The 134845-nt window shown below is 47.5% G+C and overlaps 1 protein-coding gene across 1 annotated transcript; it reads left to right on the top strand.

Annotated features, from left to right (window-relative positions):
* The first annotated feature begins 29405 nt into the window (after positions 1-29405).
* Positions 29406-107731, top strand: FBXO21 (F-box protein 21). Its single transcript, XM_075341851.1, has 12 exons — positions 29406-29676; positions 41398-41533; positions 48393-48490; positions 50096-50217; positions 50719-50865; positions 51137-51273; positions 60605-60741; positions 60894-61070; positions 77172-77304; positions 87901-88085; positions 89325-89482; positions 107337-107731. The coding sequence occupies exons 1-12, from the start codon at positions 29414-29416 to the stop codon at positions 107519-107521; spliced, it is 1878 nt and encodes a 625-aa protein (XP_075197966.1). The 5' UTR covers positions 29406-29413; the 3' UTR covers positions 107522-107731.
* The last annotated feature ends 27114 nt before the right edge of the window (positions 107732-134845 follow it).

The following is a 134845-nucleotide window of genomic DNA, read 5'->3' as shown; positions in this document are numbered from 1 at the left end:
CTCGCATACGCCATCACACGGATGCCATACGTACCGGAGAAACGCCCCTAAAAAACGGAACACGGACCCGAAAAACGGACTGTGAGACACGTACGTATTTTTTTTGCGGAAGTGTGTTTTAGGCCTGAAAGAACACAAGAGAAATCCAATTCCGATCAATGTTTCACTTGACCATACTTTGTCTTCAAAACCCATCAATTCAGTTTTTGAAGGAACTCACCAGGGAGATTTTTCCAGACATCTTCTGTGCTATACAATCCCCGCGAAACGCGCGTCGGATGGAGATCCTGGGCATTCCATAGGGACTTTACCATACCCGGGACTGCGTTTACAGCAACTGGCGCTTCTGGTTATACTGCTGCATTGACTTTGCACTTAAGCACTTTAGGTAAGAGAGAATTCCTTCTACCTCGTATTTTTATAACATACCTTTATCCTGTGTCATTCCCATAGGATTAGTACTTACTTTAACTTTCCCCTGGTGCCGTTTTTACTATCACCATGATTCCCTACCAATACATGGTGGGGAATCAAGGTTTGATTATGTATTGCATTCCTTAATCGCAGTCCCTGGTAGTAACTCCTACTTTTCACACTCAGTCCATTTATCCTCTTTTCTCTAGCCACTATACATACGGATTTATCATAGTCAGTATTTATGACTTAATGTGGGCTATTACAAACATTAATAGGTCTGGTGTGAATCTGTCCCTAAGATTTTGGTAGTGTACCTTTTTTATTACCTATCTTGTTGTGTTTTCAAATAAAGTAATTTTTCTATGCACTTTACTCTTGTCCTCCTGTGTTCATCATCATGCATTAGATGCGACAGTCCCGGGACGTTACCGGCTCATCCCAAATTGCCCTGGTGCGGTGGCAAATGGGGTAATAAAGAGTTAATGGCAGCAGCCCATAGCTGCCACTAAGTCCTAGGTTAATCATGGCATGCGTCTCCCTGAGATACCTTCCATGATGAACCTGTAAGTTAAAGTAAATAAACACACACATCCAAAAAATCCTTTATTTGTAATGAAAGACAAAAAAAACACCCTCTTTCACCACTTTATTAATCCCTCAAAAACACCTCCAGGTCCAACGTAATCCACGCAAGGTCCCACGATGCTTCCAGCTCTGCTACATCGGAAGCTGAGAGGAGCGGCACTAGAACACCGCCGCTCCTGTGAGCTCCATGCAGCAACTGAAGTGAGTCGCGCGATCAGCTGTGCTGTCACTGAGGTTACTCGCGGCCACCGCTCTCCGGTAGAGGACTGCAGCTGTGGCCGCGAGTAACCTGAGTGAAAGCACAGCTGATCGCGTGGCTCACTGCAGTCACTCAGGGGATTTGCGATCACAGGTAAGTCCTTCACGTGTGACCGCAAATCAAGCCGCGGCACACGCACAGAGCTGCGCGATCACAATGAAGTCGGGTGAAGTTCATCCGAGTTCATTCTGATCGCGCGGCACTGTCCCACAGCCAGCCATGACAGTGACAGTGCGGTCCCACTTGGCTCTGCTGCAAGTCTATGGGGATACTGTAGAGCCGAGTGGAAGCGTACTGAGAAAAATGTGCGATCTGGATGCTTTTCCCACTCTGTCTATGGCAGAGCAAGCATCCAGAACGCATGAATTCTCTCCAGGAATGTTCGCACTTTGCGTTCTGCTGAATGCGTCTCAGAACGCAGCTTTTTCGGCTGCGTTCTGGGACGCACACGCAGTGACTTACACGCTGCAGAATTAAACTGAAAAGTGCGGACACAGCCTTAATGACATTGGGCTGTATGTTTGGAGTTGTCCTGCTGAAGAAAAAAAAAATCGAAATAATCAGATGACTCCCTGATGGTTTTACATAATGGACAACTATATGTCAGTATTTCTCAGTATTGAGGAGCACCATTTATCTTAAACAAATCCCCTATTTCTTGATATGCAGATCCAAATTTGCAAGGCACCTCCACCATGCTTCCTGTAGACTTTTGTTACTGCTCTCCAGCCCTTTGGCAAACAAACTGCCTTCTTCTAGTATCAAATATTTCACATTTTGACTCATCAGTCCAGAGCACCTGCTGCCATATTTCTGTACCTCAGTTTCTATGTGTTCGTGCATAGTTAAGTGGCTTGGCTTGGTTTCCATGTTAAAGATTATTGCTTTTTTGGCTGCAATTCTTCCAAGAACACTTCTGGCCAAATGTCTAATATAGCTGGGTCCCACTTGTCGCTGCCAGTTCTGAGCTGATGACACTGCTGGACATCTTTCAATTTTAAAAGAAAGTAAGCATGATGTGTCTTTCATCTGCTACACTAAATTTCCTTTGCCGACCAAAGTGTCTATGGTCCACATCTTTGTCATTTTTTTGGCATTTTTTCACAAGAGCTTGAATAGTGCATCTTGAAACATCACTCTGCTTTGAAATCTTTACATTCCTGATACAATACAACTACCTTATACTTTCTTTCTTGGCCGTCCGCTTAGTCCTGCCATGGTGCATGACCTAAAGGCCTCTTTACACGCTGCGACATCGCTCAAGCGATCTCGTTGGGGTCACGGAATTTGTGGCGCACATCCGGTCGCTTTAGCGATGCCGTTGCGTGTGACACCTTTGAGCGATTTTGCATCGTTGCAAAAACATGCAAAATCGCTCATCGGTGACATGGGGGTCCATTCTCAAATATCGTTGCTGCAGCAGTAACAAAGTTGTTCCTCGTTCCTGCGACAGCACACATCGGTACGTGTGACACCACATGAACGAGGAACCTCTCCTTACCTGCCTCCCGCCCGCAATGCGGAAGGAAGGAGGTAGGTGGGATGTTCGTCCCGCTCATCTCCGCCCCTCCGCTTCTATTGGGCGGTGGTTCAGTGACGCAGCTGTGACATTGCTGTGATGCTGAACGAACCGCCCCTTAGAAAGGAGACGTTTCGCCGGTCACAGCGACTTCGCAGGGCAGGTAAGTAGTGTGACGGGTCTGGGCGATGTTGTGCGCCACGGGCAGTGATTTGCCCATGTCGCACAATCGATGGGGGCGGGTACCCACGCTAGTGATATCGGTCACGATATTGCAGCGTGTAAAGCGGCCTTAAGCCATGAAACTGTCTTCCATAACCTCACCTTTCTAGCAGAGTTTGGCTGTGTTCCAACCTACTTATGAAAATTATAATTATCATCTGTTTCGTATAAATACATACTCAAAAACCTAACTACTATCCTAAAGAAAATATCCCTGACTTTATGCAAGTGTACCTAGAAGAATTGCTTTGAAGACAAAGAGCGGTCACACCGAACAATGATTTGAAATATTTCTCAGTCACTTTGCATTTTATTAATTGATAAAAGTAAACTTCTATTTTTAAAGCATGCATACTTTGCAACATTTTTCCACACCAGCCTAAAACTTTTACACAGTACTGTATCTATGATTGATAGCTCTGGCATTACAAGCACCAGAGGACAGTGGCGATACACAGAAAAGTAGGTGGGAAGGTGCAGTGACCCAAGAGTAAATAAGGTGACTGAGTCTGGCTCTGCTATTGTACTTGTCCCTGGATGTTAATGAATAAACAAGCAAGATTGAGTCTAAATATCACTTAGGCTAGTTTCACACTTGCGTTGGGTTGAATCTGGTGGGTCCATTGCTGCGTCGTTTTTACGCATCCGTTATCTTTGTGTCGTCAACGGATGCTACGGGTCCGTTATTTCACAGGAATCCGTTAGCTGAAAACAATTCCAGGTCAGTTAAGTTTGATGGTCGCCGAGCATGGACAGCACGCTTCAAATCATCCCACAGATTTTCAATGATATTCAGGTCTGGGGACTGGGATGGCCATTCCAGAACATTGTAATTGTTCCTTTGCATGAATGCCTGAGTAGATTTGGAGCGGTGATTTGGATCATTGTCTTGCTGAAATATCCATCCCCTGCGTAACTTCAACTTCGTCACTGATTCTTGCACATTATTGTCAAGAATCTGCTGATACTGAGTTGAATCCATGCGACCCTCAACTTTAACAAGATTCCCGGTGCTGGCATTGGCCCCACAGCCCCAAAGGATGATGGAACCTCCACCAAATTTTATTGTGGGTAGCAAGTGCTTTTCTTGGAATGTCATGTTTTTTTGCCTCCATGCATAACGCCTTTTTGTATGACCAAACAACTCAATCTTTGTTTCATCAGTCCACAGGACCTTCTTCCAAAATGTAACTGGCTTGTCCAAATGTGCTTTTGCATACCACAGGCGACTTTGTTTGTGGCGTGCTTGCAAAAACGGCTTCTTTCGCATCACTCTCCCATACAGCTTCTCCTTGTGCAACGTGCGCTGTATTGTTGACCGATGCACATTGACACCATCTGAAGCAAGATGATGCTGCAGGTCTTTGGAGGTGGTCTGTGGATTGTCCTTGACTGTTCTCACCATTCTTCTTCTCTGCCTTTCTGATATTTTTCTTGGCCTGCCACTTCTGGGCTTAACAAGAACTGTACCTGTGTTCTTCCATTTCCTTACTATGTTCCTCACAGTGGAAACTGACAGTTTAAATCTCTGAGACAACTTTTTGTATCCTTCCCCTGAACAACTATGTTGCATAATCTATGTTTTAAGATAAATTGAGAGTTGTTTTGACGAGCCCATGATGCCACTCTTCATAGGAGATTCAAATAGGAGAACAACTTGCAAGTGGCCACCTTAAATACCTTTTCTCATGATTGGATACACCTGCCTATGAAGTTCAAAGCTCAATGAGGTTACAAAACCAATTTAGTGCTTTAGTAAGTTAGTAAAAAGTAGGAGTGTTCAAATCAAGAAATTGATAAGGGTGCCCATTCTTTTGCACCGGTCAAATTTTGTTTAAATGCAGATTGCACATTTTCTGTTAGTACAATAAACCTCATTTCAATCCAGAAGTATTACTCAGTCCATCAGTTATTAGATATATGAAACTGAAATAGCTGTTGCAAAAACCCAAATTGTTATAAAGAAAAAAGGTTAACATTAATAGGGGTGCCCAAACTTTTTCATATGACTGTATATACAAGCCAGTACAAAACCAGTGGATGAAAAGGATACGCGTATTTTATCTGCACTGCCGCTGATGATTTCCGCGAAGAAGACCCAGGGCACGCCAGTGGAGACAGTGCAGTTTTATTTCAATGCATTTCAAAGCTGTGCAGCTTCTTCCTAAGGAAAAATTAAAAAAATACATTGTGTCCACTGATGTGTCCTGGACCTCCTTTGCAGAGATGTTCAATGGCGCAGATAAAATACACATATACTTTTCCCTCACTGGTTTTATTCTCCTAACAGTAAAGCATCCTGATACCATTCATGCATAGGGGCTTTCCATCCATGTGGGGGGCTCACTGACAATTTTACCTAAGAACAATGCCATGAATAAAGAATGGTATCTAAATATCCTCCAAGATTAGGTTCTCATAACGATCCAGGAGCATTTTGGTGATAAACAATAATTCTTCCAGTATGATGGCGACCATGCCATAAGAGAGAATTGATAACCAAGTGGCTCATTGAACAAAACATTAAAATTTTGCATCCATGGCCAGGAAATCCCACTTATATCAATTCCATTGAGAACTTTTTATCAATCCTTAAATAGCAGTTGGACAAATGAGAACTCATAGATTATAATTAATGGATTAGGAAAGAATAGGTTGCCATCAGTTAGGATTTGCCAAAGAAGTCAATATTCAACTGCCAAGGGGAATAGCAGACGTCTTGAAAAATAAGGGTCAACACACTGTAAGTGGATAAACTTGATATAAAAAGGGGTATTGATATAGAATTGGCCTAACCCAGAAAAATACTAAGTTTTTGCAGTACCGTATTTTTCAGATTATAAGACGCACTTTGCATCCTAAAAAATTGGAAGAAAAATGAGGGGTGCATCATAAATCCGAATGTAGCTTACCGGGGGTGATGGAGAGGGGTCACAGGGGGCAGGGGCAATGCTGTGCGCTGTTGTCCTTGCTCTGTGCTGGGGCTGCGGCGCTGCTCTGTGCGGCGGGCAGCGCTGCTTTCTATGGTGCTTCTCGATGTTGGGGCTGTGGGCGGTGTGGCACAGGCCATTCTGAAGATGTTTCAGTGAAGACTTCAAATAATGGTTCCAGAGATGGCGCGTGCGCAGATGGAGCTCTTGATTCAAGCTCTCATCTGCGCATGCTCTACCTCCAGCCCATTGATGTCCCAGCATTGGACTTAAGGAATGGCGTTCAGAGGTGGTACACAGATGAGATCTCTGCTTGTTATTGAGCCGATAACTCAATCCGCGCACGTGCCAACTCCAGGCGCCATTTAGTTGAAGCCCACACCACGATATCTTTGGAATGGCCTGTGCCCCACTGCCTGCAGTGAGCATCAGTACAGAGCAGCGCCCGCAGCCCCAGGACAGAGCAGTGCCTGCAGCCCCAGGACAGCTCCGACGCCTACAGTGAGCATCTGGGCCCCCATCTGGACCACCCGCAGCATCTCAGTACTCCAGTACCACCTGTTATGATCCAAAACCATGGAAGACCACCACAAATCATTGGTAAAAGGTGACAAGAGCATTGGCAACTAATCTGGCCGCCATCCCCTTACTAACCATCAACACTAGAAGTAGCCGAGGGGTGAACTAACATCCTATGCACCGCGAACCCAGCCGGAGAACTAGCTATCCTAAAGGAAGGAAAGATGAATAACTCTCTGCCTCAGAAAATAGACAAAGAATAGCAAGCCCCCCACATTCAAAGACTGCGGTGATATAGGAAAACACAATACACGGATAGATGATAGGATTAGCAAAAGGTGAGGCCCCCACTGACTAAAATAGGAAAGGACAGGAAAGGGGCTGATGGTTTCCAGAGAAAAACCCTGCAAAATTCCAAATTCCTGATAGTACAAAAAGGCCCTCAGATCACACGATCTGCACTACATCCTATACCAGGCGCTCTTGTCATACCAATGAACAGAAAACAAGAGTCATTACAAATTCAAAAAGCCACAAACACATGGACTTATAGGAGCAATACTCCAAACATAACTGCAGGGAGTTTCCCAGCTAAGCAACTGAGAGGAAAATCCCTGCATGCAAATAAACTGAAAACAACCACAGCAAATGACAAACTCAGATAAGAGTAAAGGAACCAAACAACAAATAAAGAGCAAAGCACTTATCTGGGGTAGATGTGGTGTGAAGCAGAATGAAGCAGGCTGGTGAAAAAAGAACAACTGACATCTGGCATAGCCTGCTATCAGACCAGGATTTAAATAAGCAGAGAGTTAGCAATGGAAACGCCCATTGCTAAACACACCTGGTCTATGTCCAAACCATTCCTGGCCACAAGAGGGAGCGTCCCAGTGGCAGAAGCATAACTGACATTCACAACAGTACCCCCCCTTGAGGAGGAGTCACCGAACCCTCACCAACGCCACCGGGTCGCTCGAGATGAGCATGATGGAAGGCGCGAACCAACCTGTCCGCATGAATGTCAGAAGCCACAACCCAAGAGTTATCCTCCTGCCCATAACCCTTCCATTTCACAAGGTACTGAAGCTGACGCCTACTGCGACGGGAATCCAGAATTTTTTCAACCTCTTACTCCAGATCCCCTTGTACCAAAACAGGGTCAGGAGGCGCTGCTGCAGGAACTGTTGGCTCCACATGTTTCTTCAACAAGGACTTATGGAAGACATTGTGAATCTTAAATGACACAGGCAGAGTCAAACGGAAAGATACAGGGTTGATAATCTCCGAAATCCTATAAGGTCCAATAAATCTGGGCTTAAATTTAGGAGATGGAACTCTCATAGGAATATTTTTAGAGGACAACCACACCATGTCCCCCACTTTAAACCGGGGACCAACAGTCCGACGCCGGTTGGCAAACTTTTGGGCAGATTCTTGGGACTGAAACAATTTATTCACTACCTGCCCCCAAATCTGCTGCATTCTGTTTACCACCGAATCCACCCCTGGACAGTCAGACGCCTCAAGCTGCCTCAAGAGGAACCTGGGGTGATACCCAAAATTGCAGAAAAAGGGGGATACCAATGTGGTAGAGCTAGCTCTATTGTTAAGGGCAAATTCAGCCAAAGGCAAAAACGAAACCCAGTCATCCTGATCCACAGAAACAAAACGCCGTAAATAGGTCTCCAGGGTCTGGTTAGCCCTTTCAGTCTGACCGTTGGTCTGAGGATGAAACGCCGAGGAGAAAGACAGCTGAACACCCAATTTGGAGCAAAAAATCCTCCAAAACCTGGATACAAACTGCACCCCTCTGTCAGAAACAATGTTTTCGGGAATACCATGCAAACGAACCACATGTTGGAAAAACAAAGGCACCAACTCTGATGAAGACGGCAACTTAGATAGGGGAACCAAGTGGACCATCTTGGAGAATCTATCACAGATCACCCATATCACAGTCATTTTCTGAGAGACGGGAAGCTCTGAAATAAAATCTATAGAGATGTGCATTCAAGGTTTCTTAGGTACCGGCAAAGACAATAATAGCCCACTAGAACGTGAACAACAGGGCTTGGACCTAGAACAAACTCCACACGACTGCACAAAACGACGGACATCCCGAGACAGGGAAGGCCACCAAAAAGAGCGTCTCACAAGATCCCGAGTACCAAAAATGCCAGGATGACCCGCCAAAACAAAGCAATGAACCTCAGAGACAACTCGGTCTCTCCATTGGTCCGGGACAAACAGTTTCCCTGTAGGACATCTCTCAGGTTTATCCCCCTGAAATTCCGCCAGTGCCAACCGCAGATCCGGCGAAATGGCAGAGAAAACTGCACCATCATTCAGGATAGTAGACGGCTCGACAACCTCCAAGGAGTCAGCACAGAAACTCCTGGAAAGGGCATCGGCTTTAACATTCTTGGTGCCCGGCAAAAAAGAGACCACAAAATTAAACCGGGTAAAAAAACAAAGCCCACCTGGCCTGCCGAGGATTCAACCTCTTGGCCGATTCCAGATAGGTAAGATTCTTGTGGTCCGTAAGCACCACAACTTGATGTCTAGCCCCCTCCAACCAATGCCTCCACTCTTCAAATGCCCACTTCATAGCCAATAATTCCAGGTTCCCCACATCATTATTCACTTCAGAAGGAGCAAACTTCCGAGAGAAAAAGGCACAGGGCTTAAGTTTACCCGAAGTAGCGTCTCATTGAGACAGAACAGCTCCAGCTCTGATCTCTGAGGCATTGATCTCAACTTGAAATGGGAGAGACACATCAGGTTGCTGCAGGACTGGGGCAGAAGGGAATCGCCTTTTAAGCTCCTGAAAGGCCACAATCGCCTCTGGGGTCCAATGCTAAGCATCAGCTCCCTTCTTTGTCAAATCTGTCAGAGGTTTGAAAATGGCAGAAAAATTGGCTATAAATTTACGGTAAAAATTAGCAAACCCCAAAAACTGCTGCAGGGATTTTAGAGAAGTCGGTTGCACCCAGTCGTAAATAGCCTGAACCTTAACCGGGTCCATCTCGATAGTGGAGGGAGACAAGATAAAGCCCAAAAAGGAAATCCTTTGCACCCCAAAGAGGCCTTTTGACCCCTTAACGTACAGTGCATGATCCTTAAGTATCTGAAAAACAGCCTATACTTGTCCAATATGAGAGTCCCAATCATCAGAAAAAATCAAGATGTCATCCAAATATGCAATCAAAAATTTACCAATAAGGTCCCGAAAAATATCATTCATGAAGGCCTGGAAGACAGAGGGTGCATTAGTGAGCCCAAAAGGCATCCCTAGGAACTCAAAATGCCCCTCAGGAGTATTAAAAGCTGTCTTCCATTCATCACCCTCCTTAATACGGATGAGATTATACGCACCCTTGAGATCCAGTTTCGTAAACCATTTGGCGCTCTTCACTCTAGAGAAAAGATCAGACATCAGAGGCAAAGGGTACTGATACTTGACCGTAATTTTATTAAGAAGACGGTAATCAATACAAGGCCTCAACGACCCATCTTTCTTAGCAACAAAGAAAAATCCAGCACCCAAAGGAGAAGATGAGGGCCGAATGTGCCCCTTCTCCAATGATTCCCTGATGTATGACCGCATGGCATCATGTTCGGGCACAGACAAGTTGAAAATCCGCCCCTTGGGAAATTTACAACCCGGCACCAGCTCAATGGCACAATCACAGTCCCGGTGTGGGGGCAGAGAATCAGATTCCTGGTCATTAAATACATCACGGAAATCAGACAAGAAAGCCGGAACATCAACAGCCTGAGCAGACATGGACGACACAGAAAGGTCCTGATGCAAACCTTGACAACCCCAACTAGCTACCGACAAGGATCTCCAGTCCAGAACTGGATTATGGGTCTGCAACCACGGAAATCCCAGCACCAAGGAATCCTGTAGTTTATGCAATACTAAAAATGTACAAGTTTCCTGATGCGCTGGTGCAACTCTCATAGGCACCTGGGTCCAAAATTGGGGTTTATTTTAAGCCAAAGGGGTAGCATCAATGCCCCTTAAAGGAATAGGAGTTTGCAAAGGAACCATGGGGAAAGCACAATCCCTAGCAAACCCAAAATCCATCAAATTGAGTGCTGCCCCTGAGTCCACAAAGGCAAATGCAGAAAAGGAAGACAATGAGCAAATCAATGTGACAGACAAAAGAAACTTTGGTTGCAAAGAACCCACAGTAACAGAAGTAGTCAATCTCCTTTCACGTTTAGGGCAGACAGAGATGTTATGAGAAGTGTCTCCACAATAGAAGCACAGTCTATTCTTCCGTCTGAACCCCTGCCGACTAGCATTAGAAAGGACCCTATCACACTCCATAGGCTCCAAAGGCTGTTCCACAGACACAAAACCAGCAGGTATCTTCCTGCACTCACGTAACCGCCTATCAATCTGAATGGCCAAGGTCATAGAGGCATCAAGACCAGAAGGGACGCAAAATCCTACCATTACATCCTTCACAGTATCAGCAATACCCTTCCAAAAAAGAGCCGCAAGTGCATCATCATTCCATTTGGTAAGGACCGCCCACTTTTGAAATTTCTGACAAAACGTTTCTGCAAAATCCAAACCCTGAGTTAAGGACAACAAGACCTTTTCTGCTTGGGTTCGTCATATAATAAACCCAAGGCCTGAAAAAAGGAGTCCACATCACTGAGAATCGGACCATCAGACGCTAAAGAGAAGGTCCAGTCCTGAGGGTTACCACGCAGAAGGGAGATGACAATCTTAACCTGCTGTACAGGATTCCCTGAGGACTTAGGGCGCAGGTCAAAAAATAATTTACAATTATTTTTGAAGCTCAAAAATATCGACCTATCTCCTGAAAAAAATTCAGGAACGGGAATCTTAAGCTCTGCAAGGGGAGTCTGTGCAAGATAAGACTCTATACAACGAACTTTAGCATCAAGATTAGCAACACGCTCATCCAATTCATCTATGCTAGAAAAAAGAAATCTTCCACGGAACCCAAAGAAGAAGAGGAAAAACACCCAAAAAAAACAAAATTTCAGCAGACCTTTTTTTTTTTTTCCCTTCTTAAGAGTACCCTTTAAATTTGTTGGCCGGATGTACTGTTATGATCGGGAACCATGGAAGACCACCACAAATCATTGGTAAAAGGTGACAAGAGTATTGGCAACTAATCTGGCCGCCATCCCCTTACTAACCATCAACACTAGAAGTAGCTGAGGGGTGAACTAACATCCTATGCACCGCGAACCCAGCCGGAGAACTAGCTATCCTAAAGGAAGGAAAGATGAATAACTCTCTGCCTCAGAAAATAGACAAAGAATAGCAAGCCCCCCACATTCAAAGACTGCGGTGATATAGGAAAACACAATACACAGATAGATGATAGGATTAGCAAAAGGTGAGACCCCCACTGACTAAAATAGGAAAGGACAGGAAAGGGGCTGATGGTGGCCAGAGAAAAACCCTGCAAAATTCCAAATTCCTGATAGTACAAAAAGGCCCTCAGATCGCACGATCTGCACTCTGTCCTATACCAGGCGCTCTTGTCATACCAATGAACAGAAAACAAGAATCATTACAAATTCAAAAAGCCACAAACATGTGGACTTATAGGAGCAATACTCCAAACATAACTGCAGGGAGTTTCCCAGCTAAGCAACTGAGAGGAAAATCCCTGCATGCAAATAAACTGAAAACAACCACAGCAAATGACAAACTCAGATAAGAGTAAAGGAACCAAACAACAAATAAAGAGCAAAGCACTTACAGTCATATGAAAAAGTTTGGGCATCCCTATTAATGTTAACCTTTTTTCTTTATAACAATTTGGGTTTTTGCAACAACTACTTCAGTTTCATATATCTAATAACTGATGGACTGAGTAATATTTCTGGATTGAAATGAGGTTTATTGTACTAACAGAAAATGTGCAATCCGCATTTAAACAAAATTTGACCGGTGCAAAAGTATGGGCACCCTTATCAATTTCTTGATTTGAACACTCCTAACTACTTTTTACTGACTTACTAAAGCACTAAATTGGCTTTGTAACCTCATTGAGCTTTGAACTTTATAGGCAGGTGTATCCAATCATGAGAAAAGGTATTTAAGGTGGCCTCTTGCAAGTTGTTCTCCTATTTGAATCTCCTATGAAGAGTGGCATCATGGGCTCGTCAAAACAACTCTCAAATGATCTGAAAACAAAGATTATTCAACATAGTTGTTCAGGGGAAGGATACAAAAATTTGTCTCAGAGATGTAAACTGTCAGTTTCCACTGTGAGGAACATAGTAAGGAAATGGAAGAACACAGATACAGTTCTTGTTAAGCCCAGAAGTTGCAGGCCAAGAAAAATATCAGAAAGGCAGAGAAGAAGCATGGTGAGAACAGTCAAGGACAATCCACAGACCACCTCCAAAGACCTGTAGCTTCATCTTGCTGCAGATGGTGTCACTGTGCATCGGTCAACAATACAGCGCACATTGCACAAGGAGAAGCTGTATGGGAGAGTGATGCGAAAGAAGCCGTTTCTGCAAGCACGCCATAAACAAAGTCGCCTGAGGTATGCAAAAGCACATTTGGACAAGCCAGTTAAATTTTGGAAGAAGGTCCTGTGGACTGATGAAACAAAGATTGAGTTGTTTGGTCATACAAAAAGGCATTATGCATTGAGGCAAAAAAACACGGCATTCCAAGAAAAGCACTTTCTACCCACAGTAAAATTTGGTGGAGGTTCCATCATGCTTTGGGGCTGTGTGGCCAATGCCAGCACCGGGAATCTTGTTAAAGTTGAGGGTCGCATGGATTCAACTCAGTATCAGCAGATTCTTGACAATAATGTGCAAGAATCAGTGACGAAGTTGAAGTTACGCAGGGGATGGATATTTCAGCAAGACAATGATCCAAAACATCGCTCCAAATCTACTCAGGTATTCATGCAGAGGAACAATTACAATGTTCTGGAATGGCCATCCCAGTCGCCAGACCTGAATATCATTGAAAATCTGTGGGATGATTTGAAGCGTGCTGTCCATGCTCGGCGACCATCAAACGTAACTGAACTGGAATTGTTTTGTAAACAGCAATGGTCAAATATACCTTCATCCAGGATCCAGGAATTCATTAAAAGCTACAGGAAGTGACTAGAGGCTGTTATTTTTGCAAAAGGATTAATATTACAAAATATTAATGTTACTTTTCTGTTGAGGTGCCCATACTTTTGCACCGGTTAAATTTTGTTTAAATGCGGATTGCACATTTTCTGTTAGCACAATAAACCTCATTTCAATCCAGAAATATTACTCAGTCCATCAGTTATTAGATATATGAAACTGAAATAGCTGTTGCAAAAACCCAAATTGTTATAAAGAAAAAAGGTTAACATTAATAGGGGTGCCCAAACTTTTTCATATGACTGTATCTGGGGTAGATGTGGTGTGGAGCAGAATGAAGCAGACTGGTGAACAAAGAACAACTGACATCCGGCATAGCCTGCTATCAGACCAGGATTTAAATAAGCAGAGAGTTAGCAATGGAAACGCCCATTGCTAAACACACCTGGTCTATGTCCAAACCATTCCTGGCCACAAGGGGGAGCCTCCCAGTGGCCAAAGCATAACTGACATTCATAACAACCGCCCCTGCCATCTGTGACCCCCGCTCTACCAACGCTGCCGCCACCTCTCCCCAGTATGACACCACTGGATTATAAAACGGACCCCATATTTAGAAAAAGATTATTATCCTGCTCTACAAACCACAACACCATAGCATCAATTACCATCTCATTTGTTATACATTTTTATACGATCAATGATTATTTGGAAAAAGATAATAATCAGGTGGGGCCAAAATCAGAGGAATATTGTGGATGAACAACAAATTCTAAGACAAATTAATTTAGTTTTTGCACGGCGATGAGAATTGTAAGCGAACGCATGATCTGGAAAAAACAAGTGTCAATCTACACCTGATATAATTCACTTAGAATCATAATTTCAAAATGATATAACCTTTTCTGCTAAAACTTTGAGACACGCCCGCCCCAGGGCCGGGAGCACTCTGGAACCGGGACGGACAAGTCCGGGGATGTCAGCGGTGGCAAGGGTCTGGCTCCGTGACCCTGACGGTGTCTCAATAATAAAGGGAAGGTGATGATGGGAGTTGTTTGGATAAGATGAAGTTCGTGACGCCACCTGTGGTTTTGCGGCATGTGGGCTGCCGCTGCGCTGCAGGTTCCCCGGGGCAGTTGGTGATGGCGCAGCTGAGGTGATTTTGCTCCCCACAGGTGGAGCGAGACCCCGGGGCGACCGTTAGGAAAGTCTATGATGGAAATGTTTGGGCCACAGGAAGAAGCAGACGACTCGAGGCTTTGCAGTCAAGATGTTTACTCATAGTTTGTTCCAAAACTGCAGCTGACCGATTTTCCCAATGGTGTGCCAGGATTCACTGTTGTGGGCCTCCGCCGATCCCAAACAGGTCAAGGGTCAGTACTGGTGCACCCCTCAATGTGCCTTTCCTGGCTGTGTTTCTAGCGCCGACCTTCAATGGACTGTCCTGCGCCTCCGCCACCGAGCCCTGACTAAAGGGTGGCTGACCGTGGTCCTTTTGAAGCTTCCCTTGTAGAGGATGGGTGGCAGGTTGTGGCCTCGGGTGCCTACAGCAATCACCTGGGCTGTCGGATTGCTAAAAGAAATGTCTCTCTTCCTTTTGCCTGGGGACTGTTGCCGTTATTGCAGCCAGATTCCTCTACCCCGGTGTTCTTGGTAGAACAAGCCCATGGAGGCCTCTCGCACATCCGTGGCACTCTGGAACCTGTTCTCTCGGTGTCACCTGGGTCTAGCTGAACACCCGGGTCTCCACCTTGAACTACAGATTGTCACCTCCTACCGTCACCTTACACCCTCCGGTTGTCACCGGTTCTTGTCAACTGTCACTTCACTCACTCTGACTGAAAACTCTCCCTGACTAGAACTGACTGGTTCTCCTAACTACCTCACTGACTCCCCCCACGCTCCCTCTGCCAGGCTCCACCCCTCTAGCCCAGTGAATGAGTCTTAAGGCTCCATAACCAGGTATACTGGTCACTGCCTCTCAGCATTAATGGAGTACCTGCCTTAAACCCTGACCCGGTGTGTGATCTAACAATTGGTGTGTGCAGGTTTTGTCTGTGAACCCGCAGAAGACCCCTTTCTTTCCTAGGATGGAATACCACACCACTGGCTGAGGTGCAGTACCTCTGTGGCGACGGAAGCCTCAGGGGTGCCATACTTCCCCACAGCAAATCCCAGCACGTCCGTGGGCTGGAACACAAAATACAGTAACAATTAACTGCAAAATTTTGAAATGTTGTAACAGGTTAACAGATAAACATTTCAGCCCTTTATGGGAGGCATTTTCTTTAACGTTGCAAACTAAAACATAGGAAATAAACATTATTCTTGAGAGTCCAGACTGATCCCTAACCCGAGTGTCCATCACACTGCTCCAGGTGCAAATAAGTCCTTGGTGGACCCACTTCCAAAAAAAACCCACGTAAGGTCTGGGCTGATGACAGAGCATTGGTTGACCACGACTTCTGCCAGCCAGACGGGTTTTTATTCTGTGGTGTTTTAATTCTGGTATAGTGCACAACAGGTGCTAACTTTTTACAAGATGGAATCCTGGCCACACATAGTCCTGTGGCCCACATGTCCATCAACTTTTTATAAATCTCCTAAAGAAAAAGCATATAAATAGACATAGACTACAACTATTTCATTATAGTTCCGACCACCCATAGTTCAGTGGCCCGGTTGTCCATCTTTATCAAGAAAAACAAGGGAGAAAAGGGTGACATCTTCAAAAAGAACAAAGGGGCTAGGGAAAAATCAGGGTGACGTCTTCGCAAAGAACAGAGGGGTTACTTACATATTGAGATCCAAGTCTTTACATATTGGGATCCTGCTCTGGAACGGCTCCAGATACACCGTTGATAGGGTTGCCTGTGTCTCCTAGAGACGAATCCTGGTTGCTATAGGACCACTGCGGTAAGACTCTTCTGCTGCTGGAACCGCAGACGGTGCATCCTCCTGGTGAACATGTACGTCCAGGGCGTACCACCCACGTGCACCCATCTGGCGGGTGTATTCCACTATATCACCCGGGCATACATCCCCATCCGGGTGACCCCTTTGCAAGTGGGCTTAGATATCCCTCTGGGACACAAAGACATCTCTCCTCAGTCCTGGTTCTCTGATGAAACCCCATCCAGTCTCCAGGTTGAAGTTCAGGACTTGGTCCTGTCTCATTGAGCCACGGTCAGATTGTCTGGCCTTGTTCAGCCTTTGCTTGGCTGCCAGGTTATGAGCTTCTTTTTTCTCCCACTGAGTCCTCCGTTGCTTCTTCTCCATCTGGTACCGGATCAACTGCTGCCTACAGAAAACCTCAGTGGCTGTCTGGGTAGTGACAGGTTGCAATGGGGTGGCCAGCGTTCGACCACTGACCGATAAGTTATCCCATGGGAGGCGAGGTGATGTTGGGTCGGGTGCTTGGGCCGGAGGACTGGGAAGGGGCCCTACGAGGGTGTCTGGGCCTTGCAGAGTTGCTGGGGTCGTCTGCTTACCGATCTCCTTCGCTGCAGCTGGGAATGCTTCTCGCTTTGTGACGCTGGACACCGTCTGGCTTACTGGCGCACGCCCTGGTTCTCCCATCTCCCTGGCTAGCTGCACGGATTTCGCCTCGAGCCTCAGCAAACGCTGTTCCAGCTGCCTCACCTCCTCGACCAGGAAGCTCGGGTTAGGGACTGGTTGCTGGCCCAGGGCACCTCCCGATGTATCGGGGAGGTTGGTCGCTGCCATGCTGTTATTCAGGCTGTCCCGGTTACTGCTCGCCATCGCTTGTCTGGAGTGCTCACCACCCGTCGACCTTTCCCTGCTCTGACAGCACATCTTATCCAAGTTGTGTTTCTTGTTTGGGGTGGGTCCAGCTTGTTGGTGCCAAGCCGCTACCCAGCCCATGAAGGGCAGTCTCCTCCTGACCTCTGGCCTGCACATGGTGACTGTTGTTTACTAATGGCCGCCAGTGCATGGACTTTTTGTATAGTCTTTAAATTCACAGTTTTTAGGCGCACAGTACCGGGTGGTACTGGGCACGATGATCCTGTTTGTGACGCCAAAAGTGACACACCCGTCACCAGGGCCGGGGGAACTCGGAACCGGGCCGGACTAGTCCGGGGACGTCAGCGGTGGCAAGGGTACAGCTCCGTGACCCTGGCGCTGTCTCAATAATAAAGGGAGGATGATGATGGGAGTTGTTTGCATTAGATGAAGTTTGTGATGCCATCTGTGGTTTTGCGGCTATGTGGGCCGCCGCTGCACTGCGGGTTCCCCGGGGCAGTTGGTGATGGCGCAGCTGAGGTGATTTTGCTCCCCACAGGTGGAGCAAGACTCCAGGGCGACCGTTAGGAAAGTCTATGATGGAAATGGTTGGGGCGCAGGAAGAAGCAGACGACACGAGGCTCTGCAGTAAAGATGTTTACTCACAGTTTGTTCCAAAACTGCAACTGACCGGTTTTGCCCATGGTGTGCCAGGATTCACTGTTGTGGGCCTCCGCCGATTTCGAACAGGTCAAGAATCAGTACTGGTTCACCCCTCAATGTGCCTTTCCTGGCCGTCTCTCCAGTGCTGACCTTCCCTCCACTGTTCTGCGCCTTCGCTACCGAGCCCTGACTAAAGGGTGGCTGACTATGGTCCTTTTGAAGCCTCCCTTGTAGAGGATGGGTGGCAGGTTGTGGCCTCGGGTGCCTACAGCAATCAGATTGCTAAAAGAAATATCTCTCTTCCTTTTGCCTAGGGACCGTCCCCGTTATTGCAGCCAGATTCCTCCACCCCTGTGTTCTTGGTGGAACAAGCCCATAGAGGCCTCTCGCACATCCGTGGCACTCTGGAACCCCTTCTCTCGGTGTCACCTGGGTCTAGCAGAACCCCCGGGTCTCCACCTTGAACTACAGACTGTAACCGCCTACTGTAACCTCACACCCTCCGGTTCTCACTGGTTCTTGTCAACTGTCACTTCACTCACTCTGACTGAAAACTCTCCCTAACTAGAACTGACTGCTTCTGACTGGTTCTCCTAACTACCCCACTGACTCCTCCCACACTCCCTCTGCCAGGCTCCACCCCTCCAGGACAGTGAATATACTGGTCACTGCTTCTCAGCATTAATTGAGTACCTGCCTTAAACCCTGACCCGGTGTGTGACCTAACAATTGGTGTGTGCAGGTTTTGTCTGTGAACCGGCAGATGACCCCTTTCTTGCCCAGGATGGGATACCACACCTCTGGCTGAGGTGCAGTACCTCTGTGGCGACAGAAGCCTCAGGGGCGCCACAGTGGCATGTGCTCTCATCAAAGTTAATACTTGTTTCCATAGCAATGGGATTTATTTTTATTGGGTAAAAATATTCCAGGCCAATTACCTCCTGGCAAAATCATACTTCACAGACCAAAGAAACATCTGAAAAGATCCCAAATCAATGATACAGCAAACTGTGAAAAGCAAAACATGTGTTGGTCTCTAAACTTTTTCTCCACAACGTTATATAGAGCAATGGCAGGAATAAGTGATTGATGGACAGTTATTTAAAGTGTAAAGTCAGCTCTAAAAGGGATGTCCACTACTCAGAAAACCCTTTTTAAATTACAATATTCCCCCATGTAAAATAAAAACAGCCAGTACATGGTGCCGCCAATGGGCCTCTTCACTTCCTTATGACAAATCTGGCATCTGGAAAAAAGAGAGAGCAGTGGCAGCTCTTTCTCTGGATGTCAGTTTCATCTTGGTGCTATTTCAGTAGGAGAAAAAAAAACCCCATGTAATGGAAACCACAAACTGGCATGTCGCTGTGTAGCAGGAATGGAGTAAAACACTTGCACCGCATATTATAGGCCATTTCCTACCAAATATTACACAATGTACTCTTACCCTAAGCAGTCTAGCCTCAAAAATGATGTGCCTGGCTGATTTATGGCTTCTGTTCTTGTTTTTTAATATATCCAGCATTGCACTATTATGTGACCAAAGAGGTTCATATCAGGAATCTGGTGTATGGATGATGATCTGGTTCTAAATATATATCTGTATGCGCACAGATATTCAGATGTAACCAAAATATGTCACACATGGGGGATAACCAAAATGTCCGATGGTATTAATATACCATCATGTCCCCCATCCAATATATATGGAGAGGCTATAAATACAAATCATGTACCCCTATAAACAAAAAATACCCAATAATTAATAATTTTATTTCTATAGCGCCAACATATTCCGCAGCGCTTTACATTTCAGAGGGGACATGTACAGACAATATGAGACAATACAAAATAACAAAATTAAGATACCAAGAGGAGTGAGGGCCCTGCTCGTAAGCTTAGTCTATGCAATAATAGAGTCAATAAAAAAGGATTTTTTCGGTGTTTTTGTTTTTTTACTTTCACTTACAAATTAGTGATGCGGGCGTCTCATAGACGCCTGTGCCATCATTAATCTAGGGTTTAGTAGCAGTTGTGCGCTGTTTTAACCCCTTATTACCCCGATTGCCACGGCAACGGGAAGAGCTGGTAAAGCGCTAGGCTTGTCACATCTAATAATAATAATCTTTATTTCTATAGCGCCAACATATTCCACAGCGATGCAACAATTCCGGTCATCTGGAGGCTAATATTTTTAGGTTGGGTCTCCCCAGCCTGAGAATTCCAGCCCACAGCTGTCGGGCTTTATCTTGGCTGGGTATGAAAATTGGGGGAGGACCGCACATCATTTTTTTGATTATTTAACTAAAATTAAAAAAAAAAAAAAAAAAAAAGCTGCATGTGGTTTCTCTTTTAATACACAGCCAAAATAAGCACAGGGATGGGGCTGTAGCCGTGGGCTTTACTTGTGCTGGTATCAGAATACCAGGGGGACCCTGCACCAATTGTTTTATTTATTTTTTTACTACTATACTGATGGTAGATTCTAGAGTGCACCTGCTCCTTCCAGGTATGATGTCATTTCAACACGCATGATAGGAGTGTGTTCTAAATGCCGTCCGATGTTTCCAGCCAGAATAAGCATTCTTCTTCTAAGTCCACGTGGGCATGGAGCTTCGTATAATAGAAGTGGGAGTACGGGGCTGAGACCCCCATATAGGGGGAGTGCAGGGGGAGGGGCAAAGCCCCCCTTGCACAATTATGGTGAACGAGAGGAGACATCACCACGCCCACTAACCTGGAATGAGTCCATACAGTCTAGGTTCATGGTAGATGCTAGAATATATGGGTTCCTTCAGTTACACTGCTTTCCCCGCCCACCAGCTGTGCCCTGTGATTGGATGCAGTCAGCTGACACTCAGGGTGGGGGCATGTATGACTGTAATTTGCGAATGCGAGGTCTGGGAGCGGCATACAGACATGCCGGAGCCTTGGTAAGTCCACAACTTGCGCAACCATTCCTCTATCCTTTCTACCACCATTTTTTTAAAACTATTTATTAACAGGATTTTCAAATAAACATAAAAATTATTTTCGAGTCTGGGGTAGACATAGGGAAAGAAGGGTATGGGGAAGGTAGGAAAGGACAATCAACATTTGAGCTGCGTGAGGCATCTGTATGAATCCTTGAAGCATACACATCTTTTAATCTAACAACTAATTGCGGCTGTCCATGAAAAGATCCCATGGTGTCTATATTTGTTGAAACTTTTCCAACCGATTGTTTATACAAGCAGTAAGGTATTCCATCCATTTAGTTTCCTGTATCCGTAGTTCCAAATCCTGGGGAGTGGGAGGAAGGTTTTTTTTCCAGAATGAGGCTATCAAACACTTCACCAAATTCCATATATGGAGGACCAACCTGGCCGAGTTTCTTAAGGTCCCTAAAGGCGGTACATTGAGAAGGTAACTACAGTCATATGAAAAAGTTTGGGCACCCCTATTAATGTTAACCTTTTTTCTTTATAACAATTTTGGTTTTTGCAGCAGCTATTTCAGTTTCATATATCTAATAACTGATGGACTGAGTAATATTTCTGGATTGAAATGAGGTTTATTGTACTAACAGAAAATGTGCAATCCGCATTTAAACAAAATTTGACCGGTGCAAAAGTATGGGCACCTCAACATAAAAGTGACAATAATATTTTGTAGATCCTCCTTTTGCAAAAATAACAGCCTCTAGTCGCTTCCTGTAGCTTTTAATGAGTTCCTGGATCCTGGATGAAGGTTTATTTGACCATTCCTGTTTACAAAACAATTCCAGTTCAGTTAAGTTTGATGGTCGCCGAGCATGGACAGCCCGCTTCAAATCATCCCACAGATTTTCAATGATATTCAGGTCTGGGGACTGGGATGGCCATTCCAGAACATTGTAATTGTTCCTCTGCATGAATGCCTGAGTAGATTTGGAGTGGTGTTTTGGATCATTGTCTTGCTGAAATATCCATCCCCTGCGTAACTTCAACTTCATCACTGATTCTTGCACATTATTGTCACGAATCTGCTGATACTGAATTGAATCCATGCGACCCTCAACTTTAACAAGATTCCCGGTGCCGGCATTGGCCACACAGCCCCAAAGCATGATGTAACCTCCACCAAATTTTACTGTGGGTAGCAAGTGCTTTTCTTGGAATGTCGTGTTTTTTTGCTTCCATGCATAACGCCTTTTTGTATGACCAAACAACTCAATCTTTGTTTCATCAGTCCACAGGACCTTCTTCCAAAATGTAACTGGCTTGTCCAAATGTGCTTTTGCATGCCTCAGGCGACTCTGTTTGTGGCGTGCTTGCAAAAACGGCTTCTTTCGCATCACTCTCCCATACAGCTTCTCCTTTTGCAACGTGCGCTGTATTGTTGACCTATGCACATTGACACCATCTGCAGCAAGATGATGCTGCAGGTCTTTGGAGGTGGTCTGTAGATTGTCCTTGACTGTTCTCACCATTTTTCTTCTCTGCCTTTCTGATATTTTTCTTGGCCTACCACTTCTGGGCTTAACAAGAACTGTACCTGTGTTCTTCCATTTCCTTACTATGTTCCTTACAGTGGAAACTGACAGTTTAAATCTCTGAGACAACTTTTTGTATCCTTCCCCTGAACAACTATGTTGAATAATCTTTGTTTTCAGATCATTTGAGAGTTGTTTTGAGGAGCCCATGATGCCACTCTTCATAGGAGATTCACATAGGAGAAGAACTTGCAAGTGGCCACCTTAAATACCTCTTCTCATGATTGGATACACCTGCCTATGAAGTTCAAAGCTCAATGAGGTTACAAAACCAATTTAGTGCTTTAGTAAGTCAGTAAAAAGTAGCTAGGAGTGTTCAAAACAAGAAATTGATAAGGGTGCCCATTCTTTTGCACCGGTCAAATTTTGTTTAAATGCGGATTGCACATTTTCTGTTAGTACAATAAACCTCATTTCAATCCAGAAATATTACTCAGTCCATCAGTTATTAGATACAGTTAGGTCCAGAAATATTTGGACAGTGACACAATTTTCGCGAGTTGGGCTCTGCATGCCACCACATTGTATTTGAAATGAAACCTCTACAACAGAATTCAAGTGCAGATTGTAACGTTTAATTTGAAGGTTTGAACAAAAATATCTGATAGAAATTGTAGGAATTGTACACATTTCTTTACAAACACTCCACATTTTAGGAGGTCAAAAGTAATTGGACAAATAAACCAAACCCAAACAAAATATTTTTATTTTCAATATTTTGTTGCGAATCCTTTGGAGGCAATCACTGGCTTAAGTCTGGAACCCATGGACATCACCAAACGCTGGGTTTCCTCCTTCTTAATGCTTTGCCAGGCCTTTACAGCCGCAGCCTTCAGGTCTTGCTTGTTTGTGGGTCTTTCCGTCTTAAGTCTGGATTTGAGCAAGTGAAATGCATACTCAATTGGGTTAAGATCTGGTGATTGACTTGGCCATTGCAGAATGTTCCACTTTTTTGCACTCATGAACTCCTGGGTAGCTTTGGCTGTATGCTTGGGGTCATTGTCCATCTGTACTATGAAGCGCCGTCCGATCAACTTTGCGGCATTTGGCTGAATCTGGGCTGAAAGTATATCCTGGTACACTTCAGAATTCATCCGGCTACTCTTGTCTGCTGTTATGTCATCAATAAACACAAGTGACCCAGTGCCATTGAAAGCCATGCATGCCCATGCCATCACGTTGCCTCCACCATGTTTTACAGAGGATGTGGTGTGCCTTGAATCATGTGCCGTTCCCTTTCTTCTCCAAACTTTTTTCTTCCCATCATTCTGGTACAGGTTGATCTTTGTCTCATCTGTCCATAGAATACTTTTCCAGAACTGAGCTGGCTTCATGAGGTGTTTTTCAGCAAATTTAACTCTGGCCTGTCTATTTTTGGAATTGATGAATGGTTTGCATCTAGATGTGAACCCTTTGTATTTACTTTCATGGAGTCTTCTCTTTACTGTTGACTTAGAGACAGATACACCTACTTCACTGAGAGTGTTCTGGACTTCAGTTGATGTTGTGAACGGGTTCTTCTTCACCAAAGAAAGTATGCGGCGATCATCCACCACTGTTGTCATCCGTGAACGCCCAGGCCTTTTTGAGTTCCCAAGCTCACCAGTCAATTCCTTTTTTCTCAGAATGTACCCGACTGTTGATTTTGCTACTCCAAGCATGTCTGCTATCTCTCTGATGGATTTTTTCTTTTTTTCAGCCTCAGGATGTTCTGCTTTACCTCAATTGAGAGTTCCTTAGACCGCATGTTGTCTGGTCACAGCAACAGCTTCCAAATGCAAAACCACACACCTGTAATCAACCGCAGACCTTTTAACTACTTCATTGATTACAGGTTAACGAGGGAGATGCCTTCAGAGTTAATTGCAGCCCTTAGAGTCCCTTGTCCAATTACTTTTGACCTCCTAAAATGTGGAGTGTTTGTAAAGAAATGTGTACAATTCCTACAATTTCTATCAGATATTTTTGTTCAAACCTTCAAATTAAACGTTACAATCTGCACTTGAATTCTGTTGTAGAGGTTTCATTTCAAATCCAATGTGGTGGCATGCAGAGCCCAACTCGCGAAAATTGTGTCACTGTCCAAATATTTCTGGACCTAACTGTATATGAAACTGAAATAGCTGTTGCAAAAACCCAAATTGTTATAAAGAAAAAAGGTTAACATTAATAGGGGTGCAGAAAACTTTTTCATATGACTGTAAATGGGTCTAGCGCTACTTCAAACCCCAAAACCTCATGGACCAACTTCTCTACCACCATTTTTAATCTCCGGATTCTGATCCCCATAGACTTATATGGGGGCTGGATTCCGAATCGGATCCAGATTTTTTTTAAAAAGAGAGGTTTTCTGCAAGTCCACCCAGCTCTAATAGCAAGTCATCTGATCTGAGCGGTGTTTCATGGATGTGTGAAACCCTTCCCCTCCAATCCTCAGCACCAGGCAGTCAAATCTGGTCCTTCTGGTATGTGTCACCCAGACAGACAGTGATGTCATTCATCGCTCCACAGAACACGATTCTACGGCTGCAGAGCCCAGTAGCGGCTGCTTTGCACCACTCCATCCAATGCTTGTAATACCTCCACGCAGCAGTTTGATAATGAAGACCTGTTACATTGGGCTCTCGGCTTATGTTAGTACAAGAGGTTTGGCTTGTGCAGTTGTATCAGGAGCTGGTGACTTTTATGCCCCAGTTCATCACTGCTTTTGCGTCTGTTTTTTGTATCGTTTTGTGCCTTTTTTATTCACACCCAATTCATAATTCTGTTTTTGTCTTTTTCGACGTCTATTTCATATATGTGCCCATTTTTATTTTTACTTTGTGGGTAGAGTTTAGCGATTCCCGATGTTTCTTTCTGATTCTTCATGTGTGACTTTTTATAAAGCTGCAACATTTGGCACAACTCCCCTCCAGCCCTCCCGCCCTTCTGTGTTTCTGAACATCCCATTTTTTGGTGCAACGCAGCATTGAATAAAACGTGTGACTTTTTGCACTAAAAACTTGCAAAAAAACAGTTCAAGTCAGAAAAAAATACTTTTTTTGTTTACTTTTCTACTAGGCTACTATTCCAGAAACATGCTCATATTCAGTGCGGTTTTATCCAGCTGCTTACTCTCACGGGATGAGTTTTTTATGGAGATAAAAATAGGCCTGAAAAACAGACATGACAATGACGGCGGAGTATATGGGTATCCAGCCTACACGAGCACTAGGGCTGCGCACTGATTGGCTGCTTGTATTGTGAACATGACAATACAGACAATGGCAGACACCGAGAGCAGTGGGGGAAAGGAGGACAGCAAAGTCTGATCTTGTCTAATAAACTGCGCCTGATGACAAAGGCTTAGGCTGCTTTCACACATCCGTTTTTTGCAGTGCGGCTCAATCCGACTCAAAAACCTATGCAACGGATGCAGCGAAAAAAAACGATCTGTTGCATAAGTTTTTCCATGCGGCCCGTCCGTTTTTTGCCGGATGCGGCTTGATACTGAGCACGCGCAGTGCAAAAAACCACATCCGGCGTCCATAGCCTTGCACTGTAACTCGCGCCAGATCCGGCACTATTCGTTTTTTTCGCCGCACAAAAAACCGTGCCAGGCAACGTTCCATCCAGCCACCGCATGGGCTAAATATGCCGCATCCGGCAAAAAACAGACGCAGCGCAAGGCCATGCGGCACAATACAGCACTAATGCAAGTCTATGCGTAAAAACACAACAGGCGGCAAAAGAAAACGGTTGCGTTTTTTCTGCAAAGTGCCGTATTGTGCCGCACTGCAAAAAATTGATGTGTGAAAGCAGCCTTATTGAAAGGGGACAACCCCCTTATATCTTCAAATCACAAAATCCAACTGAGGATCGGCTCATCCCACAGCCCCCACACCAAATCCACCCCAAATTCACCTAGAGTCCACCCCGAGCCCTCCCTGAGAGCATTCCCGAGTCCTCCCAGAGGGCACCCCAAATCCACCACATATCCTCAAAGAGCCCACCCTGGGCCCTCCCAGGGGGCACCCCAAGCCCACCAAGGACCCAAACCGAACCCTACTTCAGAGCCCACCCTGAGTCCTCCCAGAGCACCCCCGAATCAACCTAAGCCCACCTCGAGCCCTGAGTCCACCCAGTACCCACCCGGAATCCTCCCTGAATCTACACACAGCCCTCTCACACACACACAGCCCTCACACACACACACAGCCCCCACACACACACACACAGCCCACACACACAGCCCTCTCACACACACAGCCCCCTCACACACACAGCCCTCTCACACACACACACAGCCCTCACACACACACACAGCCCCCACACACACAGCCCACACACACAGCCCCCTCACACACACAGCCCCCCCACACACACACACAGCCCACACACACAGCCCTCTCACACACACAGCCCCCTCACACACAGCCCTCTCACACACACAGCCCTCTCACATACACACACACAGCCCTCACACACACACAGCCCCCACACACACACACAGCCCTCTCACACACACAGCCCTCTCACATACACACACACAGCCCTCACACACACACAGCCCCCACACACACACACAGCCCTCTCACACACACAGCCCTCTCACACACACAGCCCTCTCACATACACACACACAGCCCTCACACACACACAGCCCCCACACACAGCCCTCTCACACACACAGCCCCCTCACACACAGAGCCCTCTCACACACACAGCCCTCTCACACACACAGCCCTCTCACACACACAGCCCTCACACACACACAGCCCTCACACACACAGCCCACACACACACACACACACACACACACACACAGCCCTCTCACACACACACACACACAGCCCTCACACACACAGCCCTCTCACACACACACACACACAGCCCTCACACACACACAGCCCCCTCACACACAGAGCCCTCTCACACACACAGCCCTCTCACACACACAGCCCTCTCACACACACAGCCCTCACACACACACAGCCCTCACACACACACAGCCCACACACACACACACACACACACAGCCCTCTCACACACACACACAGCCCTCACACACACACAGCCCTCTCACACACACACAGCCCCCTCACACACACAGCCCCCTCACACACACAGGCCTCTCACACACACAGCCCTCTCACACACACAGCCCTCTCACACACACACACAGCCCTCACACACACACAGCCCTCTCACACACACACACACACACACACACAGCCCACACACACACACAGCCCTCTCACACACACACACAGCCCTCACACACACACAGCCCACACACACACACAGCCCCCTCACACACACAGCCCCCTCACACACACAGCCCCCTCACACACACAGCCCCCTCACACACACAGCCCCCTCACACACACAGCCCCCTCACACACACAGCCCTCTCACACACACAGCCCTCTCACACACACAGCCCTCTGTGACGAGGCTGAAGTTGGTTTCTTATTCGTCAGTTTCTTATTCGGCAATTTAGTTTTTTCAGTTTTTTATGCATTTATCAACAAAAATAACACATCAAAATAATAAAATACAATGCACAGGTGTGCCCTAATATAAGTACACTCAAAACCAGCTGCGAAAATTATAAAACTGGCAAAAAAATGGGCATCAAAGTGGGCACCAAAGTATGTTAGTGAAAGGGTTAAATGGCTTTGGGCCACTGATCTAACACCACAATTGCATATCTAGTGATGCCCCTAATCAAACTCAAGTGACTCCAGCCTGGCCCAAAGGGGTTCTGGGCATCAAAACTGGCATCAACGTGGGCACACAGCCAATTTTCACAGATTTGAATAAGTACCTGGTGTTTTTGAGGGGTTAAATGGCTTTGGGCCACTAATCTCACACAACATTTACGCATCTAGTGATGCCGCACATCAAATTCAGATCACTCTAGCCTGGCCCAAACAGGTTCTGGGCATGAGAACTGGCATCAAATTGGGCAAAACCCCAATTTTCACAGATTTGAATAAGTAACTGGTGTTTTTGAGGGGTTAAATGGCTTTGGGCCACTGATCTCACACCACATTTACACACCTAGTGATGCCGCACATCAAACTCAGATCACTCCAGCCTGGCCCAAAGGGGTTCTGGGCATCAAAACTGGCATCAAAGTGGGCAAAATCCCTGTTTGGGCCAGGCTGGCGTGATCTGAGTTTGATGTGCGGCATCACTAGATGTGTAAATGTGGTGTGAGATCAGTGGCCCAAAGCCATTTAACCCCTCAAAAACATCAGTTACTTATTCAAATCTGTGAAAATTGGGGTTTTGCCTACTTTGATGCCAGTTCTGATGCCCAGAACCTGTTTGGGCCAGGCTGGAGTGATCTGAGTTTGATGTGTGGCATCACTAGGTATGTAAATGAGGTGTGAGATCAGTGGTCCAAAGCCATTTAACCCCTCAAAAACACCAGTTACTTATTCAAATCTGTGAAAATTGGCTGTGTGCCCACGTTGATGCCAGTTTTGATGCCCAGAACCCCTTTGGGCCAGGCTGGAGTCACTTGAGTTTGATTAGGGGCATCACTAAATATGCAATTGTGGTGTTAGATCAGTGGCCCAAAGCCATTTAACCCTTTCACTAACATACTTTGGTGCCCACTTTGATGCCCATTTTTTTTGCCAGTTTTATAATTTTCGCAACTGGTTTTGAGTGTATTTATATTAGGGCACATCAGTGCATTGTATTTTATTATTGTCATGTGTTATCTTTGTTGATAAATGCATAAAAAACTGAAAAAACTAAATTGCTGAATAAGAAGAAACTGACGAATAAGAAACCAACTTCAGCCTCGTCCCTCTGTGTTCCCTCCTGTGTGCTGGCATCCTGCATGTCTTCATACTTCCCGCCCTCACAGTCCCCGCCCCTCTGATGAGGTCACTGCATACGTCATCCCTGGCGCGGTAATTACTCGTCAGCCATGTAAACACGATATGGCGGCTCCCCTGTCAGGTGACGGGAGATCGGGCAGTGAGGAGGATGGTGCAGCGGACAGCGGGGACTCTCCCAGCGATGAGCGCCGGCTCCTGCAGCAGTGTCCGGGGCTTCTGGCTCTCCCCGGGGAGGTCCTGGAGCTCGTCCTGTGCTGCGGGGACCTGGACTGCAAGGACGTCATTAGTGTCACTTGTACTTGCCGGCGGCTGAGAGACGTGTGCGCGGCCCGGGGCAAAGTATGGCGGCGGCAGCTGTATGCGCGGTGAGTGGTAGGTCAGTATGCTGCGGTACGGAGGGCACTGCGTGTTTCCTTGGTTGTGGCAGTGAGGACAGTTGCCCCGTCACCGGGCTGCCTGCCCCTCCTGCTGCTCCTCCTGGAAGCGCTAATATCAGTACTGTACTGACTGCTCCTCCTGGAAGCCCCGATGTCTGTGCTCATCCGATGGCTGCTGTCCTGGGAGCCCTATTATCTGATGTCAGCCCAAGTGTTACATTCCAGGGAATTTAAGCTGTCATCTATATGACTGAGGGTAGTGGGTACCTATGGGGCCCGGTATGTGAGCCTGGAAGAGGGCCCCACTGCCATAACTACTGTGTTTTGCTGAAATTAAGACTCTATTTTATATTTTTTTTTGCCATGAAAAATGTGCTAACACAGCTTGGGCAACACCCCGCGGGAGAATCGCACTACCCAGAGATCTGCATCGCTCCCAGGTCCTACGATCCACAGTGATCGCTCCCAGCAGGTTATTGTGTGTTCCACTGGCAGACACCAGATCACAGGAACATCATACATACAGTATGTACAGAGAAGCATCCGGTGATCCTGTACCGTTTCCGACTGGCAGCGCTGTGGAATGCGTGGAAGATCTGCAGTGGAGCGCATTGATACGTTCCACTGCAGGTCCTCACGTTCCACTGCTTCCCAGGTCCCTGGGGCGGTACGGTATCACTGGATGTATATGTGTTCCATTGCAGGTCCTCGCTTTCCACTGCTTCTCAGGTCCCTGGAGGTATCACTGGATGTATGTGTGTGTTCTGACTCGCCCCAGAGCTATGGTGTACTCGGTCCCGGGCAGTATGTTTACTGGCACAGTTCACTAAGTGGCCGTTGCCCGGTTCCGTGACCCTAGGGGTCGCTTAAAAGGGTTATTTACAGGGGAAATATAATAAAAGTTTTGCCCTGACACCACTTTTGGTGTGGGGCCTCTGCTGCAGGGTTCTTCTCACCTGGGGGCAATGTTGATTGCAGCCAAGATGGAGTCACTCCTCACAGGTAGAGTGGTTGCCCCGGGAGGGTGGCCGGCTGGCTGGTAGTGGGCCGTGGGTGCCGTAGCGCGGGACGACGTTGCCGGTAAATAATGTAAACTTGGCAAGAGTTCCGGTTCGGGTGTTTTACTCACTCATTAGGAGATTGCCCGAGAGCATACTGGTTCACTGCTGGTAAGTCTCTGGTTATCCGGTGCAAGATCCAGGTGGTTACCGGGGCCAGTGTAAATGTCCTGTTTGTCCTCACTGTCCAGCGATCAGCAGAAGTAACCTGGGCTGAGCTCCTGTTCACAACCCCCAGGCTCCACAACGGCAAGATAAGCTGTGTGTCGTCCCACCAGTACTGGTGCTTTCCTGCACCCAGTCTGGTCTCATTTTGCATATGTGAGGCCGCATGGCACACTTTAAATAAAAATATTGTAGTGTAGGACTGCCTCAAGAGATTTGCCGTGACGTGGCGAGGTAGCTCGAAAAATTGCAATTTTTTGCCAAAAATCTCATTTTTCAATAGTACAGTTTGGAATGTTGGTACTGTGCACACTTTGCAAAACACAATATTTTGAGTAGAGGTTGTTTTTATGCTGTTTTTCATTGTTATATAGGTTTTTGGTCTCATGGTAAGTCTGGTCCCAGTAGAAAGTTCACTGTGTCATGCCTACCTCCTCAAAGGGTACCGTCTCACTAAATGACATACCAGCGATTCCGACCACGATACGACCTGGTCAGGATCGCTGGTACGTCGCTACATGGTCGCTGGTGAGCTGTCAATCAGGCAGATCTCACCAGCCACCAGCGACTCGTGTAACGATGCTGCGCTTGGTAACCAGGGTAAATATCGGGTAACTAAGCAAAGCGCTTTGCTTAGTTACCCGATATTTACCCTGGTTACCAGCGTACGCTGCTTAGAGTCAGTGCTCGTTGGTCTCCCGTCGTCGAACACGCCGATGTGTGCTGCACAGCGGGAGACCAATGAGCAAAAAATGAACCAGAACAGTGTGTAACGATCAGCAATTTCACAGCAGGGGCCAGGTCACTGCTTAGTGTCACACACAGCGAGATCGCTGATGAGGTCACAGGTGCGTCACAAAATCTTGGACTCGGCAGCGATCTCGCTGTATGAGAAGTGCCCCTTATACCCAATGTGGCACCCGCCTCCCAGTTGTTGTCCTGGTGATCGGGAAGTCCCATACTACTAGATGGCTGACTCTCCCTGCCCACCCCAGTACACTCCCCCCCCCTGCGTGGGAAGGCACCTAATTGCATGTGAAATGTGCCTGGTGTGAGCACCGGCAAACCAGCTGTCACTTACCCCAAATAGATACTGCTCCTTAACTCAGTTGCAGTACCCTGTAGCGACCAGAGCCTCAGGGGCGTTACAGTTCCACTGCAGGTCCTCAATGCATTATACTGCAGCTACCGCCTCAGGCACATGTCGCGCCCATGGATATGGGGAACTCTGTCCCGGGCAGAGTTTCTATTGGGGATGTCACGGTGGTGGCCTTTGTCCGCTTCTGTGCCCTGGGCCTTTTTTGTAATGGGGTGTATTTACAGGGGATTTAGGTTAGTGTTCAAACATGACGCCACTTGCGATGTTGCTGATAGATATATATATATATATATATATATATATATATATATATATATATATATATATATATCTCCATATCTGCTGCAAAATGTCTCTACTGGGGCTGGTGGTAATTGCAGCCTGGATGGTAGGCCCTCTGCAGGCAGGGCCGGGCCCCAGGAGATGTATGGGTGTTGTGACGGATGTCGGAAGAAGGCAGTCCACACAGAGGTATAGTGCAACTGTTGTGTTTTTTTTGTTTTTATATACTCACGGCTGGCAGGTAGTAACAGGTTACCCGAGGCTGGCTGGTTTCGCCTTCAGGTCCCCTTCGTCCCAGTGCCAGTTCAGTACTCTTGTACCTTCTTCCCCTGCACTTGTCTCTGGTAAATGGGTCCCCGTGGCGTAGAGCAACTGGGGGTCCCCGGTCTGTGGTTTGTCCACTTCTGTCTTCCTGACGGTAGCGTGAACCCTGTGGGGTTGGAGTCTCTGGTCCTGTCCCCGCCGCTTCTCCCTTTGCTACGGAGTCTTCGGATTATTAGGGTCAGCAAGGTCCTTGATGGTCCCCTCACTGTGCAGGTGTTAACAGGTCGACTTGAAGCTCTTTCCTGTCCCAGGGTCCTGTACCCAGTCGGTGCGTAGTTCCGGGAGCACTCCACCAGCATCTACTTTCCTGGGTACCAGGTCACCGTTAACCTCAGTCAGGGCGTTGCTTCCCTTCCACCTTCATACCTCCATTCTTGTCAACTTCTGACTACTCTCCACTGTCTGCCCCTCCCACCTGGTCAACTAGTGGACTGGTCTGGCTCCACATCTAGGCGGCCATCCATTGGTCCGACCCTAGCCAAGTACCATTGTATGGGGGATTGTTGGGGAAAACTGTGATTACCTGGGTTTTTTGGTGTTACTGTCACTGGTCTCCTGGGGACCTAGGGGGTAGGCCCAGCATCCTTGTGGGGATGCAGAACCTTGTTGCACCCTGATGGCTTCAGGGGTGCTACACACACATCAGTGCAGGGTCACCCAAACAGAACACTACATTTTCCTGGAGCAAACTTTCCACAAAGAGGGGCTACCACCAGTCTGTGTCTCCTTCAGCCCCAAACAGAAGTATAAAGAACAGCCCAGTCACTTAGGCCACAATCACACATCCGGCTTTTCGCCAGTTTGCCGGTTCCGGCGCATGCCAGTACAGTGGCAGCACTGTAATTTCCGGGTCACATGCTCCGGTCACATGAGCGTCACACGGCAATGGCAGCTGAGAGGTGAGCATGACCATCCACTAACGCTGCACATTCATTAGCATGATAGCACACCCACAGGGGCGTACTAACATGCTAATGGGGCAGACTAGACTGGGGATATAAAGCCCTTGGGACTAGTCCTCACGCTCATTAGCATACGATGAAAGATTTTTAGAAATACTTTTTTCTAAAGATCTTTATCTATGCTATTAGATACAAGGACTAGAAATATGCACCCAGAACTGCTCCTTATGACAGAGTATCAACATGGGTTTATGAGGGATCGATCCTGTCAAACTAATTTGATCAGCTTCTATGAAGAGGTAAGTTCAAGTCTGGACCAGGGAAATGCAGTGGATGTTGTGTATATGGACTTTTCAAAAGCTTTTGATACGGTGCCACACAAAAGGTTGGTACATAAAATGAGAATAATGGGGATAGGGGAAAATATGTGTAACTGGGTTAAAAACTGGCTCAGTGATAGGAAACAAAGGGTGGTTATTAATGGTACGTACTCGGACTGGGTCTCAGTTCATAGTGGGGTACCACAGGGGTCAGTATTGGGCCCGCTTCTTTTCAACATATTTATAAATGACCTTGTTGGGGGCATGCGGAGTAGAATTTCTATATTTGCAGATGATACTAAACTCTGCAGGGTAATCAATACAGAGGAGGATAATTTTATATTACAGGGAGATTTATGTAAATTGGAGGATTGGGCTGAGAAGTGGCAATTGAAGTTTAATGTAGATAAATGTAAAGTCATGCACTTGGGTAGAGGAAATAACATTTCTTTGTCGCTCCATTGGGAGACCCAGACAATTGGGTGTATAGCTTCTGCCTCCGGTGGCCACACAAAGTATTACACTTTAAAAGTGTAACCCCTCCCCTCTGCCTATACACCCTCCCGTGCATCACGGGCCCATCAGTTTTTTGCTTTGTGTTGAAGGAGGCACACATTCACGCAAGCTCCACATTTTAGTCATCAGCAGCTGCTGACTTTATCGGATGGAAGAAAAGAGGGCCCCTCACAGGGCTCCCGGCATGCTCCCTTCTCACCCCACTCTGGTCGGCGGTGCTGTTAAGGTTGAGGTACCCATTGCGGGTACAAAGGCTGGAGCCACATGCCGTTATCCTTCCCCATCCCTGAGGGGCTCTGGGTGAAGTGGGATCCTAACCGGTCACCATGCACTGGGACCGGGCTCCCTCCGCAGCCCCTGGGGGAATCTGACGGACAGGAGACCGGGTATCATCAGGGACAGGCCCTGCTTCTCTGAGGTACTCTGTGTCCCCTTGGGGATGGCGCATAGAGCGCCTGTGTAACAGACGCTGCAGCGGCTGCTGTGTGTTTTGTGTCGCCGGGACTACCGCGCCTGTTTGCCGGCCGCGTTACTAACTTTAGTCCCCGGCTTCTGCGGCCTAGTACCGCATACTCCCGCCCCCGGGCCTGCCAGTCAGGGGTAAGGGCGGGACGCTAGACTGGACGTCAGCGGTGAGGGCTGGAGCATACTTGGGTATCCTCCTCCCCCCTCACTGAGCACTGTGGGGCACCAGATTCCCGCACTTTCTGAGGCACGCCCACGGCTCCCTCCTCCTCTGAGAACGCTGGCAGCCATTGTTATCATCACTTCTGCTGGTGGAGAACTTCAGACCGAGCTCCACAGCTCTGGGAGGCCCAGGCAGGGAATCTGGTGGACACACAACCGCTGAGGGCGGTCGGTAAGCCGCACCGGTTACCAGGTGCTGGCCCCCCCCGGGTGCCGAAGTGTATATATATATCCATATATTGTATACATTTGCTCTGTTCGGCCGCATTATTTGCTTTTGGCTATATACCCTCACTGATTGCTCTAAGAGGAGACAACAGCATGTCGTCCGCAAAAAGCAAGGGTGCCAAGGCACAGGCTTATTTTGCAACCTGTACCTCTTGTGTGGCTATGTTACCTGCAGGTTCCACCTACCCTCATTGTGTGCAATGCTCGGCCCCTGTGACACTCACTCAGCCGGAGCCTCAGCCACTGGTGGGACCCTCGGCCCAGGTAGAACCACCGGCTACCACTGTCCAGGTGGCAGGGACAGAGTTTGCAGTGTTGGCTGAGAAACTTTCTGAGTCACTTTCACAATCCATGGCTGAGTCTATGGATAGATGGTCTGCTAAGATACTAGAAGCTTTGCAGTCCAGACCGGTGACACAGGCCCCGGGCACTGTTGAATTATTGCCCCCAGGCCCCCCTCGGTCGGCGCAGCAAAGTGCTCCTGGGGTGACTCCTAGGTCCCACGGTGAGGACTCCGACACGGACCGCAGTCCCAGACCGGCTAAGCAGGCTCGCTGGGAGCTTCCCTCGACTTCATCACACGGCTCAGGGTCTCAGCATGAGGACTCTCTGGAGGATGAAGCGGAGGTGGCAGATCAGGGCTCTGATCCTGACGCTGCTCTCAATCTTGATACACCTGAAGGGGACGCCATAGTAAATGACCTTATAGCGTCCATCAACCAGGTGCTAGAACTTTCTCCTCCAACTCCACCGATTGAAGAGTCAGCTTCTCAGCAGGAGAAATTCCAATTTAGGTTTCCCAAACGTACTCGGAGTGCGTTTTTCGATCACTCCAACTTCAGAGATACAGTCCAGAAACACCGAGCATTTCCGGACAAGCGCTTTACTAAGCGCCTTAATGACACACGTTACCCCTTCCCCACTGACGTAGTTAAGGGTTTGGCTCAGTGTCCCAAGGTGGATCCTCCAGTCTCTAGACTGGCGGCTAGATCCATAGTAGCAGTGGCAGATGGTTCATCGCTCAAAGAATCCACTGACAGGCAAATAGAGCTCCTGATGAAATCCATCTATGAAGCCATAGGCGCGTCTTTTGCTCCGGCATTCGCAGCCGTATGGGCACTCCAAGCTATCTCAGCTTGTCTGTCTGAGATTAATGCAGTCACACGTGCCTCTACTCCGCAGGTTGTGTCTTTAACCTCTCAGGCGTCGGCTTTTTCGTCCTACGCCATGAACGCCGTCCTGGACTCTGCGAGCCGTACAGCGGTAGCATCCGCCAATTCAGTGGCAGTTCGCAGGGCCATGTGGCTACGCGAATGGAAGGCAGACTCTGCTTCCAAGAAGTTCTTAACCGGTTTGCCATTTTCTGGCGACCGTCTGTTTGGCGAGCAATTGGATGAAATTATTAAACAATCCAAGGGAAAGGACTCGTCCTTACCCCAGTCCAAACCAAACAGACCTCAGCAACGGAAGATACAACCGAGGTTTCGGTCCTTTCGGCCCTCAGCCAGGTCTCAATTCTCCACGTCCAACAGGCCACAGAAGGGCCAGAGGAACTCTGCTTCATGGAGGTCTAAGTCACGTCCTAAAAAGACCGCCGGAGGAACCGCACCCAAGGCGGCCTCATCATGACTTTCGGCCTCCCCAAACCGCATCCTCGGTCGGTGGCAGGCTCTCCCGCTTTTGCGACGCCTGGTTGCCACATGTCCAAGACCGATGGGTGAGAGACATTCTGTCTCACGGTTACAGGATAGAGCTCAGCTCTCGTCCTCCGACTCGTTTCTTCAGAACATCTCCGCCCCCAGAGCGAGCCGATGCTCTTTTTCAGGCGGTGAACACTCTGAAGGCAGAAGGAGTGGTGATCCCTGTTTCCCTTCAAGAATGTGGTCGCGGTTTTTACTCCAACTTGTTTGTGGTGCCAAAAAAGGACGGATCATTCCGTCCCGTTCTGGACCTCAAATTGCTCAACAGACACGTAAAAACCAGACGGTTCCGGATGGAATCTCTCCGCTCCGTCATCGCCTCGATGTCCCAAGGAGACTTCCTAGCATCAATCGACATCAGGGATGCTTATCTCCACGTGCCGATTGCACCAGAGCATCAACGCTTCCTGCTTTTCGCCATCGGAGACGAACACCTTCAGTTCGTGGCACTGCCTTTCGGCCTGGCGACAGCCCCACGGGTCTTCACCAAGGTCATGGTGGCAGTCCTACACTCTCAGGGACACTCGGTGATCCCTTACTTAGACGATCTTCTAGTCAAGGCACCCTCCCGGGTGGCATGCCAACACAGCCTGAGCACTGCTCTGGAGACTCTCCAGAGGTTCGGGTGGATCATCAATTTCCCAAAGTCAAAATTGACACCGACCCAATCGCTAACTTACCTCGGGATGGAGTTTCATACTCTCTCAGCGATAGTGAAGCTCCCGCTGGACAAACAGCGTTCACTACAGACAGGGGTGCAATCTCTCCTTCGAGCCCAGTCACACCCCTTGAGGCGGCTCATGCACTTCCTAGGGAAGATGGTGGCAGCAATGGAGGCAGTTCCATTTGCGCAGTTTCATCTGCGTCCACTCCAATGGGACATTCTCCGCAAATGGGACAGGAGGTCGACGTCCCTCAACAGGAATGTCTCCCTTTCTCGGGCAGCCAAAGCCTCTCTTCAGTGGTGGCTTCTTCCCACTTCTCTGTCGAAAGGAAAATCCTTCCTGCCCCCATCCTGGGCTGTGGTCACGACGGACGCGAGTCTGTCAGGGTAGGGAGCGGTCTTCCTCCACCACAGGGCTCAGGGAACCTGGACTCAGACAGAGTCCTCCCTTCAGATCAATGTTCTGGAGATAAGGGCAGTGTATCTAGCCTTAAAGGCGTTCCAGCTGTGGCTGGAAGGCAGGCAGATCCGAATTCAGTCGGACAACGCCATGGCGGTGGCGTACATCAACCACCAGGGCGGCACACGCAGTCGTCAAGCCTTCCAAGAAGTTCGGCGGATTCTGCTGTGGGTGGAAGCCACAGCCTCCACCATCTCCGCAGTTCACATCCCGGGCGTAGAAAACTGGGAAGCAGACTTTCTCAGTCGCCAGGGCATGGACGCAGGGGAATGGTCTCTTCACCCGGACGTGTTTCAAGAGATCTGTTGCCGCTGGGGAACGCCGGACGTCGACCTAATGGCGTCCCGGCACAACAACAAGGTCCCGGCATTCATGGCACGGTCTCAAGATCACAGAGCTCTGGCGGCAGACGCATTAGTTCAGGATTGGTCGCAGTTTCGACTGCCTTATGTATTTCCCCCTCTGGCACTGCTGCCCAGAGTGTTGCGCAAGATCAGGTCCGACTGCCGCCGCGCCATCCTCATCGCCCCAGACTGGCCGAGGAGGTCGTGGTACCCGGATCTGTGGCATCTCACGGTGGGTCAACCATGGGCACTACCAGACCGACCAGACTTGCTATCTCAAGGGCCTTTTTTCCATCTGAATTCTGCGGCCCTCAACCTGACTGTGTGGCCATTGAGTCCTGGATCCTAGCGTCTTCAGGGTTATCTCAAGAGGTCATTGCCACTATGAGACAGGCCAGGAAACCAACGTCCGCCAAGATCTACCACAGGACGTGGAGGATCTTCTTATCCTGGTGCTCTGATCAGGGTTTTACTCCCTGGCCGTTTGCCTTGCCCACTTTTCTGTCTTTCCTTCAATCCGGAATGGACAAGGGTTTATCTCTCGGCTCTCTCAAGGGACAGGTATCGGCGCTTTCCGTGTTTTTTCAAAAGCGTCTAGCCAGGCTTCCGCAGGTACGCACGTTCCTGCAGGGGGTTTGCCACATAGTCCCACCTTACAAGCGTCCGCTAGAACCCTGTGATCTTAACAGGGTGCTAACTGCTCTTCAGAAACCACCTTTCGAGCCGATGAGGGATGTTTCTCTTTCACGCCTTTCGCAGAAGGTGGTCTTCCTAGTGGCAGTCACATCACTTCGGAGAGTGTCTGAGCTAGCAGCGCTGTCATGCAAAGCCCCCTTCCTGGTGTTTCACCAGGATAAGGTGGTTCTGCGTCCGGTCCCGGAATTTCTCCCTAAGGTGGTATCCCCTTTTCATCTCAATCAGGATATCTCCTTACCTTCTTTTTGTCCCAATCCAGTTCACCAATGTGAAAAGGATTTGCACTTGTTAGATCTCGTGAGAGCACTCCAACTCTACATTTCTCGTACGGCGCCCCTGCGCCGTTCTGATGCGCTCTTTGTCCTTGTCGCTGGCCAGCGTAAGGGGTCGCAGGCTTCCAAGTCAACCTTGGCTCGGTGGATAAAGGAACCGATTCTTGAAGCCTACCGTTCTTCTGGGCTTCCGGTTCCTTCAGGGCTGAAAGCCCATTCTACCAGAGCCGTGGGTGCGTCCTGGGCATTGCGGCACCAGGCTACGGCTCAGCAGGTGTGTCAGGCGGCTACCTGGTCGAGTCTGCACACTTTCACGAAACACTATCAGGTGCATGCCTATGCTTCGGCAGATGCCTGCCTAGGTAGGCGAGTCCTTCAGGCGGCGGTTGCCCACCTGTAGGAGGGGGCCGTTTTACGGCTCTTTTTATCGAGGTATTCTTTTACCCACCCAGGGACTGCTTTTGGACGTCCCAATTGTCTGGGTCTCCCAATGGAGCGACAAAGAAGGGAATTTTGTTTACTTACCGTAAATTCCTTTTCTTCTAGCTCCTATTGGGAGACCCAGCACCCGCCCCTGTTCCCTTCGGGCTGTTGTTCTTTTGTGTACACATGTTGTTCATGTTGAATTGTTCTTTGGTTCATGGTTTAGTTCTCCGAACATCCTTCGGATTGAGTTTACCTTAGACCAATTAATAAGTTTCCTCCTTCCTGCTTTGGCACCAAAACTGATGGGCCCGTGATGCACGGGAGGGTGTATAGGCAGAGGGGAGGGGTTACACTTTTTAAAGTGTAATACTTTGTGTGGCCTCCGGAGGCAGAAGCTATACACCCAATTGTCTGGGTCTCCCAATAGGAGCTAGAAGAAAAGGAATTTACGGTAAGTAAACAAAATTCCCTTCTTATGATTATGTACTTAATTGTAGAACACTGGGTAAAACAGACACAGAAAAAGACTTGGGTGTATGGGTGGATGGTAAACTTCACTTTAGTGGACAGTGTCAGGCAGCTGCTGCCAGGGCTAATAAAATAATGGGATGTATTAAAAGAGGTATAAGTGTTCATGAAAAAAATATAGTTCTACCTCTGTACAAGTCACTAGTGCGACCGCACTTGGAATACTGTGTACAATTCTGGTCACCGATATATAAGAAGGACATAGCTGAACTGGAGAGGGTGCAGAGAAGAGCGACCAAGATTATTAGAGGAATGGGTGGGCTGCAATACCAAGACAGGTTATTAAACTTGGGGTTATTTAGTTTGGAAAAACGAAGGCTTAGGGGGGATCTAATCACAATGTATAAATATATGAGGGGACAGTACAGAGACCTTTCCAAAGATCTCTTTACACCTAGGCCTGCGACTGGAACACGGGGGCATCCGCTACGTCTTGAGGAAAGAAGGTTTAATCATAATCACAGACGAGGATTCTTTACTGTACGAGCAGTGAGACTATGGAACTCTCTGCCGCATGATGTTGTAATGAGTGATTCACTACTAACATTTAAGCAGAGCCTGGACGCCTTTCTTGAAAAATTTAATATTACCAGTTATGTATATTAGATTTTATGACAGGGTATTGATCCAGGGAACTAGTCTGATTGCCGGATGTGGAGTCAGGAAGGAATTTTTTTCCCCATTGGAACTTGTTTGCCACATTGGGGTTTTTTTTTGCCTTCCTCTGGATCAACATGTTAGGCTACGGGTTGAACTAGATGGACTTAGAGTCTCCCTTCAACCTTAAAAACTATGATGATACTATGATGATGATGATTTCTGGGTGCATATTGCGCCCGACAGGTTCCCTTTAACTCATTAATAAGGATTGTCTCATAGTGGTCAACACGTTTTTTTGTAGTAAGGATCCAATTTCTGCAAACTCTCTTTTTACAGCCATGACATCTGCTCTTTTAGTTTCCACCCTGACCATTCCATGCATTTGTTACTGTGGATCCCTCAGGATGCTTATCTAACACTATTTCTCTTATCATTCAGATGGCCGTCTATTATGAAATGTTACAATCATTTGGACAATCTGGACTGGCTGGAAGAGTACAAGACCAGATACAGGGCGGGCATAGAGGCACATCGAATAGTGGCTGCATTCTCCAAAGCGCTCATCGTCGAACATGTATGTTGTTTAACAGCATTCACAAAATCTTGAATAATAGTTATTCTTATGCATTTTATTTATTAATGAAATCTTTTCTTTCCAGTAAAGGCACAAACCCCTCCCCCCTCCACTTGTGCCAAACAAGCACTGCTTTACTGTTCAGAGGTGCAAAAACCAGCTCATCTGTCTGCTAGCGGCAGAGAACTGATGTCCATTATGTTGCCTTTTACTCAAAAAAAAAAAAAAAAGCTGAGTGGGTGAAATCAGTATTGAACACGTCGACAATTTGCTCAATAAAAATATTTCTAAATGTGCTATTCATGGGAATTTTTCACCTGATGACACAGGAAAAAAGTATTGTGGACACGCTTGCTGAAATGTATTTAATACTTCATTCAAAAGTCTTTGTTGGTGATGAATGCTTCAAGACACCTGTATGGAGAAAGTAGTGGCATGCATTGCTCAGGTGTAATTTTTGGCCCATTCCTCCACACAAATATTCTTCAAATCCTGAAGGTTCTGTTGGCTCCTTCTATGAATTCTGAACTTTAGTTCTATCCATAAATTTTCTAATGGATTCAGGTCATGTGTTTGGTTGGAACGTTCTAGCAGCTTTTTCTTTCTCTGAAAACTATTTTAAGTTTTCTTCCCGGTGTGTTTGGAATCCTAGTCTTGCTGAAATGTCCTCCCTCATTTCATCTTCATCATTCTGTTAGATGACTGCAGATTTTTATCAATAATGTTTTGGTACATTTGTCCAGTCTTCCTTCCTTTTATTTATATGAAATTTGCCAGTGCCATATACTGAAACCAGCCATGATGTTCCCACCTCTCAAACTTCACTGTTGGTACGGTGTTTTTGGGGGGATATGTAGTGTCTTTTGGCCTAAAAACATGGTGTTCAAATTTGGTCTCTTCTGGCCAGACTATATTTTCCCATTATTTCACAGGTATGTTAAATTTTTTGTTGTGCAAACTTTAAACACTCTTGAACATGTGTTTAGTTCAGCAATGGAGTCTTGCCAGGGGAGCTTGCATACAGCCCATGGAGGTTGAGTGCATTACTTATTGTTTTCTTTGAAACAATTATACCTGCTGATTCCAGGTCTTTCTGATGCTTTCAAAAGGTGGTTCTTGGCGCTTTGACAATTCTTCTGATAATTTTTTTCACTCCTCTGTCTGAAATCTTGCAGGGATCACCTGGTCGTGGCCGGTTTATGGTGAAAATTATTTTCTTTCCACTGCCGTATTATGGCCCTAACAGGGCTCACTGGATCCTTCAGTTGTTTAGAAATTCTTTTGTAACGCCATCAATTTTTTTTGCAACAATAAGGTTGCTAAGGTATTCAGATGGCTCATTGGTGTCACCCATCATGAGATGTTTCTTGTGTGGCACCTTGATTTTGAGACGTCTTTTTATATGCCATCGGTTGAACCAGCTTATATTATTTTTCACTAAGTGGCAGGATTGGTTTCTAATTACTGATAGATTTCAGCAGGTGTCATGACCCTCCAATGCATTTTGCACTTTTTTTTTTTGTGTGTGAAATTCTTTTTCCCTTTGTCACTTCTCATTAATACACACCACGTAATTTATGGTTACCATCTATAGTTTGATTCCTTTGCCAGTGTAGATTGGATGGGTTGTTACTGACATCTGGTGAGAATTTTGTGTCAATAGCACCTTTAGATATATATTTACTTTAGAAAATTTGTGACGTGTTCAATAATTATCTCACACACTGTATGTAGGCTTATACAATGAGACCCAAGTTTACATCACACTATTACCTTGAAGGGTACTGTACTTTCAGGTAACCTTTTTGATTACATTACCCTGTGAGCGTACATGAGGAATAACTATATCTGGCCATTATGACTTGCATCTTGCACTTTCATAAATTTGTTTCCCTCTGCAGTAGGATCCAGAAATATTTGTACAGTGAATCAAGATTTGACCTTTTAGCGGTTTACTAACACTTATTGAAGATACATTTATATAAAACAATATGGGATTAAAGTGCAGGCTCTCAGCTTTAATTAAAGGCTGTTCACATCATAATTGGAGTAAGGGTTTGTGAATTACAGCTCTTTAATATGTAGCCGTCTCTTTTTCAAGAAACCAACAGTAATGGACGATTATCTCAAAAGCTCTTTAATTGGTTGGATGGACTATTCCCATGTTAAGCCATCATCACTTAAGCAGGTAAAGAGTCTGGAGCTGATTCCAGGTGTGGCATTTGCATTTTGAAGCTGTTGCTGTGAACCCACAACCTTTGGTCAAATGAGCTCTCAATGGAAGAGATATAACTAAAAATTGACAAAAAAGTACAATAGGGCTTTACCTGGGTCATATATGTTGTAGATGATATGGTATTGCTCACCTGACTTAGGAGTTGCGCAAAACAAAAACTATGTAGGTACAGATACCAGCGGCTGCCAATCCGTATGCTGAGATAAAAACAGCAGTAAAGATGATAGTGGAACTCTGTGGAAGAGAAACATGCAAAAAAATAAAAAGCTCACTGGCGAGCTTGGGAGCTCAACAGTGGTGGATGAACATAGAATCCTTTCCATGGTGAAGAAAAACTACTCACAACATCCAACCAAGGGAAGAACACTCTCCAAGAAGTTGATGTTTCAGTATCTAAGGCTACTATAAAAGGAAGATTTCATCAGAGCACATACAGAAGGTTCACCACAAGGGGCAAACCATTAATCAGCCTTCAAATAGAAAGGCCAGATTACACACTGTCCAAAAAAACATTAAATCCAGCCCGGCTCTGGAAAAGCATGCTTTTGATAAATGAAACGAAGATCAATCTGTAACAGAATGATGAGAAGAAGGTGTAGAGGAGACTTGGATCAACTCATGATTAGAGATGAGCAGTTCTGTCGAGGCTCAGTTCGCCGGCAGCAAACCAGCCTATCTCCAGAGGCTCAAGCTTGACCCGAACCCCGGATCAAGTCACTGATTGGCACATACAGCTAGCCTAAACAGAATACTTCTGGGGGAGGGTGAGCAGGCTTTTTCAAACTTTTTTTTTTTTTTTTTGTTGCACACACCATCCAAGCATGCTGTTGTTGTTACCCTCAGTGTGTGCCATTCAAACACAACAAGCGGCTCGCACTTGGCTGAGCACCAAGTGTACCTGAGCACAGCGTTGCATGCCCGAGTTTTGTACGCACGTAAAGCATCCGATCCACAAATCCGAACCTTGATTTTTAAATTTTGGTGTCTGATTCAAAAACCGAAACTCAGATTCGCTTATCTCTACTCATGATCCAAAGCACATCACATCCTTTGTAACATGGGGGAGGCAGTGTGATGGCTGGGCATACATGGCTTCCAATAGACCTGGGTCACTAGTGTTTATTGATGATGTGACTGAAGACAGATGCAGCCGGATGAGTTCTGAAGTGTACAGGGTGATACTTTCTGCTCCGATTCAACCAAATGCAGCAAGGTTGATTGGACAACTCTTCATAGTACAGATGATCAATTACCCAAAACATACTGCAAAAGCAACTCTGGAGTTTGTAAGGCAAAAAAAGTGAAATATACTGCAATTGCAGAGTCAAACACTGGATCTTGACCACATTGAGCTGCATTTCACATGCTTAAGACAAAACTGAAGGCAGAAAGACCCACAAAAAAGCGACAACTTGCGTCAGCTGCCCTAAAGGTCTGGCAAAGCATCACAAAGGAGGAAACCCAGAGTTTAGGGACGTCCATGCCTTCCAGACTTCAGGCAGTCATTGACTGCAGAGGATTATCTACAAAGTATAAAAGATAAACACTTTATTTATGGTAAAGTTACTTATTATTATTATTATTATTATTATTATTATTATTATTATTATTATTTATTTATTTATAGAGCACCATTAGTTCCATGGTGCTGTACATGAGAAGGGGGTTACATACAAAAATACATATACAAGTTACAGTAGACAGACTAGTACAGAGGGAAGGGGGCCCTGCCCTTGCGGGCTTACATTCTATAGGATTATGGGGAGGAGACAGTAGGTGGGGTGGTGGTGGGGCGGCAGCTCCGCACGGTGGTGGGGCGGCAGCTCCGCACGGTGGTGGGGCGGCAGCTCCGCACGGTGGTGGGGCGGCAGCTCCGCACGGTGGTGAAGCAGTGAGGTCATTGAAGGTTATAGGCATTTCTGAACAGATGAGTCTTTAGGTTCCGTTTGAAGTTTGCAAGTGTAGTAGATAGTCTGACGTGTTGAGGCAGTGAGTTCCAGAAGACTGGGGATGTTCGGGAGAAGTCTTGGAGGCGATTGCATGAGGAGCGAATGAGAGAGGAGGAGAGAAGGAGATCTTGGGAGGACCGGAGATTACGTTTTGGAGTGTAGCGAGATATTAGTTCAGAGATATATGGAGGAGACAATTTGTGGATGGCTTTGTAAGTCAGTATTAGTAGTTTGAATTGGATACGATGGAAGATTGGGAGCCAGTGGAGGGACATGCAGAGAGGAGAAGCGGGGTGGTAGTGAGGCGAGAGGTGGATCAGTCGGGCAGCAGCATTAAGGATGGACTGAAGAGGGGCGAGCGTGTTAGCAGGGAGACCACATAGGAGGATGTTGCAGTAGTCGAGGCGGGAGATTGAGAGCATGCACTAGCATTTTTGTAGATTGAGAATTGATGAAGGGGCGGATTCTGGAAATATTTTTGAGTTGAAGATGACAGGAGGTGGTGAGGGATTGAATGTGTGGTATGAAGGACAAGGCAGAGTCAAAGGTTGCTCCGAGGCACCGAACTTTGGGTGCTGGGGAGAGCGTGATGTTATTTATTGTAATAGATAGATCAGGTAGAGAGTGTAGGTGAGATGGAGGAAAGATGATCAGCTCAGTTTTGGCCACATTGAGCTTTAGGAAGCGAGAGGAGAAGAAGGAACATATAGCAGATAGGCACTCTGGGATTCTGGACAGCAGATATATGACATCTGGACCAGAGAGGTAGATCTGAGTGTCATCGGCATATAAGTGGTACTGGAAGCCATGGGACTTTATGAGTTGTCCCAGGCCAAATGTATAGATAGAAAAAAGTAATGGTCCCAGGACAGAGCCTTGAGGGACAACAACAGAGAGAGGACTGGATGAAGAGGTTGTGTGGGAGTGGGAGACACTAAAAGTGCGGTTGGAGAGGTATGAAGAGATCCAAGAGAGGGCGAGGTCTCTGACACCAAGGGAAGAGAGGATCTGTAGTAGGAGGGAGTGGTCAACAGTGTCAAAAGCTGAGGATAGGTCTAGAAGTAGGAGTATAGAGAAGTGGTTGTTAGCTTTGGCAGTAAGTAAGTCATTTGTGATTTTAGTCAGGGCAGTTTCAGTGGAATGATGTGGACGGAAGCCGGACTGTAGGTTGTCAAAGTGAGAGTTAGAGGAGAGGTGGGAGGAGAGTTCAGCATGGACATGCTGTTCCAGGAGTTTTGAGGCGAATGGGAGTAGCGATATGGGGCGATAGCTGGCAGCAGAGGTTGGATCGAGGGAAGGTTTCTTTAGGATGGGTGTGACTGTTGCATGTTTAAAGGCAGAAGGGAAGGTACCAGTCATTAAAGATAGGTTGAAGAGATGTGTTAAGGCTGGAATTAGGATAGTGGTGAGGTTGGGGAGGAGGTGGGTTGGGATGGGATCACGTGCACAGGTGGTGAGGTGCGCTTTTGAGAGAAGATGTGCAAGCTCTTCTTCGGTGATAGTAGAGAGGACGTTTATGGGGGAGGAGCAGTGGTCTGTTATATGAAGGGGTTGTGGTGGTTGAGCAGAAAAGACTTGTCTGGTTTGGTCGATCTTTTCTTTGAAATATGTGGCAAATTCTTCTGCGGAAATGAGGGAGGTTGGAGGGGGCAGTGGTGGGCGAAGGAGGGAGTTGAAAGTATTGAATAACTGTTTGGGGTTGTGTGTTAAAGAGGATATGAGGTTTCTGAAGTTTTCCTGTTTAGCTGAGGTAAGGGCCAAGCGAAATGTGTGAATTGCATTTTTGAATGTGGTGAAGTCTTCCTGGGAGTGCGTTACTTAGTCCAGTTACTTTGAGCCCTTGACATGAGGAGGATTTGTAAACCATGGTTACAATTCCAAAACCTTTCACAGGATATTTTTGTTCCTCCTGTTTATTAAATCTGAAAGTCTCCACTTCAATTGCATCTCAGTTGTTTCATTTTAAATAACAAATAGCGGCATGCAGAGCACAAATCACAAAGATCCGGTCACTGGCCAACTATTTTGGAACTATCTCCTAGATTACATGAAACGTCCATGTGCCATCCTTGTTATCTCTCCGAGCACATTGTTTCATTGTTACATATGCATACTGCATTTTTAAAAATGTATCTACTTCCAATCCATGAAACTTCAAACATGTCCAATTCTTATCAGTTTTGCGGCTCAGACTCTGCCATTAACTCCTTACCGACCAATGACACACTGGTACGTCATAGGTTGTGTCCCTCCCTATGATGCGTGCTCTCACACCGGTGTCGCATCTTTCCCTGCATATGTGGGCAGATCTCATCAGCCAACGTGTGCCTATCACAGCGCCGATCAGATCGGAGATTCACCCGCCGCTGTTAACTAATTAAGTCCCAGTCTGTCTCTGACAGCAGGATTTAACACAGCGACTGGAAGCACATTATTCCCTACACCCATTGGTGACCCCGTGATCGTGATTTTTCGATGGGTTGTCATGACAGCCGTAGATCAGCTGCTCACCCCTGTGTCTGTCATGACGAACTTCATGTTTCTCATATTTGCCTGTTCTGTTGATTTATGCAAATAAAAAATTCATTTGAAATTACAGTTTCCATTTAAGAGAAAACGGCAAACTATAACCCATGGCTTTATACTAAGTGTACTTGTGTTCCTGTTTCTTTAGCGTATGCCTTGTGAAGGCTTTAATGACCTCGACACGTCGGGTTACCCGGTACATTTCATTGAAGATGAGCTGTTGTCAATCCTGAAAGCTGAAAATGGGTAAGACTGCAATATTTGTGCCATGCGCAGAAGGGGTTTTTTTTGTGTTGCTCGGCATACATATTCACTGCCTGATGGGTATGCCTTTTAGACTTCTGTTGTAGTTACTTTTTATGAGTGTAATATATACCTTATTAAAGGGGTTGTCCACTACTTGGGCAGCCCCTTCTCATTGCCCATTATCACTCCCACAAAAATAATAAAGCTTCTACTCCCCTCCGCTGCTGGGGCGGTTCCAGATAATTCAAAACTTGCATTGCCAGGCTCACGTCACATGTGGGTAATGAATAGGAGGTGAGCGGCAGCCGCGGCTCTCATTTGCTATTAATTACTTACATGTGCTAAGGCGGGGAGAGAAGCCGGTGGTGATTGGGCGTGGGGTCTCGTGTCACATGAGCCTCGAACGCCAAGTTTCAACGTGGCTATAGCCACCTGGAAATTCAGAAATTGAGGTATAACACATGGAAATTGTCAGTAAAGATGTATCTGGATCTTCAGGGGCATTATTCTTTTGTCCAGTCTAAATCCATAAGTCTCCAGTCACATTATGTATCCTCACATCATATGCACTGTGAGCATTTTCTGGTGTCAATAGAGAATGCCGGTCACGTGTTTGCGAGTGTGTGATATGCAGATTCCCGGCCAAAATCCAACTAGAGGGGCTCAGTCTCAATCAATACATTTGCATTGACCACGTTCCTCTAGTCTGATTCTGGCCTGGAGTCTGCATATCACTTAACCACAGTTCCCAGCTCTGAAACCAGCGAATCCTCCCAGTGCTTGCGATGTGAGGATTCACAAGTCTGTGTGTCACATTGCAGACTTATGGATTGAGACTGGACAACCCCTTTTAAGCATTTATGGCAAAACATGTAACTGAATCAGCCTCTTTAAATAAACCTCTAGTTCGGTAAAACAAGCTAATGACCTCTGTAACAACTAATACTTTGGAAGAAGATTGCACTTTTTACTATATTGACTATTAACTTGATCTAATTTGTTTGAAATCGTGATATGCTTAGACTTTTTTTTTTTTTTTTTTTAATTTTTATTACATGTACTCTGCCTCCAAAAATAATGCATGATGGATCAGAGGACGAGTGGGAGACAGATGGGAAAGCCCTGACTAGTTGCAGCTTCATCATTGCTCACAGCTAGAGGTCCTTACATTGATTTCTTTCTAATGATCTTTGTGAGAGTCGAAAAATAGATTCAGTGGCCACCACTATGTCTCCCTTGCCTTCTCTGCTCTTACATGACTGTTTTCAGTGGCCACCTCTAATGGCTCCCGTTCTGTCTCCTTCGTCTTCTCTGCTGTTACATGGCTGTTTTCAGTGGCCACCTCTAATGGCTCCCGTTCTGTCTCCTTCGTCTTCTCTGCTGTTACATGACTGTTTTCAGTGGCCACCTCTAATGGCTCTCGTTCTGTCTCCTTCGTCTTCTCTGCTGTTACATGGCTGTTTTCAGTGGTACATTTATTGTCAATTAATATTTTTTTTTTTTTTAGCGATGTTTGTGAACCCGCCAATATTGCACCTTCCAGATTTATTCCACATGGATTTAAGATTTCCTGTGTTTTACATCCTGATGTATTTCTGTCTTTAGGAAGTGTTTGACCCTAAAATACTGTGCAAAGAAAATCCTTTATTTTATGCGCCAAGAGGCCACCATATGCAAATTGAAGAGCTTTCTCCAGAGACCTGTGGAGCATCAAGACATCATGGAAGGTGCGTCATTGGGTATTCTTCGCACATGTCCTTTTCTTCAGACGCTAGGCCTCACTGCAAGGTTTATTAAAATTAGAGTGAATGTAAATCTACTTTAAAAGCTGTTGAATGCACATGTATATGGTCCTGGAGTTTTGACCAATTTTTTTTGCATCAAATTCCTTGAAATGTCACAATTTTTTTTTTTTTTTTTTCTGCAACTAGAAAGGTTGTGACTTTTTGGGTTTTTACTCCAGTGGGGGAGCTGGGACAGGGTGCGATGAAGCCTGACCTACAGATTCATCATAATTGAGTGCACAAAAGTAACAAAGCTTACAGCAGGAGCGAACGCCAGCCACTAGGTGGAGTATCGTTTCTGGCATAGATGCATGGCCATTGTAAGATGCATTAAATTTATCAAGAGGTGCACCTTACTTCATTAAGACATAATGAATCCAGGCGCTTCACATAATTATAGAGATTCTAGATATACTTAAGATTCTAATTTTTGTCTTCTTCCAGGGGCTGTTCTTATCGACCAGTATTGTAATCCTTTAGACGATGTCAGCATTGAAAACATTCAATCAGAAATTGAAAATATTACGAGAAGGGTGAAGGTGTACTTGAGCACAAAAAACAGCAGACATCCAAGCCTGTCCCATCAGGCAGGTTTGTAGGATAATCTATTACCCTGGAATACAAAATACACGGTTACAATTTACAAAAGAACACCATTTTCAATGGAAAAGTCCATTTGACGTGGGAAATGTTGTGAAATTTTGTAATTTCTTGTAAATGTTTAAATATGTTGTCGTTCCTAGTTTTCTATTTTCTTTGACTATTCTGCATATTTTATTTACCGTAAAATACACTAAGGCTATTTTTTTGTCTAATTGTGCATGTAAGTAATATAGCACCCCTCACATTACTGTTACCGCAGGTGAGTCCCCCTACATTGAGGATCTTGACCTACAAGGACAGGCTCTGGATGCTCTGAATCATGTGCTCTTTACCGAGATGAAGTTTAAAGGCAATGTGGCCGATTTTTATAACCCCCTGAATTCATACATGCATCAGGTAGGCTTGTGAGTAGCTTTGTACCTCTAATTATTCATTCTTCTACTCTGTATTATTTGGTTTGTGCTTTTTAAACTGTTGCTTTCTTTCATATCATTTTTACAATTTTATTTTCTAATTTTCATCAATATACAGTGCCTACAAGTAGTCTTCAACCCCCTGCAGATTTAGCAGGTTTACACATTTGGAATTAACTTGGCATTGTGACATTTGGACTGTAGATCAGCCTGGAAGTGTGAAATGCACTGCAGCAAAAAAGAATGTTATTTCTTTTTTTATTTATTTTTTTTTTTTAAAATTGTGAAAAGTTTATTCAGAGTGTCATTTATTATTCAACCCCTCAAACCACCAGAATTCTGTTTGGTTCCCCTAAAGTATTAAGAAGTATTTCAGGCACACAGAACAATGAGCTTGACATGTTTGGATTAATTATCTCTTTTTCGTTCCTTTGGGAGACCCAGACCATGGGTGTTTAGCTTCTGCCTTCGGAGGACACTCAAAGTACTACACTTAAAAGTGTAGCTCCTCCCTCTGAGCTTATACACCCCCTGGTAGCCAGTCCTAGCCAGTTTATTGCTTTGTGTCAGGAGGCATACATCCACACATGCATTCTCATCTGATTTGTTTGACTTTTGGAAAGAGTTTGAAGAAAAGCGGGTCCATGTCTGGACTCCTGGCATGTCCCTTCTCACCCCACTGTGTCGGCGGTGTTGTTAAGGTTGATTTACAAGGCTGCAGCCTTACATGCCGCGCTCCTTCACCATCCCTTCTGGGCTCTGGCTTGAAGTGGGAGCCAGCACGGTCTCCATGCCTAGCAGGAGTCCGGTCTCCATCCACAGCCCCTTGAGGATTCTGTTGGACCGGAGCACTCATCCCCAGGGACATGGCCCTGCGTCTCCGCAGCTAAGTACCTGAGACGTTTATGTTGGGGGTCCCGGTTCTTTATTGTAAGGGGAGAGTATGCTGTATGTGATTGTTTTAACTTTTCCGGCGGGTTCTCTAGCTTTTGCCTGAGAACCGCGCCAATGGTGCCTGCTTGTCGGCCTCACCGCTTAAATTTAGGCCCCGGCTTCGCCGGAGGCCTAGTTTCATTTTCCTGCCCTCGCATGTCACTCATGCAGAGGGACAGATTCGGCTCCTCCCGGTGGCCGTTCTACACAGGGCAGGGACACTCCCCACTGCTGGGGCGTCCCTCCTTCCCTGCAGGTCTCTATAGCCCTCCAGTTCCCGCTCTTTTATAGGAACGCCCTCTTCTCAGGCAGAGTTCACTCTGCTCTGGGACATCCTGCATTCTGCATCTCTGCTGAGGTGCTGCGACTGGGGGACCGGGCTTCGGGATCTGGAGGGCACACAACACCGCTCCAGCGGTCTGGTAAGCCACAGCCGGTCTCCGGTTGTGTACCTCTGTATATTCTCCCTGGGGTTCATTCTCTGCAAAGCCCCCACTCCAGCAGCATGTCTCACACAAGGAGCAAGGCTCCAAAGCTTTATTCTGCATGCACTGCATGTAAGCTCCTGCTGCCTGAGCCGAGCACCTATCCACATTGTGATGTCTGCTCTAACTTGGCGGTGCCACAGCCTGGAGTCTCACCCCCAGTGGTCTCTCAGGCTGCTGCTGCACCTGTGACTGAACCCCCGGCCTGGGTAGAGTCCTTTTCTAGGTCCATATTCCAGTCATTTGCTGAGGGGACTTTTGTCCAGGACTTTGATGGATATGCATCAGCCCCCCTCACAGGGTGCCTCTAATACTCTTGACAGAGGACTCCTATCCTCTGACCTCCGTCCATCGGAGCTCACGGAGGATTCATCATCTGATCCCAGACCCCGTCCTTCTGAGAGAAGGCGCAGGGTTTCCTCCCCCTCCCCATCCCACGGCTCTGTCTCAAGAGCTGACTCTCAAGATGAGGAGGATGCCCTCACTGGGGGCTCGGAGGCTATGTATCCCATCGATTTCTCTGAGGGTGACTCAGATCTTAGTGATTTGATTGCTTCTATTAGTTCTGTGCTGGATCTCAATCCGCCAGTGTCAGAGGAGCAACTCTTTGGCAGAAAAACATCAGTTTACCTCGCCTAAGAGAGTGAAGAGTGTGTTCTTTAACCACTCCAGTTTTCAGACCGCTGTGACCAAACCCAGGGCCTGCCCTGACAAACGCTTTCCAAAGCGTGGTTCTGATGACCGGTTTCCATTTCCACCTGAGGTGGTCAAGGAGTGGTCTCACTCCCCAAAGGTAGACCCCCCCCCCCCCCGGTGTCTAGGCTATCAGCCCGGACCGTTGTGTCGGTGGCTGATGGCACCTCACTTAAGGATTCCACTGACCGTCAGATTGACCTTCTGGCCGAATCTGTGTATGAAGCTGCGGGGGCCGCGTTTTCCCCGACTTTTGCAGCAGTGTGGGCTCTCAAAGCCATCTCTGCTTCTCTAGAGGAGATGCATTCCCTCACCAGGGAATCTATGCCTGAGATGGTTACCTTAACTGCTCAGGCTTCAGCTTTTTCATCCTATGCCATGTCTGCCATGCTTGAGGCTGCTCACCACACTGCGGTGGCTTCAGCTAATTCTCTTGTTATCCGCAGGATTTTGTGGCTTCGAGAGTGGAAGGCAGATGCTTCTTCCAAGAAGTTTCTTGCTGGGCTCCCTTTTGCTGGTTCACGGCTGTTTGGTGAACAGCTGGATGAAATCATTAAAGAAGCTACTGGCGGGAAGAGTACTTCCATGCCACAAACCAAGACCAGGAAACCCGCCCAGGGTAGGAATCAATCGAGGTTTCGTTCCTTTCGTTCCTCCAACTGGTCATCCTCTAAGCCTTCCGCCTCGTCCGCTAACTCAGCCAAGGATCAGAAATCCAACTGGCGCCCAAAAGCGCGTCCGCAGAAGACCGCAGGCGGTTCTGCCACTAAGGCAGCTTCCGCATGACTCTCTGCCCGCTCCAGCCACGTCCTTAGTCGGTGGCAGGCTCTCCCACTTTGGCGACTCTTGGTTAAAGCAGGTCTCCGATCAGTGGGTGAGAGACATCATATCTCACGACTACAGGATAGAATTCTCTTCCAGCCCTCCAAACAGATTTTTTCTCTCAACTCCCCCCTGCTCCAAGGCCGCCGCCTTCTCGCAGGCCGTGGCGTCCTTGCAGGCAAACGGAGTGATTGTCCCAGTTCCCGCTCAGGAACGTTTCAGAGGTTTTTACTCAAATCTCTTCCTAGTTCCAAAAAAGGACTGTACCTTCCGGCCCATCCTGGATCTCAAGCTTCTCAACAAGCATGTCCGGGTGCGGCATTTTCGCATGGAGTCTCTGCGATCAGTCATTGCCTCTATGACCCAAGGGGAGTTCCTGGCGTCCATCGACATCAGAGATGCCTATCTACATGTGCCAATCGCAGTGTCACATCAGCGTTGGTTACGTTTTGCGATATGAGAGGATCATTTCCAATTCGTGGCTCTCCCCTTCGGGTTAGCCACGGCCCCTCAGGTATTCACCAAGGTCATGGCGGCAGTGATTGCGGTCCTGCACCTCCAGGGGTTAGCAGTGCTCCCTTATCTGGACGACCTTCTGGTCAAGGGTACATCCAGCGCAGACTGTCAGCGGAGTGTTTCGCTCACTCTCGCCACCCTAGCCCAATTCGGGTGGATTGTCAATATTCCCAAATCCACTCTGACTCCGACCCAGAGTCTCACGTACCTAGGGATGCAGTTCGAGACTTGCCGGCACTTGTGAAGTTGCCCTTAGACAAACAGCTGTCACTCCGGTTGGCGGTGCGCTCTCTCCTGAGGCCCCGCCGTTATACCCTCAGGCGTCTGATGCAGGTGCTGGGTCAAATGGTGGCCTCCATGGAGGCGGTTCCCTTTGCCCAGTTCCATCTGCGTCCTCTGCAGCTGGACATTCTCCGCTGTTGGGACAAGCGGCCTTCCTCCTTACAGAGGTTAGTGGCTCTGTCGCCACGGACCAGGAGCTCTCTTCAGTGGTGGCTTCGACCCCTCTCCCTGTCCCAAGGGCGCTCCTTCCTGACTTCGTCCTGGGTGATTCTCACCACAGATGCCAGCCTATCCGGCTGGGGAGCGGTACATCTCCACCACAGAGCACAGGGCACTTGGACTCCGTCCGAGTCAGCCCTTTCAATCAATGTGCTGGAAACCAGAGCTGTGCTTCTAGCTCTCCTAGCCTTTCACCACCTGTTGGCGGGCAGGCACATTCGAGTCCAGTCAGACAACGCAACAGCGGTTGCCTACATCAATCACCAAGGCGGGACACGCAGCCGCCTGGCAATGTTGGAGGTCCAACGCATTCTTCAATGGGCGGAGGACTCCAAGTCCACCATATCCGCAGTCCACATCCCTGGCGTGGAAAACTGGGAGGCAGATTATCTCAGCCGTCAATCCGTGGACGGTGGCGAGTGGTCCCTGCACCCGGCAGTGTTTCAGTCAATCTGCCGTAAGTGGGGCACTCTGGACGTGGACCTAATGGCATCCCGTCACAACAACAAGGTTCCGGTTTACGTGGCTCGCTCCCACGATCCTCAGGCCTTCGCCGCGGACGCTCTGGTTCAAGACTGGTCCCAGTTTCGTCTGTCCTACGTGTTTCCACCTCTAGCTCTCTTGCCCAGAGTCCTACGCAAGATCAGAATGGAGGGCCGTCGAGTCATCCTCCATTGCACCGGACTGGCCCAGGCGAGCTTGGTATCCGGACCTGCTCCAACTGTCCGTGGAGATGCCGTGGCATCTTCCGGACCGGCCAGACCTGCTCTCGCAAGGTCTGTTTTTCCGCCCAAATTCTGCGGCACTCAAATTGTCGGCGTGGCTCTTGAGTCCTGGATTTTGACGGCTTCTGGTATTCCTCCTGAAGTCATCTCCACTATGACTCGGGCCCGTAAGTCTTCCTCCGTCAAGATCTATCACAGGACTTGGAAAATTTTCCTGTCCTGGTGTCGCTCTTCCGGCCATTCTCCTTGGCCATTCTCGTTGCCGACCCTTCTGTCTTTTTTACAGTCCGGTCTGCAGCTAGGACTGTCCCTCAACTCTCTCTCAAGGGACAAGTCTCAGCTCTATCAGTGCTGTTCCAGCGGCATCTCGCCCGGCTGGCTCAGATCCGCACCTTCATGCAAGGTGCGTCTCACATCATTCCGCCTTATCGGGGGCCCTTGGATCCCTGGGACCTTAACTTGGTCCTCACTGTATTGCAGAAACCCCCTTTCGAGCCCCTTAGGGAGGTTTCTTTGTATCGTCTTTCTCAAAAGGTGGCCTTTCTAGTTGCCATAACTTCTCTCAGGAGAGTCTCTGATATGGCTGCGCTCTCCTCGGAGTCACCTTTTTTGGCTTTTCACCAAGACAAGGTAGTTCTCAGTCCGACCCCGGACTTTCTTCCTAAGGTGGTCTCTCCCTTCCACCTTAACCAGGATATTTCCTTGCCTTCCTTCTGTCCGGCCCCTGTTCATCGCTTTGAGAAAGCGCTGCATACTCTAGATCTGGTGCGTGCTCTCCGGATTTATGTGTCTCGCACCGCTGCGCTTAGGCGGTGCACCTCTCTTTTTGTGCTAACCACAGGGCGGCGCAAGGGTCTCTCTGCTTCTAAGCCGACCTTGGCCCGTTGGATTAGATCGACCATTTCGGACGCCTACCAGAGTACTCAGGTGCCTCCCCCGCCGGGGATCAAAGCACACTCGACCAGAGCTGTCGGTGCCTCTTGGTCTTTTAGGCACCAGGCTACGGCTCAACAAGTCTGTCAGGCTGCCACTTGGACTAGCCTGCATACCTTTTCAAAGCACTACCAAGTGCATGCTCATGCTTCGGCAGATGCGAGCTTGGGCAGACGCATCCTTCAGGCGGCTGTCGCCCACTTGTGAAGTTAGGCTCTGCCTACTTCTTAGTTTTTTTCTGTTTATTCCCACCCAGGGACAGCTTTGGAACGTCCCATGGTCTGGGTCTCCCAAAGGAACGATAAAGAAAAAGAGAACTTTGTTACTTACCGTAAATTCTTTTTCTTATAGTTCCGTATTGGGAGACCCAGCTCCCTCCCTGTTGCCTGTTGGCAATTTTCTTGTTCCGTGTGTTATCACCGGCTGTTGTCGTGGACGGAGTCTCCGGTTGTTCCGGTTCTTACTCGGTTCTACTTGTGGGTGGCTATTCTCCTTCAGCTTTTGCACTAAACTGGCTAGGACTGGCTACCAGGGGGTGTATAAGCTCAGAGGGAGGAGCTACACTTTTAAGTGTAGTACTTTTGTGTGTCCTCCGGAGGCAGAAGCTAAACACCCATGGTTTGGGTCTCCCAATACGGAACTATAAGAAAAAGAATTTACGATAAGTAACAAAATTCTCTTTTTTCCAGCCTTTTCTGACGAAGATCCTCCCCAAACTTGTGAACAGCACTCATACATGGTCAACATGGGATAGACAAATGAGCATTCCAAGGCCATCAGAGACAAGATCGTGGAGGGTCACAAGGCTGGCAAGGGGTACAAAACCCTTTCCAAGGAGTTGGGCCTACCTGTCTCCAGTGTTGGGAGCATCATCCGGAAGTGGAAGGCTTATGGAACTACTGTTGGCCTTCCACAGCCTGGACAGCCTTTGAAAGTTTCCTCCCGTGCCGAGGCCAGGCTTGTCCGAAGAGTCAAGGCTAACACAAGGACAACAAGGAAGGAGCTCCGGGAAGATCTCATGGCAGTGGGGACATTGGTTTCAGTCAATACCATAAGTAACGTACTCCACCGCAATGGTCTCCGTTCTAGACGAGCCCGTAAGGTACCTTTTTTACTTTCAAAGCGTCATGTCAAGGCTCGTCTACAGTTTGCTCATGATCACTTGGAGGACTCTGAGACAGACTGGTTCAAGGTTCTCTGGTCTGATGAGACCAAGATCGAGATCTTTGGTGCCAACCACACACGTAACGTTTGGAGACTGGATGGCACTGCATACGACCCCAAGAATACCATCCCTACAGTCAAGCATGGTGGTGGCAGCATCGTGCTGTGGGGCTGTTTCTCAGCCAAGGGGCTTGGCCATCTGGTCCGCATCCATGGGAAGATGGATAGCACGGCCTACCTGGAGATTTTGGCCAAGAACCTCCGCTCCTCCATCAAGGATCTTAAGATGGGTCGTCATTTCATCTTCCAACAAGACAACGACCCAAAGCACACAGCCAAGAAAACCAAGGCCTGGTTCAAGAGGAAAAAAATCAAGGTGTTGCAGTGGCCTAGTCAGTCTCCTGACCTTAACCCAATTGAAAAATTGTGGAAGGAGCTCAAGATTAAAGTCCACATGAGACAGCCAAAGAACCTAGATAACTTGGAGAAGATCTGCATGGAGGAGTGGGCCAAGATAACTCCAGAGACCTGTGCCGGCCTGATCAGGTCTTATAAAAGACGATTATTAGCTGTAATTGCAAACAAGGGTTATTCCACAAAATATTAAACCTAGGGGTTGAATAATAATTGACCCACACTTTTATGTTGAAAATTTATTAAAATTTAACTGAGCAACATAACTTGTTGGTTTGTAAGATTTATGCATCTGTTAATAAATCCTGCTCTTGTTTGACGTTTGCAGGTTCTAACTTATTTGCATCTTATCAAACCTGCTAAATCTGCAGGGGGTTGAAGACTACTTGTAGGCACTGTAAATAAAAGAAATGTTGCTTTATTTTATGTAGAAGTCTTTCACCTCCACCAGTTCTACCGGTTCTATCAGACTTGCAGGGCGCATGTGGTTTTACATAGTATTAAATCTGATGACTCTTGGCACACAAAAGGGGTGTCTAGTGTGGAAGTCATGTCTATGTGCTCTAATCCAACATTTCTGGCTTTATTTTTTGTAAATGGTGTTAATATAGGAACCCTTTGTTTAATAATATGACATTTGGACTGGAGTTGTTAGAAGACAACCCTTTTAAAGGGGTTGCCCCATATACAATATTTATCTCCTATCCATGGGCTAATAAATGTTATTGGAGCACTGGTGAGCATGTACATCCACCAGTTTTTATAACCAGCGAATGAAACGTGCTCGCTCATGCTCACTACCGCTCCCTTCACACATGCAACTTTAGAATCAGAGTGCCAGCGCTGCACTCACATCTCCCACACCGAAGATCCATTTTGTCTTCAGAGGGCATCGATGTAAGTAACTGCATCACGGCCACCTGATGACCTCCTCTTCCAGGTGAGGTGATGGACATTGTGGGGACGTGAGCTCAGCCCCGGCCTCCTGTGACGTCACATTTAAGACTCCTGAAACGAATCATCACATAAAGTGCAGTAAAAAAAATTACATGTAAAGATTAGCTACTTGGGGTTTAGTGTACATGTCTAAAAAAGTAAATTTCAAAAGTGGTTGGGGTGTAAGCATAAATATTTAAAAAGGATAGATATTGGTGCCGAATCACCCTTTAACACTGTGTGCTATGGTAAGAAGGACTCTTTCATTTGTTTGTGTTTTTATTGTGGTTTTTTTGTTTTGCTTTTTATACCTTTGCACAGGGTTGAAAAATAATCTAGCAAGGGCAGGTTTTTTTTTTTTTTTTTTCTTTTCAAACAGTCCGGTATATAGACAGACATCCAAAAACTGAACTGATTTATTGCATTTATCACTATGAACAAATTCACTGTACCAAGTTTGACAGATCTTTCTAGACACGTTGGATACTTATTTCTACTTATGCCACATTTTGGCTTGGATACTTTAATCCTTCCCCTATGTAGGACATAATAGTACATCCTATGTGGGGTCCTCATGTATGGGTCATTTAGAAAAGACCATGGCACTTTATAGTTGGATGGAAAATGAGTGGTTAAAAGAGATTTGGTGATCTGTCCGCATGTCATATTTAAGGGTACCACACTTTACAAGATGGGCGTCTTATAAAGTGTGGTACTGTTGAATATGACATACTGACAGATCACCAAATCCAATTTTCTTCACTGCCACTAAGTGGTGCTATGGTCTTTCCTGTATTGTTGGTATATCCATTCTACCATTCGATACCACCGTTTCACTAAGTGTCTACCAAAACATTCTGCATGTATGCAACTGGCTCAGGAGCTGATCTCTCTTGATGATTGATATTATCGTGGATTTACACAAACTCCAGTACAATGCTAGTGAATGTACACAACATAAGCCTGTTAAACTTATCAGAGGGATTTTAAGTCCAATTTTACTCGGCCTTCATGGTAGGATGTGTACCTTGTTAATATTGCAATTATTCCACTGTACTTCAGAAATCAGAGGTTACTGAACCATATCTGCCATGTAAAGGAATGTGATTAGTAATTATATACCTATATTGTCTTCTAAAAAGTATCTGACCTTCTGTTCTCTCGGGGTCTCCCTGTTCCATTTGTTTTCTAGGTTTTGATCAATAAGACTGGCATTCCTATCAGTCTTTCTGTGTTGTATCTTACTCTGGCTGAACGTTTGGGAGTGAGTTTGGAGCCAGTAAACTTTCCTCATCACTTCATGCTCCGCTGGTGCCAAGGTGCCCAGGGGTAAGCAACAACTGTCTTGGATGAGGCAGATTTTTTTTTTTTTTTTTACTGTATTAATAGAGCGCAAAAGATCAGAAAAAAAAGCATAAATAGTAATTTTATTTTGGTCAACAACTAACCTGACAATTGCAATCTTTGCTTCATTTCTGCAGAGCTTCAGACATTACAGATTTTGTGTATGTTGATGCATTCGGATATGGGAAGTGTCTTACTGCAAAGGAATGTGAATACATGATAGGAAGGCACGTTACTGAGGAATTCTATGCAGCCGTGAGCACCAAGGAAGTTCTGCAGCGGATGGTGGGTAACCTTCTCAACCTAGGGAAGAGGTAAGAACATAAATGAATAGCAAAATATTGCAACCAATAAAGCACTTTTTTTTTTTTTTTTTCTTTTTTTCCCGCTGCTAGTTTGCAGAATCCCACACGATTTCTTAGCCTTGCCACATAATGGTGTTTCATCCACTTCTGTTCCATGTGTTGTGAAACCTCTGCCAATTGGTGGCATGGGAGTGGATTGAAAGACTAGGCATTTGAAAACGACTTCAACATATACCGTTATGGCCGAAAGTGTTGGCACCCTTGAAATTGTTCCAGAAAATTATTTCAACTACTCATGTTTTGTTATACACACAACAAACAGGAAAAAAAAAAGGTAAATTGGACATAAATTTATTCAAAACTCAAAACATGGACTAGACAAAATTGTTGGCACCTTTACAAAATTGTGTGTAAACTATTTCTTTGTCGCTCCATTGGGAGACCCAGACAATTGGGTGTATAGCTTCTGCCTCCGGAGGCCACACAAAGTATTACACTTCAAAAAGTGTAACCCCTCCCCTCTGCCTATACACCCTCCCGTGCATCACGGGCTCCTCAGTTTTTATGCTTTGTGTGGAAGGAGGCACACATCCACTCATGCTCCCATTTTAGTCAGCAGCAGCTGCTGATTTTATCAGTTGGAAGAAAAGAGGGCCCCCACAGGGCCCCCGGCATGCTCCCTTCTCACCCCACTATGTCGGCGGTGCTGTTAAGGTTGAGGTACCCATTGCGGGTACAGAGGCTGGAGCCACATTCCGTTTTCCTTCACCATCCCTTAGAGGCTCTGGGAGAAGTGGGATCCTAAACGGTCATCCATTCACTGGGACCGGGCTCCCTCCGCAGCCCCTGGGGGAATCTGCCGGACAGGAGACTTTGTATCATCAGGGACAGGGCCCTGCATCTAAAGGTACTCTGTGTCCCCATGGGGACGGTGCATGGAGCGCTTGTTTCACAGACGCTGCAGCTGCTGCTGGTTTTGTGACGACCGGGACTTCCGCGCCGATCGCGCCTGTTTGTCGGCCGCGGTATTAAATTTAGTCCCCGGCTTCATGCGGCCTAGTACCATAAATCCCGCCCCCGGGCCTGCCAGTCAGGGGTAAGGGCGGGACGGTCGACCTGACGTCGGCAGTGAGGGCTGGAGCATACTTTAGGTTTCCTCCCCCCCCCCTCACTGATCACTGTGGGGCACCAGATTCCCGCACTTTACTAGTCGCCGCCCACGGCTCCCTCCTCCCCTGAGAGCTCCGGCAGCCATTTTTACTACACATTCTGCCGGTGGAGGATTTCAGGAACGAGCTCTGCAGCTCTGGGAGGCCGAAGGCAGGGAATCTGGTGGACACACACCGCTTTGGGCAGTCGGTAAGCCACACCGGTCACCCGGTGCTGGTCCCCCTAGGGTGCCGAAGTGTGTGTGTGTATATATGTATATATGTGTGTGTATGTGTGTGTGTGTGTATATGTATATACAAGAGGTACAGGTTGCAAAATAACCCTGTGTCTTGGCACCCTTGCTCCTTGTGGACGACATGCTGTTGTCTCCTAGGAGAGTGATCACTGAGGGTATATAGCCAAAGCAAAACAACTCGGCCGAACAGAGAAAATATATATATATATATATATATTATATTATATTATAATATAATATAATATATTATATTATATTATATTATATTATATTATAATATATAATATATATTTTCTCTGTTCGGCCGAGTTGTTTTGCTTTGGCTATATACCCTCAGTGATCACTCTCCTAGGAGACAACAGCATGTCGTCCACAAGGAGCAAGGGTGCCAAGACACAGGGTTATTTTGCAACCTGTACCTCTTGTGCGGCTATGTTACCTGCAGGTTCCACCTACCCTCACTGTGAGCAATGCTCGGCCCCTGTTGCACTCGCTCAGCCGGAGCCTCGGGCACTAGTGGGACCCTCGGCTCAGGCAGAACCGCCTGCTTCCCCTGTCCAGGTGGCAGGGACAGAGTTTGCAGTTTTTGCTGAGAAACTCTCTGAGTCGCTTTCACAATCCATGGCTCAGTCTATGGACAAATGGTCTGCTAAGCTACTAGAAGCCTTGCACTCCAGATCGGTCCTTACACAGGCCCCGGGCACTGTTGGATCTTCGCCTCCAGGCCCCTCTCGGTCTGCGCCGTAGCGTGCTCCCGGGGTGGTCCCCAGGTCTCACGTGGAGGACTCCGGCACGGACCGCAGTCCCAGACCGGCTAAGCGGGCTCGCTGGGAATCTTCCCCGACTTCCTCACGCTGCTCGGGGTCTCAGCTTGAGGACTCTCTGGAGGATGAGGCGGATGTCGCAGCTCAGGGCTCTAACCCTGACGTTGCTCTCAATCTTGATACGCCTGAAGGGGACGCCATAGTAAATGACCTTATAGCGTCCATCAACCAGGTGCTAGATCTTTCTCCTCCAACTCCACCTATAGAGGAGTCTGCTTCGCAGCAGGAGAAACACCAGTTTAGGTTTCCCAAACGTACACGGAGTGCGTTTTTCGATCACTCTAACTTCAGAGATGCTGTCCAGAAGCACAGAGCATTTCCGGACAAGCGCTTTGCTAAGCGCCTTAATGACACACGTTACCCCATCCCCTCTGACGTAGTTAAGGGTTGGGCTCAATGTCCCAAGGTGGATCCTCCAGTCTCTAGACTGGCGGCTAGATCTGTAGTATCAGTTGCAGATGGCTCATCGCTCAAGGATTCCACTGACAGGCAGATAGAGCTCCTGATGAAATCCATCTATGAAGCCACAGGCGCGTCTTTTGCACCGGCCCTTGCAGCCGTGTGGGCACTCCAAGCTATCTCAGCTTGTCTGTCTGAGATTAATGCGGTCACACGTACCTCTGCTCCGCAAGTTGCATCTTTGACTTCTCAGGCGTCGGTTTTTTCGTCCTACGCCATGAACGCCGTCCTGGACTCTGCTAGCCGTACAGCGGTAGCATCCGCTAATTCTGTGGCAGTCCGCAGGGCCATGTGGCTACGCGAATGGAAGGCAGACTCTGCTTCCAAGAAGTTCTTAACCGGTTTGCCGTTTTCTGGCGACCGATTGTTTGGCGAGCGATTGGATGAAATTATTAAGGAATCCAAGGGAAAGGACTCGTCCTTACCCCAGTCCAAACCGAAGAGACCTCAGCAACGGAAAATACAATCGAGGTTTCGGCCCTCAGCCAAGTCCCAATCCTCCTCGTCCAACAGGCCAGAGAAGGGCCAGAGGAACTCCTATGCGTGGCGGTCTAAGTCACGTCCCCAAAAAACCGCTGCAGGCACTGCCTCCAAGGCGGCCTCCTCATGACTTTCAGCCTCCCCAAACCGCATCCTCGGTCGGTGGCAGGCTCTCCCGCTTTTGCGACGCCTGGTGGCCACATGTCCAAGACCGATGAGTGAGAGACATTCTGTCTCACGGTTACAGGATAGAGCTCAGCTCTCGTCCTCCGACTCGTTTCTTCAGAACATCTCCGCCCCCCGAGCGAGCCGATGCACTTTTTCAGGTGAACACTCTGAAGACAGAAGGAGTTGTGATCCCCGTTCGCCTTCAGGACCGTGGTCGCGGTTTTTACTCCAACTTGTTCGTGGTGCCAAAAAAAAAAAAAAGGACGGATCATTCCGTCCCGTTCTGGACCTCAAACTGCTCAACAGACACGTGAGAACCAGACGGTTTCGGATGGAATCTCTCCGCTCGGTCATCGCTTCGATGTCACAAGGAGACTTCCTAGCATCAATCGACATCAAGGATGCTTATCTCCATGTGCCGATCGCACCCGAGCATCAACGCTTCCTTCGTTTCGCCATCGGGGACGAACACCTTCAGTTTGTGGCACTGCCTTTCGGCCTGGCGACAGCCCCACGGGTCTTCACCAAGGTCATGGCATCCGTTGTGGCGGTCCTACACTCTCAGGGCCACTCGGTGATCCCTTACTTAGACGATCTCCTAGTCAAGGCACCCTCCCGGGTGGCGTGTCAACACAGCCTGACCGTCGCTCTGGAGACTCTCCAGCGGTTCGGGTGGATCATCAATTTCCCAAAGTCCAAGTTGACACCGACCCAATCACTGACTTACCTCGGGATGGAGTTTCATACTCTCTCAGCGATAGTCAAGCTACCGCTGGACAAACAGCTTTCGCTGCAGACAGGGGTGCACTCTCTTCTTCGGGGCCAGTCACACCCCTTGAGGCGACTCATGCACTTCCTGGGGAAGATGGTGGCAGCAATGGAGGCAGTCCCCTTTGCGCAGTTTCATCTGCACCCACTCCAATGGGACATTCTCCGCAAATGGGACAGGAGGTCGACGTCCCTAGACAGGAACGTCTCTTTCCCTGGCAGCCAAAACCTCTCTTCAGTGGTGGCTTCTTCCCACTTCTCTGTCGCAGGGAAAATCCTTCCTGCCCCCATCCTGGGCTGTGGTCACGACGGACGCGAGTCTGTCAGGGTGGGGAGCGGTTTTTCTCCACCACAGGGCTCAGGGAACCTGGACTCCGACAGAGTCCTCCCTTCAGATCAATGTTCTGGAGATAAGGGCAGTGTATCTAGCCCTAAAGGCGTTCCATCGGTGGCTGGAGGGCAGGCAGATCCGCATACAGTCGGACAACGCCACGGCGGTCGCGTACATCAACCACCAAGGCGGCACGCGCAGCCGTCAAGCCTTCCAGGAAGTCCGGCGGATTCTGCTGTGGGCGGAGGCCACAGCCTCCACCATCTCCGCAGTTCACATCCCGGGCGTAGAAAACTGGGAAGCAGACTTTCTCAGTCGCCAGGGCATGGACGCGGGGGAATGGTCTCTTCACCCAGACGTGTTTCGAGAGATCTGTCGCCGCTGGGGAACGCCGGACGTCGATCTCATGGCGTCACGGCACAACAACAAAGTCCCGGCATTCATGGCACGGTCTCAAGATCACAGAGCTCTGGCGGCGGACGCATTAGTTCAGGATTGGTCGCAGTTTCGACTGCCTTATGTATTTCCCCCTCTGGCGATGCTGCCCAGAGTGCTGCGCAAACTCAGTTCCGACTGTCGTCGCGCCATTCTCGTCGCTCCAGATTGGCCGAGGCGGTCGTGGTACCCGGATCTGTGGCACCTCACGGTGGGTCAACCGTGGGCGCTCCCAGACCGCCCAGACTTGCTGTCTCAAGGGCCGTTTTTCCATCTGAATTCTGCGGCCCTCAACCTGACTGTGTGGCCATTGAGTCCTGGCTCCTAGCGTCCTCAGGGTTATCTCAAGATGTCATTGCCACTATGAGACAGGCCAGGAAACCAACGTCCGCCAAGATCTATCACAGGTCTTGGAGGATCTTCTTATCCTGGTGCTCTGATAAGGGTTTTACCCCCTGGCCGTTTGCCTTACCCACTTTTCTTTCATTCCTTCAATCCGGAATGGACAAGGGTTTGTCTCTCGGCTCTCTCAAGGGATAAGTATCGGCGCTATCCGTATTTTTTCAAAAGCGTCTAGCCAGGCTTCCGCAGGTCCGCACGTTCCTGCAGGGAGTTTGCCACATAGTCCCACCTTACAAGCGTCCGCTGGAACCCTGGGATCTTAACAGGGTGCTAACGGCTCTTCAGAAACCACCTTTCGAGCCGCTGCGGGATGTCTCTTTATCACGTCTTTCGCAGAAGGTGGCATTTCTAGTGGCAGTTACATCGCTCCGTAGAGTGTCGGAGCTAGCAGCGCTGTCATGCAAAGCCCCCTTCCTGGTCTTTCACCAGGATAAGGTGGTTCTGCGTCCGGTCCCGGAATTTCTCCCTAAGGTGGTATCCCCTTTTCATCTCAATCAGGATATCTCCTTACCTTCATTTTGCCCTCATCCAGTTCACCAATGTGAAAAGGATTTGCACTCGTTAGATCTGGTGAGAGCACTCCGGCTCTACGTGTCTCGCACGGCGCCCCTGCACCGTTCAGATGCGCTCTTTGTCCTTGTCGCTGGCCAGTGTAAGGGTTCGCAGGCTTCCAAGTCAACCTTGGCTCGGTGGATCAAGGAACCGATTCTTGAAGCCTACCGTTCTTCTGGGCTTCCGCTTCCTTTGGGGCTGAAAGCCCATTCTACCAGAGCCGTGGGTGCGTCCTGGGCACTGCGGCACCGGGCTACGGCTCAGCAGGTGTGTCAGGCAGCTACCTGGTCTAGTCTGCACACTTTCACGAAACACTATCAGGTGCATACCTATGCTTCGGCAGACGCCAGTCTAGGTAGGCGAGTCCTTCAGGCGGCGGTTGCCCACCTGTAAGAGGGTGTCGTTTTCGGCTCTTCTTATTGAGGTATTCTTTTACCCACCCAGGGACTGCTTTTGGACGTCCCAATTGTCTGGGTCTCCCAATGGAGCGACAAAGAAGGGAATTTTGTTTACTTACCGTAAATTCCTTTTCTTCTAGCTCCTATTGGGAGACCCAGCACCCGCCCCTGTGCCCTTCGGGCTGTTTGTTCTTTTGTGTACACATGTTGTTCATGTTGAATTGTTCTTTTGGTTCATGGTTCAGTTCTCCGAACATCCTTCGGATTGAATTTACCTTAGACCAATTTATAAGTTTCCTCCTTCCTGCTTTTGCACCAAAACTGAGGAGCCCGTGATGCACGGGAGGGTGTATAGGCAGAGGGGAGGGGTTACACTTTTTGAAGTGTAATACTTTGTGTGGCCTCCGGAGGCAGAAGCTATACACCCAATTGTCTGGGTCTCCCAATAGGAGCTAGAAGAAAAGGAATTTACGGTAAGTAAACAAAATTCCCTTCTTTGTTTCAATCAAACTCACCTGTGGCAAGTAACAGGTGTGGGCAATATGAAAATCTCACCTGAAACTAGATCAGACGTGGAGAAGTTGACTCAATCGTTGCATTGTGTCTGTGTATGCCACACTAAGCATGGAGAACAGAAAGGGAATAAGAATATAGTCTGAGGAGTTGAGAACCAAAATTGTTAGAAAAAAATAAATTAAATAACAATCTTAAAGTTTTATAAGTCCAGCTCTAGAGATCTTGATGCTCCTTTGTCCATAATGCCAAAATAATCAAGAAGTTTACAAGAACCTGTGCTGATGTCATGATCATGTGACCGTAATGGGTGGAGATCAGCAGAGAAGTGATGTTGAAGGACCTATAGTGTAATCAATTAGTCGTGCCCCCAGCATTATAAGTTAAGAATAAAATAAACCATGCCTTAACTTAAGTGGCTGATCCCAGCAAAAGTGCCGCCCTTATCACTGAACCCTAAGCTATTTACTGCATTCATCAAAGCATATAAAGCTGTTGGTGGTTTTTTGTTTATATTTTTAAAACCATGGTAGTGATGCACCTTGTCATCATTTAAAACACATTGGGGGTGTTTTAATATAAAAAAAACTGACATGACAGGTTCCTTTTAAGTTGAGGGTGTCAACAATTTTGTCCCTATACATATGTATTGTATTGTATAACAAAATGTGTTCTTGCAATAATTTTCTAGGATAAATACTTCTTCAGTTTCTTTCAGCCATGACTTTTTGTTTGGATGGAATTGGAGTAGTTTATCTCCACACAAAAAAAATGAAAGAATTTACCTTTTAAAGGTAATGTGTTTTAGTTAGAGCTGATAAATTCGGCAAAAAAAACGGGATTGGCGGATCACTGCTCCAATTAAAAAAAAAAAAAAACAAAACCTGATCCGCTCCGGAATCCGGTCCCCATGTAAATCAATGGGGACCAGAATCCAGAGATTAAAAACGTTGGTGGAAGAGATAGGGAGGTAGGAGCGTGCGTGGTGTACTCCCCCAGACTGTGTCATGGCGGCAAACTCCTTCCGAGTCATGCTTATCCCTTCCGGAGCCGACTATTCAATATTCACTGTTTTGCCCGCCCATTGGTGCGTGTAATGGGTTGCAGCTAGACTCGCCCCCATCCGGCGTGTCAGCTGACTGCAGTCAATCACAGGCGCCAGGACAGCCAGTGGGCGGGGAAAGCAGTGCAAGTGTCTGCGGGTCAGTATGGTGCGCATGAATGTAGACAAACATATGCATGCTCCTGTCAGTGTATGCAGCTGTGCCGGTGATGCGATGTCAGAAAGGTGCGAGTCCCTCGCAAGTGTGACCTCGGCCTAAGAGAAACCGCATGCAGCTTTTTTTTATTTATTTACTAATTTAAATAAATAATTTAAAAAAAAAAAAGTGTGGTCACTCCTAATTTTCCTCTGCAGCCAAGATAATGCCGGCTGGGGGCTGTTATTCGCTCGGCTGTGGGCTAAGGATCCGGATTTTGACAGTCCGGATCAGCTAAGCCCTAGTTATAGTTTTTAAATTCATTTTTGTGTGAAACATTTTTTTTATTTACCATTCTATACTATCAAATGCCTTGGCCGCTGCATCAAGTGACACCACCGCCTTAAATCGTCGTTCCGCTGAGGGTAATGGCATATTTAGGTATAGCCGTCTCACATAAAATGCCGTTGATTTTGTTCTACTTAACTCCTGTTTGATCTGTATGTATAATGGATGTAAGAAATGTATGTAATGGGCTTTGGATAACATTTTAACGTCAGCGGTTAATAACATGAATGGGCCATATGATTCTGGGAGACAAGGTGGCCTCGTTCATAGAAGAGGGCAATCTAGCTTCTTTAGTGTTTAAAAACGATAATAATTGAGGTAGCCGGATGTCACTATATTGTTTCAATACCTCACCTGGCAATCCGTCCTTCCCTGAGGATATATTGGCCATCCAGCTTACTGCCACTTCAAGTTCCTCCAGACTACGTGGGCTCTTGATATAATTGCCAGGAGATGCCCATCCTTCTCCCCCTCCAAAGTTAACCTGTGCTGTGCACTTTGGTACTCTGCTCCTTTAGGCCTACATTGACTCTTATCTTGGGGAGGAGAGGGATTCTATCAACTATGGAGTTTCAGCATCTTGTACCTCTATTCTTAATGTCTGCTCAAATGATTTGAAGGTGTTTTCTTTGTCGCTCCATTGGGAGACCCAGACAATTGGGTGTATAGCTTCTGCCTCCGGAGGCCACACAAAGTATTACACTTTAAAAAGTGTAACCCCTCCCCTCTGCCTATACACCCTCCCATGGACCACGGGCTCCTCAGTTTTATGCTTTGTGTGGAAGGAGGCACACATCCACTCATGCATTCTCATAACTTAGTTGTCGGTTGGAAGAAAAGAGGACCCCCACGGGGTCCCCGGCATGCTCCCTTCTCACCCCACTATGTCGGCGGTGTTGTTAAGGTTGAGGTACCCATTGCGGGTATAAAGGCTGGAGCCACATGCCGTCTCCTTCACCATCCCTTATGCGGCTCTGGGAGAAGTGGGATCCTGAGCGGTCATCCATTTACTGGGACCGTGCTCCATCCGCAGCCCCTGGTGGAACCTGCCGGACCGGAGCCTTTTCAACCCCAGGGACCGGGCCCTGCTACTTAAAGGTACTCTGTGTCCCCATTGGGGACTGTACAGGAAGCGCACCTTCTTCCCGGAAGCCGCGGTAGTCGTAAAACTGGGGAGGCACGTGGACTTCCGCGCTGACCGGGCCTGCTTGTCGGGCGCGGTCTCAAATTTAGTCCCCGGCTTCACCGCGGCCTAGTCGCGAAAATCCCGCCCCCGGGCCTGCCTGTCAGGGGTAAGGACGGGATTACCGACATGATGTCGGATGTGATGGCTGGAGCATCCTGCATGTCTTCCTCCCCCCCTCACTGACCACTGTGGGGACCCCAGACGGTACCCATTGCGGGTACGGAAGCTGGAGCCACAGGCCGTCTCCTTCACCATCCCTTATGCGGCTGGGAGAAGTGGGACCTGAGCGGTCATCCATTTACTGGGACTGTGCTCCATCCGCAGCCCCTGGTGGAACCTGCCGGACCGGAGCCTCTTCAACCCCAGGGACCGGGCCCTGCTACTTAAAGGTACTCGGTGTCCCCATTGGGGACTGTACAGGGAGCGCACCTTCTTCCCGGAAGCCGCGGTAGTTGTAAAACTGAGGCAGGTGGACTTCCGCGCCGACCGGGCCTGCTGGTCGGGCGCGGCCTCAAATTTAGTCCCCGGCTTCACCGCGGCCTAGTCGCGAAAATCCCGCCCCCGGGCCTGCCTGTCAGGGGTAAGGGCGGGATTACCGACATGACGTTGGATGTGAGGGCTGGAACAGCCTGCATGTCTTCCTCCCCCCTCACTGACCACTGTGGGGAACCCAGACTCCCGCTCTTTGCTGGCGCCGCCCTCGGCCCCACTCCTCCCCTGAGAGCTCCGGCGGCCATTTTCTGGCATTCTGCCCGTGGGTGCTTCTCAGGGGAGCTCAGGGTGAACACAGCACCCGGTACTGGTCCCCCTAGGGTGCCGGATACATATGTATATATTATATATATTTCTGTTCGGACAGACTGTATCCCCTTTTCTTTTCATATTTACCTTCAGTGGTCACTCTCCTAGGAGACAACAGGCACAGGTTTTTCTCGCGGTCTGTACCTCTTGTGGGGCTATGTTACCTGCGGGATCCACCTACCCTCACTGTGAGCAATGCTCGACTCCTGCCTCGCTTGCTCAGCCGGAGCCTCGGGCACTGGTGGGCCCCTCGGCTCACGTAGACCCCCCTGCTCCCCCTGAGCAGGCTGCAGGGACAGAGTCACAGGTGTTGGCCCTCAGTCATTTTCATATGATCAAATGGTCTTCTAAGCTCCTTGAGGCATTGCAGTCCAGATCGGACCTTTCACAGGCCCTGACCCTGTAGCTTGTCTCATCCAGGCCTCGCTTGGTTAGCGCCGTAGCGCGCTCCCAGGTTGAGCCCTAGGTCTCAGGCGGAGGACTCCTGCCCGGACCGCAGTCCAAGACCGGCTAAGCGGTCTCACTGGGACTCTTCCCCGACTTCCTCACGCTGCTAGGGATCCCAGCTTGAGGACTCTCAGGAAGACGAATCAGACGGGGGAGCTCAGGGCTCTGGCCCTGACTTCACCCTTAACCTTGATACTCCTAAGGGGGACGCCTTAGTAAATGATCTTATCTCGTCCATCAACCAGGTGCTGGTTCGCTCTCCTCCGCCTCCTCCTGTAGAGGAGTCGGCTTCTCAGCAGGAGAAACACCAGTTTCGGTTCCCCAAACGTACACGGAATACGTTTTTTGATCACTCTAACTTCAGGGATGCTGTCCAAAAACCCGGAGCGGTCCCGGACAAGCGTTGGGTTAAACGTCACACTGACACGCGTTACCCCTTTCCATCTGAAGTCGTTAAGAGTTTAAGAGTTGGGCTCATTCTCCCAAGATGGATCCTCCAGTCTCCAAATTGTCTACTAGGTCTGTTGTGTGTGTTGCAAATGGCCCATCACTGAAGGATGCCACTGACAGACAGAGCTCTTGGTGAAGTCCATCTATGAGGCCACGGGCACGTCTTTCGCCCCGGCCTTTGCAGCCGTGTGGGCTCTCCAAGCAATCTAGGCTTGTCTGAAGGAGTTTAATACTGTCACATGGAATTTTGCTCCGCATGTTCCGTCTTTGACTCTCGGGCATCAGCCCTTTCATCCTGCGCCATGAACGCCGTCCTGGACTCCACTAGCCGCACGGCTGTAGCATATGCTAACTCCGTGGCAGTTCGCAGGGCCATGTGGCTGCGCGAATGGGAACCAGACTCCGCTTCAAAAAGGTTCTTAACTGGTTTGCCTTTTTCTGGCGACCGTTTATTTGGCGAACGATTGGATGATATTATTAAGGAATCCAAGGGAAAGGTCTCCTCCTTACCCCAGTCCAAACCTAAGAGACCTCAGCAAAGAAAAATCCAATCGAGGTTTCGGTCCTTTCGTCCCTCCGCCAAGCCACATTCTTCTTTGTCCAACAGGCCGGAGAAAGGCCAGAGGAACTCATATGCGTGGCGGCCCACGTCACGACCCCAAAAGGCCGCAGGGGGCACTGCCTCCAAAACGGCCTCCTCATGACTCTCGGCCTCCCCTAGCCGCATCCCCGGTCGGTGGCAGGCTCTTCCGCTTTGGCGACGCCTGGTGGCCACAAGTTCTAGACCGATGGGTGAGACACCTTCTGTCTCATGGTTACAGGATAGAGTTCAGTTCTCGTCCTGCGGCTCGTTTCTTCAGAACCTCTGGGCCCCTTCTCAGGCGGCGTGTCAACAAAGCCTTGCCGTCGCTCTGGCGAATCTCCAGGGACAAACCGCTTTCTCTGCAGGCGGGGGTGCAATCACTTCTTCGGAGTCAGTCACACCCCTTAAGGCGCCTCAGGCACTTCCTGGGGAAGATGGTTGCAGCTATGGAGGCAGTGCCGTTCGCGAACCAAGGCGGCACTCGCAGTCGTCAAGCCTTCCAGGAAGTCCGGCGGATTCTGCAGTGGGTGGAAACCACAGGCTCCACCATCTCCGCAGTTCACATCCCGGGCGTAGAAAACTGGGAAGCAGATTTTTTTCAGTCGTCAGGGCCGCTGAGGAACGCAGGATGACGATCTCTCAAGGTCCCGGCCTTCATGGCACGGTCTCAGGATCACAGACCTCTGGCAGCGGACGCTTTTAGTCCAGGATTGGTCGCAGTTTCGACTGCCTTATGTGTTTCCCCCTCTGGCGATGCTGCCCAGGGTACTACGCAGGATCAGGTCCGACTGCCATCGCGCCATTCTCGTCGCTCCAGACTGGCCGAGACTGTCGTGGTATCCGGATCTGGGGCATCTCACGGTGGGTCAACCGTGGGCACTTCCAGACTGCCCAGACTTGCTATCACAAGGCCCGTTTTTTCCATCTGAATTCTGTGGCCCTCAACTTGACTAGGTGGCCATTGGTCCCTGACTCCTAGAGTCTTCAGGGTTATCTCAGGATGTCATTGCCACCACGAGACAAGCCAGGAAGCCAACGTCCGCCAAGATCTATTACAGATCTTGGCAAGTCTTTCTATCCTGGTGCGCTGATAACGACTTTCCTCCATGGCCGTTTGCCTTACCCACATTCCTTTCATTCCTACAATTTGGAATGGACAAGGGTTTATCCCTCAGAAGTATCCACGCTCTCCGTGTTTTTTCTTTCAAAAGCGTCTAGCCAGGCTTCCGCAGGTCCGCACGTTCCTGCAGGGGGTCTGCCACATGGTCCCACCTTACAAACGTCCGTTGGAACCCTGGGATCTTAGCAGAGTCCTGTCGACTCTTCAAAAGCCGCCTTTTGAGCTGCTGCGGGATGTCTCTCTCTCCCGTCTCTCGCAGAAGGTGGCCTTCCTGGTGACAGTCACTTCTCTTCAGAGAGTGTCTGAGCTTGCGGCGCTGTCATGCAAGGCTCCCTTCCGGGTTTTCCACCAGGATAAGCTGGTTCTTCGTCCTGTCCCGGAATTTCTCTAAGGTGGTATCTCCTTTTCATCTAAATCAGGATATCTCCTTGCCTTCCTGTTCCCCTAATCCAATTCACCAGGGTGAAAAGGTTGTGCACTCTTTGGATCTAGTGAGAGCACTCCGGTTCTACGTGTCTCGCTTGGCGCCCCTACGCCGTTCAGATGCGCTTTTTGTCCTTGTCGCTGGCCAGCGTATGGACTCTCAGGCCTCCAAGTCGACCTTGGCTTGGTGGATCAAGGAACCGATTCTCGAGGCCTACCGTTCTTCGTAGCTTCCGCTCCCTTCAGGGCTGAAAGGCCATTCTACCAGAGCTGTAGGTGCGTCCTGGGCATTGCGGCACCGGGCAACGGTTCAGCAGGTGTGTCAGGCAGCTATGTGGTCTAGTCTGCACACTTTCACAAAGCACTAGCAAGTGCATACCTATGCTTCGGCAGACGCCAGTCTAGGTAGGCGAGTCCTTCAGACGGCGGTTGTCCACCTGTAACAGGGGGTCGTTTTCGGCTCTTCTTATTGAGGTATTCTTTTACCCACCCAGGGACTGCTCTTGAACGTCCCAATTGTCTGGGTCATCCAATGGAGCGACGAAGAAGGGAATTTTGTTTACTTACCGTAAATTCCTTTTCTTCTAGCTCCTATTGGGAGACCCAGCACCCACCCCTGTGCCCTTTGGGCTGGCTGTTCTTTTGGGTTATGGTCTCCAGTTCTCCGAACATCCTTCGGATTGAATTTACCCTAGACCAATTTATAAGTTTCCTCCTTCCTGCTTTTGCACCAAAACTGAGGAGCCCGTGGTCCACGGGAGGGTGTATAGGCAGAGGGGAGGGGTTACACTTTTTAAAGTTTAATACTTTGTGTGGCCTCCGGAGGCAGAAGCTATACACCCAATTGTCTGGGTCTCCCAATAGGAGCTAGAAGAAAAGGAATTTACGGTAAGTAAACAAAATTCCCTTCTTTTAATGCTATTTACTTCTTTAATGAGGAAACCTCTTAAATAGGCCTTTGTAGTGTCCCATACAGTATCAAACCAAAGAAAAAATATATAAACACTGAGCTATATTGTTAAAAACCTAATCAAAAGAAAACCTTTAAAACTGTAATTTTTTGTTATTAATTTATATAAAAACCTCAAAGCTACCAACCCATGTAAAACATATAGTAGATGGACATACTTAAAACGAGATTAAATAGTGTAAGTGCAAGTGAACACTTAAGCCTAAACTGTGGCAAGTAAAGGGAAATGGATGTAGGATTAGGTATCAGTTTTGACAGGGGGGCAGAGCCTGAATACATGCACTCTGCCTTTCCCTTCCTGACAGCGGAGAGTACCTTAATTTTTTGGATGCCCCCCGCTCAACGATGTCTTACCCTGAATGTCCAGAAACTCATCTAGTAAAGGTATCCACCACCACTGCTATCCACATGTGCCAAAAATGTGAAGAAACACTAAAAAGACCTACAAGGTCAATAGACATTTTACAATAATGGACACTGTCCCCAATAATACAGCATTGCAAGCCTCACTGAACCCTATTGTTACAGATGGACTCATTAATATGTATATGCCCCATCTCTATAAAGGGATCAGAAAATTGGCTTATTAGTGCTTGCAGCTGTAGTACTTAGGTCAAAGCTGAGAGGTTAACTTAAAAAAACTCTGCTATCCTGACGCGTTTCACCCCCTCCTAACATAATAAACAGGGGATCATTGGGATTTTTTAGGACATGCTGGTTGTATGACCTGTAAGACACTGCACTCTCCAGATAACAGCTGATTGTGTTTAGCAGGTAATTTTGATGCATGGGCCAGCATATAATGTCGATAGCGACTGATAATCTAAGGCAATAGGATATAATTGTTGTTGTCGTTTAGAAATGATCACCCAAAACAATCATCTTGGGTAACATCCAGCTATAGTAGGAATTAGGGGGCAGATATAGAAGCAAGATGTTCTGCTAGAGAATGACATTCCTATAACCTAAGGAAATGGAAATATAGCAAGGCCCAGGAGTAAATATCCTATATAGAGAGTAACAGATAAATTTATCCAAGGTTTAATATTGCCTACCTTAAGAAGCTGTTGTGTCGGATTGTGTATCAGGCTCAACCTGCAGAGATCCCAGATAGAGATCCCGAGCGCAAGTACACTGAGTGCAATCCCCTGATGATCCCCCCCCCCCCCCCATATATAATAGCTTGAGACATAAAATAATGTAAAAATGTCACAAGCTTATGCATTCTCTTGCCAAGTGATATTGATGAGCTATTCTTAGACCGGTGTGGTCTGACACCCGCACCGTCACTGTTCAGCTCAGGTGGCTCTTCCGTTGAATAGGATCTGATCTGCAGGACTCGACTGCAGCGCTATGGGGCAACTCCATTCTGTGGTTACAACTGGCAATTGCTGAAGCTCGCAGCAGCTAATTGGGTGCGGTTTCTAGATGTGGGACCCCATCAGTTTAAGGATGTGTCTTCAATATTGTATGTGGTGAATACCATTCAAAGAATAATAAAAGCACTTAGCCACCCATATAAAACTAAACAAACAAGGAATCGCAATTCCATGTGTCCTTGTGACAAGTCAGTTCATTTGGGGCCCACCCTATATAATCTAGGAGCTAACAGAGAGAACGATGTATAACCGGGCACTGCAGACCATGAATGAAGGAATATTTTTTTTGCTCACTTGTTCATGATCAAATGATGAAATGTTCCCAGATGACTGACTTTATGGTATACCAGGATTTACCTTTTTTAACTGCTATGTGTTGGGGTATGTATTCCTACATCCTATACAATCTGTCATTTTGAAGACCACAACCTGTACATTCACATTATAATTTGCACTTTAAATCTTGTAGGGAAAGCAAAGATCGCAGCTTTATGCTGCTGAGAGTGTCTTTGGATCTATACCTGGCTATGTATCCAGACAGCGTGCAGCACCTATTGCTACAAGCAAGATTATACTTCCACCTGGGGATTTGGCCTGAAAAGGTAGATCTGTCTGCGCTTTATAACTTTTTAATACATACCTGTGTAGACTTAGAAATTAGAATAATTCAGAATAATTCTATCTAAATATATTCCCTTTGAGAACTGCAGTGCTATAACTTGCCTACCCAAGGTAAAATGCCATGTGACTTCACATCGAAGAAGCATTATGGGCAAAAATCATTAGAAGGACGATGATGGCATGACAACAATTAAAAAAAAAATATTACTTAGAAAAGAAATGTAAGCAGTTTAGAGGTAGGAATTTACCAGCTGTAATTATGATGAGCGAACACTAAAACGCTGAAGTGCTCAAATCAAGCAGGTCAAACACTCGGACGGTCTTGATTCGAGTAACAAGTAGAATGGAAGTCAGTGGGAAACTGGAGCATTTTTTCGGCAGACCGTCCCAGGCTGACCTGAACCCCAGTGGAAGTCACTATTTGGGTCTTCGCTCTTATACAGCCAGCCATAAGAAGATCACTTCTGGGGAAGGATGGGCAGATTTTTTTCCATTTTTATTTTTTGGGGGGTTGCACACTACATTGGATCATGCAGTTGTTACCCCCAGTGCAAGCCATTCAAACACTGCAAGCGGCTCGCACTGGCCTGAGCACCTAGCGTACCTGAGCATGAGTGATGCTGATGCGAGTGGTTAGCATACGTAAAGCACCCAAACGCCGAACCCAAACTGTTGTTTTGCTAGGGTTTATTTTCAGGGGGTGTCTTATATTCGCCTCCTGTATTAATGCCCAAGGATTGCCCCACAATACTTGTGATCTCTCCTGAGCTGACATTGACAGCTGCATAGAAATACATATTTGTTACTTTCTTCAGCGCTCTATTGGGAGACCCAGACGATTGGGGTATAGCTACTGCCCTCTGGAGGCCACACAAAGCACTACATTAAAAGTGCAAGGCCCCTCCCCCTCTGGCTATACCCCCCCGTGGTATCACGGGTTCTCCAGTTTTAGCTTTGTGTGCGAAGGAGGTCAGACATTCCATGCATAGCTCCACAGATTTTAGTCAGCAGTAGCTGCTGACTGTTTCGGATGGAAGAAAAGAGGACACATATAGTGTCCCCAGCATGCTCCCTTCTCACCCCTGGATGGTGTTGTAAGGTTGAGGTACCTATTGCTGGTACAGGGCTGGAGCCTGACATGCTGTTTTCCTTCCACATCCCCTGGTAGGGCTCTGTGGAAGTGGGATCCTGCCGGCCTCTCAGCTCTGATGCCGGGCTCCATCCACAGACCCATTAGAACCTGATGGATTCGGAGCAGGAGTACGATCAGGGACAGGCCCTGCATCATACAGGTACTCTGTGTCCCCGGCAGGCACAGACACACTCCGGGCTGGCTGGGTGTTGTAGTGCGCCGGGGACCGCAACGTGGAGTTGGTGTCCCTACAGATTACTGGGGGATTGTTTGTTTGGGAACGCAGCGCCGACCCCCTCTGGATCGGGCGGCGCTGCTGTGACTTGTGGTGCGCCGGGGATCCGCCGTCCGCGCTTTTACGGCGGCGGCGGTTATAACTTTAGTCCCCGGCTTTTTGGGCCTAGGACGCCGGCTGCTCCGTTTCGTTCCCGCCCCCACCCTGTCATTCAGGGTAGGGGAGAGACGCTGTTCGCTAGCAGCGACGAGGGCTGGAGCCTGTTTTACATGCTCCAGCCCTCTCACTTGGCACAGAGGGAAGCAGGCTTCCCGCTCTTGGCCAGGAACGCCCAGGGCCCGCCCCCCTTCCTCTCTCGAGACGCCGGCAGCCATTACATGCATGCCTGGCTGGAGGAAGGACGCAAGGCTCTGGGAGACCTGGACTAGGGGCTATCTGGCGACCACACACCCGCTTTTTAAGCGGGCGGTAAGCGATTTTTCTGTGCTGGTCCCTCTAGTGCCTCACTGTGTGTCAGTGTACTGGGTACATATATATAGATATTGTATTTCTTGCACTGTGAGGTGCGCTTCTGGCTGCATATCCCAGATCGCTCTGTGGAAGCAGCAACATGTCATCCTCAAAACGCAAGGCAGCCAAGGCAAAAAGGGCTGTGTATACTGCGTGTGCTGCATGTGGGGCTAATCTACCAGCAGGCTCTGATGACCCCCATTGTGTGCAATGCTCCGACCCGGTGCTGCTTCGCCAGCCGGAGTCAGGAGAGGTAGCGACCCAGGCTGAGACGCTTGTAAGTTCTGCCCCGGTGACAGGGACGGACTTTGCAGTTTTTGCAGATAATATGTCTGTATCTATGGCAAAAATCCTTGAGACCTTGCAATCTATGCATGGGGCTCAGTCTCTGGGCACGGCGAGGCCTCTGTCCTCAGGTCCCCCTTACTTGGAATGTATCCAGCCCACAGGGGGGTCCCCGGCTTCACAGGCCGAGGATTATGACTCAGATGATGGCCCCAGCCACCCTAAGCGAGCTCGCTGGGAAAGACCCTCGACGTCTTCACACTGCTCAGGGTCTCAGCGCAATCAGTCTCCCTGTAATGTGTCTGATGAGAGTGATCAGGAATCCACTCCTGGAACCCCTCTCAACCTGGATACCCCGGATGGGGATGCCATGGTAGACGACCTTATCTCAGCCATCAATAGGCTGTTGGATATTTCTCCCCCAGCCCCTTCAGCAGAAGAGGCGGCTGCGGAGCAGGAAAAGTTTCGTTTCCTTTATCCCAAGCGTAAATTGAGTGCTTTGTTAGATCACTCTGACTTCAGAGAATCAATCCAGAAGCACGACGCTCACCCAGAAAGGCGTTTCTCTAAACGATCTAAAGATACGCGTTTCCCTTTCCCCCCTGAGGTGGTCAAGCGCTGGACACAGTGTCCAAAGGTAGACCCCCCGATTTCCAAACTTGCAGCTAGATCCATAGTTGCAGTGGAGGATGGCGCTTCACTTAAAGATGCCAATGACAGACAGATGGACCTTTGGTTAAAATCTGTCTATGAAGCTATAGGCGCGTCGTTTGCTCCGGCATTCGCAGCCGTATGGGCACTCCAGGCTATTTCAGCTGGCTTAGCAAAAGTGGATGCTATCATGCATCCAGCAGTGCCGCAAGTGGCGCACCTTACCACGCAGATGTCGGCGTTTGCGTCTTACGCTATCAATGCGGTCCTAGAATCTACCAGTCGCACCTCAATGGCGTCCGCCAATTCGGTAGTTTTGCGCAGAGCCTTGTGGTTAAAGGACTGGAAAGCAGATGCTGGTTCCAAAAAATGTTTAACCAGTTTGCCTTTGTCTAGAGAGAGACTGTTTGGCGAGCCATTGGCTGACATCATTAAGCAGTCCAAGGGTAAAGACTCCTCTTTACCACAACCCAGAACACCCAAACCTCAGCAGAAAAAGTGGCAGCAGAGGTTTCAGTCCTTTCGAGGTTCGGGCAAGACACCATTTACCTCGTCCAAAGGGACTCAGAGGACGCAAAGAAACTCAGATTCGTGGCGGACTCACACACGCCCCAAGAAAGCAAATGGAGGTACCGCTTCCAAAGCGACTACCTCATGACTTCCAGCCCCCCCCCTCCGCATTGCCGGTCGGGGGCAGGCTCTCCCGCTTTTCCGGCATTTGGATGTCACAGGTCAAAGACCGGTGGGTGACGGACATTTTGTCTCGCGGGTACAGAATCGAGTTCAATTCTCGTCCTCCAGCTCGGTTCTTCAGAACCTCCCCACGTCCAGACCGAGCAGATGCTCTGCTGCAGGCGGTGGATTCCCTAAAAGCGGAAGGAGTGGTTATCCCAGTCCCTCCTCAGGAACAAGGGCAAGGGTTTTACTCCAATCTCTTTGTGGTTCCAAAAAAGGACGGCTCGTTCCGTCCTGTTCTGGACCTAAAACGGCTCAACAAACGTGCACGCCAGGAGGTTCCGGATGGAAACCCTCCGCTCTGTCATTGCCTCAATGTCCAGAGGAGACTTCCTTGCCTCAATAGACATCAAAGATGCTTATCTCCACGTGCCAATTGCTACAGAACATCAACGTTTTCTACGTTTTGTGATAGGAGACGACCATTTTCAGTTCGTAGCTCTTCCATTTGGTCTGGCGACAGCCCCACGGGTCTTCACCAAGGTCATGGCGGCGGTGGTAGCAGTCTTGCACTCTCAGGGACACTCGGTGATTCCTTACCTAGACGACTTATTGGTCAAAGCTCCCTCTCAGGAGGCATGCCAACTCAGCCTGAATGCTACGCTGGAGACTCTACAGTCTTTCGGATGGATCATCAACTTTCCAAAGTCATACCTATCACCGACTCAGTCACTAACGTATCTTGGCATGGAGTTTCATACTCTAGCAGCGATAGTGAAGCTTCCGCTGGACAAGCAGCGGTCACTACAGACAGGGGTGCAATCTCTCCTGCAGGGCCAGTTGCATCCCTTGCGGCGCCTCATGCATTTCCTAGGGAAGATGGTGGCAGCCATGGAAGCAGTTCCCTTTGCGCAGTTTCATCTGCGCCCACTTCAATGGGACATTCTCCGCCAATGGGACGGGAAGTCAACGTCCCTGGACAGGAAAGTCTCGCTTTCCCAGACGGCCAAAGACTCTCTACAATGGTGGCTCCTTCCCACATCATTGTCTCAGGGAAGATCCTTCCTGCCTCCATCCTGGGCAGTAGTCACGACAGATGCGAGTCTGTCAGGGTGGGGAGCAGTATTTCTCCACCACAGGGCTCAGGGGACGTGGACTCCGCAGGAGTCCACCCTTCAGATCAATGTTCTGGAGATCAGAGCAGTGTATCTTGCTCTACTGGCCTTCCAACAGTGGCTGGAAGGAAAGCAGATCCGAATCCAATCGGACAACTCCACAGCGGTGGCATACATCAACCACCAAGGAGGGACGCGCAGTCGGCAAGCCTTCCAAGAAGTCCGGCGCATTCTAATGTGGGTGGAGGACAGAGCATCCACCATATCCGCGGTTCACATCCCAGGCGTAGAAAACTGGGAAGCAGACTTCCTCAGTCGCCAGGGCATGGACGCAGGGGAATGGTCCCTTCACCCGGACGTGTTTCAGGAAATCTGTCGCCGCTGGGGAGTGCCGGACGTCGACCTAATGGCATCCCGGCACAACAACAAGGTCCCGGCATTCATGGCGAGGTCGCGCGATCAAAGAGCTCTGGCGGCAGACGCCTTGGTTCAAGATTGGTCGCAGTTTCAGCTCCCATACGTGTTTCCGCCTCTGGCGCTCTTGCCCAGAGTGCTACGCAAGATCAGATCCGAGTGCAGCCGCGTCATACTCGTCGCTCCAGACTGGCCGAGGAGGTCGTGGTATCCGGATCTGTGGCATCTCACGATCGGTCGACCGTGGTCACTGCCAGACCGACCAGACTTACTGTCCCAAGGGCCGTTTTTCCATCAGAATTCTGCGGCCCTGAACCTGACTGTGTGGCCATTGAGTCCTGGATCCTAGCATCTGCTGGATTATCTCAGGGAGTCATTGCCACAATGAGACAAGCTAGAAAGTCGAATTCGGCTAAGATCTACCACAGAACGTGGAAGATTTTCTTGTCCTGGTGCTCTGCTCAGGGAGTGTCTCCCTGGCCATTTGCATTGCCCAAGTTTCTTTCCTTCCTGCAATCGGGGTTAGAAAAGGGCTTGTCGCTCAGCTCCCTTAAAGGGCAAGTTTCGGCACTATCCGTGTTTTTTCAGAAGCGTCTAGCACGTCTTCCTAAGGTGCGCACGTTCCTGCAGGGGGTCTGTCATATTGTGCCCCCGTACAAGCGACCGTTAGATCCATGGGATCTGAACAGGGTACTAGTTGCTCTCCAGAAGCCGCCCTTCGAGCCTCTGAAGGAAGTTTCCTTTTCTCGGCTGTCGCAGAAAGTGGCGTTTCTTGTTGCAATCACATCGCTTCGGCGAGTGTCTGAGCTGGCAGCTCTGTCATCTAAGGCTCCCTTCCTGGTGTTCCACCAGGACAAGGTTGTGCTGCGCCCCATTCCGGAGTTTCTCCCTAAGGTCGTATCCTCTTTTCATCTTAATCAGGATATTTCCTTGCCTTCTTTTTGCCCTCATCCGGTTCACCGGTATGAAAAGGCCTTACGTTTGCTAGATCTGGTGAGAGCACTCAGAATCTACATTTCCCATACGCCGTGCCGATGCACTTTTCGTCCTTGTCGCTGGTCCGCGCAAGGGGTTGCAGGCTTCTAAAGCCACCCTGGCTCGATGGATCAAAGAACCAATTCTAGAGGCCTACCGTTCTGCGGGGCTTCCGGTTCCTTCAGGGCTAAAAGCCCACTCAACCAGAGCCGTGGGTGCGTCCTGGGCATTACGTCACCAGGCTTCGGCTCAACAGGTGTGCCAGGCAGCTACCTGGTCCAGTCTGCACACTTTCACCAAGCATTATCAGGTGCATACCTATGCTTCGGCGGATGCCAGCTTAGGTAGAAGAGTCCTGCAGGCGGCAGTGACACCCCCGTAGGGGAGGGCTGTTTTGCAGCTCTAACATGAGGTATTTATTTACCCACCCAGGGACAGCTTTTGGACGTCCCAATCGTCTGGGTCTCCCAATAGAGCGCTGAAGAAGAAGGGAATTTTGTTACTTACCGTAAATTCCTTTTCTTCTAGCTCTTATTGGGAGACCCAGCACCCGCCCTGTTGTCCTTCGGGATGTTTTTTGTTGTTTGCGGGTACACATGTTGTTCATGTTGAACGGTTTTTCAGTTCTCCGATGTTATTCGGAGTTAATTTGTTTAAACCAGTTATTGGCTTCCTCCTTCTTGCTTTGGCACTAAAACTGGAGAACCCGTGATACCACGGGGGGGTATAGCCAGAGGGGGAGGGGCCTTGCACTTTTAATGTAGTGCTTTGTGTGGCCTCCAGAGGGCAGTAGCTATACCCCAATCGTCTGGGTCTCCCAATAAGAGCTAGAAGAAAAGGAATTTACGGTAAGTAACAAAATTCCCTTCTTTGCACTTTCTGATTGCTTTCAATATTGAAAAATACACTGCAAAAACTGAAAGAATTGACACGCTGCTTCTTTTAATAATGCAGCAATTTTCCATTTCAGTCAGGAAAAATTTGTGTACATTAGATTTATGCAATCTCCTAGCTTTTTTTCTTGCTGCTGCAAAAATCAGCTTTTAATTTGCATAAGTCATGAAAAAACACAGCAAAAATGTAACATGTAAATATTGCTTTAACCCCTTCACGACCTTGGACGGATCTATCCGTCCAGGATCGTGTCCCGTTAAGCCTCGCCCCCTGCCACGGGCAGGCGGCGTGGATCGGCACACATATCAGCTGTTTTCAACAGCTGACATGTGTGCCTCCTAGCCGCGGGTGGAATCGCTTCCACCCGCGGCCATTAACCCCTTAAATCTTGCTGCCAAAGTCTGGCAGCAAGATTTAAATGCGCGCGGCCATGTTTGTTACTTACCGCCGCCCCCACCGGAAGTCACGTGTGTTATCACGTGACTATCGGTGGTTGCCATCGTAGCACAGGGTCATGTGATGACGCCTGCTGCTATGATGTTTCACTTTCGTTTTCCCTCGGCCGAGAGCAGAGGGAAAACCAAAGTGACCGAATCTGCTGATTACAGCTGGATTGCTGTGATCAGCAGATAGCGATCAGCGATCGGATTGCTGATTGCTATAGCCCCCTAGGGGGACTAGTAAAATAAAAAAAAAAAGTAAAAAAAAAAGTTTTAAAAAAATTAAAAAAAAACAAAAAACCTAAAAGTTCAAATCACCCCCCTTTCCCCTCATTGAAAATTAAAGGGTTAAAAAATAAATAAATATACACATATTTGGTATCGCCGCGTTCAGAAATGCCCGATCTATCAAAATATAAAATCAATTAATCTGATTGGTAAACGGCATAGTGGCAAAAAAATTCCAAACGCCAAAATTACGTTTTTTGGTCGCCACAAGTTTTACGCAAAATGCAATAACAGGCGATCAAAACGTAGCATCTGCGCAAAAATGGTACCATTATAAACGTCAGCTCGAGACGCAAAAAATAAGCCATCACTGAGCCATAGATCCTTAAAAATAAGAACGCTACGTGTTTCGGAAAATGGCGCAAAACGTGCGCCACTTTTATTGGACAAACTTGTGAATTTTTTTAACCCCTTAGATACAAGTAAACCTATACATGTTTGGTGTCTACAAACTCGCACCGACCTGAGGCATCACATAGATACATCAGTTTGATCATATAGTGAACACGGTGAATAAAACATCCATAAAAATATTGTGCGATGACACTTTTTTTGCAGTTTTTCCACACTTGGAATTTTTTTGCTGTTTTCCAGTACAATATATGGTAAAACCTATGGTTTCATTTAAAAGTACAACTTGTCCCGCAAAAAACAAGCCCTCATATGGCAAGATTGACAGAATAATAAAAAAGTTACGGCTCTCGGAAGAAAAGGAGCAAAAAACAAAAACGCAAAAACGGAAAGTGCCCGGGGGCTGAAGGGGTTAATAGCCATATTTCACTGTATTTGTTTAAGTGACTGTCATCAGATTTTTGCTATGTAAGCTAAGGACCGCATGCTGGAAGGGTAAAAAAAAATATAAAAGCAGCTATGCCTCTTATCTGTGTGTAAGCTTTGTTTACTTAAACTAATGGTTTTATTTCACTGTAATTAACATTAAGTCTATAGCTGGGTTTACACACTGCAACATCGCAAAGGACATCGCTGTAACGTCACCGGTTTGTTGACGCAATAGCGACCTCCCTAAGTCTCTGCTAAGTCTCTGGTGAGCGTTCAAACAGGCAAACCTGGCCAACAATGCAACAGCGATCCGGACCTGCAGAGCGACCTAGCTGGTTGTTGGGGACGTTGATAAGCAGCCTTTTGAAAGGGAAGTTGCTAACAAAGTCGCTGCTAAGTCTTCACACACTGAAACTTCATGCTGCACAGCGGGAAACAAAGGACCTAGGAATGGTCCTAAACGATTTGTAACGATTACAACTTCACAGCAGGGGCCGGGTCGCTGATAGGTTTCACACACTGCAACATCGCAAACAACATCGCTATTGCGTCACAAAACCGGTGACGTTACAGCGATGTCGTTTGAGATGTTGCAGTGTGTAAACCCAGCTTATAAGTTCTAATGCCTCCAGCAGCTCTGAAAAGTCAATCTGACAAACTATAGCTGCAAAGCAGGCGAACATATCCATATCCAAGGAATAGAGGGACAGTTTATGCCACATGTCATGTGTCGATTGGATACCCAATAGTTGTACGGCACAGAGGAATCACTGAGGGCAATGGTACGGTTGAATAGATATTCTTTCACCATCTTCCAAACCTTTCCCTCCTTGTCAGAGTACCCCGCACATCAGGGCCTGGGCACTGGGAGGGTCTAGTGAAACTGTCAGACCTTTGATGGTGTTCCTCTGCATCTGTTAGGGCTAGTGCATGTGTTTCCCTCGTCTCTGATACTTACTTGCCCAATGAACTATGACCTGCACCGTCAGCATTGTCAAATGGGAACTTTTGGACTAATTTTTCAACTAGGGCTTTTTGGTATTGCACCATTTTACTAGCCCTCTACACCACAGGAAGGATGGATGGAAGATTCTCCTTGTAGTGTGGGTTGAGAAGGGTTAACAAACAGTAATTGGTGTTGGCCAAAATGTGTGTAACGTGAGGGTCACAGTAATGGCAGCAGGACATAGTCAGTCATGTGTGCCAGACTCTCAATAGGCAATACTTCCCTGTCCCCACCAGGAGGACAACTATTCATTTCTTACTTGTTTGTCTCCTCTTCCTTCTGCTCCTCTTCGCCATGCATGATGAACGGATGGGATGAGGCTAGTGTGGGTAGTACTCTCTGTAGCGTATCTCCTGTTCCTCCTCAGCGTTTTCCTCCTGATTATCACCCGATCCGTGCAGAGAAGATGAGATTGAGGCTATGCTAGGTAGTATCACCCTATGTACTATCTTCCTCCTTCTTTACCTGGTGCTTATGCAAAGCTTATGCACAGCTCCCTCTTTAATTGTGAGCAGCGAGTGTTGCATATTCACAAGCACAAACACGTGGAGAACATTGGGTGAAGCTTTTGGAGAGCGAGACTTGAGTTGGACCCAGTTTGCCCACATCCACGATCGTCTCTGTGTGCACCAACATCAGCTGGCTGTCCAGTTCCCAGTCCCTTACTGCACATCTTGCCTATTTTAAACTAGGTATACAGCTAAGAGCGGTATTTAATAAGGACTAGAATAAAATATATGTAGGCCTAAAAAGGACTTTTGGTTTATGTTGCAGCAGCAAGGACTGTAAGGCTATAATGCCTGCCTAGATGTCTCTAATACACTATACTTTTTGTAGCAGCTCTCACTACACTGTTTTTCTGGGTAGTGAGCCGTATAGTGCTTCACCGGGTCTTATATAGACCCAATTAGCGATACGGCTGGCCAATCACAGTAATGCCAGTGGCCAATCAACATGGCCATAGCATTACTGCCATTAGCAGGCAATCTTGTCATGTTTAGTGGCTGAAAAATCAGCTGCGAAAATGGTGGATGGGGACTCTAGCACGAAGGATACTCATTCAAGTACTGAGTGTCTCAAGCACCCCGATGCTCAATAAAGTATCATGCAGTGGCAAGCACGCTCGCCCATCACTAGGTGTAATATTTCCTTACCATTGTATGCTTTCACTTTTCAGGTATTGGATATTCTGCAGAATATTCAAGCTTTGGACCCTTCACAGCACGGCGCTGTAGCATATCTTGTCCAGCATACCTTGGAGCATATAGAGAGACGTAAAGAGGACAGTGGGCCCCACGTGAAGCTCCGATCCAGCGAGAAGGAAGTGTGCTTCTCTGTAGGACTTCTTGTGAGGCACAAAAGGTATAAAGTCATTGTAATGTACATGTTAAATGCTAACCCAGGTATGCTAAAGTAGTATCCTTTATTTTTATGTTCAAATCTTTATAATAAAAAAAAAGTCATACTTGTATGTCATAAAAACAACTAATAATTCTGAAGTTTGGAGATATGCAGCTGGATTTTTTTTCTTAAAGCGCATATCAAATTAAAGTAATATGCGGAAACTCTGAAATGTAGATTAATAGATTATATAAGATAGAACTGTAGGATCTTGCTAAAGCATAAGTCAAAAATCATTGTTAAAAAATGAAGAACACTACCTATAGTCAAGGCCTTAAATGATAAGTAGATGGCCTGGACTTATTAGTCCAGCATAAGGGCTATTAAGTCAATGCCTTCTAGAAACTGAAGATATTGTTAATGATAAGCACTTGCATTGTCCATGGTATATGTGTAAGACCTCCTTCACACATCTGTGACTCCGGTACGTGTGTCCGTTTTCACACTTACCTGACACATGTAGACCCATTAAAATCAATGGGCTTGCGCACACGTTCATGTTTTGACATGGATCGTGTGTCCGTGTGCTCCACATGGCGACATGTGCATTTTTTGCCAGCAGCACAGATATCACACGGACCACACACTGATGTGACCTGTGTGACACATACCAGAGGAAACATGACACTGAGAAGTAAATGTATTTTCATACATGCCTGTCTCCAGCACTGCTGTATCCAGCCTTGGTGTCACATTTGCTTCTGGGCCTGCTCATTATGCGCATGAATATTCACTACACTGACTGCAGACTGAGAAGCAGCGCTGAAGACCGGTAAGTACATAAGTTCATGCTGTCTGTGTGCTATCCAAATATGACATGGATAGCACACGTATAGACATGCATACCTTCACCACGGACCATGCAAAATGTTTGTTTTTTTTGCACAGACATTAGAAGGGGGCCTAAAATTACAATATTTTATGTTTAGAAAGGGTAAAAAAGGTATTCAGTTTCCAAAATCTGGCAATCTTAGATCTGGCTGCTAGAATAGGCCAATTTCACACAGCAGTATTTTAGATTAATTTCTGTAATCTGTGGTTCACTCATTTCCTGCAACTAAAAATGTGTTACATACCTCTGATTTGGGTTATTTTGGCAGATTGTACAAGAAGGTAAAGGATATCAGATTATCTATCATTGAAAGTGTTGTGTTCGCATTTCGCTGAAGTTTCTTTCTCTTTTTGTTATCTGACCTATAGGTATGGATATACTGGTGTAATCTTTGGCTGGGATCCAGTGTGCATGATGCCACCAGATTGGATTGAAAACTTGAGTGTCCACCAGCTCCCTCAAGGAGCAAACCAGCCATTTTACAGCATCCTGCTTGAAGACGGATCTTGCAGTTATGTTGCACAGGGTGAGTAGTGGCCATTCCCTTAGTGTGACAGCATAGAGTAGAGTGAAGTAGAAAACCTACATGCACCTTTTGTCATGGTATCCACTTGTATGGCGTTTGTCAGTGAATGCAGACTTTAATGGCAGGTTACCTGATTTAAATAGTAGTTTGAGCTGATTTCTTTATCGCTTCATTGGGGGACACAGGAAACCATGGGTGTATGCTGCTGGGACTAGGAGGTGACACTATGCAAATAAGAAAGATGGCTCCTCCCCCTCAGTATACACCCACTGACCGGAGCTGAGGAGATCAGTTTTTGCTTAGTGTCCGAGGAGGTTGGACACGCAGGGGCTGCTCTCAGCCCTTCAGGTTTGTATTGTTGTGTTTTATTAATGTTTTCCCTTTGTTTTTCAGACACAGCTCGTCGGGCGACAGGGTGTAATCGCTCACCCTGCTCTCCCACATTGAGACCGGTTGCACAGAAGTGGGGTCCGTCCGCCACTTCCGTTGTCTTCCATGTCTGTCTGGCAGGACCCTACCCCCCTAACACTCTCAAGACTGTTTGGGGGGCATCCGCACAGAGGGACAGGCGGATGGTCCTTGCCCCCCTCCCCAAACTCTCTCGCTCCCGAGCCTGATTGTGGGGTAGGAGGACGAAGACCGTACCCAGGATGGAGAGGTACCCTTCCGGTCTCCCCTAGACTATGCCCGGGACGACCGTCGAGATGTCTTCGCTCGCCTTCCAGGATGGATCCAGGATCACCTCAAGACAAGCCGGGAACTCAGATAAGTACTCCACTCCCCCTCCTTCTTCCCCGTCCCGGGTTATGGGGAGGGATCCCGGGTATAGAAGCCCACAGTCTTTCCACCTGGGTCAGGGGGTCCCATATCCCCCCTAGAACCCCTTTCCTTAGCTCCCTTGGTAGTTGTTTTCCCGGTTCCGCGACCGGCCCCCCTGCCGTGGCGTCCACTATCCGGCGGCCTTTTCTCAAACCTTAGCCCCCGGCTCCATTGCGTCCCGGCGTCCCCTCCTGCGGCCTGCCCTTAGAAATTTAGCCCCCGGCTCCATTGCAGCCCGGCGTCCCCTCCGGCGGCCTGCCCTTAGGAATTTAGCCCCCGATTCCACTGCGGCCCGGCGTCTCCTCCGGCGGCCTACTCTGAAAATTTAGGCCCCGGCTCTATTGCGGCCCGGCGTCTCCTCCCGTGGCCTACCCTTAAAACTTAGGCCCCGGCTCCTTGCGGCCCGGCGTCTCCTGCGGCTCGGCATCTCCTCCGGCGGCCTACCTTAAAATTTTGCCCCCGGCTTCATTGCGGCCCTCTGTGTTCGCGCGCTCGCCTGACCACGCCCCCAGCCTGGAATTCAGCCCGCGCGCGCGGGCTTTTCAAATTCTTCTGGCTCCCCTGTGCAACCGCCGCCTCCCTCTTTCCTGGCACCTGACGTCACTTCCCGGCGCCGAGACTCCCGGGGAACGTCGCTCCTGCCCGCACTTCCAGCCTCCCAGCTCGGTAAGTAACCCCACCACCGCGCACATGCATGTAAGGTAACCACGAGGTAAGGCTTCTTCTCTCTTGACCGTACGTTGGCTCCACCGTTTTCTTGAAGCAGCAGTCATTTTGGTTTCCAAATGAGGTAAGCAGGGTACAGCTCTGTCTGCTAACCAGCATGTTGTCCGTTTTTACTTCCTGCCACCCTCCTCGGGTGGTTGATAGTATTTTTTTGGTATCCGCTTATTTTTTGGCTTAGACCAGCCTTGGCTGCGCCCGCCACTAGGGTTCCGGCCAGGTACTGTACATATCCAAATCCATAGGTCGTTACTTACATTCTCTCTCTTTCAGATAGAGTTCAGATTCCTCAGTCCCTTCTCAGTCAACAGATGAAGTTAAGAACCAGACACAGGAGCGTCCAATCATCGATTCCACGGAGGACCAGTCTCCCCAAGGGACTTCTAGTATCCTGATGGCCCAGTCATTGGGCTCACTCTTCTGGACAGGTTGTAGGTTCCAATGTTTGTCTTTTGTCCTTTTTCCGCAACAGAATCCTCCAGGGAGCCCTGATTACTCAGGCCACTGGGTGTTTCCACCCGAACACTCGACACTACAGCGAGTGGTCTTCGCCAACACCTAGACATGACCTGCTTCAGTTTCAGGCCAAGAGGGGTCTTCTTTTCCTCTGTCCCGGGTCTGCCTCACTTCCCTCGTAGCCATTCTAGATGGCTCTTGGAGATATGCTAGATCTCTCTGTAGTCTCCGCCATACCAGATTCCATGTCAGCTTTCCACCGCTTGGTCTTAGCCGCTTGTGCATCCCTGCACTTTTCAAGCAGAGGTCCTGCCAGACCATTTAGTCTCACATAATCTCGCTCATTTCCTTCCACTCGTCGTCACTTCTAGTTATGACGTGATGACGCGTTTTAGAATAATATTAAGAATGTTTTATTCTTTCTCCCGTCATTCTCCCATCTTCCTTGCCAACTTCCAGGAATAGGCGTCCCTCCCCTGGTCGGCTAGCGCTTAAGCCAACGACTTAGTCCGAGCCCTTCTTGAGGTCTCCCTCGAAAGGGCTTTCCTTCTCCCACTCCAGGTCATACATCCCAGGTCTTGTGCCTTTTTTGTCTTTCTCAGGAGCCCTCCCCCATGGGGGTTCTCCTCCCCATGATTCACTGCAATGATTACCCAGTACCCGACTACAGAGTTCGAGTTTCTCCCAGTCACGTTACTGTAGATGCTCGGATTCCCTCCTCCTGTCTGCCACGTCACAGCGGAAATCAATCCTTGGAATTCCTTTGACTCCTTAACCTTGTCATTTTTCTCCGGACCTCACAGGTTCTCTGAACCCCTTCCATACACAGGAGAATTTTCTCCCGTATTATTTTCCCGCCCGCAGGCTGTTTCTTCCACTAGGGTCACATCACTTCCTCGGGTGCTGTGGAACCAACGGGTAAAGTGTCCCTATGGCGGAATTCCCTTACACGCTTCTCGAGTATCCCGACTCCCTTGCAACCTTTTAGGCAGTCGTTTTCCCTTTTAGTCATCTTGCGGCAATAAGGGGCCAAGGCTCCTTTGGCCTCCACCTTCTGGCTCCTACCTCTACCAGGTGCCCTAGTTTTTCGCTCATTCTTACAGTCTCAAACGTAGTACCAGGGTCTGTCGAGTTCTTTCTCTCTTAGCCCGACCTATTGCTGTCAGTCGCCTTAGATCCTTAGCCTTCTTAGGTACAGACCTCAGAGGATGCAGTGTCTCCCTGATCATCCTATTCCCCAGCACACGCATTTTACAATAGTTCTCAGTACTCCCTAGTACTCTAACTCGTCTCCTATACTCCGGCCCCTGGCCGGGTAGCGTTTCCTTACGGGGTCTAGGACCAGGTTCCGGTCAAGGAATCTTGTCTCTGCTAACCCTGTTTTCGGGTTTTTCTCTTCCCACCCTTGGGGACTGCTTTAGGACGTCCCATGGTTTCCTGTGTCCCTCAATGAAGCGATAAAGAAAAGTAGATTTTGGGTACTCACCGTAAAATCTCTTTCTTGGAACCTTCATTGGGGGACACAGCACCCGCCCTTTTCTAAGACTTCAATGGATGTTATCGGAATGTTATAGATTTCAAGCTTCTCCTCGTACTGCTTTTACACAAACTGATCTCCTCAGCTCCGGTCAGTGGGTGTATACTGCGGGGGAGGAGCCATCTTTCTTATTTGCATAGTGTCGTCACCTAGTCCCAGCAGCATACACCCATGGTTTCCTGTGTCCCCCAATGAAGGCTCCAAGAAAGAGATTTTACGGTGAGTACCCAAAATCTACTTTTTCAGAACAGTTGTGCTTATATACAGCATAGTAATTATGTTACAACTGTTGAGTGGTATACACGGTTGAAAGCAGAAATTTACATACAGGATCTAAAAAGGCACAAATGCATGTTTTTTTCTCGCTAATATGAAATCAGAATAAACCTTTCCTGTTTTAGGTCAATTAGGAACCAAAATTATTTATATTTGCCAAATGCCAGAATAATGGGAGAGTGAGAGAGTGTTTTTAAGGCATTTTTATTACTTTCTGCAAAGTCAAAACTTTACATACACGAAGAGTACTATGCCTTCACACAATATGGGACAGCCCATATGATGTCCTGTCTTTGGAAGCTTCTGATTTAGCGTGCGAGGTACTGAAGCAAAGTGTGCGGGGTTTGAGGAGAAGTGTGGCATAGTTTAAACACAATTACATAGTGGTGATAACTGTAATTGTTTCATTTCATTAGGGAATTGTTTGTCTGTGATACTGTTAAAAAAGCAAAAAAAAAAAAACGTTTGTCTTGGGATTTAATCAGTAGTATTAGTCACACCTGTTTCTAGAACCTTCTGGTAGCTTCTGGAAATTCTTGTAGAACTATATAAACCAGCCAGAGCAAGCGAGGTGCTGAGCGTGCGAGGTACTGAAGCAAAGTGTGCGGAGTTTGAAGATAAGTGTGGCATAGTTTAAACACAATTTCATACTTTGACACAAGAACATAGTTTGAATTTATCCTTATACGTTTCCCATTGTTTTTTTTTTTTCTGTTTTTCTACTTTAACAATTATCCCCATTTTATAGGTGCTCCATGGACAATGCTACCAGGTGTGTATCTTGTCAGATGTATGCATGCCTTGAGCAGCCGTTTGAGGGTGAATATGTCTGCACTCGATGCAAGCATGTTGCGTATTTTGAAACCAAGGTAACTGATCTAAATAAGCAGCTTGCAACACTCAGGGGCATTGCAAACCTGGAGAGGAGTTTAGAGCTCACTGAGCTTTCTCTGGCTGGGGCCAGTGATATGGAGGAGGGTGGAGGTGGAGAAGATCAGGACCCAGAGGTAGGTAGTTAGGTAACAGTTAGAAGAAGAGGTAGGGGGAAAAGTGTCAGGGAGCCTAGTCCTGACCTGGCGCAACCTAGTAAATATGCCTGTTTGGCTGATATTAGGAATGAAGGTCCAGGACTAGGGTCACTACAGCAGGACATTGCTCTTAGCAACCAGGAAAACAACTGCTGTAGGAAGGAGGGAAATAGGAGTGCAGCAAAGCCCAGACAGAGGTTGGTGGTAGGGGACTCTATAATTAGGCGGACAAACGGGGTCATCTGTCGCCGAGACCGTGAATGCCGAACAGTGTGTTGTCTGCCAGGTGCTCGGGTTCGGCATATTGCGGATTGGATAGACAGATTGCTGGGTGGGGCTGGGGAAACCCCAGCGGTCATGGTGCACATTGGTACTAATGACAAAGTTAGAGGCAGGTGGACGGTCCTTAAAAATGATTACAGGGAACTAGGAGAGAAGCTGAAGTCCAGCACCTCCAAGGTGGTGTTTTCAGAAATACTACCGGTGCCACGAGCGTCACTAGAAAGACAGCTGGAGCTTAGGGAGATAAACACATGGCTTAGAAATTGGTGCAGGAAGGAAGGGTTTGGGTTCATGGAGAACTGGGCTGACTTCTCAGTCGGCTACAGGCTCTACAGTAGGGACGGGCTGCACCTTATTGGGGAAGGTGCAGCTGTGCTGGGGGAGAAAATGGTCAGAAGGATGGAGGAGCTTTTAAACTAGGATCTGGGGGGAGGGAGGGAAGTGGAGCAAAAAAGGGGATAGAGCAGATAGAGACAGGGAGACTGAAGGGGTCAATGAAGGATTAGTGGGGGATGGGACATGCAAGGAACATAGGGAGGCTAGGAGTAATAAAGGTGTTAATAGGATTAAATGTCTACTGGCAAATGCAAGAAGTCTTGCAAACAAAATGAATGAATTGGAGACTCTTATGTCAACCATGGATTATGTTGTGGTGGGCATTACGGAAACCTGGCTGGATGAAAGCCATGACTGGGTGACAAACATACAGGGTTATAGTACATTTAGGAGGGACAGGAAGACAGAAAAGGTGGTGGGGTGTGTATATTTATCAAATTTAACCTAAAACCTGTGTTGAATGATGACATTGCGGGGAACTGCAACAATGTAGAGTCAGTATGGGTAAATGTACATGGGGAGGGGAATAATGGAAAAATGCTAATTGGAGTTTGCTATAAGCCTCCTAACATACCTGAACAAATAGAGGGTGAAATGCTGGAACAAATTGAAAAGGCAGCTAATAATAATAATCGGGTTCTTATTATGGGGGATTTCAACTATCCAGACATACAGTGGGACATAGAATCTTCTGGTTGTGCTAAAAGCTGTAAATTCTTATCTACCATTCAAGACCATTTCCTCTCTCAGATGGTAGATGAACAGACGAGGGGAGATAATTTGCTAGATCTGGTCCTGTCAAATAGACCGGAGACAATTTCAGATCTACAGGTTCGGGAGCACTTGGGCACCAGCAATCATAATATGGTAAGCTTCAACATAATATTCAATAGAACATTTCAAAGGGGAAATGCTAAAACCTGGAATTTTAGGAAAGCTGATTTCAAGAAATTAAGGGAAGAGCTTAAATGTGTAGATTGGGACAAAGTCATGGTAACTGGGGATACTGAACATAAATGGGGAAAGTTTAAGGATATACTACTAGAGTCCTGTAAAAAACGTATACCCTCTGGTAATAAAATGTCCCGGAATAAAAAGAAACCACTATGGATAAATAAGACTGTACAAAGTATAATAAAACAAAAACAAAGGGCGTTTAAAATCTTGAAGGCTGAGAATACAGAAATAGCATTTCAGGAGTATAAAGATATCAATAGGAAATGCAAAAAAGAAATCAAACAAGCAAAACTAGCTACTGAAACAAAAATCGCCAATGACATTAAAATAAATCCCAAAATCTTTTATAAATTAATGCCAAAAGGAAAACAAAGGATAGTATTGGCCCCTTAAAATATAATAACAAGTTAGTTATAGAGGACAAACAAAAGACTGAGATATTAAATGGGCATTTCTCATCTGTGTTCACCAAGGAACTGACTGTACCAGGGATTATTCAACAAGTGAAAAATCAAAGTTCCCCACCAGATATAATTAATTTAACACAAGAAATACGTCTACGTCTGAGTAAATTAAACATTGACAAATCCCCAGGGCCAGATGGCATTCATCCACGAATATTGAGGGAATTGAGCTCTGTAATTGACAGACCGCTGTATCTCATCTTTTTAGACTCTCTTGTAACAGGGTTGGTGCCTCAGGATTGGAGGATTGCTGATGTGGTACCGATATTTAAGAAAGGTAAGAGGGTAAATCCAGGCAACTACCGTCCAGTAAGCCTGACATCAGTAGTATGCAAAGTTTTTGAGGGCATTTTAATTGATGACATGCAAAAATATGTTGCAGAAAATAATATAATAACTGACAGCATGGATTCATGAAAGATAAGTCGTGTCTAACCAACCTGTTGGGGTTCTATGAGGAGGTAAGTGCAAACCTGGATATTGGTAATGCAGCTGATGTGATTTATTTGAACTTTGCAAAAGCATTTCATACTGTACCACATAATAGCCTTATACTAAAGCTACAGAAGCAAGGACTAGGGGAAACTATATGCAACTGGGTAATGAATTGGCTAAAAGTTAGGAAACAAAGAGTAGTCATAAATGGTACATTCTCTAAATGGGCTATAGTCAGCAGTGGGGTGCCGCAGGGATCTGTGCTAGGACCAATTTGTTTTAATCTCTTTATTAATGACCTTGTGGATGGGATTGATAGTAAAGTGTCAGTCTTTGCTGATGACACCAAACTATGTAGGATATTAAAAACTGACCTTGATAGTACAATATTACAAAAAGATCTGGATAAGATGTCAGAATGGGCAGATACTTGGCAAATGAGATTTAATGTTGATAAATGTAAAGTAATGCACCTAGGACAGAGTAATGCTATAACTGCGTATACATTAAATGGAAGTAAACTTGGGACTACAGATCAGGAGAAGGACTTGGGTATTTCATTACAAATAAGCTGAGCAGCAGCACTCAATGTCAAGTAGCAGCTGCAAAAGCAAACAAGATTCTAGGGTGTATAAAAAGAGAGATTAGATCCCGTGATCCCAACGTATTGTTACCCCTCTATAAATCACTTGTAAGGCCACATCTGGAATAGGGGATCCAGTTTTGGGCTCCACATTTTAAAAAGGACATTCAGAAGTTAGTCATTTCAAAGGCGGGCAACTAGACTACTACAAGGAATGGAAGGCCTCCCATATGATGACAGGTTGAAAAAGTTAGATATGTTTAGCTTAGAAAAAAGATGTCTCAGAGGAGATCTCCTTTATATGTATAAATACATGTGTGGTCAATATAAAGGACTGGCACATGACTTATTTCTTCCAAAGACAATACTAAGGACCAGGGGACACTCACTGCGAGTGGAAGAAAAGCGATTCCGACAGCTAAATAGGAAAGGGTTCTTTACAGTTAGAGCAGTCAGACTGTGGAATGCCCTACCACAAGAGGTAGTAATGGCAGATACTATAACAGCTTTTAAAAAAGGGCTGGATGATTTCCTCAGTACACAAAACATTGTTGGTTATAAATGACTTGGTGACCAAATGTAGAACTGGTGGAGAAAGGTTGAACTAGATGGACCTAGGTCTTTTTTCAACCTAAATAACTATGTAACTATGATAGGTTTATTGGCAACATCTGAGTTAATTAGCGACACATCTGTGTATATATTTTAATGCACACCTGAAACACACTGCTTCTTTGTGTAGCATCATGGTAAAGTCAAAAGAAATCAGCCAAGATCTCAGGAAGAGAATTGTGGACTTCCACAAGTCTGGTTCATCATTGGGTGCAATTTCCAGCTACCTAAAGGTGCCTCATTTATCTGTACAAACAACTATAAGCAAGTACAACAAGATGGGAATGTCCAGCCATCATACCACTCAGGGAAGAAATTGGTTCTGTGTACCAGAGATGAACGTGCTTTGTTTAGACATGTGCATATCAACTCAAGAAAAAAAAAGCAAAATACCTTGTGAAGATGCTGGCGGAAGCTGGTAATATTGTGTCATTATCCACAGTGAAATGAGTAGTTTATCAACATGGCCTGATAGGCCACTTCCCAGAAAGAAGCTGTCACAAACCACCGGGGGGGTCACTCAGAAATCCCCCGCGCTGGCTACCAGTACGTCACAATCGGGGGGTAACAAGTGGGGGTCACCCCTCCTTTATACCTCCCGACCGACAGAGCACGTGATGCGCTCTCTAGCGCCCCTCTTATAGTCAGGCCAATTATGGAATTGCTCGACAATAAGCAAGGAGGCCGCTATACTACTTATGCCGATTATTGAAGGGTCCCCGGTGAGAGTAAGGTATATATTCCCCCGACCTCCGCGGGCGGAATATATAAAATCTCCCCGAATCTCACTGGCCTCCCCACAATAATCCTTGGCACAATTCGCTGCCACCAACCGATTTACGGTAACTATTAGCCGAACACACAGACGTGGGATTCAAGATCGAGATAACAGAACAGCCCAAGATTAATTATATAATTTAATCAGCCTAAAGCACACTAGAAACTACAATATATACAATAGGGAATCTACAGAATATACATATGTCAGAGTACAGTTACAGATAAAGCATGGTTTACAACAGGTATGCAATTCAATCAGTTACCTTGTGCGTCTGGCCACAGGGGGGCGCTGTAGACCAGGTTTCTAGGAACTCCCGCAGATGTTTCCTGCACGTGACCCCCAGCGAAAGAACACTGGAAAATGGCCGAAGTAGGGTTATCAACCTGGGCAGATCCAGGTCCCCTCCTACCTTCGTGACCTCACAGGGAGCACTGCTCCACCCCTGGCTTGAGTTATGGACAATATCCCAACATGGAATATGGGCCATAACTTTGCCTGGGAGCGTCGTAGGCGGACGCCAATGCTCTCATTGTGACAGTTATGAATTTAGCTACAGAACGAGGGGACTCATGACCTGTCTGCCAGTTCCCCATTGGCTGATATCACGCCTGGGGCATTTCCCAATGTCCTGCTCCCATAAAAAGGGTGTGCCGGCATCGTCCGCATGCAGAGACACCATTTTTATGGTTGCCATATTTATCGGAAATATGGCTTGCGAGATATGAACCATTTTTTACTGGAGTCGTTCTGTCTGGCTATTTCCATAGCCTTGCTAATGAGATACAACTCTTGTTACAGGGTGACGGCAGGGAGTCATCCTGTGTCCATTGTTCCCACACCACCTCATTTCCATATCACAGGACATGGCCATGGAGGTGTAAGTGGAACACTGAGAACAAGAAGGGAGGGGGCACTGCCAGGGAGTGATGAGGGATTATGACTGGAGTCATAATTCATCTTCATATCCCGGGATTTGCCTCACACCTCCCCCCTTTTGAGGGCGCTAGGGGGCAGCACACTCCGGTGTTCCCCCGTGCGCCCGTCCGCGACCTCTCCTTGTCGGGACAGCCCGTCTGCGTTACCGTGGTCACGGCCCCTTTTGTGGCGAATGGTGAAGTTGTATTGCTGGAGCGCAAGGCTCCATCGCAACAATCGCCCATTCGTCCCAGAGACGGTGTGCAACCAACTGAGGGGATTGTGGTCCGTCTCCACGATGAAGTGGCGCCCGTATAGATAGGGTTGCAGACGCTGCAGGGCCCACACTATGGCCAGGCACTCCTTCTCCATCGTGGAATAGGCAACTTCCCTTGGTAACAGCTTCCTGCTCAGGTACAAGACTGGGTGCTCTTGGCTCGCAGAGTCCACCTGGCTGAGCACCGCACCGAGGCCGAAGTCACTGGCGTCGGTCTGTACTACAAACGGCCGCGTGAAGTCGGCTGCCTGTAGCACGGGCGGGCTGGACAGGGCGTCCTTTAGGGCCCGGAAGGCTGTCTCGCAGTCCATTGTCCAATCGACTGCAGAGGGCAGCTTCTTCTTGGTGAGGTCCGTCAAGGGCTTTGCCAGGCTACTATAGCATGGAACAAACCTCCTATAGTACCCAGCGGTCCCCAAGAAGGACATCACCTGCTTCTTGGTCCTGGGGGTGGGCCAGGATGCGATGGCTTCCACTTTCTCAGGCTCGGGCTTCAGTGTTCTCCCACCTACCCGGTGACCGAGGTACTGGACCTCGCTCATGGCCAGCTGACACTTTCCCGGCTTGATGGTCAAACCTGCCCGGTGGATCCGCCTGAGCACCTGTGCTAGATGCTCTAGGTGGTCCTCCCAGGTGGGACTGAAGACGGCAATGTCATCCAGGTACGCGGCCGCGTACCCTTCAAGTCCCTTGAGCAGGGTGTTGACCATCCGCTGGAAAGTGGCAGGGGCATTCCTCATCCCGAATGGCATCACCGTGGACTCGTACAGTCCAAATGGGGTAATAAAGGCAGAGCGTTCCCTGGCCTTGCGAGTCAGGGGATCTGCCAATATCCCCGGCTCAGATCCATGATGGTCAGGTACTGAGCCCCGGCCAACTGATCGAGCAGGTCATCGATGCGTGGCATTGGGTACGCATCGGCGACCGTGACCGCATTGAGCCCCCTGTAGTCCACGCAGAACCGAGTGGTTCGGTCCTTCTTAGGGACGAGGACTACAGGCGAGGCCCAAGGGCTGTTGGATGCCTGGATCACCCCCAGCTTCAGCATCTCGTCAATCTCCTGGCGCATGTGTTGCTGCACCTCCAGGGAGACCCGATATGCTGAACGCCGGATCGGGGGACGATCCCCAGTGTCCACGTGATGGACAGCCAAGTCAGTCCTTCCGGGCTGGTTGGTAAACAACCCCCGGAAGGGGTGTAGGGTGGCCCACAGCTGGGACCGTTGGTCCTCCAAGAGCTGGTGGCCAACCTCCACATCCTCAATGGATCCGCCTGCCCTAACCTGGGCTAGCATATCCAAGAGGGTTTCCGCTTCTCCCTCCTCGGGCAGGTTGCACACGGGGAGCGCACATGCCTCCCGCTCATGATGTGCCTTCATCATGTTCACATGGAAGGGCTTCCGCCTTCCACGGGCAGGGTCCAGGGTGACCAGGTACGTCACAGGGTTGAGCTGCTGGTACACGAGGTATGGGCCTTCCCAGGCTGCCTGAAGCTTGTCCTGTGGTACGGGGACCAGTACCCACACCTCTTGACCCACTTGGTAGGTCCTCTCACAAGCGTTCTGGTCGTACCAACGCTTCTGATCGGCCTGGGCTTGAGCCATATTGTCGTGTACCAGTTGCGTCAAGGCCTGCATTTTGTCCCGGAAGCGCATGACATACTCGATAACCGACACTCCAGGGGTGGCCAAATCCCCTTCCCAAGCCTCTTTCACCAGAGCCAGGGGGCCCCGCACACGTCGCCCGTACAGGAGCTCAAACGGTGAGAATCCTGTTGAGGCCTGTGGAACCTCCCGGTAAGCAAATAACAGGTGTGGGAGATACCGCTCCCAGTCACGCCCATGGGAGTCGACCAACATCTTAAGCATCTGCTTTAAGGTGCCATTGAACCGCTCGCACAGGCCATTAGTCTGTGGATGGTACGGGCTGGCCACCAGATGTCGCACCTGGACTTGCTTACAGAGGGCCTCCATCAGCTGGGACATGAATTGGGTCCCCCGGTCAGTGAGCATTTCCTGGGGAAAACCCACTCGGGAGAAAATCTCCAGCAATGCGGTGGCCACCTTGTCAGCCCGAATGGACGACAAGGCCACTGCTTCTGGGTACCGGGTGGCATAGTCCACTACCGTCAGTATGAAGCGTTTCCCGGAGCTACTGGGGATGGCCAGCGGGCCGACCAGATCCACAGCCACCCTCCTGAAAGGCTCATCGATGATTGGCAGAGATACCAGTGGGGCTTTGGGGTGTGGCCCCGCCTTCCCCACTCTCTGACAGGTTTCACACGAACGGCAGTAGGCAGCCACATCGGCCCCCATTTTTGGCCAGTAGAAATGCTGGTTCAACCTGGCCTTGGTCTTAGCGATCCCTAGGTGTCCGGCCATCGGAATCTCATGTGCGATCCGCAACAACTCCGTCCGGAACGGATAGGGTACCACTAACTGTCGGTCCCTGGGCCACGCCTCCGGTGAACCCTGCTGGACCGTGGCCCGGTACAGCCGTCCTTGGTCCCAGACCACTCGCTCCGGGTCCGAGTCCGAGGGAGGCTGTGCCGCCTGCTCCTTAAGAGCTTTCAGGCTGTCGTCAGCTTCTAACGCTGCCTGAAACCCCTGACTAGATGTGGCCAGAATCGACGAGACTGTCACATCTTCAGTCAGTACCCCGGGACCTGTGTCCTGGCCTCCACCTGACTCGGCTGCCACTTGGTCAGAAGGGGAAGAGCTATCGGACCTCCGGGAGGCCCCTTGGCTTCCAGCACTCCCACTGCGGGTGACAGCGGCCACAGCCGCTGCGACCGTGGGTCGTGCCTGCTCCTCCTCCGTTCCTGACCAAGTCGCCGGTTCAGGCAGACCTACCTGGCTTCCTGACACCCCGGTTGTGGGGGAACCATGCACCGAGATCTTACCTGGGAGCACTTCCGCTCCTGGACCGGCCCCAATCTCACCTGCCTGTTCCCCTCCTGCAGCAACAGAACCCCACTGTGAAATCTCTGGGGACCCCACATTTGCTGTGGTAGCCCCCACCCCACACACTGGTCCTCCCCCTGCAGCACCCTGCTCTCTGCTTATCCCTGCAGAGGGCAGCAGATCCCAGCTCACAGGCTGGTTACTTGTAGAGGCATTGTCACACCTTTCTCTGACCCCCTCCCCTGTCACAGCTGCAGCTGAGTGTGTGTCTATGGTGTCTATGCAAGCAGAAATATCAGAGTTCACTCCCTCCTCCCTTACATCATTCATAGATGACACATTAACATTGTCCGGAGGCATGTCAGCACTGGCTGAAGGTTCAGCCCTTGGTTGGGGCCCAAACTGGGAGGTTATCTGCCCCAAATCTGTCCCAAGTAGCACGTTTGCGGGGATCCGATCAGTTACCCCCACCTCCCTCACCCCTCGCCCTGCGCCCCAGTCCACATAAATGTCAGCAACAGGCAGCGCCGGGTCAGTGCCTCCAATCCCGGAGACAGCGAGGGTTTTTCCAGGGATCAAGTCTTGGGGGGACACCATCTCAGGCCGCACCAGAGTCACCTCCGAGGCGCTGTCTCGCAGTCCTATGGTCACAGACCGGCCGACGGTGACAGGTTGGAAGCTGTCCAGGGACCTACCACCACCCCCACCCACACAATACACCTTGGGCGGCCCTTGGGACGGGGACGGAGCCGGGGCCTTGGGACGCTGAGGGCACATGGCCTTGAAGTGTCCAGGTAGGTTGCACTGGTGGCACCGTCTTGGCTCTGCCACGGGCCTGGAGAGGGGAGTTGAGGGGGACACCCCCTGCAGTCTAGGGGCAGGTGGGGCAGTCGCAGAATTCATCTTACCCCCTCTCCAGGTGCTGCTGGTGGCCGCTCTCCTGGCCTCAGGGGCCCGGTTGTTGGTGTAGTCATCGGCAAGGGCAGCTGTAGCCGTGGACCCCTTTGGCTTCTGGTCTCGGATGAACTGGCGGAGATCCTCAGGGCAGTTCCACAAGAGTTGCTCCGTGATGAACAAGTCCAGGATCTCCGGTCCGGTGGAAAGCTGCAGGCCTTGGGTCCAGTGGTCGGCAGCTCGGGCAAGTGCCCGCCGGTGGTCAGCCCAGGAGTCCTTTGGTCCCTTCTGCAGGGTCCGGAACTTCTTGCGGTAGGACTCCGGAGTGAGGTTGTACTGTTGGATCAGGGCCCGCTTGATGGTGTCGTAGCCCTGATCTGCCTCAGCAGGCAAGTCCCCAAGGATATCCAGGGCCTTACCCCTTAAACGGGGGGTCAGGTATTTGGCCCACTGGTCCTTGTCCAGATGGTGCTGCAGGCAAGTCCGTTCAAAAGCAGTCAAGAAAGAGTCCAAGTCTCCATCCTTCTCCAGCACTGGGAAGTCCTCAACACGGACCTTTGGAAGTTTGGTGTCTCGAAGGTCACATGTGGCTGATGAGGGCCGGAGCTGAGCTAGCTGCAGCTGGTAGTCACGGTCTGCCTGTCGCTCTCGCTCTCGCTCTTCACGCGCTGCCTGCCGCTCTCGCTCCGCAGCCTCACGCTCTGCGTGCCGCTCCGCAGCCTCAGCGTCACGCGCTGCCTGCCGCTCTGCCCTGCGCTCTGCCAGGAGTTCCTTGTAGCCCTTCTGGTCTCCAGCCTGGAGAAGGGCCATAGCCATCTGAAGAAGGCTATCCGAGCCTCCCAGGCTCGGTGGAATGGCACGTGGTGATCTGCGGCCCGCTGCGGAGCCTGGTGCTTCACTGTCCATTGCAGAGCGGAGGGCTGGCATCTGGCTCGTTGAGGACCCTTGGGTGAGCTGCTCCTCATCTTGTCCATAATTGCTAGGTTGTGCAATGTCCTCTGCAGAGCTGTTTTCTGGCGTCGAGCTCCTGGAGGACTCGTGGGCAACCTCCTCATTGCTGTCCACAGCACCGTCCTCCCTCTCTTCGGCTCCTGCCTTAGCATTGGCCAGTTGCATAGCTCTGCTCCTGGTGCCATCAGCCATCCTTGCAGACTTTTGGTCACTGACACAGAACTGACACCTGATGCCTCCACACACCTTACAGTATCTGCACTCTGACACTCTAGTGTTGAGCTAGTCTGAAGACCCCAGCAGCCACAGCTGCTGCAGGCAGTCTTTAGTGTCTGGGAGTATGGGTCTCACACTCACACACACTATTATCTCGATCCCACCGCTATGCCACCAATATGTCACAAACCACCGGGGGGGTCACTCAGAAATCCCCCGCGCTGGCTACCAGTACGTCACAATCGGGGGGTAACAAGTGGGGGTCACCCCTCCTTTATATCTCCCGACCGACAGAGCACGTGATGCGCTCTCTAGCGCCCCTCTTATAGTCAGGCCAATTATGGAATTGCTCGACAATAAGCAAGGAGGCCGCTATACTACTTATGCCGATTATTGAAGGGTCCCCGGTGAGAGTAAGGTATATATTCCCCCGACCTCCGCGGGCGGAATATATAAAATCTCCCCGAATCTCACTGGCCTCCCCACAATAATCCTTGGCACAATTCGCTGCCACCAACCGATTTACGGTAACTATTAGCCGAACACACAGACGTGGGATTCAAGATCGAGATAACAGAACAGCCCAAGATTAATTATATAATTTAATCAGCCTAAAGCACACTAGAAACTACAATATATACAATAGGGAATCTACAGAATATACATATGTCAGAGTACAGTTACAGATAAAGCATGGTTTACAACAGGTATGCAATTCAATCAGTTACCTTGTGCGTCTGGCCACAGGGGGGCGCTGTAGACCAGGTTTCTAGGAACTCCCGCAGATGTTTCCTGCACGTGACCCCCAGCGAAAGAACACTGGAAAATGGCCGAAGTAGGGTTATCAACCTGGGCAGATCCAGGTCCCCTCCTACCTTCGTGACCTCACAGGGAGCACTGCTCCACCCCTGGCTTGAGTTATGGACAATATCCCAACATGGAATATGGGCCATAACTTTGCCTGGGAGCGTCGTAGGCGGACGCCAATGCTCTCATTGTGACAGTTATGAATTTAGCTACAGAACGAGGGGACTCATGACCTGTCTGCCAGTTCCCCATTGGCTGATATCACGCCTGGGGCATTTCCCAATGTCCTGCTCCCATAAAAAGGGTGTGCCGGCATCGTCCGCATGCAGAGACACCATTTTTATGGTTGCCATATTTATCGGAAATATGGCTTGCGAGATATGAACCATTTTTTACTGGAGTCGTTCTGTCTGGCTATTTCCATAGCCTTGCTAATGAGATACAACTCTTGTTACAGGGTGACGGCAGGGAGTCATCCTGTGTCCATTGTTCCCACACCACCTCATTTCCATATCACAGGACATGGCCATGGAGGTGTAAGTGGAACACTGAGAACAAGAAGGGAGGGGGCACTGCCAGGGAGTGATGAGGGATTATGACTGGAGTCATAATTCATCTTCATATCCCGGGATTTGCCTCACAGAAGCCATTACTCCAAAAGATTACATAAAACAGCCAGATTAATTTTTACAATTGCACACAGAAACACAGACCTACATTTTTGGAGATATGTCCTGTTGTGTGATGAAACTAAAATTGAACTGTTTGGCCATAATGACCATCGTTACATTTGGAGGTAAAAGGGAGAAGCTTTGAAGGATAAGGGCACCATCCCAACTGTCAAACACTGAGGTGGGAGCATCATTTTGTGGGGTTGTTTTGCTGCAGGAGGGACTGATGTACTTCAGAAAATAGACGGCATCATGAAGAAAGAAGATTATGTGGCAATACTGAAGCTGCATCTGAAGACATCAGCCAGGAACTTAAAGCTTGGGCGGAAATTGCTCTTCCAAATGGACAATGACCTGAAGCATACTGCCAAACTGGTTACAAAGTGGATTAAGAATAACAAAGTCAAAGTTTAGAAGTGGCCATCACAAAACCCTGATCGCAATCATATTGAAAATTTATGGACAACGCTGAAAAGGTCGGTGTAAGCAAGGCGACCTACAAACATGGCTCAGATATACCAGTACCACCTGCCAAGAGGAATGGGCCAAATTCCTACCAACTATTGTGAGAAGCTTGTGGTAGGATATCCAAAACTTTTGACTGAAGTCATAAAGCTTAAGGTAATGGATGGAAACTTTTCACTTTGCAGAAAGTCATAAAATGCCTTAAAACATTCTCTCTCTCATTATAAATAATTGTGGTAATCCTAATTGACTTAAAACAGTAAAGGTTTATTCTGATTTCATGTCAGATAGTGAGAAACACATGCATAGTGTATTTATAGTTTATGTAAACGTCTGGTTTCAACTGTACATTGCATACACAGTCTGTCTTGTACCGTAATATTTTTTTATTGCTTAAATAGCATAAATATTACATGTACCAATTCCCACGATTGTGTAAATGCTCTGTATTATGTTTTTCTCTACAGAAAATCTTGAGCCACATCCAGAGCCAGGACCGATTCAGCACCCTGATATCAGCCATTACTTCTCTGACTTTTCAGGAGATCACTATGTATCAAATAAAGAACTGCAGCTTCAGTACCCAGAAGACACTGACTTCACTACACAGAGTTTACCTAAACAGTCGGGTGCTTCTCAGCTGGAGCCATGAGTTGGATATTGGAGACTTTTTTTCCAATTTTTTTTTTTTTTTTTTAATTTATAGTTTATTTTATTTAATGAATGCTCATGTAAGCGTTAACTCTCTTCATATCAGATTCCAGAATGATCAAGCACTGTTGGAGTAAGTTACAACAATACATTTCTTTATCGTTCCTTTGGGAGACCCAGACCATGGGCGTTTAGCTTCTGCCTCCGGAGGACACACAAAGTACTACACTTAAAAGTGTAGCTCCTCCCTCTGAGCTTATACACCCCCTGGTAGCCAGTCCTAGCCAGTTTATCGCTTTGTGTCAGGAGGCATACATCAATCACCAAGGCGGGACACGCAGCCGCCTAGCAATGATGGAGGTCCAACGCATTCTTCAATGGGCGGAGGACTCCAAGTCCACTATATCCGCAGTCCACATCCCTGGCGTAGAAAACTGGGAGGCAGATTATCTCAGCCGTCAATCCGTGGACGGTGGCGAGTGGTCCCTGCACCCGGCAGTGTTTCAGTCAATCTGCCGTAAGTGGGGCACTCCGGACGTGGACCTAATGGCATCCCGTCACAACAACAAGGTTCTGGTTTACGTGGCTCGCTCCCACGATCCTCAGGCCTTCGCCGCGGACGCTCTGGTTAAAGACTGGTCCCAGTTTCGTCTGTCCTACGTGTTTTCCCCCTCTAGCTCTCTTGCCCAGAGTCCTGCGCAAGATCAGAATGGAGGGTCGTCGAGTCATCCTCATTGCACTGGACTGGCCCAGGCGAGCTTGGTATTCGGACCTGCTCCAACTGTCCGTGGAGATGCCGTGGCATCTTCCGGACCGTCCAGACCTGCTCTCGCAAGGTCCGTTTTTCCGCCCGAATTCTGCGGCACTCAAATTGTCGGTGTGGCTCTTGAGTCCTGGATTTTGACGGCTTCTGGTATTCCTCCTGAAGTAATCTCCACTATGACTCGGGCCCGTAAGTCTTCCTCCGTCAAGATCTATCACAGGACTTGGAAAATTTTCCTGTCCTGGTGTCGCTCTTCGACCCTTCTGTCTTTTTTACAGTCCGGTCTGCAGCTAGGACTATCCCTCAACTCTCTCAAGGGACAAGTCTCAGCTCTATCAGTGCTGTTCCAGCGGCGTCTCGCCTGGCTGGCTCAGGTCCGCACCTTCATGCAAGGTGCGTCTCACATCATTCCGCCTTATCGGTGGCCCTTGGATACCTGGGACCTTAACTTTGTCCTCACGGTATTGCAGAAACCCCTTTTTGAGCCCCTTAGGGAGGTTTCTTTGTATCGTCTTTCTCAAAAGGTGGCCTTTCTAGTTGCCATAACTTCTCTCAGAGTCTCTGATTTGGCTGCGCTCTCCTCGGAGTCACCTTTTTTGGCTTTTCACCAAGACAAGATAGTTCTCCGTCCGACCCCGAACTTTCTTCCTAAGGTGGTCTCTCCCTTCCACCTTAACCAGGATATTTCCTTGCCTTCCTTCTGTCTGGCCCCTGTTCATCGCTTTGAGAAAGCGCTGCATACTCTAGATCTGGTGCGTGCTCTCCGGATTTATGTGTCTCGCACCGCTGCGCTTAGGCGGTGCACCTCTCTTTTTGTGCTAACCACAGGGCGGCGCAAGGGTCTCTCTGCTTCTAAGCCGACCTTGGCCCGTTGGATTAGATCGACCATTTCGGACGCCTACCAGAGTACTCAGGTGCCTCCCCCGCCGGGGATCAAAGCACACTCGACCAGAGCTGTCGGTGCCTCTTGGGCTTTTAGGCACCAGGCTACGGCTCAACAAGTCTGTCAGGCTGCCACTTGGACTAGCCTGCATACCTTTTCGAAGCACTACCAAGTGCATGCTCATGCTTCGGCAGTTGCGAGCTTGGGCAGACGCATCCTTCAGGCGGCTGTCGCCCACTTGTGAAGTTAGGCTCCGCCTACTTCTTAGTTTTTTCTGTTTATTCCCACCCAGGGACAGCTTTGGAACATCCCATGGTCTGGGTCTCCCAAAGGAACGATAAAGAAAAAGAGAATTTTGTTACTTACCGTAAATTCTTTTTCTTATAGTTCCGTATTGGGAGACCCAGCTCCCTCCCTGTTGCCTGTTGGCAATTTTCTTGTTCCGTGTGTTATCACCGGCTGTTGTCGTGGACAGAGTCTCCGGTTGTTCCGGTTCTTACTCGGTTCTACTTGTGGGTGGCTATTCTCCTTCAGCTTTTGCACTAAACTGGCTAGGACTGGCTACCAGGGGGTGTATAAGCTCAGAGGGAGGAGCTACACTTTTAAGTGTAGTACTTTGTGTGTCCTCCGGAGGCAGAAGCTAAACACCCATGGTCTGGGTCTCCCAATACGGAACTATAAGAAAAAGAATTTACGGTAACAAAATTCTCTTTTTTGTGACATTCATATCCAGGTTTTAGCTTCTGAATGCTCACAGCGTAGAATTATGAACTCAAGATTGTGAGTGTAGAATCCTTCATACACATATATATCATAGCATGCTGAATAGTGGTGAATGTTCTCCATCATAACCTTACTATATGCATTCTTTACTTATAGCATGAGGTACCTAGTGACAGACAAACCACTGAAAATATCAGTTTTATCAGATTACCTCTATACATGTACGGGTAAGCTGAGCAAACATATGCATCTTATTGCACTATAGGTTATATATTGAAGAACTTTGCTTTTATAGGAGAAACATAGTTCTCGTGTTACTACTAGGGGAAGTTTCTCAATCTACATCCAGCTAGAATTGGGTTCATGAGCTGTTTTTAGAATTGCCTAATACTATTTTGCTTCATTTCCCTCTGTCTACCACAAAGCTCATGTAATCGTCCCATGTCTTCATCCGACAGAGTTGTATATTTATTTGTTGTAATATTGATGATTCAAGGCGGGTCAACACGCAGCATAGGAATACCTCATGATAAATCTTCTGGACTGGTGCTGTCAAAAGCCAATGTGGCACAGCAGGGTGGAGACAATAGGAAACCTTTTCGGCCAACAGTTTGTCATAAAAACATTAAAAAACAAAAGAGCCACGGCCTAGGATACACCTGACTTGCTTCTTGTGCCGGAAACACGTTTGGTGTACCGTAGGCTGTGGGTCTTCTGTATTATAATATATGTGACCTTTTCAATAAAGTTGTGTTTTTATTACAAGCTGTTGGACTGGGAGTACCCAGGGTTTTTTTTGTTTTTGTTTTTTATATCTCTTTGTTACTGACCCAGTAATCACAAGACTTGTTCATTTGATTTTGGGTTGTTTTGTTTTGTTTTTTTTTTTTTTCTTTTAGAAATGTATAACTGGGACAGTTCGTTTTTCTTTTCTCCTGCTTTCCATGTACAGTAGATTTCCTAGTCTGTGGGGCAGAATAATTCCTAGCATGGTTCTTGTATCCTATCTAGCATAAATTCTCAGCTCCGACCTTATTTCTATTGTACATCTGTGGTCTATAGATACAACCAGGAGCCCAAAGGTTAAGGCCCCGTCACACTAAGCAACATCGCTAGCAACATCGCTGCTAACGAACAACTTTTGTGATGTAGCAGCGATGTTGCTAGTGATGTTGCTGTGTGTGACATCCAGCAACAACCTGGCCCCTGCTGTGAGGTCGTTGGTTGTTGCTGAATGTCCTGGGCCATTTTTTAGTTGTTGCTGTCCCGCTGTGAAGCACACATCGCTGTGTGTGACAGCGAGACAGCAACAACTAAATGTGCAGGCAGCAGGAGCCGGCTTCTGCGGAGGCTGGTAACCACAGTAAACATCGGGTAACCAAGAAGCCCTGTCCTTGGTTACCCGATATTTACCTTCGTTACCAGCCTCCGCCGCTCTCACTGTCAGTGCCGGCTCCTGCTCTGTGCACATGTAGCTGCAGGACACATCGGGTTAATTATCCCGATGTGTACTGTAACTAGGAGAGCAGGGAGCCAGCGCTAAGAGGTGTGCGCTGCTCCCTGCTCTCTGCACGTGTAGCTGCGTGCGCTGGTAACCAAGGTAAATATCGGGTTGGTTACCCGATATTTACCTTAGTTACCAAGCGCAGCATCTTCCACGCGGCGCTGGGGGCTGGTCACTGGTTGCTGGTGAGCTCACCAGCAACTCGTGTAGCGACGCTCCAGCGATCCCTGCCAGGTCAGGTTGCTGGTGGGATCGCTGGAGCGTGGCAGTGTGACATCTCACCAGCAACCTCCTAGCAACTTACCAGCGATCCCTATCGTTGTTGGGATCGCTGGTAAGTTGTTTAGTGTGACTGGACCTTTAGTGTATTTTTTTTTGTTTGTTTCTTTTCCCAGACAGTCTTTTATAAATCAGATTAGATAAAACTTTGTAACATATCTTCATAGTGGACAATGGCATCTGCCGCCTCTTACAGTAGCTTGTAACCACCCTTTTCTGATTTGAAACCCGCATAGTCAGAAATGGTTGGGAAAAAAGGAAAAGGATATGTCGTAAATTGAACTTTGTGTTTGGATTGCCCTCTCTGAGCGCTGTGGACCATTTACACAGCTGATTGGCAGGCATGCCGAGAATTGGACCTTCACCAATCAGATATTGATCTAAGGAAAAATCCTTAATATTGTAAATCTGTTAAAAATGTCTAAAAAAAAAAATAATAAATTCTGCACTATGCTAAATTGATTTTTAACTACAAATAGACTAACAATGAAACCATCATCATTCACAGCTATTTATCACTCCTGGTATAAATGCTGCTTTCTGAACAATAATCATATAAGTGTATTAGGGGGTGAAGTGGGAGTCCACACTAGGAACTTGTACCATAGATTTTGAGTTATGATGCGATCGTACATGTTCCTTATGTCCACTCAAATGTAGATCACTTCTAATTTTGTAATTGTAAGAGCATATCCTTATTTTGCATTAGACAGACTCCTGAAAGTCACAATCTTAAAGTTCTTCATACTCAATACAAGTAGAAATTCTTTTATTATTTGACTTTTCATCCATCCAAAGAAAGAATATGCACACATGGTTTTTGCAGACATTTCTGTATCAAACACGTGTTGGCAGAGATACACCGCTGGATAAAAACGGTGTTCTTGTTGCTTATTTTTTCCTTGCAGATTTGAAGCAGTTTCATACCTGCAGCTTGTCAATTCTTTCACCCATAAAATGCACCATGTGCATGAGACTTCAGACTGGGGCCGACACGGGGATTACTGCGATCCCCTCGCATGACACTGGGTTCACGATGGCAGTACAGCAGAGCAGAGTGTCATGCAAGTGTCGCTGCGACTGAGGTCCAATCGTGCGAGCGGACCTCAGCTGCAGGGGGCGGGCTGGCTGTGAGGAGGGGAGGGAGGGATTTATCTCAGTCTCTCATTCGTAGACTGCTATTGTCATTCTCACACTGCACTCGTGGTACACCGGTGTACTGCGAGTGCAGTGCGGTTTTTCTCTCGCCCCATACACTTGAATGGGTGCAAGAGAAAGTCTCGCATTACAGTCGCAGCATGCTGTGATTGTTTTCTCAGTCCGATTAGGGCTGAGAAAATAATCGCTAATGTGCGCTGACACACAGGCTAATATTGGTCCGAGTGGGATGCGTTTTTTTTTGTTTGTTTGTTTTTTTCCTTTTCTTTCCTTTTTGCATTCCACTCGCACAGTTTTTCTCGCCGTGTGTCTTAAAGCTCAGTCACACTAAACAACTTACCAGCGATCCCAACAACGATACAACCTGATAGGGATCGCTGGTAAGTTGCTAGGAGGTCGCTGGTGAGATGTCACACTAAGCGACGCTCCAGCGATCCCACCAACAACCTGACCTGGCAGGGATTGCTGGAGCGTCTCTACACGGGTTGCTGGTGAGCTGTCACACAGGCAGATCTCACCAGTGACCAGCCCCCAGCGCCGCGTGGAAGCATGCTGCGCTTGGTAACTAAGGTAAATATTGGGTAACCAACCCGATATTTACCTTGGTTACCAGCGCACACCGCTTAGCGCTGGCTCCCTGCACACCTAGCCACAGTACACATCGGGTTAATTACCCGATGTGTACTCTGCTACGTGTGCAGGCAGCAGGAGCCGGCTTCTGCGGACGCTGGTAACCACGGTAAACATCGGGTAACCAAGAAGCCCTTACCTTTGGTACCCGATATTTACCTTCGTTACCAGCGTCCGCCGCTCTCAGCTGTCAGTGCCGGCTCCTGTTCTCTGCACTCCAAGCCACAGTACACATCGGGTTAATTACCCGATGTGTACTGTAGCTACGTGTGCAGGGAGCCAGCACTGACAGCTGAGAGCGGCAGACGCTGGTAACGAAGGTAAACATCGGGTAACCAAGGTAAGGGCTTCTTGGTTACCTGATGTTTACCGTGGTTACCAGCGTCCGCAGAAGCCGGCTCCTGCTGCCTGCATATTTAGTTGTTGCTCTGTTGCTGTCACACACAGCGATGTGTGCTTCACAGCGAGAGAGCAACAACTAAAAAATGGCCCAGGACATTCAGCAACAACCAACGACCTCACAGCAGGGGCCAGGTTGTTGCTGGATGTCACACACCACAACATCGCTAGCAACATCGCTGCTACGTTTCAAAAGTTGTTCCTTAGCAGCGATGTTGTTAGCGATGTTGCTTAGTGTGACGGGGCCTTAAGGCCTTACTGGAACAGTAAAATACGGCTTGCTCTTGTGGCAAAACACATTTAATGCATGTCATTGAGTCTTTTGCACAAAGTAGCAGACCCATATTTTGATCTTATTCTTCCAATCTATTACATAATCCCTAATCTCTTTATTTGCAGTAAACTGAACTGTTATTTGTAAAGTAGGAATTTATCAACCCTAGTAACTAATCCTAGTTTACACAGTGGTTCCTAGGAATGCATGTGTGCTCCGTCTATTGTACCAGGAGTGGTTTTGGATGTCATCATTAAGCATTTAAAGAGGGCTCTTCACCAGTTTCCGCATGTTCACACATCTATGAGATGAAAGCTGAAGGTGTAATCATACCCCTCTCTGTTGTATTCTATACAATAGATGTAGAGATCAGGGGGGTGTGGTGTTTATTTTTGGGGGGGGGGTCCTATAGAGATGCCAATTGGGGAAACCAAAGCTCTCACACATTCTCTAAGATTACAACCCCTCAAAATACTACTGTGATGCCACAAACAAGATGCTGTATGTGTAGCACATTTTATATTGTACTATAAACTTTACATTGAATTGTACATAACCATGCTAAAAACACTGCTAAAAATGTCACCAAAAAATTGTTTTCTAGATAAAAAAAAAACCCTGCTGTGTGTAAAACATAATTTAATCAATGGGATACAAGATTTAATTATATGTCCGGTGTTACTGAGGGATTTCTTGCAATTTATTTTGATGGATGACGTGTTTGTTTCTGGAATCCCACCGACGTGTTCTATTTTGTTGAACTGGGCGCTGTTACACTGTCATAACAGGATACAATATTTATTTGTAGCTACATTTATATATTGAGCCATGTACGTTTTGTATCCCGTTCTAACATCCGGACGCTCCGGCACAGGTGCTACTTTTCATTCTTCTGTAGTATACAAAGTATTATGTCCACTTGGACCAAAATTAATAAACATTGGGAAAATATCTTTGCATTTTTTTTTCTGTGCATCATATCTGTATGTGTGTTTTTGTACTATTTCAATCATTAGCATCTTATTTTAAAGTTTGCTGCAATGCAGCATTAACCTGCTGGCACATAGCTCAATAAAAATAGTATATTGCTGACGGCATATAGGCAGCACAAAAGCTGTGCCCTTGGGAATCATTGTTACTCCTCAGCTCTCGATGCAAAGATCAGAGACTTATTTTGTCTCTTTGACCTTACCTATGCTGGAGTCAAATGCAAACATGCTGAAAAGTTGAGACATAAGTAAAAAATAAAATAAAATACAGTATGTCTACGTGTGTGTGTGTGTGTGTGTGTGTATAATATATTTTTTTTTATTATATTGTAAAATGTATGTGTGTCTAGTAGCTATAAGATTTGTTATGCTACTCCATCTGTGCTGATCTTGACGAGTTGAACAGTTAATGTCTGCCATAGCTTTAAAGTGACTGTCACCAGGTTTTTGCTCCCCCCCCCATCTGAGAGCAGCATAATGTAGAGACAGAGACCCTGATTCTAGCAATGTCACTTACTGAGCTGTTTGCTGTCATTTTAATAAAATCAATGTTTGCCATGCTGCATATCTAGCAGTTATACCGAGTTCATGAATATGCTGGACTACCTGGCAGCAGGCCAAGAAGTCCTCTAATGATGATCTACTGCTGATTAAACCGTGATTTTATCAAAACTACACGAAGCAGCCCAGTAAGTGATGCATTGCTGGAATCAGGATCTCTGCCCCTACGTTATGCTGTTCTCAGATTAGGTGTTAAAAACCTGGTGACAGATTCCCTTTTAAAGCCTGCCTGCTTTCAAAGTGTGTGCTTGCATGTGATCCTGCATTTTCCACACTATCTCTAAATTTCATTTCTCTCTGACCTAACATGAAAGGTCTGTAGAGACGTTTAGCAAACATCAACTACCTTGCTGCCTGAAATCAGAGGCAATCCTACTAATCTTAATGGAAATTTTCCCTTCTCCATGACAGCACCCAGGAGAGAGAGGGTCCACCCACCCCGAAGGACAGGAAACCTACAGCTTTTAAAAGGTGGAGCCTCTCTATACGCTTCAGTGGTTTCCTGCCCTTCGTGGTAGGGGAGAAGAAAGAAAACTCCCCTTGCAGCCATCTCTGGGGAGGGGTGGGTGCTCGGCCTGGTTCGGTGTAAGTGCGTTCCCTGCGCAGACCCCTGGAAGCACCCGGAAAGAGGAGCACGGCTTGGTTGGCAGCAGTGTCTCCTGGGAACCTGTGGGCCTGAGAGGTAAGTAGCCAAGGAGGCTTCCAGAGGAGTGCAGCAACAGCATATGTGATCCAACGCTGTCTGCAAGCGGCCAGTGATCCGGAATGGAAGTCGAGCGCTTCCGGTGACGTCACGGTGGCGGGAAACCGCCTCAGTTGCAAAATTGGTACAGGAGGCATGGTGCTTTGCCAACATGGAGCGGCCTTCAGAGACTGTGGAAGAGACTGCACCTCCAGGCCTGGTATTCTGGCTTCCCGGTGAGTGAGTCTAGGGGGTTTCCTGATGCAGTTGTAACTGTGTGCATGTTTGTTCTGTTTTGTCTAGGACAAGCCTAGGAAATCACTGTCCAAGACAAAACATGGAGGATGTGCCTTTTGCAGAACTAAGCTGGCCGCTGCCTATAATAAGAGGTTATGTCAGACCTACATAGACAAGACATTGTCGAAGAGTCTCCATCCCTCTTGAATTTGAAATTCCTAATTAAGGATGAGATAAAGGGGTCCTTGAGGGAGGTTATGCACATCTTCAGTGAGACAAATTGCCATGGGAGACTCCGGCCCAGAAGATGATGGAGAAGACTGGGAGATCAATAGAATTTATTCAGAGCATTCATCGTCCACAAAAAGTGAAGGAGGGCAGCCATGCTTCCCAATAGAGGATATTGGAAGGCTAGTAAAGGCGGTGAAGGCTACTATGAGAATTGAGGATGTCAGGGAACCCAGATCCATTCAAGACATCATGTTTGGAGTGCTGGAGGCATAAATGCTTCCCAGTCCACAAAAACATCATGGTTTTAGTCAAGCGGGAATGGAAGAGACCGGTTAAAAAGGCCTTCATTCCGAAAGAAGTGAAAAGAAAACATCCATTTGATTCAGAAGAGTCAGAAGGGTGGGATAAAATCCCAAAAATAGATGCCGCTGTCTCCAAGGTATCCAGAAATACGGCCCTCCCATTCGACGGCACACTTTCTCTTCGTTTCATTGGGGGACACAGGACCGTAGGTGTATGCTGCTGTGACTAGGAGGCTGACGCTAAGTAGACAAAAAAAGGTTAGCTCCTCCCTAGCAGTGTACACCCTGAGCCGGAGGCGGACTTAAATCAGTTTTTTGCTTAGTGTCGTAGGAGGCTGACGTGGTCTCTCGGCCCCCTTCAGCCACTTTTCTGTTGCGTATTTTTCATTTTTTCATTTTTTTCGGCGACGCTCATCGCTCTCATTCTCCTTTTTCTCTGTTTCTGCAGGTGTCGTCTATATTGACCCTCATTCCTTCCAGCCCTGTGGGTACCACTCCCCAGGGTTGCAGAGGTTTGAGATGTCGGGCCCTCTCCCCCGTCCATTCCCGCGGTACCACTCTCGGGTTTGCATTTGGGGCAGATCCTACATGGGCACCCCTGATCCACCCTACGGTATTAACCCAAAGGGTGCACAGGGACAAACTACAGAGGTTGGACCCCCGCAGCGTTTTCACCTTCGGATGGGGCCCGCACCACTGCCTACAATTGCAGGGGAGCTTTCTCCCCCCCCCCCCCCCACCCGGTGTCCACCTCCCTGCCTCTCCGGACGCCTCTCCTCCCCGCGTCCCTGGAGCCCGCAGCCCTACCTTTCGGGTGTGCGCTGCATACAGGCAAGTGCAGAGCCCTCCGCCTGCACACCGGACTCTCCCTGGAGCGGCGCCGCGGATGTCAGGTAAGACCGTCTCTCCCTTACCTTCTCCCCCTCGGGCGGCCAAAAATTTAGGCCCCCGGTCTTGGCCTAGTCTTTCTGCGTCCCAGCCACGTCCCCGCTGCAATGCTGTTGCTCGCTGGTTATTCCGCCCCAGACTCCGCCCACCGCTCAGCCTCCAGGCATCACAGTGTGGGCGGTGGATGCCTGTTTCTCGCTCACACGGCCCCTCCCTCATCCCCATCCAGCGTCCCCCTCGCCATCTTGTTCGGCCTATATTTCCAGGTCATTATCAAATGGCTGCAATTTATTTAATGAGGTCTTGACAACCTATAAGTACTGATGCACAGGCAGATTAAGTGTAATCTGTCAGTTTATGTGGTTGTAAAGCAGAGTGTAAAATTGTCATGCAGAGGTCTGGGAGACCTTGGTGACTGCCCCTTGTTGCCCTCCGATATAACCATAAAGATCTATAATCACACAAAATCTAATTCATGTGAATGAACTGCTGATGTATGTCACCTCACGAAATAATACATGTAGAATCCACAACTTAGGCGAAAAATCTGTCAATTTTATGTGGTTTTTAACCACAGAAGTTTTTTCTACAATTTAGTAAAAAAAAAAAAACTTCAATCTTCAAGTTCCACTTTCAGCACGTGCGGCACCGGCCTGCGGTGCGTCGGCCAAGATGCCGCTTCCTAATCGATTCTGCAGGTCTCTGTGTATCATTAGGAATTAATTGCCCTAATGATGGTTTCTTTGGTTCTGATCCAGTCTACCCATGTTTTTAAATAGACAGAATCTGGCAGGAACTGTAATACCAGGAACGCCCTAGGGGGGAAAGCTACTGCTCCTAGCAAACAAATTAGATATGCTTAGTACCAGACAACCCCTTAGATCATATATCTGTGAGGTCTCAACCCTGTCGTTCATAACATCCACGTTTATTCTTTTTCCTACCAATGACGCAGCAGCGCGCTGGTTTTTTTACCTCCTGTCTCCGCCGTGACCTGGATACCTCTCTCTGGACTGGTAGGCGGCACACAGGACCTGGGTACGATTTCCTCCTACGGAGATAGCACTCACGTATTATTGACAGTTTGGTCGCTCTCCTGTCTCCTTCCTAGCAGCCCCAGTGAGAGTACCTTGGAAAATCCTAGGTCCGCCCAACCCTACAGGTTCCCTCGCTTCGGTTTTTGGCATGATCTGCCTGCAAAGCCAAATTCCCCCTAGGCCAGGATGTCCCGCTATGCTCCGGCTGCTCTGCAGACCCGCAGCGTCCACAGGACTCCTCCCCCGACGCCTCAGATGCCACCGCACAGCCTCCGATCCTGCAGGGCCTTGCGTCCCGCCCCCTCCCGACTGGTTGGCGTCCCTGTCGCAGTCCGTAGATTCCCTCTCTGAGGCCTCTTAGACCATCGCGCAAGCTCTGCGTCTCTTGCCGACGCTCAATCAGCCCTCCATAGGCTTAGTGCAGTCTCCGCAGTAGGAAGTGAGCGCCGTCCCATGGTCCTCTGCTACTCAGGAGCGAACCCGCCAGGTCTCGTCTTCAGCGCCCTCCCAGGCTTCACCCTCATCCCCAGGTCCAGACTACCACTCCTCCCTGGAGTCCTCCGACCTCTCGGGTGACGATTTAGATGCATCACCTCTGCTGGATTCCATACAAGCGGCTGATGTTCGGCGCATGGTGGATAGCCTGGTAGAAGCGGTGAATCAGACTCTGAGGATACAGGTAGATCCCGTCTCTTCTCAGAGCACCCAAGTCTCCTTTAAGCGGACAAGGCGAGTCCATAATGCATTCAGTGGACATCCAGAGTTTGCTGAGTTACGAAGCAACCACAGGCAACAGCCGGTCACGGTATGTACCAGCGGTAAGTCCATTATTTTACATTATCCCTTCTCTGAAGGGCACCGAGAAGAATGGGCAGACTCTCCTGTGGTCAGCCCGCCAGATCCCGCCTGACTTCTCACCCCTAACAGTGCGTCTCTCAGGGACTCCATGGACCATACCATTCACAGGTGGGCCCGTTCTGCCTTCGAGCCAGCGGGAACTTCCCTTTCCCCGGCCTTTGCCTCAGTTTGGGTTGCAAAGCCGCTGATGTCATGGGCGGACATTCTGCGCAGCGGACTCCGTGCCATCTCTGCCGTTCCGGAACTGGCTAACATCTCTTCGCAGATCGCAACAGAGTGGCCATCCGTCGAGCCCTCAGGCTTAGGACCTGGAACGCGGATCCGGCTTCTGAAAGTAGCTGACTTCCCCTCCGTTCTTAGGGGAGCGTCTTTTCGGAGCTAGGCTAGTCCAGTTGATCTCCGAGGCTACGGGAGAAAAGAGTACTCCTCTTCCCTATTTTCGGCCCAAGCACCTCCGGAACACCTTATCCTCGGAAAACATCCTCCCCTCTGAGGGACAAGAAGGCTCCGTCATTCATGACCAATCCCTCCTGGCTTTTGCGTCCCCACCAGTCCACGAAGTCCGCCTCCAGGTCTCATCGCCGCTCCTCTAAATGACTCGCAGTCTGCGGGCAGCAGCGCCAGAATAGTGGGGGGGCTACTGTCTCGCTTCCAGCATGTCTGGCTCACTTAGATGCAGGTCATAAGTCAAAGAGATCATTGTCTCAGACTACGAAATAGATTCGATTCAATGCCACCGAGACGTTTTTTCCATTCTCGCCCTCCTGAGTCTTCCGTGCATGTTTGCGTGTTCCTCTTCTCCATGGAGTCTCTCCTCCACTCTGGAGTTGTGGTACCAGTCCCGCCATCAGAACCCTTCCAGCGTTTTTATTGTAGCCTCTTTGGGGTCCCCAAGAAGGTCGGCTCGGTCCGCCCCATCCTCGACCCAGAGCTTTTCTCAGCAGGTCGGTGAGCCCTCGAGCATTTTGCATGGAGTCCCTCCGCTCTGTGATCACCTGCATGGAAGTCGGTGAAGTTCTGACGTCGCTGGACATTCAAGACTCCTACCTAGCAAGGAAGGCCTCACTTCAGGTGAATGGTCCCTCAACGGGGAAAGCTTCAACCAGATTGGCAGCAGATAAAGGACTCCGAAGGTGGTCCTAATGGCCTCCCGATTCGACTCTCAGGTTTCATGGTTCATCGCGGGCTACCGCGACCACCTGGTGCTAGGGGTCGACATGTGGACCCAGTGCAGGTTCCCATACTACTTCCCACTGCGGCCCCTGATTCCGAAGGTTCTCAAGAACAACAGGACCGTGGAAGGATTCCCACTCATTTTAATGGCTCCAGAGTTGCCCAGACTAGCATGGTTCGCGGAACTTATTCAGCCCCACGCGGTCATCCCGGGGCGCCGTCCAGATCTTCTGTGGCAGGGCCTTCTGAGTTCTGGTGGGGGGGAGAGAGAGAGAGAGAGAGAGAGAAGTCCTAAATTTGACAGTCTGGCTTCTGTATCCTGGGTAATACCTCAGGCAGGCTTTTAGACAAAGTTAATGCAGACAATGATTAGGGTCAGGATGCCATCTTCTGAGAGAATCCACTACCGCACATGGAGCGTTCTTCTTCCGGTGGTCTGAAGAACACAGCATCTCTTCTCCTCTCTCCTTCTCCCGCCCCTCAAGTCAGGTCTGGATGCGAGTCTCACACTCTCCATGCTTAAAAGCCAAGTGTCTGCTCTGTCAATTCTGTTTTAGAGGACTCTCGCCCGCGGATCAAGGCCTTCATTCAGGAAGTTGTCCATCCAGCTCCGCCGTATCGTCGTCCACTAGAACTAGATCTTATGCTAGTGCTGGGTTCGCTTCAAGGTCCGCCGTTTACACCTTTCGAGATTCTTTCCTTCTCACCTGTTGTGGAGAGTGGTGTTCCTCGTTGCCATCACTTCTATACGAAGAACGTCAGAGCTGAAGGCTCTTTCGGTCCTTACCCCTTTTTGGGTCTTCCACCAGGACAAGGTGGTGCTCCGGCCGGATCCCTCCCTTCTGCCCAGGGCGGTCTCGCCGTTCCAGCCAAATGAGGAGATTTGTTTTCTCTGTCCTCCGGTCCTGGTCCTTCTCACAGCCTTGAAAGGACCTTGCATACTCTGGACCTAGTGCGAGCCCTCAGACTCTATGCCTCCAGGACCGCACCTTCCCGTAAGATGGTTGGTCTCGTCATCATTCCATCTGGACCCAAGAGGGGCATGCTGGTACCCAGGACCTCAATTGCCAGATGGATCTGTTCCGCCATTTCCGAGACCTCTTGGATAAAGGACAGATCTCCGCCACAGGGAGTAAAGGCACACTCTACCCGTGCAGTGGGAATCTCTTGGCCGATTACGCATCAGACGTCGGCCGACCAGGTCCGTAGCACCGCCACCTGGTCTAGTCTGCATTCCTTTACCAGGTTCACACCCAAGCATCGGCAGAGGCCAGTCTTGGGAAATAGGTTTTGCAGGCGGCAGTAGCACACATGTACAAGGTAGGTGCATTCACATCTTAGGCAAGCCCGCCGAGGGAGGCCGTTTCCTTCCTATCCGCGGGCCTTGCCTCTTCCCACCCAGGGACTGCTTTTGGACGTCCCACGGTCCTGTATCCCCCAATGAAACAAGAGAGAAGGATTTTTGTGTACTCACCGTAAAATCTTTGAGTCTTCATTGGGGGACACAGCACCCACCCTGCTTTGTTTTTTATTACATATTGCCTGTCTATCTCAGTGGCCCATGTTCCCTGACCATTTGTCGCACAGCTACTTTGTTGTAGTTATTACCTTGACTTATGTATGGTTGTGTTTTTGTACTCCTCCTACTGCTTGTGCATTAAACTGATTTTAAGTCTGCCTCCGGCTCAGGGTGTACACTGCTAGGGAGGAGCTAACCTTTTTTTGTCTACTTAGTGTCAGCCTCCTAGTCACAGCAGCATACACCCACGGGTCTGTGTCCCCCAATGAAGACTCGGAGAAAGAGATTTTACGGTGAGTACACAAAAATCCTTCTTTTTGGTAGCCTGCAGCTCTCCTATCCTCACTGATGTAAGAGCTATCTTAATAAACCAGCCCTTTACGTAGATACTTTCGGATAGTGTAATCCTTAGGGTCCCGTTACACGTAGCGACGTTCCAGTGATCCCGACAACGATACGACCTGGTCAGGATCGCTGGTGCGTTGCTAGTGAGCTGTCAAACAAGCAGATCTAAGTAACCATGCAGCAACGATACGGCGATCCTCGGCATTCGTTGAGACCCTGTCACACAGCAGCTATTCTGACGGGCGTTGAAAGGACAAAGTAAAAACACAGCGATGCATGCTGCCCAGCAGGACACCAACGATCAAAAAATGAACCAGGACGTTCAGGTACGATCGGCGATATAGCAGGGGGGGGGGGACCAGTTGCTGCTGTGTCACACATAGCGAGGTTGCTGTTGAATCACAAAACCTGTGACGTTTCAGAGATCTCGCTAACGACATCACTATGTCTGACGGGGGCTTTAGACCTGATCCAGCCATTTTATCAAAGTTAGATTCTAGGTTTCACCAGTCCCAGGAGATAGTGCTTCCTTCCTTTTGTGATCACCCCAATAATGAGAAGAAGAGGGAGCTTCACACTCTAGATGTTACGATACCTAGAGGTGACCAAAGAATTCAGGAAACCTACCACCCCTTTTTTTTTTCCCCTTTTTCTTTTTCAGGGTCAAAAGGGTCATAAGCCAGATGGTTCAAAGCAGGGATCACTCTGGCATACAGGGCAGGAAATCAAAATCCTCCCTTGGGCTTAAGGGCCATTTCCACCTCTTGAGTTGAAAGAGCTAACTCCCTCCTCTCTGGAGCAGATCTGTAAAGCTGCCACATAGTCTTCACCATCTACCTTCTTTAAGCACTAGGTTTTATCTTGGTGTTTATGATCTTTCCTTTGGGAGAAGGGTGTTACAGGTGGTGATCCCTCCCTAGGGGATTCCTTGGTCTCCTGGGTGCTGTCGTGGAGAAGGGAAAAATCGGTATTACTTACCGGAAATTTGATTTTTCAGAGCCACGACAGCACCCTCTATTTTCCTTCCCTTATTTCTGTTCTTACCCAATTTTAGTTTTGGTCTTTTGTCACGAATGTGGAGGTTTTTTCCTTTTTGTCCACTGGTGTTGAAAAAAAATGGGAGTGGCATATATGGCAGATATGCATATGTCGGACGTAATGTTGTCATTTCTTAACCCCTTCACAACCATGGACGGATATATCCATCATGGAGCGTGTCCCGTTAAGCCCCGCCCCCTGCCGCGTGCAGGCAGCGGCGATCGGCACATATCAGCTGTTTTCAACAGCTGACGTGTGCCTGCATGTTACGAGTGGAATCGCATTCCACCCGTAACATTAACCCCTTACATCTCGCTGCTAAAGTCTGGCAGCAAGATTTATATACGCGTGGTGAAGCTTTTCACTTACCGCCGCCCCCACCGCAAGTCACGTGAGTGATCACGTGACTATCGGTGGTTGCCATGGTAGCACAGGGTCATGTGATGACGCCTGCAGCTATGACGTTTCACTTTCGTTTTCACCCGGCCCGGAGGCCAGTGATGCAGGAAGTGACTGTATCTGCTGTTTACATAGCTGTGATCAGCAGATAGATCAGAGCGATCGGATTGCTGATCGCTATAGCCCCCTAGGGAAACTAGTAAAATAAAAAAAAAAGTAAAAAATAAGTTTTAAAAAATAAACAAAAAACCTAAAAGTTCAAATCACCCCCCTTTCCCCTCATTTGAAAATTAAAGGGTTAAAAAATAAATATACACATTTGGTATCGCCGCATTCAGAAATGCCCGATCTATCAAAATATAAAATCAATTAATCTGATTGGAATTTTTTTGCTACTACGCAGTTTACCAAACGACAAAATTTACGTTTTTTGGTCGCCACAAGTTTTACGCAAAATGCAATAACAGGCGATCAAAACGTAGCATCTGCGCAAAAATGGCACCATTAGAAACGTCAGCTCGAGACGCAAAAAATAAGCCGTCACTAAGCCATAGATCCCAAAAAATGAGAACTCTACGGGTTTCGGAAAATGGCGCAAAACGTACGCCACTTTTATTGGACAAGCTTGTGAATTTTTTTAACCCCTTAGATCCAAGTAAACCTATACATGTTTGGTGTCTACAAACTCGAACCGACCTCAGGCATCGTACCCACACATCAGTTTTACCATATAGTGAACACCGTGAATAAAACATCCCAAAAACTATTGTGCCATCACACTTTTTTTGCAGTTTTTCCACACTTGGAATTTTTTTGCTGTTTTCCAGTACACCATATGGTAAAACATATGGTTTCATTTAAAAGTACAACTTGTCCTGCAAAAAACAAGCCTTCAATGGCAAGATTGACGTAAAAATAAAAGTTACGGCTCTCGGAAGAAGGGGAGCAAAAAGCAAAAACGGAAAGTGCCCCGGGGCTGAAGAGGTTAAATATGTGTACTAATATGTGTCATACTAACTAAACTGAGTTTTCTCATGGTCTATAAACCACTGAAGTGGTTTACAGACCATGAGAAAGGCTCCACGTTTTAAGAACTGTAGGTTTCCTGCCCTTTCGGGGTGGGTGAACCCTCTCTTCCTGGCTGCTGTTGTGGCATCAAGTAAGTAATACCAGTAAGTAATACCGATTTTTGTCAGCTCATTCTAACCTCCCAACCAATTACTTTTGTGTGTAAATTACAAGAACATACCTTTTTATGAAATAAAAACGCTGCTTTGGTACAGAGGAATCAATTTTAGAAGTGATAAGCAAATTAATCTGGAACTGCCCTGGGTGGGACAAAGCACATTCGCTGACTTTGATGCCTCATATTTTGTTATTTCATCTAATGCATAGTTTTGGCATTATTACAGTGTAATAGTCAAACTCCTTTGAATTAACTGCCATTGTGGGGGGGGTCCTTGTAAAAGGAGCCATGGGTGCAAATATTCTAGAAATGTATAGGACAGAAAGAGGATAATGAGCGGTAAATAATCAGATGGGTAGGTGAAAGGTAAGTTTTTAGGATGTGTATATACATTAAGGAAAAGCAAATATGCCTTCTTTGAATTTCTTTTTACTCTCAGAGAAGATGGAGCGCTTCAGAGGTGGGAAAGGTTTATTCTGGTATTGCTTGATGTCACGGTATTGAAGATGAAATTCGGTGATGTTTTCCATGAAGTTATTGCTGGATCTATGAAGGGGAGCTATATTACATAGCTGCACACTACCCCTTAATAATGACCCGCAAAGGACATGCTCATAGGTCTCCCTATGCGTTTCGTGTAAAACATCAGGGGAGCTTCACTCAGGTAGAGCACATGAAACCCCTAACAGAGGTAGACGCCCATACAGTCCATTTTAGATTAGAAAATGTTCTTAATACATGAAGACCTGATTCTGAAAAGTACAGTACATGTGTTTCTTCTTATAATATAATAAATCTTTACCCTCGGCCAGTCTTACATTTGTTCGCTTGTTTGATACCTACCAGAAATTATAATGAATAAAACAATACTCAAACTAGAGAAGATGAAATGGAAAAAATTAAATTATTCTTTGATCTGTCTCTCTCTCGTTGTATGCTGAATTGTATCTGCCACCTTCTCACATAACGCCGAGGTCATTCTGACCTTGACAACTAAACATAAGGTTAGGTACGGATTAAATTGGCAGCGATCTTAGTCATTCATTAAGATGCCAATGCTTCAGGAGATTTACTGTGTTGTCAAATGCGAATGTCACAAAGCCAACCGATACTTCCCTGAAAGTAACAGTTGCAGGTGTACAGAAAATGATTTTCATAGGGTATTACTCTGCAATAAAAGTGTTTAATGTTGAAATGTACCCATTCTGATGGTCATACTAGTGGCCTCAATGAGGGAAAGAAACTTTTAATATTTTCTCTATGAATGCCAGTGTCTATAGAGTGCTCCCTTCATGTGACTCTATGTAGACTTCCAAATACTTTGTTTTTGAGGGCACGATTGTAGCAATAGGGGGTGCATTTTTCATCTCTAGTCACTGGATCCTGAGAACCCTCCTTTTACATACAATGACACTAGTAATAAACTGAGAGATTCACTTGAAAGAAGCCCAAAATATTCTGTAACCACTATTGCTAGGATGAAGCAACGTGTTCCTCAGTATATGAAGCATCAAATAAGCCAGGATGCCTCCACCCACGTCTAAGCGGAGCGGTAAATGCCGGCAAGTCGCGTTATAGAGGTTTCAACACGAGGACTGACTCCTTCTGTTATATTCTTGAGTAAGGGAACTAACTCATATATTAGATAATTTTGTCCAGTTTCTTTCTTCTTACAGGTATAGTGGTCGTTTATTGGAGGTAGTTGACCATACAGGTGATTTATCCAAGATACTATTCAGTTTTGTTTTAAAGCTTTTAGACTTCCCTTTTTACCATATGAATTATAGTGAATTAGTTTCCTTTTGAAGTTGTAAATGTAAATCTTCAACAATTGTTCTTTACTAAATTGTGTGCCTGGCTTTGTAAACCTATTAATCATTCTGGAGTTATTTATAATATAGCAACAACATGGACCTTTTAACAAGTTTGGCTTACATATCTTTATACTAAAAGAACTATTCTAATGAATGAGAGGTCAGTGTACGTCCTGCCTATTGTAAGCTATTCAACATTTTAGTTGTGTACCATGTTCCAAATTAATTTTCAAATTGGATTTAAGTGTCAGATTTTTTTTTTTTTCTTCTCTCAAAAACTCATGGATGGTATTGGGCCTCTAAGTTTAGTGATCCAAAGAGCCCAATCTCAAACACCTGTGATAATAATTTTGCCAGGTGCGCCCAATTAAAGAAACTGTTTTAAGATGTATATTCCAAATTATTATGCAGGCCATAGGTTTCAAACAATATGGGAAAGAAAAAGGATCTCTGCTGCGAAATGCATCAAATAGTTCTATGCCTTGGAGAAGGTATGAAAATATTAGATATTTCACAATAACCTAAAGGGAATCTGTCACCAGAGTTTTGCTCCCCCATCTGAGGGCAGTATAATGTAAAGACTGAGCCCCTGATTCCAGTAATCTGTCACTTACTGAAGTGTTTCCTGTCATTTCTATAAAATAAATGTTGTCTCTGCTGCAGATCTAGCAGTTATACAGAGCTCATGAATATGCTGGACTACCTGGCAGCACGCCAAGTAGTCTTCTAATGATAATCTACTGCTGATTAAAGGGAACCTGTGAGGCTATGCGCGCACTAGAAAAGTGATTTTTCTCAAGAAAATTTCTTGAGAAACTTCTGGGAGTTGAAGATTACCGCATCTGCGGTAAAAAACGCACCAAAACCACTGGAAAAAATGCATGCGGTTTTGCCGCGGTTTTTCCGCAGGTTGGTCCCTGCGGTTTTTTTATGCCATAACTGCAATAATATATAACTAAAGCATGTTGAAAAAGGAAGAAAAAAAAAGAAATAAAAAATAGATTGATAAATGGATATAGATAATGGATAGATAAATTGATCGATAGATAAATGGATATATAGATAGATGGATAGATAATCAATAGATTGATCTGTCCTCTATCAATCGAGTCCCTGTGAGGACACTACAGTTCTCACGGTTGGTAGTGTGTTCACATTACCGACCGTGAGAAATGACCTGTAGTTACCTCTCTGTAGTCTCGTTACGAGGCTGCATTCTGTACAGTGTGTCAGTCGCGGCTGGATGCAAGCGTCGTGGGACCTGCATGGATTTCGCCGGAGCTGTTTGTTGGGGGGGTGTAATAAAGGGGTGACAGAGGGGGCTTTTTTGTCTTTAATTTAAAATTAAAGGATTTTTCGGTATGTGTTTAGTCACTTTACTTACGAGTTAATCATGAAAGCTGTCTCATAGACGCTGCCATGATTAAGCCTGGACTTAAATGGCAGCGATGCGCTGCCATTTAACTCCTTATTGCCAGGATTGCCACCGCATCACGGCAATCTGGAAGAGCCGGGGACACTCCGGGACTGCCGCATAATGGATGCGACAGTCCCGGGACAGCTGCGGGCTGATATTTTCAGCTTCAGGAGGGGGGGGGGGCATTAACCCTGGCCCTCACCCTCCCCAGCCTGAGAATAACGGGCCGCCGCTGTGTGTTTACCACGGCTGGACGGTAAAAATACAGCGGAGCCCGCAGGGGTTTTTTTTTTATATATATATATATATAATATAATGTGTGTGTGTGTGTGTGTGTGTGTGTGTGTGTGTGTGTGTGTGTTTACGTTTGATTTGTATGTGTATTCTATATGTTTGTGTCTGTGTGTGAGTGTGAGGTGTGTGTTTACTATATGTCTGTGTCTGATATATGTGTGTGTGTTTACTCTCTGCTCCGCTTCCTCTTCCTGTCATAATGACATCACTTCCCTGCAAAACGCAGGCAGTGATGAACATTACCGCAGGTAAACCGCGGCTATACCGAGGGTATACCGCACATCATTTGCTACCTGTGGTATACCCGCGGTATTTCGCGATTACATTACAGTGAATGGAGTGAAATACCGCAGGTACCTGCGGAAAAGAAGTGACATGCTCATTTTCTCAAGAAATTTTCTCAAGAAATTCTGCAGAAAGAATGTTCTTGATAAAAAAAAAAACGCAGTGTGCGCACACCTATTGTTTTTTCTCTTAGGTTTTGCTGGGAAATGTCTGCAGAAATGTTACAAATATTTCTCAAGAAATTTCTGCAGCAAAACCGCGGGTAAAAACGCAGTGTCCTCAAGGTCTTATGTAGTTTTTTATATTAAACCGCCCCCAATGTGTTTTACTTGATGTAATGTGCATCACTAACATGGTTTTAATAAAAATCTTTTAGAGTTTATATGCTTAGGTGAAAGCAGTTAATACCTTTGGGTTCAGTCATAGGGGCGGCACTTTTGCAGGGATCATTCACTGTCCAAGTCAAGTTCAGCCATAATTGTTTATTTGAACTTGGTAACACCCCCTGCATTGTAATTAATTTCACCACAGGTCCTTCAACAAAACGTCTCTGCTGAGCTCCCCCCATTACGGTCACATTATCGTGATATCACACACGTCCTGCACACCACTTATCCAATGCTGAGCTCTGGAGCAAAGAAGAGCTGTGCCATCTTTAGTAAGCTTAGCTTCAAGTATGAAAATGCAGCATCTCAGGCGACAAAGAATATCTTTAGATCAGTGGCTACTATGAGCATGAAAGGCATATCTCGTAACTACCTACTTATTACTGAAGCCTCTCCCTTGGTTTACAAACCTCCTGTGTATATGCAAGTAGGAACCTGCTATATTGCATAAGTATATGGGCTAGCAGGATATAACCGGTTCCTACTTGCCCATATACAGGAGGTTTTTCAGTATAGAGTAGGTACCCATTTACGAGATGTGATGTGGCTACTGGACAGATATAAAAAATGGCTGTTTTTCTATGCTAAAGATCTCATTTTTTCCTAGATTTCCTTTAGCAGCAATGCATATCTATAGTCTTGCATTCATGGTTTTCATGCTTTAGCATTTCAGAGTGCAGATTTGTCTTTTTTTTTGTAACCAAGCTTTTGTCATCTAATCTGAGAGCAGCATAATGTAGAGACAGACCCCTGATTCTAATGATGTGTCACTTACTCGGCTGCTTGCTGTAGATTTTATAGAAAATCACTGATTTATCAGTAGGAGATTTTTATTAGAGTATTAGTAAGCCTGTTACCATATAGTCCTCCATATTTATGAGCTTTGAATAACTTCACCCGCCCCCACCACCAATTGACAACTTTGTTAACACTGTGCATAGTCAGAAAGTTGCAAATCATTGGTGTGGGTAGGATTAGACCAAGCTTAGCTTTCACAGTGTAATGCCCATACTGGCATCCCCACACTGTCCTGCACCCCTACCCTGGCAAAGAACACCAGCTCTCACCATCATGGTCTCCCAGCAGTGGCTGCCTCATCCGTGCTCCATGCTGCTGTCTCCCAGGGCCTGCGCACACCACACAGGCCTCATTGGAATGCCCATAGGGTTTTTAACCCCTGTAAAATCTTATCAACCAACTTTACCAAACTTGTCAATAACTAACTTGACTATAGGGATTTTAGCAATGGGATGTATCACTGGTAGTAATGGGCGGACCCGAACTGTAAAAGTCTGAATCCGTGCAGGTTCAAAAGAACCCGAGCACTGACCCTGGGCCCAGAGTTCTCGGGGAACTCTGGGTAACGATCCAGATCTAGCTCACAGCCTGTGAGACAGCGTGTCTGATTGCTTTCAATCACACATGCTGTCTGGTCTGTGTCTAATTTGGAGTAAAAATATTGTCATAGGGTCCCCCCATGTTATGATATCCAGCACAGATAAAACATATTGCTACAGGCTGCAGCCTCCAGTCGTGCGCTTATCTTGGCTGTGTATTAAAATAAGAACTGCATGCGGCTTTTTTTAAACTATTTAAATAATTTTAAAACCGGCGTGTGGTCTCCCCCAATTTTGATACCCAGCCATGATAAAGCCGACCGCTGGGAGCTGGTATTTTCAGACTGGGGAGGCTCAAGGTTATTGGGCGACCCATCCTAAAAATAGCATCCTGCAGCCGCCCAGGATTGTCGTATGTATTAAATGTGACAATCCCCGAATTTTACCAGGCTCACCCCGCTTGCGCTGGTGCGGTGGCAATCGAGGTAATAACTGGTTAATAATGCAATACAGCTGCCACTAAGCCCTATTTTAGCTATAGCAGGGGGCCTATGTAACCTCCCCATTATCGTGTAAGTGAAAAGAAATAAACACACAGAATTTTTTTCAGTGTTTATTTGAAATAAAATACAAAAAAAACCCTCTTTCACCACTTTATTAACCCCCCAAAACACCCAGGTCTGCTGAAGCTGTTACTTCAGCTGTAGTAGAGTTGGAATAGTCGTGGGACCTCGTGTGGATTACGTCAGACCTAGGTATTACTTAGGCATTTTTTTACACTGTGATTTAAAGGGAATCTGAGGATTTTACATCTCTTAAACTAATGACATATGTATTCAGGTGTTTTCATTATGATTAAATCCCTATTTTGACTGCAGAACCCCAATTCACCAATTCTGGGAAATCCAGAGTTGAGATTGTATTCAAATGAGCTGCAAGTGTTTTGCAGTGGGACATTGCACTTGCAGCTCTCTCCTTATTCTTTTCCCGCCATCCGCCTACTATGTTTGACCGCTCACTCTTATTTTAGTGACCTGGCAGTCCGAAACAGGAGGCAGGAAATGACAAGGGACTAGGGAGGGAGGACAGGGGAGTTGCAGGGGTAGTGTCCCACCCCAAAGCATTTGCAGCTGAATACAATTTAAATGCTTGATTTTACAGAAATTCTTAAACAATTTCTGCAATCAAAATATGGATTTAATCAATATAAAAGTCCCTGTACATACCATACATGTAGTTTAGTGTGAATTGTAAAATTCTCACAGCAGGTTTCCTTTGAAAGTCCAACTGAAGATGTTACAATTACAGGTGATTTTGATTATCTTTAATTTTTTGTATCTCCTATTCAGCATGTGTCTTCCCAAAAATATAACTCAGCATGTTTATAAAATTGTTTTTCTCTTTTTTTTTTCAACACAGTACAGCATAATTATCTTGTGTACTGCTGATGAGGTTTACTGTACTTGTTGTTGCCCTAATTATTGGACATGCTGCGCCTTGTCAATGTCTAGACGGCTAGAGCCTGCATTGTCCAGCAAGCAAGTGCTTCTTGAAAAAAAAGCCTGCATCGAGCAAGCCAAGCAATGTGATAGAGATTTGGCTGAGTTAGCTGCCGCACCCCTCAGCCCTCACTCATCAGCATAACCATTTATTTTCAAGGTTCTGGAAATGAGGTTTTTGAGTTGAAGATCGCTGCGTTTCATTTAATTTCAGCATCCCTGACTTCATTATTTTATGTGACTGACCTCTGTAATACACCATCCAAGTAATGCAGCGCCTGTCTTCATAGTGTTTGGTCTTAACTCTCATATATAATCATTTAGATTGAATGCTTTATCCTATTCTGCATTTACAGAATACTTATTTCATCATTTTATGAGATTACATTTTTCTGCCATTTGGAATAATAAAATAGGATCTTTTTTAGCCTGATTGTCCTTTACATAAAACTAAATATATATAAATATATTTTGCACATTTAGATGATTCTGGTTAAATTATATCACATCATGGAACATTGAAAGTTGCAGTCCAAAAACAGGGGCACAATAACAGATTAAAGGGAACCTGTCACCAGATTTGGCAACCATAAGATGCAGCCACCACCAGTGAGCCCTTATATACATTATTCTGGAATGCAGTATATAAGAACCCAGGCCGCTATGTAGAACGTAAACACTTTTATAATACTCACCTGGGGTGCAGTCCGCTCCAATGGGTGTCGCTGCTCTCCGGTCCGGTGCCTCCTCTTTGCTGCGATCTCCGTCCTTCTTCTATCCAGGCCGGCATTGCGGTCCCGCATAGGCGCACTTTGATCTGCCCTGCACAGGCATGAGGAAAGGTTAAAGACCACCTGCACATACGCATTACAATAATTTGATCTGCCCTGAGCAGGGCAGATCAAAGTGCGCCCGCGCAGAACCTCAATGCCGGCGAGAGTGGAGGCACCGTACCGGAGAGCCATCTAAGTGAGTAATATGAGGTTTTTTTTCACTTTATAAAGAGTGACCTGGGCTCTTATATACAGTATTCTGGAATGCTGTAAGGGCTCACTGGTGGTGGCCGCAGCTCATAACAGAAAAACCTGGTGACAGATTCCCTTTAAGAGCTCCTAAACAGACATTTAAAAAAAAAAAAAAAAATGTAAACCTATTTTAAAATTAGTAAATATTTTCATTCTTTTTTTTTTTTTTTTTTTGGCTATTCTACTAGCATTTTTATTTCTTCATATTTAATCTCTTAATTTTTCTTTTGATTTTCTTTTTGGGTAGGGAGGGCATTTTTTTTTTTTTTTTGTCCTCCAGTGTACAGAGGCCAATTAAAGAACATAATTTGTGGAGCATGCTGCCTTTTGAAGAAAAACAGACTACTGACCTTTTAAAAGTGTCACAAACCACAATACTTTTTATGTATAGTGCTTTATATTTTACTATATGTTTCATTGTACCATCTGGCCGCAACAATTTTATGGCCCTCAAAAAAGCTCACAAAGCATGAAATGATAAATGACAAAAATGTGACACACACACACACACACACACACACACACACACACACACACACACACACACACACACACACACACACACACACACACAGATTTTAGATTAGCATTTTCTATATTGCTAGGGATAAACTTAGTTTGTGATATGGTACGCCAAAAACGTTTGTGGGCCACAATCATCGGAGATTCGGAGGCCTGCAGTACGGATGAAGCTCTGGTGACCTCTGGTTACATTCATAATTTTAACTCTTTCTAGAACCTTCAGTAGAAAAACTGTAATAGCTAAACATGTAAAAGTAGCACATACGGAGTATTTTAAAGGTGCCTATGTTATATGCCCCCACACCTTCATATATTAACCCTGGCTTGGCAATATTGACCATATAAATACAGAAAACAAAACAGCTTGTGTGAAACAGGTCATAGACACATTTTAGGGAATTTGTCAGTAAAATCAACCCTAAGAAGTTGCCTAGCCGGTCAGAGAAAGACGAATAAAATGATACCCTAATGTCTGTCATCAGATGTTTTATTTGAGCATAAGCCACATTTTTCTTAATATGCAAATTAGTTAACTTATTCCTGAGGATCTTCCTCTACAATTTTATTTTAAATAAAAGGGGTGTTACCAGTGTGAGACATGTAATGACTGACAGGCTGCATTCCTGATCTACATGTCTCACACTGGCAATGCCCACTTTCATTTACAACAAGCTCTGGCAGCAGATTC

Source organism: Anomaloglossus baeobatrachus, chromosome 1 (genome assembly GCF_048569485.1).
Source record: "Anomaloglossus baeobatrachus isolate aAnoBae1 chromosome 1, aAnoBae1.hap1, whole genome shotgun sequence".
Lineage (NCBI taxonomy): Eukaryota > Metazoa > Chordata > Amphibia > Anura > Aromobatidae > Anomaloglossus > Anomaloglossus baeobatrachus.
This window is presented reverse-complemented; position numbering and strand designations above follow the sequence as displayed.

Coding starts and splice junctions, on each gene's coding strand:
- FBXO21 (XM_075341851.1), top strand. CDS start 29,414: ATGGCGGCTCCCCTGTCAGGTGACGGGAGATCGGGCAGTGAGGAGGAT. Junction 29,677..41,397: donor CGGCGGCAGCTGTATGCGCG/GTGAGTGGTAGG, acceptor CTTATCATTCAG/ATGGCCGTCTATTATGAAAT. Junction 51,274..60,604: donor TGAATTCATACATGCATCAG/GTAGGCTTGTGA, acceptor TTTGTTTTCTAG/GTTTTGATCAATAAGACTGG.